Source organism: Lacerta agilis, chromosome 3, assembly GCF_009819535.1.
Source record: "Lacerta agilis isolate rLacAgi1 chromosome 3, rLacAgi1.pri, whole genome shotgun sequence".
Taxonomy (NCBI): domain Eukaryota; kingdom Metazoa; phylum Chordata; class Lepidosauria; order Squamata; family Lacertidae; genus Lacerta; species Lacerta agilis.
In genome coordinates, this window is record NC_046314.1 from 12071145 (window position 1) to 12207085 (window position 135941).

At 44.3% G+C, this 135941-nt stretch overlaps 1 protein-coding gene across 7 annotated transcripts; it reads right to left on the bottom strand.

Annotated features, from left to right (window-relative positions):
* Positions 1 to 440: 440 nt before the first annotated feature.
* PAK5 (p21 (RAC1) activated kinase 5) lies at positions 441 to 101977 on the bottom strand. Of its 7 annotated transcripts, XM_033142848.1 has the most exons (11): positions 101771 to 101977; positions 78128 to 78213; positions 51693 to 51774; positions 42548 to 42762; positions 26195 to 26980; positions 15539 to 16033; positions 13777 to 13910; positions 10638 to 10764; positions 5456 to 5581; positions 2345 to 2479; positions 450 to 727 (listed from the first exon to the last, which is right to left on the bottom strand). In XM_033142848.1, exons 3-11 carry the CDS (start codon positions 51772 to 51774, stop codon positions 572 to 574), a joined length of 2256 nt encoding a protein of 751 aa, XP_032998739.1. In that variant the 5' UTR covers positions 78128 to 78213; positions 101771 to 101977; the 3' UTR covers positions 450 to 571. The 7 variants fall into 7 exon arrangements, with proteins under 7 accessions (XP_032998745.1, XP_032998739.1, XP_032998740.1 ...); XM_033142849.1 differs by lacking the exon at positions 78128 to 78213; XM_033142852.1 differs by lacking the exon at positions 51693 to 51774.
* Between the last annotated feature and the right edge of the window lie 33964 nt (positions 101978 to 135941).

Genomic DNA, 135941 nt, shown 5'->3' on the forward strand with positions numbered 1-135941 from the left:
TGTTAAAGTGTGTGTGTGTGTGTGTGTGTGTGTGTTCCTTTCTCATCAAAAGAGATAGAAAAGTAGGAAAGATCTCGCTCAAATGCTTATTAACTTACACCTACCACCTCTACCAGCACGACCGCTATGACATCAAAGTACCGTAAATTATCAAAAGCAATGTACAGAAAATTACAAATTCATTTCAAAATACGTCACATTGCTACAACCGAGATAAAAAGTGCTTGTTCGTTTTTGTCAGGAAAAAAGTCCTTCTGAAGTAGAAGTGCCGCTTTGCTTCGGTTTGAAATAAAGTTTGGATGCTCCATCTGGGTTGTGCTACAAGTAAGGTCCTTCTGCTTCAGACTAACGACACCAATGGATTGCGAAAGGTGCATCCCACACAGGAGTATTAACTGTCAACATGCCTGGTTACCAAGCAAAGGGGGAAAAGTGTCTCCATAAACTCAGAGAAGTCTCCTTCATCATGTGCCAGCAGTGGTGGCCCAGCAGAGGTGCCTTCAGCTTACTTGCCAGCTTTCATCCAGCTCCTCCAGAAGAAACAAAAAGCGAGGGGGGAACCCTACTGGTTTTAGTGATGCCTGTATTGCCTCATGAGAGGCACTATGCAAGAAGGGGGCCCAGCCAGTTTCAGAAATGGGTGTCTCAACAGTTCCTGTGCTGTTCCTCTCTGGGAAGGCTCCCTCACCAACATCAAGTCTAAGAAGCCACGGAGTACCGAGGAAACCTGGAAAAGCAAAAACAACATTGTGAAGAAGGCAACGCCTAAATGATTGGTGCCGCAGCCTTCTGTCATTTAACAGCAGTGGGACTTTCATGGGTTCAGGAGTTCCATGAACATTATCCAAGGCCCGGTCTATGCATGCAGCAGAACGAAGGTGGGAATAAGGTGGTGAAATCCTAGATTGTGCCTCTTCAGGCTAGTAATCTTGCAAGAAGTTGAAACAAGTGACTTACAACAGGAGCCGACTTCATGAGCGGGTGTGTGCAAATCATTGAGCAGGTATGTGCCAAACAGCGCTCTGTTCATAGTAGCCCCAGCCACTTCCTCTTTTTCTGAACCCCAAAGGTACCAAGGGTGAACAAAAGGGGGAAGCTTTGGCTTTGGGGCAGAGGATTACATTCTGAGCAGAGGGCCCAGGAATGCCATCATCCAGCTAACTGTAAGAAGGGGCAGTTTGAGGACCTATTTGCTCAGGGATGTGCTTGAGGATTAATCCGGTTGCATCTGTATCTGGTTGGTCACTGTGAAAACAGGATGCTGGACTAGATGGGCCATTGACCTGATCCTGCAGGCCTCTTCTTTGTTTCTTATGAAGGTACCTGGTAATGAGCACAAGACTTCAGTCCATCAGTGCTTAAAGTGATGGTGAGAGATTGGGGGTGCACTAGCTCAGGGCTAGGGAACCTTTGGCCCTCCAGTTTTTGTTAGACTCTAACTCCCATCAGCCCCAGCCATTACAACCAATGGTCAGGGCTGGTGGGACTTACGTTTGTTTGTTTATACTTTTCAAATTTGTACATTTCACTAATTTTAAAATGACTTTGACATTTCAAAACTTCCTTCTCCCTCTTTCTGCAGTTCCTTAAATTTGTTTTTTAATATCTTCTGCATATCCAAATTAACTCAATTTGCTCATTTATTCACCTTCTTTAAATTTATACTCAACTGCAGGTTATTGCAATAATCCTGCCAATGTTTTTATCTGTTTGTAATTTATCCATACACCATTCTCATTGTTTAGTAAAAAAATTTGTTTCTAGATTTCTTATTCTTCTGGTAAGTTTCGCCATTTCTGCATATTCCATAAGTTTTTGTATCCATTCTTCTTTCACTGGGACTTCTGCTTCTTTCCATTTTGGGGCAAGTAACATTCTTGCTGCTGTATTAGCATACATGGATAAGTTTCTATACGGTTTAGGTAGTTCTGTGCCTATAATTCCCAAAAGAAAAAAAGAAAAGCTTCTGGGACTTCTGAACCAGCAACATTTGTAGGGCCAAAGGTTCCCCAGATGCCCACAACCCTTCAGTCATGTACTTGTCCATCACCTTCCACACACCAGAGGGCAAAGACCTGCAGTGGTGAGCTTTATCCACAGATGTTGGCTCCCTGTGCATAGTTTAGAGTCATGATCATGCAGGGAGACTTAGAGGCACAGAGTAGCTTCACCACTACAGACCTTCTCCTCCAATCATGTTTATGAGGGTGACACAGGGTGACAGAGATGTGAAGACGGGAGTAGGGCCATCAGGCATGTTCTTTGCTCTCTCCCTCATGCAATTCCATTTGCCTGAGGCTCAGAATGACTGACCAGGGCTTTCATGAAAGTGTGGACCTCTGACCTTATGTAGATCCTTCACCCTTGGTGGTAAATTGTCTCGGATCCTGCGCATTGCCTGGAGAGGTGGCTCATTGAAATAAGGCGGCTCTCCATCTATCATCTCTATGACCATGATGCCGAGGGACCAGATATCCACCTGCAATATACATCCATGTATTAAAGTCTGAAAGGTGCTGCACACAGGTGTCTAATCCCCATAGAGACATTGTCCTATCAACATTTTAAAAAGAATTAAGTCTGTTTGGTGAAAATCTCCTGAAGGGCTGATGACACAGGGTGGCTCTACACACAGGGGAAAAACCTGCTACGAATAAATCAGAAATTAAATCGTTATAACAAAAGAAAAAATGCTATGTAAAAATCACTAGGATTTTTTTTGCTTTCTGGCACCATCTGGCGTTGCATGTTTATAACGCAATTCAAAACATTTTTTTTAAATTTATTTTTTACTAATGTAGCTGAGTCCCAAGAGTGAGATTACACATTTGGTTCAGGGTGGCTCTGCAAAGATATCTAATCCCAACCCAGGCAGTGCTTTTTTAAAAATCTGGAATTTCTTCTCCTGCTGGAATAGACAGTGTTACCAGTTTCCATGCACTGTGTTTCACTGGGTATCCCTGCCTATGCTTAAATTTAGTAATGCCACTGAAACTAGAAATTAGTCAGTTAATTAAGTCAAAATCTAGTGTGATTTTATAATTCACGGCCTTTTGGTGAAGATCAAGTGCAGTACAGTTAATCCTTGATTGTATAATGAGCCCTGACTCTGGTTCAATGAACGTTAACATTTTTCTAATTCGAACTGAGATTGATTATGAGCTAATTTATATTTTCTGTGCTTGCACAGTCAGCATGTAGATTTTGTGGGGGGGGCGGGGTAGCTAAATTCAAAGATGCTGTGAATTGTTGTTACAACTTTTGATTGAATGTGTCATGCTGGATTCGGGATTCAGTGAGATAATAATAATAATAATAATAATAATAATAATAATAATAATAATAATAATTTAGTTATACCCTGCCCATCTGGCTGGGTTTCCCCAGCTACTCTGGGCAGCTCCCAAAAGAATATTAAAAACACGATAAAACATCAAATAAATAATAATGAGGTGTGCGTGCACACGGAAGCTTATACCCAGAACAAACTTAGTTGGTCTCTAAGGTGCTACTGGACAATTTTTTTATTATTATTTCAATAATATTTTTGACAGGGTGACTTTGCCCATCAACTACAGGCACCCTGGCCCAAGAAATCACCTGAGCAGAAATCCTGTATAGTGGGTAGGCTTATTTATTTATTTAATAAAATACTCAACATCAGAAAGCTAAAACACAGTATTAAATATTGAACCATGGTTTATTTTGCAACTTCAGTATGATAGGCCCTAAAATGTGATGTTCTTATCTTATGTGCAGCTGTAAGGCATGATGGATTTTCCACTTTGCACTGAGTAATATATCACATAATCAATGCATCCCAAATGGTCACTTACAGTTTCCCTTTCTAAAAATGCAGTATTACCAAGGATGACACTGGATGGAGACAAGTATCATGTGAACTGCTGGTACATGAGAATCCTTGCAGCAATTTCTGAGACTCTGATAGCTTCTGTGGGGCACCGGAATTGCTGCAAAGGCCTCTCCATTCCCATGAAGCTCCTCCCATGGGAAAAGCTTAAATGTCCAAGGGCATTTTGAAGCCAATGCTAGTTCTGCCCACTGAAATCAATGCACACAAATAACATAGGGACATTGATTTCAATGGGTCTACTCTTGAGTAGAACTTAGTTGGATGGAGCCCTCTGTTGGTATTCATTGGGGGGTTCCATAATGCACTCCAGTGCAGCAGAAATAGAGATGGGGCCACTTTACTGGACCTGCCGAAACACCTGCTCCACTGGGCTCTTCCATCGACTATTTATATACCGCCTTATACCCAGGGGTCTCAGGGCGGTTCACAGAGCAAAATCAACATATAAAACCACAAAATACATAATAAAATTAAAAACGACAACCCAATAACTCCCCCCCCAAAAAAAACCACCCCACATTTTAAAAGGGCATAGGACAGGGATCCCCAAACTAAGGCCTGGGGGCCGGATGCGGCCCAATCACCTTCTAAATGCGGCCCGCAGACGGTCCGGGAATCAGTGTGTTTTTACATGAGTAGAATCTCTGGGTTAATTGTGGGGCCTGCCTGGTGTTTTTACATGAGTAGAATGTGTGCTTTTATTTAAAATGCATCTTTGGGTTATTTGTGGGGCATAGGAATTCATACATACTTTTTTTCAAAATATAGTCCAGCCCCCCACAAGGTCTGAGGGACAGTGGACCGGCCCCCTGCTGAAAAAGTTTGCTGACGCCTGGTATAGGATGTCATTCAAATCAAGCAAAGGTATGGTTGAAAAGGAACATTTTTGCCTGGCTCCCAAAGATGTATAATGAAGGCGCCAGGCGAACTTCCCTGGGGAGAGCATTCCACAGACGGGGAGCCACTGCAGAGAAGGCCCGTTCTCGTGTTGCCACCCTCCAGACCTCTCGAGGAGAAGGCACACGAAGGAGGGCCTCAAAAGATGATCTCAGGGTCCAGGGAGGTTCATATGGAAAGAGGCGGTCCTTGAGGTATTGTGGTCCTGAGCCATTTAAGGCCTTATAGGTCAAAACCAGCACTTTGAATTGGCCCCAGAAACTAATTGGCAGCCAGCACAGTCAGACCAGGATCAGTGTAATATGCTCAAACCGTCTTGTTCCGGTGAGTAACCTGTCCGCCGAATTCTGCACTTCTCTGAGAAGCCAGGTCCATTTGGCTCTTCCTTTCAGTTTCAGCTTATCATTATAAGAACTGTTACGTAGCTTTTAAAAAATGGTGCCTGGATTTGTTTGCTCTCCTCTTCCCTCCTCCTCCCTTTCCCCACCTTTCCTTTTGTGCTGTTTCTTTTAGATTGTAAGCTTGTACGTAGGGATGATCTTTGTTTTGCTTCATCGCATGTAAGCTGGTCCAGAACTCTTTTTTGCTTTGACAGTAATGTGCTTCTGTTAATAAACGTTTGATGGAACGGTTGATAAAATGAATATATGTTGCTGTATGGAACAAAACACCAGTTGTACTTACCTCTGTTCCATAAGGCAATCTGGAGATCACTTCAGGTGCCATCCAGTAGGGGGTTCCAACAAGTGATTTCCGTTTCGGAACGTCTTTTGAAACCTGGGCACAGAATCCAAAATCCGACAATTTTATCTGAAATAAAAAAAACCCCGCAAATAAATAACACATCAGATAAATAATCCAGTGAGCAGTGTTGAGACATATTTAGCAGATGCCCATCATTTTAGCTGTACAGTATTGATAACATATTTCCCAAAGTGGCCAAGATAAAGCTTACTGGGATTGAAAAGGATGTTCAAAATAACCTTTGTATTAAAAAAATCCCAAAAGCTTTTCTTTTGGGAATTATAGGGCAGAACTACCTAAATTCTACAGAAATTTATTTATGTATAAATCTACAGCAGCAAGAATGCTACTCGCCCCAAAATGGAAAAAAAGCAGAAGTCCAAGCAAAGGAAGAATGGATACAAAAACTTGAGGAATATGCAGAAATGGCAAAACTTACTGGAAGAATAAGAAATCAAGATAGCAAACTTTTTTTATAAAAGGATGGAAATGGTTTATTGAATGTTTACAGATAAATTGCAAACCGATAAAAACATTGGCAGGATTATTGTAATAACCTGCAGTTTCATAAGAGTATACATTTAAAGTAGATCATCAAATGAGCAAATTAAATGAATCTGAATATGCAGAAGATACTTTTTAAAAAATAAATTCAAGGAACCGCAGAAATAGGGGGAAGGAAGTCAAGGTCTGAAATGTTAAAATGATTGTAAAATTAATGAAATGTATACAGCTGAAGAGTATAAATATATATTTTTTTAAACAAAGTAGCCAAGATAAGGGGAAATGAATAAGGTTCACCCAGTGATGTTCTGGAAAATAAAGACTGTTGGTTAGGTTGGGAGGGAAACTTGTCTGAAATCCTGGAGAGCAGTGTAGACAATGCTGTGATGGACGAATGGTAAAGGTAAAGGTAACGGGAACCCTGACCGTTAGGTCCAGTCGTGGATGACTCTGGGGTTGTGGCACTCATCTCGCTTTACTGGCCAAGGGAGCCAGCATACAGCTTCCGGTTCATGTGGCCAGCATGACTAAGCCGATTCTGGCCAACCAGAGCAGTGCACGGAAACGCCGTTTACCTTCCCGCCGGAGCGGTACCTGTTTATCTACTTGCACTTTGATTTGCTTTCAAACTGCTAGGTGGGCAGGAGCTGGGACCGAGCGATGGGAGCTCACCCCGTCGCGGGGATTCGAACCGCCGACCTTCCAATCGGAAAGCCCTAAGCTCAATGGTTTAGACCACAGCGCCACCCACATCCCTGGACCAATGGTAATACAGTCCAAAATTCATTTTGCAAGCACTTCCATCGTGTCTCGAGCCTTTTTTTCTGTTGGCTTTAATATACTCTAATTACAATAGACATTATGTAAGCGTGCACAGCAACTTGGCCATCTCTGCTAGCAAAACAACGATGTACTTAGAGCAAGACGAGGAAGTATTCTTTTTATGAATTCATAACAGAACCAGTTTTTTAGAATGTTATTGTCCATCCAGATATCACCTGTTGTGATGCCCTGGCAGAATACTCAAAAGGCTTGTGATCGAGCCCCGAGTCTTTGGGTTTGCATGTCAGAAACAGGAAAGGCAACACACCAGGTTTCCAGCTCATTTGTCATGTCGGGCTACAGTTTGGGATCCAGAACAGAAAGTTGAAGGAAGAGTTAATAAGGAAGATTCATAAATGGTTACAATCGCAGAGACCAGCGTTTTATTATAAGCATTGTCTGCCTGGTTTTTTTGGCATCGGTGTGTGCGTGCGTTACTTTTAATCTAGTTCTTTTTGCCCATTTCTCCTACCCCACGAGTCGACATCATTAAAAAAAGAAAAGTGAAAGAAAGAATGGTTCCTATTTGTAAAACAAAGGCACCCATAAGCACAAGCTTCTTTTTATACAATTACAGAATAGATGCAGCCAAGGCAAGTTTTGGGTGCCAGATCCATTTCTCCTGGTGTAGGAGCTCAAAAAGGTTTTTTTGAATGTCGATCGCTCCTCTGAATAGATAAAAGAGATGCTCCTTTTAAAAAAAGAAGAGGAGGAGAAGGAGGAGGAGGAAAAATAAAAGGATTATACAACCTCTCATGACAAAATGTGCATTGTAGAGAGTAATGGGCATAATGAGGCTTTGTATGCATATCTACAAAGCAGAGAGGAGATGGCTTTTCATCAGCACCTTTTAATTTTTTAAGAAAACAAAACTGAAGAACATCTATTCATGATGATGGAAATAATTTTCTTTCCTTTTTGATGTTGGTCTGTCGCTCTCCCTGAGAAACTCTGCAAGCGGTCAGCTCTATCGCAACTGTGCAGTGGGTTTGTAAGTGATCGAGGGTGTGCATGGTCAACTTAAAACCCTGTGAAGTCAGTAGGATTTTCGTGGGATGTAACATCACTGAAGCAGTCAAATACAACATTTCCTGTTTGCTCAGAGTGGACACACAGGGGAGTGTTGCTCCAGACAGGGAGAATTTCCTGTCACACCTGAACTGGAGCATCCTCCCCCCTGCTTGTGATCAGGTAGATGGACATGACCCTGGCAGACCCTATAAAGGGACTACTCATGCAGCCATCTTCCTCTTACTCTCTTGCTCCTGCTTTCTCTTACCCTTGATGACTTTTGCTGTCTGTTGGCTGTCAGCCAGCAGCACACGGGCTCATCCCCCACAGAGGATGAACCCACACTTTTCTCTGCAATGGTAACTGCAAGCTAAAGCCTGCCTTCAGGACCATACTGTGAACTGAATGTAAGTAAACCTCATCATGACTTTTAAAAGAAGACTGTAGTGTCATTGTTTTTAAGAGGGAACTAAAGCTGGACCATAAAGAAGGCTGATCGCCGAAGAATTGATGCTTTTGAATTATAGTGCTGGAGGAGACTCTTGAGAGTCCCATGGACTGCAAAAAGATCAAACCTATCCATTCTCAAGGAAATCAGCCCTGAGTGCTCGCTGGAAAGAACTGATTCTGAAGCTGAGGCTCCAATACTTTGACCACCTCATGAGAAGAGAAGACTCCCTGGAAATGACCCTGATGTTGGGAAAGATTGGGGGCACAAGGAGAAGGGGACGACTGAGGGCAAGATGGTTGGACAGTGTTCTCGAAGCTACTAACATGAGTTTGACCAAACTGCAGGAGGCAGTGGAAGACAAGAGTGCCTGGCGTCCTCTGGTCCATGGAGTCACAAAGAGCTGGACTTGACTAAATGACTAAACAACAACAACGGATTTAACAGGAACAATCCAATCTGGACAAGCCAGAGTGGATTGCTTAACTGAAATGATTCTCATGAATCCATCCACTAGCTTCCTGCAATGTACAAGGGAATGTGCTCTGCTACTAGCTCACTAGCATGAGTGAGGAAGGATAATATTTAATCAATATATCCTCTCCTACTATCCTCAACATTCCCACAATTTTGGTAAGCCTAAGTGTATGCAGCCTGAATCCAGAAGGAACATTGAAAGATAAAGCATTATTTGGCAGTGGCAGCCAGCTGCATCTGTACTTCTTGGGGAACGAATGCTCGGCACAACCTTCCTAGGCCATTTGATAACAGAAAGAGGTATACTTCAACCTTGAGTCCCTAGATGTTGTTGGATTACAACTCCCCCCATCCCCCAGCCAGCTTGGCCAGTGATCGGGGGATGGACATTGTTGCCCAACAACTTCTGAGGACACAAGGTTGAAGAATGTAATAATAATAATAATAATAATAATAATAATAATAATAATAATAATTTATTTATACCCTGTCCATCTGGCTGGGAAAGCTAAGGAATATTGGGAGAAGATCTACACAGAAATGAAAAAGATGCTAAGGTTCACACACACACACACACACACACACACACACACCCTGCCTGAAGATGTTCCTTTTGGGTATAATAGAGGGTGAGATACCTAAGAATGTATCAAATCTGTTTTTTTATGCAACTGCTGCGGCCAGAATAGCCTATGCACAAATGTGGAAGGACAAAAAACGGTCCAACGAAAGAGGATTGCTAGAATAAGTTAGTAGAATATCTGGAGTTAGTGATGCTGACTGCAAAGATAAGAAATCAAGATGAGCATACCATAGGAGAGGGGTGTGACAACTTTGCAGAATATTTAAGAATCACAACAGTTATATAAATCCCCAAGTAAGACGAGACATATGAGCAGCAGCTAAATTAACTAGAAGGAGTGGAAGGATATGTACAGTAGCACAACAAAGAGTCAAAAGGAACCCATGGAGGAAGGTGTGGGGAAGTCGAAGGATGATGAAGAATATTGTGGAAATGGATGCACCACAAATACTGTCACAAAAAGCTGCCATTAGACCTGCAGCTATACTTTTGCGAGCTTTCGTGGTAGCAGAAAGGGGACAGTCTTGAATTATTATTTTGTTGTTGTTATTCCAGCAGGTTCCATAAAGACAACAAAGAACGTGCCTGTTTAAGGGAAGGGAATCACAAATGGCAGAGGCCACAAAGTGAGACAATCTTTCAGGTGTTCTGATCCCAGGCTATACAGGGGGAAACATCAAAAATACATCAAAACCAACACTTTGAACAGGTAGCTAATTGGCAGCCAGCAGCTACACCTTTTCTCTGTAGCACTGGGAAGAAAAAGGTAAGGTGCAGTTGAAAAGGAAACAGAAACCAATTTTTATATGATCTGGCTGGGATCCAAAGCACTGCCGATGGCATTCCACTCGTGCACAGGGGGCTTTTCAGGCCCCTCCTTCCAGCAGCAGCCCCCCCCCTTCCCAAAGGACCATCCAAAGCAGCAGGCTACTAAGAGGGAGGGGTTGATACTGCAAAGAAATGTCATCTTTTCTGCATGTGCAGATGCCTTTTCCTTTTCACGTTTGGGGCATGTGTTGATTCCGGCCTCGGTTTCCTATAATTGATTTCTGCACAACACCCAGAGTTATGTTCCATGAGGCAATATCCATTTGAAAAAGAAGAAGAAGAAGGAGGAGGAGGAGGAGGAGGAGGAGGAGGAGGAGGAGGAGGAGGAGGAGAAGAAGAAATTGTACAACATAAAAACATGCTCATGTTGTGAACTGCACTGAGAACTGCGGATGAAGGGTGGTACACAAAATTAATTATAATAATAAATCAACTGCTGAGAAACTTACTCGCCCATCACTTGTGAGAAGTATAGAGTCGCTCTTTATATCCCGGTGAATGACTCCTTGATTGTGCAGATAGGACAGTGCTCTTAGTACAGACAGACAGACAGTAGCAATCTGTTCTTCGTTCATTCTGGAATTTTGAAAAGAAAGCAACACATGGAAACAAATCCTGCTGCAGTTTTTTCATCTACTTCAACTCCCATCATCCCTGACCACTGGCCATGCCGGCTAGGAATGATGGGAGTTGTAGTCCAACGACATCTGGGGACCCATGGTTGAGAAAGGCTGTTCTATTTGGTGGGAACAGGCAGGGTTTCAAGGGGCACTAGGGATTGGAAGCAAGTCTAGAGTAAGAGACTAGGGGTGATGTCTGCTGCTTCCAATAACTCTTCTTGTTATGAGACTTTCGTGGGCGAGCAGAGAGTTTGTTTGGATCCTGGGTGAGAACTCGGAGACTGAGAGGGAGTGTGTGTCAGAAGGAAAATTGAGTTGATATTGTTTTATATGTATTAGTCACTTTGCATTAATGGAACACTTTAATATGTAACTGTGCAATTTTGTAATATTTAAATTGTCTGTTGTTTTTTTAAGCTCTTTGTACACCGGCTAGAAATGTTTTAAACATACTAAGCGGTATAGAAATTAAATAATAATCAATCAATCTATTTTTTTTATTTTTATTAAATTATTTTGACACAACATCAATGGGCAGTAGCTCAGCTGGTAGACGCTTAATCTCAGAGTTGTGGGTTCGAGTCCCACATTGCGTAAAAGAGTCTTGCACTGTAGGGAGTTGCACTAGACCTCATGGTCCCAACTTTATAATTCCATGATTTTATGAACAACATCATTATACAGATAAGTTTGAGTTCATATATATATATATATATATATATATATATATATATATATATATAATTGTTCATAAGGTTCACTCCCCACCCCTTTTCCTCACAGCAACCCTGTGGTGTAGGTCAGGCTGAGAGGAAGTGACTACTGGTCAAAGGTCCCCCAGTGAGATTCATTGCTGGAAGGGGGATCTGAACCCTGGTCTCCCAGGTCCTGGTCTTAAACTCTTACTGTCCCACTGGCAAACACTTGTGAGCACCCAAGAAAAGGATGGAACCGACATTGCATGTTCAGATTGCCATAGTGAAGACAGGGAGTGCGGGCAGATGAGGAATCCCGACATCTCTTGCCTAATGAATGGTCAGCAGCTAATCGCAACCCTGGCTGTGGTCAGGTGAACATTTGGTCCACTGTGGCCTCGTGTTATTTATCTAAATATTGCAAAGCCTTCAACGAAACCTTAGAGAGAGACGGCCATAAAATGTTCAAATGACAAGAAAGGAGTGCTTCTAATGAATCCCGGCCCTAATGACAGCACTTAAGAGTTTTCTGGAAGCATCTGTTTGCAATTAAATGCCTGTCAAAATATTTGGCACGGTGACTAACAGTTCAGAAAATAGCTCCTAATGAAAACTACGAGGTTTTTTGTTTTGTTTTTGTTTTAGTATGTGGGCTGAAGCGGGTCTTTAAAATAGCCACAGCAGAAAAGTTACAGAGCAAATGAGATGGTGCCCTATTTATTTGAGAATCAGCTAGTGTACAGAATTAAGCACACAGACTTCCAAGTTGCTCAGGCACCAGCACATCCATGTTGGAAATCAAACCCGGCAGACTCCCACACTTCCCTTGTTCAGCACCTTACTGATACATCTGACGGTACAACCAAACTATGTTTAGCAAATTCACAGGTTGCCATGGAAACGACAAGGCAATGAATAGGAATTAGCAGGATAGGATGTACCCAATGTCTATGGCTCCCTCCAACTATTCTTCCTCTGCTGCTGCTGCTGCTGCTGCTGCTGCTGCTGCTAATGATAGAATATAATGAATCCAAATAAGAACTCTGGCCTAAAGTTTTAACCAAAAAGCATACATTTACTCGTAAGTAATTCCAATTGTAATATCAATTCTGCAAAGAATTACAGTCTTAAACATAAAATAGTTTCATATAGAAAAGTCTTCTAGAGATAGATGTCAAGGCTTCTCAAATACGTGTCAAATGTAGACCAGGGAGACCAGGACAGGGCCCCGTTTCGGCATGGATGCCTTCTTCAGCTTGTTTTTTATGATAGAAGTATATAAAAAAAATATATGATGTCTGTTTCTTTGGTTCCTAAAAGGATATAGTGTCTTAGAAAAAGTTTTGCTGTGTTTTTCTGGCGTTTCCTATATTTTTTTTATATACTTCTATCATAAAAAACAAGCTGAAGAAGGCATCCATGCCGAAACGGGGCCCTGTCCTGGTCTCCCTGGTCTACATTTGACACGTATTTGAGAAGCCTTGACATCTATCTCTAGAAGACTTTTCTATATGAAACTATTTTATGTTTAAGACTGTAATTCTTTGCAGAATTGATATTACAATTGGAATTACTTACGAGTAAATGTATGCTTTTTGGTTAAAACTTTAGGCCAGAGTTCTTATTTGGATTGCTAATGATAGAATGGCACAATGGGTTGAATAAATGCTAATGCCAAATCCTTTCCTTCCTTTCCACCATTTTACAAACTTTATCTTCCTCTGTATGCATGCTGATGCTCCACGTACAACAGTTCAATTCATTGATGTAATGGTAAAGGACCCCTGAATGGTTAAGTTCAGTCAAAGGTGACTATGGGGTGCGGCGCTCATTTCGCTTTACAGGCCAAGGGAGCCGGCGTTTGTCAACAGACAGCTTACCAGGTCATGTGGCCAGCAGGATTAAACTGGTGCAAGGGGACACCGTGACGGAAGCCAGAGAGCATGGAAATGCCGTTTACCTTCCTGCCACAGTGGTACCCATTTATCTACTTGCACTGGCATGCTTTCGAACAGCTAGGTCGGCAGGGCTGGGACAGAGCAACGGGAGCTCACCACCATCGCAGGGATTTGAAACGCCAGCCTTCCGATCGTCAAGCCCAAAAGGCTCAGTGGATTAGACCACAGCACCACCCATGCCACCCTGATGTAGTGAGATCAAACCATTTTCAGCAAATGGGGAAAGCCCTTGCAGGCAGCCAAACCATGGTGCAAACTATCAGATTCCTGGAAGGGTTGTCTTGTCTTAAAACGTACCCATTTCATGCAACTTACCTGGTGTGAGTCACTATGTCGGTCAAAGCACCGCCTTCCAAAAACTCCATAACAACCCACAGCTCATCTCCCACAAGGTAGCTGTTGTACATGTCAACCACATTCTCATGATGATAGTCTCTCATTATTACAACCTTAAAGAACAGAAGAGGAGAACCTCTGAATAGTGCGCTAATGGGTTTTTGTGCACCTGCTGTTTTTTTAATTCTCATAGGCCAATTTGTAAATACATTTTTTATAAAACAGCAGCAGCAACACATACACACACACATCTTTTAAAAAGAGAGTTTTAATGTGAATTATCTGCAAAATAACATTGAACTAAAACATATTGACCTTGAACCAAAACATAATCCTTATGTGGAACTGGGCTTTAAGTTTATGTTTGGTCGAAGCACACATAACCTGCCCGGAAACTCTGGACCGCCTTCCCCCAGTGAATTAAAAAAGTGACTTGCAATGTGAAACGATGGGTTTATGATTGTGTAAATGGTTCCTGTGCCCACAGCAAGTGTGTTGAAGTAGAATTCGAGGCGGGTGGAAGTTGGAGTGAATCAAGCTGCTGAAATGCCTCTTCCCTAAACTCGAAGAAAAAAAATTCCTTCCATTAGCACCTTAGAGACCAACTAAGTTTGTTATTGGTATGAGCTTTCGTGTGCATGCACACTTCTTCAGATACTCTAAACTATTGAAGATGTAACACAAGAGTGCTGTTCTCCTTTGCATCTTGCTGGCAAATGGAGAGAGGGAAAGCTTCCCCTGCATATGCACAACTTGGCTCTCTGAATCATGAATTGTCTTTCTATAAAGAGCCTTGGGAAGACAGGGAATGGGAACGGGCTGGTCCCATCTGAGTGGCACTTTATGGCCCCTGCCAGCACTGCAGCAGATGGTCTGGTGCCAGCATCTACCCTCAGAGAAGTGTGGTAGCATGGGGGCAGAACATGTACTTTGCATGCAAAACGTCCCAGGTTGCATTCCTGGCATCTACTGTAAGGGCAGGGACAGACTGCGAGAAGTGAGGTTACACGGTTACTCCATTTCTGAAAACCTCAGAGATCCACTCCAGTTAGCGTGGACAATATTGAGATAAATAGAGGAGCTGTTGGTTGTGTAAGCCGGTGTCCTCAGGACTCTGCAGGGCATCTGGATCTTTTTGGACCTCCTTGCTTTAGCTTCCTGAACTCAACTTTTCCTTCATCACCTTTGGCAACTTAGAATGAGATTAGCAACTTCTGGGGCAGTTGCCAAAAGGGGCTGTTGAAGGCTCTGTTTTGTTTGGAACTAAGGAGATAGTGGGGGGGGGGGGGTGGAGAGTAAATGTTTTTGTTACATAATGATGGGAGAAGGGTGACTAAATCAAAGCAATGGCTTCTGTGTATGAGAGAGAAGTCCTGGTTTCTAGCTAAGCCCTCTCTAAACTTTAGAGCACACAGACATCCAACAGCTCACAGAGCTGTCTTTCAAGACATGTGGATACAGAATATGCATCTTAATGATACTTTGTCCAATCCTTAAGTCCAATTAGAATTGATGGGCACAATCCAGAGGCATGCTTACCTCTAATTTTATTTTATTTTTATTATGTTTCTAGCCCACCTTTCTTCCAAGGAGCTCAAGGTGCCATGTTGTCCAGATCTCCCCGTTCCCCATGGCTTCCTTACCTCTACTTAAAACCAATGGGCACAATCTAACAGTGTGCTCAAGCCCAGTTGAAATCGGTAGGGTGGAAGCACCTTCCCACACTCCCAAAATGGCGTACCTCGTTGAAGAGCAGTTCCCTCCTTTGCTGCTTCCTGAGATCCATCTTCTTCACTGCAACTTGCTTCCCTGTGTGCTTCTCTGTGGCAATGCAAACGATACCAGTGGAGCCTTCCCCAATTTTGATGAAGTTGTCCAAGTACTCCCGAGGGTCACCAGGGCTCACCACCAGCTGCAAGGCCGCTCGGAACTGCTCGTGAGAGACCCGGGAGGGCTGTTGGTCTGAGGAAGAGCCCCAGCTTGGTGGAGGATAAGCACTTGAAGTGATGCTCGGGGAACTTGGGTAAGAAGCTGTGGAAATGTAATGTGAGCTTGGCTGGAGAGAAGGCTGGTGGTGATAGTGGGAGAATTTGTGATAGACTGCTGGGTACTGGTAGCCACTGCCTGAATATGTGACTTTGCTTTGACTTTGAGGTAGCTTGGTTGGGCCTCGAGGGTAAGTGTCTGACCCAGACAGCGGTGGGCTTACAACCATCTGTGCTCGATCATAATCCAGCTGTGAAAAGAAGTAAGTCAACAGGTAAGCGTGGTTTCACGTACATTGAAAGACCTACGTTGGCTCCCGGTACGTTTCTGAGCACAATTCAAAGTGTTGCTGCTGACCTTGAAAGCCCTAAATGGCCTCGGCTCAGTATACCTGAAGGAGCGTTTCCACCCCCATCATCCAGCCCAGAACAATGAGGTCCAACTCCAAGGGCCTTCTGTTTGTTCTCTAACTGTGAGAAGTGAGGTTGCAGGGAACCAGGCAGGGAACCAGGAATTCCCATCAGCCTAAGCAAGCATGGCCAATGGTCAGGGATGATGTGAGCTGTAGTCGAAGAGGGCTGCAGGTTCCCCACTCCTGCATTAAGCTCAAAAAGAATGAATTTGCAATGAGTTGCTTTAGCAGGCTCCTGAAAATGAATGGTGATTTCCATTCTACCAGATACAGTTGTACCTCGTGTAGCCTTCGCTGCGGGTTGCAAACGGCGCAGGTTATGAACTCGGCAAACCCGGAAGTGTTTACTTCTGGGTTTTGCCATGCGCACATGCGCAGAAGCATTCTGCACAGGTCACGCATGCGCAGAAGCGCGATATCACCGCTCTGGTTGCGTACTTTTCGGGTTGCAGACAGCACCCCGGAATGGATCAGGAATGTAACCAGAGGTACCACTGTACTAGATTATCAACTAAAGGTTTAATTGTAGATGAAAAATAATTTGTGATCTGATTAACCCTTGGGACTGAAAAGATCCCGACAAAAGCTAGCTGCTGGGTAGCTCAGCCAGTAGAGCATGAAACTCTTAATCTCAGGGTTGTGAGTTCAAGCCCCATCTTGGGCAGAAGACTCCTGCATTGCATCTATGATTCTATAATCCAAAGCACTAGGCTACCGAAGAGGCCAAATGCTGAGTACAGGCCATTTGATGAGAATCAGGCTTAAGATAGCCTTTTAAGATGGCAGATATCCTGAATTTTCAGCAGGTATGAGAAAGCTGTGTTCATCCAGATATTGTTGGACTCCAATGCCCATCAGCTTGAGCTACCATGGTCAATGCTCAGAGATGATGGGAGTGGAGTCAAGCAACACATAGAGAGCCCTGGGATAGCCACCCCTGCCTTATGGGTAAACTGATGTGATGCCAGTGGTTCTGTTTGGAGCATAAACATCCTTGGTTCAAGACATCCTTTGACATGTGTGGGTGGTCCTAGCACCTCTGAACATTTTAGTTTCTTACTCCACAAAAGGATGTTGTACAGTGGAGGGAAATACGGACAACAGCAGGTGATATGATCAGGAGGCTGGAACATCTTTCCTACAAGGGAAGGTGGAAGTTTTCAAGGAAAAGGTTGTGTGTGTGTGTGTGTGTGTGTGTGAAGAACGGTGTTCACAAATAAAACTGAATGGCAGTAGATTCCATTTTGATGAGAGCAAGGAAATATTCACCAAGCACATAATTCAATTATGGCTGTCATGTCGTGATGACTACTGTTTTAGATGGCTTTAGGTGGGGTGTTGAACAAATAAACAGAAGACAGACCCATCAATGGGGCTTTATGAGGTAATCTGTGCTGGATACCAGTTTCTGTTGAGAGGGGAACAGCTGGAGAGAGGTCTATTGACTTCATCTTCTTCTTGTGGGCTTTCTGGACAATTTAAGAAACAGGATGCTTGGCTACATGGACCTTCAGTCTGATCCAACATGGCTGTTCTTATGTTCTTCACAGTATGAGCTATAGGTGACTGTAGCTACCAATGGTCTACTGAAATCAGTGCCAATATTTCAATATGTCCTTTCTAAACCTGTATCTATCACAATAGCACAATGAAGAAAGGCCACAGCTCAGTGGTAGAACATCTGCTTTGCATGCAGAAGGTCCTAATGTCAGTCCCTGGCATCTCTAGGAAGGGCTGCTGTCGGTCAACATAGACATTATTGAGCTAGATAGACCATTGGCCTGATCATATGGCCATTGGTCTGACCATATGGACCATACGGCAGCTTTGTATGTTCTTAATATGATGGGCCTAGAACTTCCTTGTTCTCAGAAGGCCTTTTAACTCAAGTATTTTATTTATGCTTGATTTCAAAGCTGATTATCTTAATGCTTTTCTCTAGGCATATGAAGCTGCCTCCCAGTGGGTGAAATTTGAATCTGTCTTGCTTGGTAGTGCCCAACTGGCATTGGTTCTCCAAGGTCTAAGGCTTTGATAGTACCTGCTACCATAAGCCCTTGAACTGGCGGTGTCAAGGGATGAACTAATGTGGGCTTGAACAAAGGATCCTCCTTTCAGCATTTTTTTAAAAAGCCACTTTGCACGTGGGTTTACAATGTTTAACTTTCTTTTCAATATTATTCTAATTAATGGACGGATGGATCAATTAGGTGAAAGCCAAAGAGCTGAACTTATTAACAATCTTTAACTGGCAGAGAGGACCACTAGTGAAGACTCAAAACCAAAAGATGTAGCATCTCCACATAACCTGTAAAGGTAAAGGGACCCCTGACAATTAGGTCCAGTCGTGTCAGACTCTGGAGTTGTGGCACTCATCTCACGTTACTGGCCGAGGGAGCTGGCGTACAGCTTCCAGGTCATATGGCCAGCATGACAAAGGTGCTTCTGGTGAACCAGAACAGTGCACGGAAACGCCGTTTACCTTCTCGCTAGAGCAATACCTATTTATCTACTTGCACTTTGACGTGCTTTCGAACTGCTAGGTGGGCAAGCCCTAGGCTCTGTGGTTTAACCCACAGCACCACCTGCGTCCCACATAACCTGTAGGAGCAGATAATTCACAGGATTAATGGTACAGGCATTTCACGTGTTTGGATGAAGAGATATTGAAAAAATAGTTCCCCAGCTCCCTTTATAATGTTACAAAGCTGTGTATCTGGCAAAATGAAAAACTAGTCCATGTTTGCTAGGGGTTAGGCCAGCATGCCCAATGGCAAGGGATTATGGGGGTTGTAGTACACAATATCTGGAGAGCAAACTTGGGTCTCCAGCTGTTTTTGGACTACAATTCCCATCATCCATGACCACTGGTCCTGCTAGCTATGGATGATAGGAGCTGTAGTCCAAAAACAGCTGGGGACCCAAGTTTGAGAAGCACTGTGCTAACCCCTGGGGTGCAGTTGTGTATTTATGTGTGTAATCTCCAATCAGTAGCATACATGCAACTTGAGTGAACTATGTGTATATAGCACAGAATATCACACGATAAGATTTCATCCCGGGGGAATTTATAAGATGGGCACATCAAATAGGATCTCAGCCTCTTTTTAAAAGGAGCCTTCTCAAAGAAAAATACAGGAGTTAGCCATTTCCTGAATTATTTCCCAAAATGACCAACTCTTTAAAAAAAATCCTATTGTTTAAATCAAAAAGCCAAAAAGAAATTAATTCAGTGGCAGCCTTTACAAGATGACAATGATGTTTTACATTTACGCTTAATCAGATTTGCTCGCGAGAGTTTAGAATTCAGACTACTGCATTGTATGCTTTAAAAAAAAAATGTCCCACCTAGCTTTTTATCAATTTATTCTTGACATTCTCAAATATTCTTCTGAGCCAGTCTGAGCAAATTGTATCTATGAGGGTGCAAGATTAACAGGAACAACAACAAAAATGTAAACCATTTCTGAAAAGGAATAATTTTCAGCTTTGTTCAAAGCAAAAGAGCTTGGGATATAATGTGTGTAACACCTCCGACGTGGGTGGGGGTTTCGACACAGACTCACGATGTAGCACAATTACAAATAATTATAGCTGTGAATTTATTTAATCAATCAATTTCAGTGGTGGCGCACAGGGAGGACAAAGCATAGAGCTCTTAAACAGCTCTCCGTTGCTAGTTTTACTGCTGGCTGGCAGCCAGGAGTTCCCTGATCCATGTTAGTTAAATGCACATTAATCTGAATTTGGCAGTGTAATCAAGGATCCAACTGAACTGTGAAATTGAATTCTGCAGTGGAACATCATTTGACCATTTTATGCTAAGACTGCAGGGTGGGGTGGAGGAGAGAAAGGGAGTTTGCTGCAGCATCAATTTGTCACTGTAGGCTGCTGCATGGCGTGGGAGTGTTTTTTGAGTAGGGTGTACTCAATGGAGGAAGATAGATTTAATGCAGAGATTAGTGCCTGGCAAACTCTCGTGTCCGGCGAACTCGCTCGTCTTTTAATCTGACAGCAAGCTTTGATGGAAAGAAGGCTTCCTGCGAGCTCAGAAGGAGTATCTGAAGTGTAGAACTGTCGGGCTTCTCTTTCTAAAAGAAGAGCGCTTTCAAAGGCTCCAAAAACTGCTGACTATTCACCAGGTGCGGACCGCCAACTGCGTTTTAGAGCTGCAAATTTCAGAGATATAAATGAGCTGGACGCTGGCAACAGACACGTGCGATTATTTCGCCCGTGAATTAATGGCAAGCTGCTTTAATGAGCTCGCTGTATATCGCAAAATGAAAAAAGGAGTCCATGTTTGCTGGGGATTGGGTCAGCACCATGCTAATAATTTAAGTGCATGGATGGCTGCTTCTCTGACTCTTCCTCTAGTGCAAGACATCTCAGTTTCAGTTTTCTTTGTACAAGTGGAGCGGTGGCTTGCATTCATAAGGAGAGCCTCTCTGGAAGAGATCGAGCCCATTCCATATTCTGTTGCCAAGGCTGATGAGCATGTCACTAAATAGTTAACAAAAAAAAATATGGAGGAAAATAATGGCATTTGTCAGTCGCTTTGGTTGAAGGGACTGACTGCTCTTTTGGGTGGGAGACCGTCCAAAGATCTCTGGTTCATTGGAAGGCCTGCTCTCCGTTTTTCCCTGAGTGTCTGAGGCTATAGATCATGACAACTGAAAGTTTGAAAGCCAAAAATGAAGGAAACCTAGCTGCAACCAATCCCTGGATGAATACGCCCATCCCTGGACAGCTACAAAACCAGACGTAAAGTTGATACCCTACCAAGGTAGCATTGGTTCCTGTAACTTCAATGTGAGAACCTGGGCTGGGCACAACTTTGTAATGCAGAAGCTGTTATATTTATATATATTTGTTTACAACCACATCCCACTGTCCTTCCATGATGGAATTCAAGCCAGAAGGTTTCCCATCTGGCCTCCCATGCAGGTAGTGACCAGACAAAGATCTGCTTAGCTTCTACAAGGTTGTCTTTCATGTGATTTTAGACCACATCTTGAGAGGCTTTGTGTTTGCTTTTTAATTATGTGAAGAGCTATAGCAGTTGCCTCCTCTCTTTCTTTCAGATCATTGAAACTAAGCGTGCCTACCTGCCAGTCCTCTTCCACCTTTTAAATTAATGGTTACAGGTTCTCTCCATGAGAAAGCTCTTGACAAATACCCAGCAAATTATTGAGAAGAGGTTGGCTGGTGATTATCGTGCCCCCTCTCTTCCTTGTCTTTGGATAACGATGTGGGGAGCTCACATGTTAGATAGGGTCTAATTACCTTTCCATGTTAGTGATTTGAAATTTACTTTAATGAATTGTATCAGCGTTAGCATTTTTTTAAAAAGGCATGGCCGACTACAAGAGGAAAAAAGAAAAACAAAACAAGGTTTTGTAAAAATGCACTCATGCTTATATTTTACACACACTTATGACTCCATTGTTTTTTTTGTTTTTGCTTTTTTGCTTTCTGTGACATGCGTAACAAAAGATAAACTTGACACACCTTAATTCTAATCAGGTCTAAGCATAAAGATCCACAGCATTGCAAAATCCAGAGACTGGCATGCACTATACGTAATATTGTTTCATTCCATACTTCTTTTTGACATTTATATTTTAATTAATCTCCCAAAGGAAATTCTTTGAATGACCGAAGAAAATGGAAGGAGGTGGAGGGGAGGGAATCTGGTTGTTCAGGTCCAGGTCAACAGAGCAGATTAAGTTCTGACAAGAAATCCATCAAAAGCACAGCACTGAAACGGAACATGCTGCTGCAGAAGCAGCAGCAGCTGTGCTGCCTATTCCCCGTGTAATGCAAGCAAGGATGTTCTCCCTTTGGCACAAAGGGCCTTTCAGTTGCTAGGAGGTGGAGATCCCTCCTGCTTAAAAAAAACAACTCATTTCACTTTCTTTCTGGGGAGGAGAGCGAAAGTGAAATGGAAGGTACAGGATGAGAATGCAACATCGGCAGCAACAAGAAACAACCATTTTGTACACTTCGAAAGAGCTAGGTGTAAGAGATTGCTGGGGGCGGGTGGGGAATGAGCCATCTGATTCGAATGCAATCGAAAGCGCTGATCCAGAAATCCAGCCTCTATGGATAACTGCATCTCTGCAGAATAGCAGAGGAAAACAGACAATGGACACCCCACTCTGACATGTTCAATTAAATAAAATGAAGCGCAGTTCCCACCCCACCCCACCCCACCCACGTAGCTGATTCACTGAAATGAAGACTGACTCAGTGGGCATTTTGGACTGCAGTTCAGGCATGTGATGAAATGTGTCACATAGCCCATAGCCTGCCCCCTCCAAAGGACCTTGCCATGGGGCCGAACTGAAATGCAGTACAGGTTCAGAATGCCAACTTGGAATGAATGGGAGAATGTGTCGACGAGCACAAAGAATAACTAATTTGCGGGATTTCCTGTTACAAGATGCGGTAGTGATGGCTATCAGCTCAGATGGCTTTGCAGGGAGATTTCACAAAGACATAGATAAGCAGGGTACCCAAATGGAAGTTGGAGCCACATTCAGAGGCAGTATATCTCTGATTGTGGGTTTGGTTTTTTTTTTGGGGGGGGGGAGGCAAAGCAATTCTGTGTCCATGGCAGCTGTCTACCAGCTCCATCTGGTACGCAGGCTGAGACTCTACCTGCCCATGGACTGTCTCACCAGAGTGGTGCATGCTCTGGTTATCTCCTGCTTGGACTACTGCAATGCACTCTATGTGGGGCTACCTTTGAAGGTGACCTGGAAACTACAATTAATCCAGAATGCAGCAGCTAGATTGGTGCCTGGGAGAGGTTGCTGAGACCATATAACACCGGTCCTGAAAGACCTACATTGGCTCCCAGTACATTTCCGATCACAATTCAAAGTGATGGTGCTGACCTTGAAAGCCCTAAACAGCCTCAGCCCAGTATATCAGAAGGAGTGTCTCTACCCCTATCATTCACTCCTCCGAGGGCCTTCTGGTGGTTCCCTCACTGCAAGAAGTGAGGATACAGGGAACCAGGCAGAGGACCTTCTCGGTAGTGGCACCTGCCCTATGTAACGCCCTCCCATCAGAGGTCAAGAGGAAATAAACAACTATCTGACTTTTAGAAGACATCTGAAGGCAACCCTGTTTAGGGAAGTTTTTAATGTTTGATTTTTTTATTGTGTTTTTAATATTCTGTTGGGACCCGCCCAGAGTGGCTGGGGAAACCCAGTCAGATGGGAGGGGTATAAATAATAAATTATTATTATATTATAGCATAGCATGGGAGGGGAGCTGACTTCATGTCCAGATTTGTAGGCTTCCTGAAGATGTCTGGTTGGCTGCCATTGGGAACAGGATACTGGATTAGATGGGGATTGATGCATCGGGGTTCCTTTTATGCTTTTATGGGTAGAGTCAGCTCATATTGTACAGTTCTAAAAGGCTCGGTTAAACTAGCTATTACTCTGGAATAAGCCTACAGAGTTCACCAGGATTGCGTTGGGGGCAACGGCATATATCGCTGCAAAAGTCTTCTCCGTAGCAAAGACTTTAACTATTTGCTTGTATCAATTGAAGCTCAACCACATATGCAGCAATAACAGCCAGGTATGGACTTGCTATTTCATAGGGCTTGCTCGCGTCTGTGCATTTAGGCTGTAGCGTTCCATGCACATGCTCAGGCACTTGGCAAGGAGAAATATTCAGTCTAGAAGTAGGAAATGGTTAACATTTTGGAAGGTGTTCAGGATGATATTGATGTCACTGAAAAATGTCAAGGGAGCTTTACAGAGAAAGGGGCAAAATTTAGATACTCTCATCCCCAAAGCTAAGTCCAAAAACAAACCTTAACTAAAAATAATGATGGGGAGCTAAATAATCTATGTCATTAATTGATTTTTAGACTTAAACCATCACCATTTCCCCCCAGGAAGACATCTTTTGTTTTTTCCTTATGCAAAAACACTATTTGTTTTGGAAATCATAGACTGGTTGCAACAGATGAAACAGGCACTGCAATCCTATATCTGCTGACCAGGAAGTAAGTTCCATTGAACTCAATGGCCCTTTACTTCTTTCTGCATAGTCATGTATAGAATGGCACTGTGAACCAGAAGCATCATTTTAACATGGAACACTCATATATGGGAGGTATTTTTGAGAAGATGCCCTTTATTCCTATGTGCTCAAATCCGCATGGGCAAAGGCTTCAAACGACGCCTCGTGCGGGGGCACCAGGTTGCCCCCAAGACTGAGGGGGCCCGGTGCGTGTTGCTCATGCATGACGTCACAAGGTCTGGAGGAGCCAGCCACTGAACTGACAACATGTGATGCATGTGAAATCATTCACACACAACACACAATAAAGGGGGGAGAGGGCCCTTTCCAACAAACATTGAGGGCGAAGACACATTGGCCCACTAGAGTTGGCGGACCTGGCTTCATAATAACCATGGTGTTGCTTGCAGAGGAAGCTATCAAGCATCTACAGGAGGGATGGGGAACCTGTGGCCCTTCAGATGTTGTTGGAACGCAACTCACATCAGCCACAGCCAGCATGGCCAATGGTCAGTGATGGCGCGTATTGTGGTCCAACGACATCCTTGATCTATAGGCCATTCTAGACACCGCATTGGATGTGTGGGTGCCGCCCAGAACAGCAACCACCCACTGACTCCCTCCTCTTTAACATATTGGAGAACTTAACTCTTCCAGATCTACATCACTGGATTTCACTTTTTTGGAGTTGCTAATGGCATAAAGTTAGGACCCACAACAGGCAAATTTTATTTAACGTAATGGGAAGTGGGGTGGGACAGATAAACATTTGGCTGCTATTATTATTATTATTATTATTATTATTATTATTATTATTATTATTATTATTATTATTATTCGCAGCTGTGCATTTAAGTGTCATGTATAGGGATGCCACAGCAATTGGACCACCCTCATTTTTGCTATTTATCTGACTGTCATGTAATGCAACTTCTTTCCACTGCTGTCTGGATTACTATCTGCCAGGAAAACAAACGATGATCGGCTGCCTGGGCAAATTCTTCTGCATATTGGCGGTCAGTGGGGTGGGGGTGGGCAGGGAGCAGTAGCTGGGTATGGAAGCTCTTGTACCAGCTACCATAGCCAAAAAGCTATAGATCATTATGGGATGCATACTTATATTCCCATCCAGATGCACCTTCCATTGGAAGAAATGAAGTGAGCACCCATACGTATTTGGATACACATCCTATTGTAAACAATGGGGGAGCTGCTGGAAGGACACTAAAAGCACAGATATCTGAGGCTCTCTTCAATTAGATCTGATATTATGAAGCAGATAGGTGGAAAATTTATTGGCAACAAATGGATTGGTTTTGAACATCTCTAGCAATATCTGTTGGCCAAAAAAACCAACAACAACAAAAACAAAAAATAAAACTATCACATAACTACACAGCTCGATTTAGTGCCAGTACCAATTTTTAGAAGTAGCACTGGAGTTCCAATCGAACCATAAAAAATGGGAAACCTTTCATACATATTCAGAGGCCCAGCAACGGAGGAAGCCTCTTCACTGGCCGGGGCAGCGGTGCGGAGGCACCCCCCTGGGGGCAGGGCGTCACGGCGCTTGCGTCATGATGCCACGACACGTTGGATGCACTGCACAGGCCTGGAATTTCTGGGCATGCATAGTGGATCTGGCTGGTGCTGCTGCGAGCTGGCAAGCGAGCGGTGGGTCGGGCAGCCCCATCCGTAAAGAAGCACAGGCGGGGTGCCAGGAGGCGGGGGAGGGGCCGGGGAGTGTCACCCCCTCCCCTGGAACTGGGGGCGGAGCAACCCCTACACCCCACCCTTCCTACGTGCAAGAATCTTTCATCCCCCCGGGAAGAAACCAGGTCTTCTGTAGGACCCACAGGAATACTGGGGCTAAAATCAGATTGCAAAATAAGTGTTCAACTCCAAATACTGAAACGACCACAATGTCGAAAAGGTTGACCTGTAAAAGTTTACCTTTGGAATGCCTGCTGCGGTTTCTGATAATCGAGGGTAGGTATATGAGCTATACGAATGGCCTTGCTGATGGGACTTAAAAGCACTTGCTCCATAGGGCATGATTGGCTCTTGGAGACCAGAGCCTGACCTGGACCTCTGTCTCATGGCAGGTTGAGGGCTTGTCTGGTTTACATAGGATGACTTTGGCCTTTTGTCATAATCATCCTTGGCCCAGTCGCTGTCACTGTACTCTAGTCTCTCTCCTGAGCAATGACTGTGAATGGAAGTCCTAGAAGGAGTGAAATGGAAAGGTTCTTTATAATCCAGGGACGATCTGCTAGGAGCCCTCTGATATTCCAGCTTCAAGCCACCATACTCATTCAGTTTGCTTTTCGTTTCCATGTGAGCATGATAATCTGGCAAGAACCTAGAGATATCAGACTTCAGGGGCTTAACTTCCGAAAAATACATTTCGCTGGCTTTCACTTTTGCCATGTGCCCATTTTGCTTGGCAGCGCAGCTGCCACTGGAATATCTGTCCAACTCTTCCCCATGAATGCTCTTGTCTCTGTATTTTTCGGCAAGGAAGTCCGTAGCGGTCTCCGACTCGCTCGAATACTGAGAATACGTGATGTAGCCATTTTCCTGCTGGTGAATTTCGATGTGATTGGCGTGTCCCAGGCGAGGGGTGGGTGGGCTCTCCTTCCGGAGCGAGTTGGAACGTGTCACAGAGATATTGTCGAATTCTTCGAGCAATCCATTGATTGAAGTATCCTTGCAAGGTTTATTTCCTCTAACGATGGTCTGGGAACAGAAGATAGCTTTTGATTAAAGACCGTCTTAGATTTCATGTTACTGTGATAAAACTATTGAGCAGAGCAATTTCAACAATGCAGCGGGGAACAAGCTGACAGCCCGCCATGTCCCTCCATCAAATGTAACATTTTAGGACAAAAAAAAGTCATTTCCTCCTAAAAAGGCATTATTGCAAACTGTTGAAAACTCCATATACAAGTAGAGACTATTATAATAAATTGCTACTTGATGCCAGTCTGTACCAGTGCCAGGCAAAGCTAACAACTAGTTTGCCAGCATACAACTGAATGAAAAGAAATCGCTCCCCAGTTTAGATTTACTTCTACAAGTGGATATGGAGCACAGGATGTGCTGCTTATTATTGGGCACTTCGTTCTTCCCTAAAAAGAACACTTTAGCTAACACTTCCAAGGCATTGTGAGGCAGAAGGAAGAAAAGGAGCAAGATATGCAAGGGATACTTTTCTTTTCGGCTCTGAACAGCTTTCATGGCATCTCAAACTGAGCTTTAATAATCTGCTCGCTTCTCACAGGGCCAGAAGCCCAGAAATACCAGCTAGAGTGCCATCCTGTCAGGGACTGGACTGAGGGGGAATGGTGGAGAGCGTTCCCCTCCTCCTGCACTTCCCAGAGAAGAGGGCGACAGCATAGATTTAGAACAGTGGTTTGCAGAAGGTCACAGTTCAGAGGCTGCAGAGGGGAGAAGCTAGGAAATAATGGGAGAGGAGAAAGAAGTAGCAAGGGAGAGACAGCTAACAGATTCTGTCTCTTTAGAAAGCATGCCACACCCTCCCTCTCCCAGGTCCCTGCGGGCTTTGAGTGTAGGAGAACAGAAAGCACATATTAGCTGATGTAGGAATGATGTATAATAGGAGAGATGGAGGGGGTGGGACTTTATTCGTAGCAACGCCATTGTCTGAGAGGAGACATCCTACATCTCCTTCTGTGAATATTGAATAAATTACCTTGGTAAGAACATATTGGTTTCCCATTTCTGGCAGCCAGCTGTGAGGGAAGGGGGTCTGATTCCCTGAAGCCTGACACATACCCTACAAGTGTCCTGATTTTCCAGGGACAGTCCCAGAATTATGAAAGCTACCCTGGCTTCTGATTTGTCCCTATCCCCCCCCCCCCGTGCTGCTGCCACCAAGCTTGGGGAGGAGGATGAGCCACCCCTTGTCTTGACCAGTGGCAGTGAAGGAGCCTCTCCATGGCTGCCGCAGCCAGCCTCCTCCCTTGGCCAGTTCATAGCAGCAGCTGGAGAGGGGTCGAGGAGGAGGAGAGGGTGCTGCTGCCGCCGGGGCCCATCCACACGGCTCCGAGGGGCAGGCAGAGGGCAGGGCTTGCACTGGTTTCTGTTTGCAATTACAAGCTGGTATTGCTGTTTGGTGGCTTTTGATACTGAAATGATAGGGTCGAACGAGATGCGGCAGATGTGCTCCCCTTTGACTTTGAAGCCATTCAGTAATGTGACTGCATTTCACTTGACAGCCCATTCATATTTGATTACCACATCATAAAACAGCACGATTGGCAATGAAATGCTTTATAATTTAATGCAAGACTGAAGCACCCAAGGGAAACCCACTTCCCCTGTGTCAACATGTTGCTCAGATACTAGGGCCAATTTAATATTCTCCCTGTGTTTAGGCTTCAAGGCAGAGGAGATTCTACTCTCTCTCTCTCTCTCTCTCTCTCTCTCTCTCTCTGTCTCCTCCCACCTTGCTCTCCCTCCCTCCCTTATTTTGTCTGTGCTTGAGGATTCTCTCTGCTTCTCTGAGCAGAGAGGAGGACCCTATGGAGGCATGAGGTTGCTCTGCATACAAAATGATTTATTCCCCCTTCATCCACCTGAAACAGCTGTTTTTCATTTGTTCCTTATCTGGGGTTGTTCACCCCATCCATACACCACCTCCTGGAGGAATTCTGAAGACACCTTCACTTACTTGGCCCTGAATCCTGACGAAAATCCATGCGTTGAGGAGAAAGCAACTCCTTGCGATAGGAAAAGAGATGGGAGCAGGGAAGGGTGTGATTTGCACAGATACTGCGGCTTTCTAAAGGCCTCCTGTAGCTGACATGGACAGTGGGTGACACTGGTTCATCATCATCATCATCATCATCAGTGCTTTTTTTCCAATCAGAACTGAAAGGAACTCAGTTGCAGCACCTCTCAGGTGGGTGCCATTGCCATTATAAAAGACCAAGTTCATGGTGAGTTCCAACACCTCTTTTTCTAGAAAAACAGCACTAATAATAATAATAATAATAATAATAATAATAATTTGTATTATTTGTACCCTACTGATCTGACTGGGTTGCCCCAGCCACTCTGGGCAGCTTCCAACAAATATAAAAGCAAAACAACACACCAAACAATTAAAACATCCCTATATAAGGCTGGGACGTGTGTTGCACTGTGGGTTAAACCACAGAGCCTAGGGCTTGCTGATCGGAAGGTCGGCGGTTCGAATCCCCGTGACAGGGTGAGCTCCCATTGCTTGGTCCCTGCTCTTGCCCACCTAGCAGTTCGAAAGCAGGTCAAAGTGCAAGTAGATAAATAGGTACCGCTCCAGCGGGAAGGTAAACGACGTTTCCGTGCGCTGCTCTGGTTCGCCAGAAGTGGCTTTGTCATGCTGGCCACATGACCCGGAAGCTGCACGCCGGCTCCCTCGGCCAGTGAAGTGAGATGAGTGCCACAACCCCAGAGTCGGACATGAATGGACCTAATGGTTAGGGGTCCCCTTACCTTTATATAAGGCTGCCTTCAGATGTCTTCTAAAAGTTGTATAGTTATTTATCTCCTTGACATCTGATAGGAGGGTGTTCCACAGGGCAGGCACCACTCTGCCTGATTCCCTGTAACTTCGCTTCTCTCCATGAGAGAACCACCAGAAGGCCCTTGGAGCTGGATCTCAGTGTCCAGGCAGAATGATGGGGGTGGAGATGCTCCTTCCTTCAGGTATACTGGACCGAGGGTGTTTAGGGCTTTGAAGATCATGCCAGGAACCAGCAGCTAGGAAGCTCTGTGTGAGCATCAAAGGATGGGCCCCTCATTTATGGAATGATCTCCGCAGGGAGGCACGATTTTTATCTATTTATACTGGGGAGCAATTACTTTTCTCTTAGCCCAGACTTTTGACCCTTAAACTTAGGGGCAGCACTGTGGCCTCTTTTAACGGAGTTGGATTAGTTTTATCCTGCCTTTTGATTTTCTAGCTATGTTCTTAGGGTTTTGTGGTTGTTCTTAGTTTTTTTTTGTTTTTGTTTTAAGTTACTTTGGATCACTTTGTGAGAAAAGAAATCATAATCGTCAACAACAGGGCCTTGCCTGCCTGTTGGTCGTATTTGTTGGATATTAGCAAACTGCATTACACAGGGCAGCTGTTTTTAAAGAAAAAATCAAGCCAGATTATGTTTTTGCTTTTTGAATGTAAAAAACCCCAAATCCATACGAAAGGATTCATTTAGGGTACAGTTGCTAATATTCAGTGATTTCTCCTCCAAGAGGAAACCAAAGCTTGGTATGACTTGCCCGTGGGACTTCGTAACACTCAAGGATGTGGGGGAACTCAGTAGATTTATGGTCAGAGAATGAGGGAAAGCAACATGGTTGGACTCCAACCAATGTGGTCAATGGTCAGGGATGATGGGAACTTTAGTTCAACACCTGGAGGGCCACCCCCTTCATAATAGTAAAAGGGTAAAGGTAAAGGGACCCCTGACCATTAGGTCCAGTCGTGGATGACTCTGGGGTTGCGGCGCTCATCTCGCTTTACTGGCTGAGGGAGCCGGCATACAGCTTCCGGGTCATATGGCCAGCATGACTAAGCCGCTTCTGGCGAACCAGAGCAGCGCACGGAAATGTCGTTTACCTTCCCACTTGGAGCGGTACCTATTTATCTATTTGCACTTTGACGTGCTTTCGAACTGCTAGGTTGGCAGGAGCTGGGACCGAGCAACGGGAGCTCAACCCATAAAATTACAAAATATTGTTGCATGTTCCCCATATTGCTAAGCAATGAGAAGTCCCGGGGCAGTGCTATGTGAGAGTTCGGTTTCCTCTTTGGAGGACTGATCACCAGAGACATATGGAGAAGGAAAACTCCAATCCCAAACTTCTGCTGTCTTGCAGGATATCTTCAGGATAGAAAAGGGCTCAGGAGTAAACCCTACACAAATCTGGGGTGGAGTCCCTAAGATGGTTGGATTGCACCTTGTACGGCTCCTTCCAGCAACTCCTGCAGCCAAGCTGGTGCCAAACATATCACTCTGCTTTCCATTGGATCACATCAGCATGGCGTAAAGGAGGGATCTGGTCATCTGTGCAGCCCAGGATCTCCAGACACAATGTCCAGGCTGGGCTTCACCACTGGAGGCACACTCCATTGTCTCCCCATTGCCAACAATACCAGCAAGGCATATTTACAGGCAAGCAGCATATATTCTCCTAGGAGGTGAGCTGAACTGGTATCTCACATCAGACCTTACCTAAGAACTTAAGAAGAGTCTGATAGATCAGACCAAAGATCAATCTAGTCCTTCACTCTGCTCTCATAGTGGCCAACAAGATGTCCACGGAAAGCCTACTGTCAAGCTTCAGGAAATCCTGCCCCTCCCTTGGTGGCAGCAAAGAAGCACATAAAAAGAAGAGTTCTTACCAAGTAGTTTATTCAATATTCACAGCAAGAGACAAAGGAATGTGGTCTCTCTCTAGGTAATGGCATTGTTCCAAGTAAAGTTCCACCCTCTCCATCTCTCCTATGCATCACCCCTGTGCCAGCTGATCTGTGCTTTCTGCCTCTGAGCTTTCTGTTGGAGAGGAGTGGTGGTCAGCAATGCTTTCTAGAGACACTGAGTCTGTCAGCTGTCTCTCCCCTGGTGCTTCTTCTTCCTGCTACTCTCCCAATATTTCCCAGCTTCTCCCCTCCGAACTATGACCATCTGCAAACCACTGTTCTAAATCTATACTGTCCTCCTCTTCTCAGGAAGGTACAGGAAGAGGGGGGGGATGGTTCCCACCATTCCTCCTCAGTCCAGTCCCTGAAACCCACAAGCCGAGCCTGACCACAACCGCACCATCCACAATTGTGATTCGCAGCAAAAATGCTTGTGCTTTCAACAAGCATTCATAATCCACACACCCATTTTATTGTTTATAACAATGAGTTGACCAGAGGTACAAGATGCTCTCAAAGAGTTTCAAGACAGGGGCAGGGGGCAGGACAAGAAGAGGACATTCTCCCACATGGCACCCCTGTGCATAGCGAAGACGAGAGCATGCACCGCCCCACCGTTTCAGCTCCTATTTGTTATCATGCCTCTACCTCTGGTGAAAACAGCACGCATTAATGCAAAGTAGAATGCAGCTTGAGAGAAATCAATATCGCAACGCTGAGTTATGCCACACCTCTGTGCCACAGCGACTCTCATACATTAAAATCAACGAAAGCCAATCTCTTTGAGTTAAAGCCCACTTCTCCTTAAGAGCAGATATCCTCTGCTTTCCATTGCTTTCTGAAGAGTTCCGGCATTTGTTCTGGCTGCCGGTGACAATAGCCATAATTCATGGTGTTATGTTAGTGGCCTGTTCTCTAGTGATAAGCTATAATGGATCTGTCTGTAAGAACAGCTGTCTCGCCATGTTACAAAGAGGAGATGAAAAACAGCTCCTGTTTAAAAACCACTGTATTAACGCTGACTATAATGAAGTAGATGATTAACTGCTTTGCCCCAATAAGAACTCACGTTATGGAAATAATTCTATATTTTATGTTCATGTTGAGGATGCATTCCCACTTTTCCCTTTAAAAACCAGTATATTTCTAAGTGTGCATTCAAAGGACAAGTAGCAACTAAAATGGACAAACACAAACACACATGCAACCATTTGTGAAAGATTCCTTTGAAGAGCCAGGCCTAAATTCTGTACCAAACTAATTAATAGCTGCTACAATGACTCAGAGAGTTCCTTCCCGGCCATTACAACAAGTGGTGTTCTCCTTATGGTCCAAATCTCTAATTTGTCCTGTGGCATATACATGAAAGGTAAAGGACCCCTGAAAGTTAAGTCTAGTCGTGAATGACTCTGGGGTTGCAGTGCTCATCTCAATTTACTGGCTGAGGGAGCCGATGTTTGTCCACAGACAGTTTTTCTGGGTCATGTGGCCAGCATGACTAAGCTGCTTCTGGTGAACCAGAGCAGTACACGGAAATGCCGTTTACCTTACCTATTTATCTACTTGCACATTGACGTGCTTTCGAACTGCTAGGTGGGCAGAAGCTGGGACCGAGCAACGGGAGCTCACCCCATCATGTGGATTCAAACCGCCGACCTTCCGATCGGCAAGCCCTAGGTTCAGTGGTTTAGACCACAGCGCCACCTGCACATACATATATCCGTGTTTAAGTGAACACCAGAGGAGACTAACACATCACTTTTTACCATGTAGGCAACAGCAACTTATAATAATGCACACACTGTATAAATAGTAAGTTATAAATCAGCATGGTAGCTGTATGCATTTTCCAGACAAGTGGGCTGCCTGACTTTCCAGACCAACTTAGCATTCAAGAATAGAACCATTTAATAATTATTATATGCCGTCTGAATAATATCAGTTTCACACTACCCTGCTGGAGAAATGGGGACCCATTAAGCACTATTTTACAGACCCCAACACTTGCATGTATTGCCACTTCCTGTACAGCTTTCTCCAGTTCTATTGCCAGAGATGGATAAAAAAAGCATTTTAACTGCTGAAGTATGAAGCAAGTACTCTGCCTCCTTCCAGTCTAGTTGTTCCCTGTATTTTCAGTTGACTGGGGGGGCTCCAGATGTCCTTTTTATTGTGCTTTAGTGATGATTTCTTCCTCCCCTCCCCTAGAGGGTATAAAACCCATACCCTGTCTCCCCAGCTGTAGGAGATTGCATTATCATCATCCTTGGATTTCAAGGACTTCACCCCTGAAACAGTTGTCAAGCCATAATATTTTCAGTTCAGTCAGAGAGCAAATGTTTATGAATCTAGGAGGCTTTTCCTTGTAGGGGAACAAACTAAACTGAACTGCAGCCTGTTTAAACCCTCAGTGAACTCCGGATTGCTGCTGAAGCAACATCTGAGCTCTTCTTTCATTAGCTATCAAGCCAAGCTCCATTTAGAGCTGTCCAAGGTCCTGACGGTGACTGATCTTCTGACCGGCATGCTGCTCAGACTAGCAGCCCAAGCTGGCTGCCATCACCACCTAGAACAGATGAATCTGTCTCTATTCTGGTTAAAACCCTCTTCTGCTGCCTCCCTTGTTCAAGGTCCCAAACGTATCAGGAGGCAGGTGGCAGAGAAGTACTCAGTCCCCAGCAGAGCATCTTTTTGCTGCCAGCAGGTCAGAGGAGGACAAATCCCAAAATATTTGCAGAGGAGATGTCTCCTTGAGGATTCTGGGACTTGTAGTACCTGCTTCCAAGTGGGAAAATATGTCCCACTGGAGATCGGAAGCAGCTTGCCTCTGCTGCCTCAAGGAATGATCTTGGGGCCAGAAGACACAGAAGGCATGACATGGGGTATGATGAGAATTCAACCGGTGTGCTCAAAAAAAATCTCCTATCCCTTATGGAGGGAACAATGGGGCAATCACACATCCTAATAAGCATCTGATGTGTTGCCTGTTCAAATCTTGGAATATGCATACATCGGTTGCAATCTCAGATTATGGAGTGAGAAAGCAGTCCCTTAATAAGGGTAATCACATGCAAATGACAACTTCATCACACTGGATTTATTTTAAACAAAACTCTCACCACATTTCTGTTTAAGCAGATGACGCCTTATCTGCATGCTGAAACACTTTCTGCTGCCACCTTGTGTTTGGTACTGAGAGTCCACAATTAGCAATGAAATATAGCAGGGACTCTTATTCCTTTCTTTACAGGAGCGACAATTTAGCTACATGCCCCAACGATGAAATGAAATCATTTCAGACATTTTGGAAAGTTTCAAAATCTAACAAGATTAAAAAATTGAATTTCAGAAAATGGTCTTGATTTTTCATTTCAGAAATAGGGGAGGGCTTGTGTTTCCTGATTCACAGGGGTCAGCAAACCTTTTCAGCAGGGGGCCGGTCAACTATCCCTCAGACCTTGTGGGGGGCTGGACTATATTTTGCAGGGTGAAATGGATGAATTCCTATGCCCCACAAATAACGCAGAGGTGCATTTTAAATAAAAGCACACATTCTGCTCATGTAAAAACACCAGGCAGGCCCCACAAATAATCCAGAGATGCATTTTAAATAAAAGCACACATTCTACTCATGTAAAAACACAATGATTCCCGGACTGTCCGCAGGCCGGATTTAGAAGGTGATTGGGCCGGATCCGGCCCCCAGACCTTAGTTTGCCTACCGATGCTATAGAACTTAGTCCCAGTTACGCATGCCTAGGATCAAAGCTTTTCTGGGAATATTTTTCTAAGATTGATATGATTCCTGTTCATATCAAGCTATGTTGTCCAATACTCAAAGAAGTACAAAACGTGTTTGACATAGCTAAGGTGGTTTTGGATTTGCTTCTCTCAAACAGCAGTTCCACTACCACATGTCAACATGCTTTTGAAACTTTCCAAAGTAGATTGTCATATGGCAAAGGTGGAGGGGAAAGAAAAATTCCACCTAGTCTTTGAACATTTGTAAGTTAGCACTTTAGATCTGGACCAGTCTCCTGCAACCTGGTGCCATTCAGGTGCAACCGTTTTCTGCTGTGCTTTAGAAAGGGAATGCAACTCTGCTAAGTTTGGAGCTTGTTAACACAAGATGGGATAGGATATCTCAAACAATATATCCTCATCCACATTCCTAAACATTCCCACAGTTTTATCCATTGGCACTAGGTGGCACATCAATACCATTTTCAGATAACTGTGCAAGAGCAGCCTTTCTATAACATGCATACAGCATAGGGCCTTTAGGAGGGGGTGGGAGTTTCTACCAGATTTTGTAGTAGTCCATTCAAGTCAGAAGATGTGGTTATATCCAAATTGCCTGCATTTAGCCCATTGTTCACACTCACACAATAGGTGCTTGTGTGTTTTCAAGCCAAAATACACATTCCATATTCTCATGCTATTTAAATCTTTTGGTACCCACTGAAATAATATAATATCATATCGTATCATGGAATTCCATTGTTTTTGCCCAAATGGTTCGTTTTATATTTTTAATCTCTACTTCCCAGTACGCTTGTCTGTTCTCTCACTGTCAGCAGTGTGAAGGGAAGTGAAAGAGCTTCGTTGCAAATCCCTCCCTAAAGCCCAGCATTGAACAAAATATGCAAACCCAGCAATGGTTCTATAGTTACACAGCTTTAAAACTTGCCGGTCCCATGATGTAGTGTGCAACTGGTTGGAGCGGAGCCGAAAGAATGTCGCAACTGTGCAGCCTTCCTGTACCATTTGCACAGTCTGAATCTTTAATAGGGTGCCGTACTTTAAGTGCATTCAATGCTTACAGTATATTCAATAGTGTGTATTTGATTTTACTCATTTAGGATATATACCACCATCTTGCTTTGCATCCTACCACACCCGCACACACAGGGAAAAAATATACCAGAATGAGAGTCTTTTTATGCAGACTACAAATTCCATGATGCAGTGTGACTGCAAGTATAAGCACATATCAGATCTAGATTTACTCTTGAAAGAAAGAAGTGGGAGTCATAGGGACAGAACTACCTAAAATGTATAGAAACTTATTCATGTATTCTACTACAGTGGCAAGAATGTTAAAGGTAAAGGTAAGGGGACCCCTGACCATTAGGTCCAGTTATGTCCGACTCTGGGGTTGCGGTGCTCATCTCGCGTTAATGGCCGAGGGAGCCGGCGTACAGCTTCCGGGTCATGTGGCCAGTGTGACTAAGCCGATTCTGGCGAACCAGAGCAGCGCATGGAAACGCCGTTTACCTTCCCACTGGAGCGGTACCTATTTATCTACTTGCACTTTGATATGCTTTCGAACTGCTAGGTTGGCAGGAGCTGGGACAGAGCAACGGGAGCTCACCCCGACAAGAATGTTACTGACCCCAAAATGAAAAGAAGCAGCAAGAAGTCCCAGCAAAGGAATAATGGATACAAAAACATACAGAGGATGCAGAAATGGCAAAGTTTACTGGAAGAATAAGAAATCAAGATAACCATTTTTTAAAAAATAAATAAATAAAAGAATGGAAATGGTTTTATTGAATATATACAGATGAATTATAAACAGATAAAAACATTGGCAAGATTATTGTCATAACCTGCAGTTTTATAAGACTATAAATTTAAAGAAGATGAACAAATGAGCAAATTAAATTAATTTGGATTTGCAGAAGATATTAAAAATAAATTTAAGGAACTGTAGAAAGAGGGGAAAGGAAGTCAAGTTTTGAAATGTCAAAATGATTGTAAAATTAGTGGAATGTATAAACTTGAAAAGTACAAAAAATATATACAAAAAAAATAATGAAAGAAAGAAGTGGATGATGGAAGAACAAATACTAAGGATATTTAGTTTGGGCCAGTGGTTTTTCTGTGGGGATTCATTTCTCGAAGCTAAGTGACACTGGTATTCTTGCCACCACTGTTGCTGCACAGAGTTCAGCATAACGTCTGCAGTGGGGAGCCTTCTCATTGTGTGGAGGTGCTGTGAGCGATTTAGAACCCGGTGTGACCAGCAAGTTTGCACGGTGAGTCAATCGCCATATACAGAGATGGCTCCATAGTGCATTATGTTGAACAAGAGGATGTGAAAGGTTGGGTTAGGAGGGGGAAAGTGACTCTGGGTGGAGCTAAAAGTGAAGCAGCAAGTCTCTTTCAATTAACTTGCCCTGAACATGCGAGTAAGGCCTAAAGAGGGCCTTACTCCCAGGACTCGGCTATACAGCTGCAAATATAACGTTTTAAGTGCATTATACAAATGCGACACTAGATGGCGATGATGAGCTAATGGAAAATTCCATATACAGGTGAAACTCGAAAAATTTGAATATCGTGGAAAGGTTCATTTCTTTCAGTAACTCAACTTAAAAGGTAAACTAATATATGAGATAGACTCATGATATGCAAAGTGAGATATGTCAAGCCTTTATTTGTTCTAATTGTGATGATTATGGCGTACAGCTGATGAGAACCCCAAATTAACCATTTCAACTTTGGGGTTTTCATCAGCTGTGCGCCATAATCATCACAATTATAACAAACAAAGGCTTGACGTATCTCGTTTTGCATGTCATGAGTCTATCTCATATATTAAACTCCAGCAGCTAATGAAAACAGTTGCTTACATAAATGGACTTTTCGTCAATATTCTAATTTTTCGAGTTTCACCTGTATATTTTATAACTTTTAAAAAAGCATTTTCACAGGGTTTTTTTTTAAAAAAAAATCTGTGTAGAATCAGCCCTGGTAAACGATCTCAGACAAGTTATTACCACTCAGCCGAATTCACATTGCAAGGCTATAACTTAGCATGAATTATGCCCTGGGTTTCATTGTTAACCACCTTGGCCAGCTTTAATGGAATAGAAATATGTTGAATAAATTCACTGTGTGGGATCTGATTTCTTTCCGCAGGGCCTGTAAGACAGAGTTATCCCGCCTGGCCTTTGGCTTGGAATCAGTCTGATCTCCTCCTCCTCTTTCCTTTTCCTTCCGTGATGGAACTCCAATTTGGGGACTTCCCTGGCTTTTTTTCTGGCCCACGTAGGACCAGTCTGGATAGTTGGCCTTGGTGAAGATTTGACGTTTTCTCCCTCCAAACAGTTCTTGCTGGGCCCATAACCTCTTAAGATTTAGTGTCAGGAATATAACGTAGTCCTGGACACAGCAGAGTTAACCGCAGGTTTTCTGGAAGCTTCTGGCTGTAGAGCATTAACTGGACAGCACAACGCAGGAACTCAGCAACCTCACTTGGATAACTATATACAGTATTTATTGAAGCAACTAGTATCCATAAGTTACTATGTACAGACTTTACAAATAAAAGAAACAAAACATAAAACTCCTCTCTCTGTCTCTCTCTCTCAACATTCTGGGCTTCCACTGAAATAAGGCTGTGTTTTAAGTTGCATTTTAATCCTGTTTTCAAGTTGTATTTTAATCAATTGTTTTTATACCTGATGTTAGCTGCCCTGAGCCCAGTCTTGGCCGGGGAGGGTGGGGTATAAATAAAATTATCTATCTATCTATCTATCTATCTATCTATCTATCTATCTATCTATTATTTGCATGCAGAGGATCCCACTTGGAGGACTTCAATGTAACAAATTTAAAGCAGCAAGGCTTCTCAAGATCTCTGATGCCCGAATTTCACCACCTATCAGAGTAGACAGTGTTCGGGTAGATGGACTTTGCATACATTTCAATGAATTAATACACGGCATTTCTATCACTTTCCACCCAGGAGAGAGGCAATGTTGGATTATGAGTGGTGGGGAGGATCCTTAGCAAGGTCTCTGCGGTGCCCGAACAGCAAACAGATTTAAAGGAAATTGGATACACTAGCTCGATTTCATGCAATTCCCTCAGCATTCTTACAGGGTGTATTTTCCAATACCCCTCTGGATCTTTGACTCTGCCCATGCAACAATGGAAAGATAGAGGACTTTATTCACTTCTTCCTCTACTGCCCACTATATGCCTCAATAAGATCTAGGCTTCTCCCTCTAATCCCGCCGACTATCGCCAGGGATGATGACTGCATGGAATATCTACTGGTGGATGCCAACCCCCTGGTTTCACGTGGAGTGGCCATCTACATATTACAGGCCCTGAAACTCAGGACCACCTTTTTGGCCAACTTCCCTTAGCCTTAGTCTTGTGTGTATTCCCAACATGGACACTGTCATCACGCCCGCTAGTGCTTTTTATTTTATTTGTTTTATCCAGTACGATTTTACTTCCAATTGTTTTACAGTGGTACCCCGCAAGACGAATGCCTCGCACAACGAAAAACTCGCAAAACGAAAGGGTTTTGCGAGTTTTTAGTTGACTCGCGAGATGAATTCGTCTAGGGCTGTTTTTCGCAAGACGAATTCGACTGGCGAGGTACCACTGTAGGCCGGCACCGGAGCCGCACGGCGCCACGTTTTAAGGCTGCAGTGAGCGAACAGCAGCGCTGCTGTTCGCTCGCTGCAGCCTTAAAACGTGGCACGGCTCCGGTGCCGGTCGGGTGGGGCCCCCGGACTTTCCCCCCATAGGAATGCATTAATTACATTTTAATGCGTTCCTATGGGAAACGGTGCCTCGCAAGATGAAATTTCCGCAAGACGAAAAGTCTTGTGGAACGAATTAATTTTGTCTTGCGAGGCACCACTGTAACTGTATCTGTTGTATTCTTTGCATAATCGTGTCAGGATACTGCCTGGTCTTTTACTATGTGCTGTGGCCTGGCGTGCTCTGGTCCATGGGGTCACGAAGAGTTGGACACGACTGAACGACTGAACAACAACAACATGGCCATAGGGCTAATGCAATAAATAGATTGATTGATTGATTGATTGATTGATTGATAAAGGGTAATTTTCTCACCAGCACACAATAGCATATTATCCACTCCTAGGTGACGCAAATCTATTGTATATTCTGAACAATAAAGAACATGGCCACTAGATGACAGCAAAACCTCAAGATCCTACAATGCAGGTAGACTTACCTTACATGAGACCCCTTTCTCTGCTTCAAGATATTCCTTTCTTTCAATCCAAAGCTCTACTAGAATTTGGCATATTTAAAGGCGGCGTTAGGATACACCGTGATCTCCCTTCATTCATAGGATCGCACTGCATGAATCTCTTGAGCCTGCAGCAATGCAGCTGGAGGGGAGGGCAAGAGGATGGTGGAAAAAACTGTGGGTGGAGGGGGGTCCGTTTTCCATTAAGGAATAGCGATGGCCACCATTCTGTGTGGCTTTAAGAGGATCAGGCGAATTCACGGAAGCTAACCCTACCAATGACTACTATCTACAATGGCCTTATTCTTCCTCCTCTGTAAGAGGCAGTGCGAATCTGAATATGTTCCTGGAGACAGCAGACAAAGAGCAGTAAGGCCTTTGGTCTGATCCAGCCGGCTCTAATATTCTTTACATGCAAAGCTTTAGAATTTTGGACAGAAAAAAAACAAACAAACAAACAACAGCGAGCAGACAGTCCTGACAACTGGAATTGTGAATATTTGCTGTTCAATTTTCTACATGGTTTCATTAAAATATATAGCTGATACCCATCCATCGCTGCGTAAGAAAATGCAAGCTGACTTCAAACTGAACTCCAAAGTCCTCGTGGATTTATTTAAGGAACATTGTTTTCAAGCCTCCCAGCTTACTGCTTCGTGAGTAGCTAGGATGATTGGGTGAAAAAGCAGGGGGTGGAGGAAGCAAACATTGATTTCCGCTTTATCTTGCCGAAGAAACAACTTTTGCTCAGAGACGGCTTGTTAAAAATAACTGTTAAGAATATCGATTTGAATGGATAAACTGATATGCAGCAAATAATCTACAACAAACAGGGCACAAGGAGAAAACCTGCTTTATTCTTGCTGGAGGGGACGGTGCAAAACTGAGGATGAGAACAAGGTCCATTTCATGGTCTTGTATACACATAATAAAATAAAAAATTCCTTCCGAAAGCTCATACCGAGAACAAACTTAGTTGGTCTCTAAGGTGCTATTGGAAGGAATTTTTTATTTTGTTTTGTTTTGACTATGGCAGACCAACATGGCTACCTACCTGTAACTTGTATGAAGAAGAGTTTGGAAGAAGAAGAAGAGTTTGGATTTGATATCCCGCTTTTCACTACCCAAAGGAGTCTCAAAGCGGCTAACATTCTCCTTTCCCTCCCTCCCCCACAACAAACACTCTGTGAGGTGAGTGAGTGGGGCTGAGAGACTTCAGAGAAGTGTGACTAGCCCAAGGTCACCCAGCAGCTGCATGTGGAGGAGCGGAGACACGAACCCGGTTCCCCAGATTACAAGTCTACCACTCTTAACCACTACACCACACTGGCTCTCAATGACATTAGCCTGGGCTTCAGAGGAACATTACTTTCGTGTATCCTCAGCTGAACCATGGTGCTTGAAAGCTGCCGAGCTCTGATCAATGGCTATGTGGATTTTGGGGGAAGTCTGCCATGTTGGTTTCGGGATGTCTCTGGTGTTCCAGCTGAATTGAATTCTCAAACCCTAATTTGAAAATATGCTTTTGGTTGGGTTGTGAACTGGAAATTCACAATTTATTCTCCTGTGTTGAAACTTGCCCTTCAAACTTAGGAGTTTTCTTTCTTTTAGTTAGCTCCATTAAACATCCACCACTCGCCCATTTCTGTGTATTGCAAAGCAAAATTCGTTTAAGATTGCAATCTTTGCATAACAAATATGTCCTATTGACAAACGTCTGCGGCTATTCGGGTATTTTCTCAAGAGAGAACCTGCCCTTTTGTTCTGCAACAGAAATGGGCAAGCTCCCTGAAGGACACTTCACAGAGTTTCCGCTAACATGTATGTGTTGGGGTGCATATAATCTGCTTACCTTCATTGGAGCAAGTTGGATCGGAGTAATGCATGAAGGATCCACCATAGGCTTCGGCCTGTTTGCTGTGTCCGCTAGCAAACTCTGCCACTGTTGAGGTAGACCGGTGAACTTCTGTTCTCTGGGATCAAATCCAGTGTGCACCCTGTGTTCAAAATTTGAAGGGCCGGAAATTTCAAGCTTTTTCTTTTTCTTTCCAAACATGGTGGAAAAACCTGCGAGGACAAAGGAGAATATCACCTTTTGCGCTAAGATATTTTAAGTCATCCAAGCACAATTTGCTACGCTGGGTGAAACGGTTAAAAAGGAGAAATCGATAAGGCTCCAAGCCTGTGATAGAATGTGTATGATGTTGTGGAAAAAACATTAAGTCTTTCAGATGCCGCCAGGCTCTTTGTTGAGAAATCTGAATTATGGACAGCGCCAGAATTTAAGGTAGCAATAATCAAATATCTGAAAGACATTTTGCAACAAATTGTTTTCACACCAGGAGAACAGCCAAAAAGAATTTTCAAAGTATATGGGCAATATTCAGTGTTAGTGATGATCAGAGAAGACCGATTGAAATCAATGGTCAAGCACATGTTTGCATGCTCATCTTGGGTTTAATGGCATCTCCAGTTAAAGGATCTTGGATTGCAGGCTTCCCTCTGTGACCTCAGAGCAAGCTACCCCAACCTGGGGGAGATAATGACAGGTTGTCGTGTTTAGTGAACCCTGTTGGATGTAAACACAGAGCAGCCAAACACAACACTCCTAGAGAGGACATGAAGGTAACTCAGTCCTCCAGGCTTAACTTCCTGTTTACCTGGACTGAGTTACAGGAACCAGAAGTAGGTGTGGTCTTACCTGGGAACAAGATTCCAAAGAAGACTGCCCATTTTGCCTCGTCTCCTGAACAAGCAGGATGCTCTCTCAGCCTGCAGCTGAGAGAAGCAGAAGTGAAGCCTCTTTCCTTATGGAATCAGCTTCACCACATGTAAATATGTTTATCTAAGTTTATCTGCCTCTTTGAGCCTGTGACTCTTGGATGTCTGTGAGTAAACTTCTTTTATATCTAATAATCAGTGCTGTATTGTGTCTTTGCTTTTAAGAGGGAAGAAGGGGAATATACCAGGAATATATATATTTCTTTTATAGAGGCTCTAGGAAGCCTATGCAACCGTTTTCCGCTGTGTTTTAAAAGGGAATGTAACTCTGCTAAGTTTGGAGCTTGCTCACACAAGCTGGGATTGAGATATATAAATAATATATACTCATCCACACTCCTAAACATTCCAACAAACCCGAGGAAAGGCAATTCCCCTTATTCTACAACCTGCCCCCAACTGTTAAATTGAGATTGTAACTAGTGGCAGCACCAGGGGAAAAAACCACACAGAGAAAGGGCAAAGTGGGTGGATGTGTTGAGTCCTTCATGTTAAGACTTTGGAACGAAAAGAAATCAGGATAAGTTAATGAGAGGCAAGCTCCTTGTTTGCCCCCCTCCTCAGCCCACCCTCTGACACTGCCCATGGTTGTAACCTCTATGATCAATATCTAAAGAAGATACACTGAATTATATTAAACAGTGGTGGGAAGGTTGTGCTCAGGCTATTGAACTCTCTTCCTTAAGGAAGCGGATATGATCCCCTTTCTGATGGCCTTCTGTCAATGTATGAAGACCTTTCTCTTAATCCCCTTGCCTTTTTAGCTTCTGAAGTCTTATCTGCCACCTTTTGTAACTGTTTTTATATATATATTAAAAAGAAATGTCATCTGCATCAGCCACCAACCAATGCATCTATATACAGAAGTACGGGTTCCTACACACAGTATGCCAAACAGAAAAATGCCACCAGAGAGACAGAAATTCTAAATTTAAATCATATGAATGAAGAAGCACTCGTTTTCAGCTGCTCGAAATTCTGCAGACTTTACCGCCGTCAGGTTGTTACAGTCTGCAAGGAGAAATGTCACGTGGAAATATTTATCTATTTACAATATGTTTTAAGTGGTTGAATATTTCTTTCGATTCTTTCGGATCCTTCGGCCTCAGTGCTCTCATTTACTCAGTTAGCCGCCCCTTGGCTAGCTGCTTTTTAAACAGAGTTCTTGGGTATGTTAAGGGACAATTTGAATAAATCCTCCAAGCATATCGGAATGGAGCTTGAGTTGACCTGCTGTGTGGCAAAGTGATAATCTGATTGCTTTCCTCCCATGCTCTCCAATTGCGGGTCAGAGCCCTAATTGCCTGACTGGGGAAAGGGCACTGAATTAATTATGGTCGGAATTGTGAGCTAGGTCACAGTGTGCATTGAAGCAGATCACTTCAGCAAGAAGCACGCAGTGGACAGATCCAATCAACCTGCCAATCCATCCATCCAATCTTAGTATTTTCCTTTGGAATACAAGCATTAAATGACACCTAAGATACATCACAAGGGACACGGGTGGCGCTGTGGGTGAAACCACAAAGCCTAGGGCTTGCTGATCAGAAGGTCGGTGGTTCAAATCCCTGCGATGGGGTGAGCTCCCGTTGCTCGGTCCCAGCAGCTGCCCACCTAGCAGTTCGAAAGCACATCAATAGTGCAAGTGGATAAATAGGTACCGCTCCGGCGGGAAGGTGAATGGCATTTCCATGCGCTGCTCTGGTTCGCCAGGGGCGGCTTTGTCATGCTGGCCACATGACCTGGAAGCTGTACGCCGGCTCCCTTGGCCAGTAAAGCGAGATGAGCGCCACAACCCCAGAGTCGGACATGACTGGACCTAATGGTCAGGGGTCCCTTTACCTTTTTAAGATCACACCCTCTGTTGTATTAAACAAAGTGGTGGAGAATTCCAGAGAACTTTCTTTTAAAACCCCTTTCTTTTTGCTGTACAGAAGAAAGTAATTCAGATGATCTGGAGGGGGCGGGGATGCGACCTACAGGATATTGGAGCTTTAAGCAAAAGGTGCTTGAAAACCATCCCAAGAAATTCCATATAAATATGGTGTCATAAACCTTGCAGATTTCGTTAAAAAAAAACCAACAACGTTAAATGGCACATGGTACAAGCCCAAGCATGTTTACTTAGGTGTTGTTGTTGTTCAGTCGTTCAGTCGTGTCCGACTCTTCGTGACCCCATGGACCAGAGCACGCCAGGCACGCCTATCCTTCACTGCCTCTCGCAGTTTGGCCAAACTCATGTTAGTAGCTTCAAGAACACTGTCCAACCATCTCATCCTCTGTCGTCCCCTTCTCCTTGTGCCCTCCATCTTTCCCAACATCAGGGTCTTTTCCAGGGAGTCTTCTCTTCTCATGAGGTGGCCAAAGTACTGGAGCCTCAACTTCAGGATCTGTCCTCCTAGTGAGCACTCGGGGCTGATTTCTTTGAGAATGGATAGGTTTGATCTTCTTGCAGTCCATGGGACTCTCAAGAGTCTCCTCCAGCACCATAATTAGGTGTAAATCCCTCCAAGTTCAATCAGACTTACCCTCTGGTGAGTATGTTTAGGTTTGCAGCCTAAAAATGCGTTCCTGCAAAATCCCTGCCTTACAATGCAGTTCCATGCATTGTATGCCTTGGGATTAAGCACTACAAAACTCCATGGGATGATTATGAGGAAACATGCAAAGGATTATTCTGCTGCACCTTGCAAAATCTTCATTAGATGCTATGTGATTATTTGTTATTACACCTTGCTAATTTCCCCTTATATTTCCCAATTAATATCTCTTCTGGATAAAGCTTTGGTAAAATACAGAAAACAATAAAGCAATCCTAGTTAGCATTTAGTTTTCACTCAGTTCAGAGGTTAGCAGACCCATCTGAGCACAGGCATGCTTAATAATAATAATAATAATAATAATAATAATAATAATAATAATAATAATTTATACTCCACCCATCTGGCTGGGTTTCCCCAGCCACTCTGGGCGGCTTCCAACAGAATATTAAAAACACAATAAAACATCAAACATTAAAAACTTCCCTAAACAGGGCTGCCATCAGATGTCTTCTAAAAGTCAGGTAGTTGTGTATTTCCTTGACCTCTGATGGGAGGGCATTCCACAGGGCAGGTGCCACTACCGAGAAGGCCCTCTTCCTGGTTCCCTGTAACCTCACTTCTCGCAGTGAGGGAACCGCCAGAAGGCCCTCAGAGCTGGACCTCAGTGTCCAAGCTGAACGATGAATGATTTTCTACTGGCCATTACAATAGACTCCACCCTTGAGCATTGTAGTTCACTGGGTGATTGATTCACCCAGCGTATTGGCATGGAGCTCTGCCCACCCTGATTTGTTCCACGTCATTCAGAAGCTGACGCCATCCATGATCAACTTGACCGAAGCTGACTCAGGTGTATGCGAAAGCAGCTTAAGAAACTTAGCAGGGCGATCAGTCATTTTCTATCTAGGAGATAAACTGATCTGAAGGTTGTATCCGACCAACAGTGTGGCTCAGCTGAAAGTAACTGAAAGTCAGTGGAATGGAGAGGGAAGCAATTTTGGGGGATTCACCCTCCACCTGCAGCCCCTGCCCCACAGTCTGCCCTGAAGGGTCCCATAAGCCATGGAGCAGATGAGGTGGGATGAAGGGAGGGGAGAGACCACCCAAAATCACTACCTTCCTAGTTCTGTTGATGGAATTCATACCATCAACTGACTGATGCCATACAACCCTGAAAAAAGTAAGGTAAAGGTAAAGGGACCCCGGACCATTAGGTCCAGTTGTGTCCGACTCTGGGGTTGCATCACTCATCTCACTTTACTGGCCAAGGGAGCTGGCATACAGCTTCCGGGTCATGTGGCCAGCATGACAAAGCCGCTTCTGGCGGACCAGAGCAGCGCACGGAAACGCCATTTACCTTCCCGCTGGAGCGGTACCTATTTATCTACTTGCACTTTCATGTGCTTTCGAACTGCTAGGTGGGCAGGAGCTGGGACCGAGCAACAGGAGCTCACCACATCACCGGGATTCGAACCGCCGACCTTCTGATCGGCAAGCCCTAGGCTCTGTGGTTTAACCCACAGCGCCACCCGCGTCCCGCCTGAAAAAAGTAGAGCCAGGTAAAAACTAATGGTACTGGTTCTGTTAATTCATTGCAATTTGTCTTTGGCTCACAGCAATAATAGGGGGGAAAGAACCCAAATCTAAACTGAATTTTGCCTTCCAGCACTCTATGAACCTGTCACTGCTTAATTACTGTAATGGGTGATATTATTTCAGTACAATATTGCAAATTGCACTGTATTTCACTTAAGTAATATGGTGCACATCCATAACTTAGTACTATTACATCCGAAACAGACAGATTTACTTGCCAGTTTAAATAAGTCTGTTGTATTTTACAGCAAGGTCATGCATGCTGAGATAACAGCAGGGAGAAATCTTTAAAAGTGAAAGGGGATAGTACAGAGCTGCAGGGTTATATGTCAATGTGTTCATACAGGTAAAACATGACATAAATATAGACCTTTCAGTTTCAATGCTTAAACATTTTTCAGTGTGTTCCTTACTTCTGAAAACACACCCACACTAACCACTTTGTTCACTTTTTGACTTGAGATTTTGATATAACGGGAAATTTCCTATGCATGCCACATGGTGTTGGTAGAGTAGGGGAGCGGGTGGTGCTGTGGTCTAAACCACTGAGCATCTTGGGCTTGCTGATCGGAAGGTCAGCAGTTCGAATCTGGACGACGGGGTGAGCTCCTATTGCTCTGTCCCAGCTTCTGCTAACCTTGCATTTCGAAAGCACGCCAGTGCAAGTAGATAACTAGGTACCACTGCGGCGGGAAGGTAAACAGTGTTTCTGTGCCCTCTGGCTCCAGTCACAGTGTCCCGTTGCACCAGAAGCGGTTTAGTCCTGCTGGCCATATGACCCGGAAAGCTGTCTGTGGACAAATGCCGCCTCCCTCAGCCTGAAAACGAGATGAGTACTGCAACCCCATAGTCGCCTTTGAGTGAACTTAACTGTCCTTTACCTTTTACATTTTTTAGGGGTGGGAAAATCTGTCAATTTTGGGTTATCATTTCCCCAATCTTAAATTCAGCTCTCCATATTACCACATCAGTTTGTGATGATGATGATGATGATGATGATGATTTTAAAACTAATCTGCATTTTAGTGAACATCTCTCCTAATACACATTTTGTATGCACTGCAGCCTAATATACACCTTATTGTGAAGCAATTTCCTAAGATAGAATACATTTTTGCATGTAGTGTTCACTAGTGTGCATGCATATTTATGCACATTTTACCCCAGTAGATGCTTTTAACTTGGCTGAAGAAGTGCGTCACAAAATTCAGAAAACTGAACATTTCCACATTTTGATTCTTGAATTTCAGAAAGTCTAGATTATGTAGGTTTACATTTAGATGCAAAGTGAACTGAATTTCTCCCCTACCTGTAGCAGAGGGTTTCATGTTTACATTTGGTGTCTTCTGTTGTGATTTAAGTCCATAGCCTATTGTTTACTTCAGGCATGTGTAGGCTTACCTTGTCTGGTTGCAAAGTAAGAGGATGCAAACATTAAGCATTTGCAGAGATTTGCTTATTTGGGAAAAAGAATAACCTAAGCAAAATTTTGCTTCTGAAATCATCGAAGTTCATGTCCAATAATTTTCTGCAGTACTGTGATACAACTTGAAACAGATTATCATAACTGGTGCTGGGAGTTGCACAGCTTAGAAGAAATTTCTGCGCATACACAAAAATGTACTAAATCCATCAGATTTAGTACAATTTTGTGGTACCGTGTTTCCCCTATTTTAAGACGTAGTCATAAAATAAGCCATAGCAGAATTTTTTCACATTTGCGAAATATAAGCCGTACCCCAAAAATAAGCCATAGTGATAGGCGCAGTTCTGGAGGGCGCCAAAGCCCCCACAAAGCAGCATCTGCCCTCCGGAGCCGGTGGGGATGGCAGAGGGGACGGGGGCTTTGAAAGCAAAGGAGAAACTGCTGGCCTGCGTCCTCTCTCTCTCCGCGCTCGCCAGGCTCCTCCGGAGAATGCCCTCCTCCCCTCGGAGGCCGGTCGGCTGCGAGGCGCAGAGCAGGCAACTCACCCGTTGTCGCCTCAGTGTCCCCGCCGCTGGCTCAGAGGAGAGAGAGCGAGAGAGAGCAGCCCTTCAGAGGAGCTCCCTCCCTCCCTCGCCAATGGCCACTGCCTTCCCTCAGAACATCCTATGGCTGGAGAGAGAGGGCTGGAAGTCAACACACACACCTCCCTTCCCTCAGACTCTCTCTCTCACGGTGCTTGGCGGTGGCTGTTGCCCGCCCTTTTCTTTCAATCAAGAGTCCTGCCCCGCAGGGAGCCAGCCAGCGAGTGAGAGGCACACACAAACAGACGCCTCTCGCCTGAGTCCCGGCCTGCTTGCTCCTTGTGCACAGGGAGCCAGTGTGTAGGCAGCCAGCTAGCGAGAGGTGTGCACAAACTGTGTTTATTTGAGGGGAAAAAATATAAGATGGTGTCTTAAAATAGGGGAAACACGGTATATGCCATTTTCTAACCAAGGAGTAACTTACGCAGCAGAAGAACCAATTGTGGATAAAGCTATAACAAACAAGAGATAGCACCCTAAAGTTAAGCATATCTTTCCTGATCAACTGATCAACTTTTAACCAGAGTGTGACATTGTAAATCTTGATGAAGCACGTATCCTGAGATACAATGGACCTTGAGGAAAGGAATAATGGCAACTCCCAGATGAAATGAATGGCTCCAGTTCTCCATTGGAAACAAGTAGCCGTCTGACCAAGCCTCTTAGTTGACTTTGGGTCAGTTAGGCATACCCATGTCACAAACCATTCACCGTCTGGGCCCCCCGTTCTGTGATCTTACAGAGGGGTGAAAATGTTTGCCTCCTTAAGTTTAAAGCAGCAACCACCATTTAATGCTGGTAATTTTACCACAATTCACAGTGCAATCCACTCCCAGAAAAGTGCCTGCTAAGAGACAACACTCTTTAAGTTTGGGAAACCCTGCCTTAGCACAAAGACGAATGGCTCCCTTGGTTTAGATGCATATAGCACCTTAGAATCATAGAGTTGGAAGAGACCACAAGGGCCATCCAGTCCAACCCCCTGCCAAGCAGGAAACACCATCAAAGCATTCCTGACAGATGGCTGTCAAGCCTCTGCTTAAAGACCTCCAAAGAAGGAGACTCCACCACACTCCTTGGTAGCAAATTCCACTGTCGAACAGCTCTCACTGTCAGGAAGTTCTTCCTTATGTTTAGGTGGAATCTTCTTTCTTGTAGTTTGAATCCATTGCTCCATGTCCGCTTCTCTGGAGCAGCAGAAAACAACCTTTCACCCTCCTCTATATGACATTCTTTTATATATTTGAACATGGCTATCATATCACCCTTCAACCTTCTCTTCTCCAGGCTAAACATACCCAGCTCCCTAAGCCGCTCCTCGTAAGGCATTGTTTCCAGGCCTTTGACCATTTTGGTTGCCCTCTTCTGGACACGTTCCAGCTTGTCAGTATCCTTCTTGAACTGTGGTGCCCAGAACTGGACACAGTATTCCAGGTGAGGTCTGACCAGAGCAGAATATAGTGGTACTATTACTTCCCTTGATCTAGACGCTATACTCCTATTGATGCAGCCCAGATTTGCATTGGCTTTTTTAGCTGCTGCATCACACTGTTGACTCATGTCAAGACTCCTAGATCCTTTTCACATGTACTGCTCTCAAGCCAAGTGTCACCCATCCTGTATTTGTGCCTTTCATTTTTTTGCCCAAGTGTAGTACTTTACATTTCTCCTTGTTTCTCCTTGTTAAAATTCATCTTGTTTGCTTTGGCCCAGTTGTCTAATCTGTTAAGGTCATTTTGAAGTGTGATCCTGTCCTCTGGGGTATTAGCCACCCCTCCCACCTTGAATATGTGATGGTTTTGGTGAGGGCCAGAAAGGACAATCCATCTCTTTCCATGTCCATGTGCATACTTGAAGACCACCTGCAAATGGCTACAGTGCATCTTGTTTCGAGTTCAGTCGATGTCCCCAGCTATGCTCCAAACGTCTTCCGACTTGGCTATTCCCACCCCGTAGCCACAACCATTATTGAAATCTATGCACTAAAATACAGCAAGAAGAAAACATTGAAACGGTTCCAAGCCATCTGGGCTTTGCCATTGTCAATGTTTCTTCCAAAGCACACAATACCTTGTTTATTGTCGAAAATGCCTTCACTGGTCACACCACAGCACAGCAGGGTTTCTCTGGATGGTTGGCCCATGAGAAACATCTAATAGAGATGCACAATGAAATAAATAAAAATAAATAAAATAAAAAACACACACACACACCATCAAAGACAATGTGGGCTTGTACAGAAATAGTAAACGCTGGCAAAGGGTAACTAGAGAAACACTGTTGTCATTTGAGGAACAATGTTCCACCGCCTCCTGCACAATGAAAGCCACTTTTGTATTTCCTATTTTCATGCATCAGCTGACATTACAGAGCCTCTAAAACAGCACTCGCTGGGAAAAAGTGAGGCCTGTATTAGCTTTCTGGCTGGCAGCCAGTGAAGGGTCAGGTGCTGCTCACAACAGTACTCTGGTTTCCAATTCCCCACATGCTGTGTGCCTCCTGGCTCTCTTCTTCTCCCAGTAGTCATTTGTCCCACTACGTGACCCAAACCTACACCAATGATGCAACTGACTAGCCAAGGCAGGAGGGAAAGCATGCCAATGGTATCCAGTAAACACGCAACCACCACTCCAGGGGAATCGCACCAGCAGTCGCGGAGGAAGGGACTTTGGTACCTGGGGCAGTGGAGGCATGGCATATCGCACACGGGGCATGGCAGGTTGCACGTGTGTTTTCCAAGGTGTAGGCGCCCACCCATGCAAGCCGTCATCCCAATTGGGTAGGCGCCTGCCCACCTGATCATCCCGAGGGGAAGGCGGCCACCTGCGGCGATGTCACCACCCCCCGGGCTGGCACCAGGGGCAGACTGCCCCCCGCCCCTTTCCTCTGCCACTGCACACCAGGAGAAAGTAGGCCTTGTTCTCACTAATGTTTCCAACACATATCTGGGCTTGGACCACTTCAGGCTGTAGGCGGGGACTTGGCTCATCTCCAGACTTCCAATATTTTTCTGGAGAAAATGTTGTCAATGATACTGACGTGTCAAGGACAGAGATGGTGGTGATTTATCAGGGGAGAAAGATGGGTGAGAGGAGTAATGAATACATGTTTGCAGTTGCCTAAGGGAAAAATCTGAACCAAAAGTCTGAAATTTATTTCTACATTAATGAAATGTATTAGCATTAATTGAGCCTTTCTCTAATTGAAACGAAGATCTTATAGTTGCAGCAGAAGTGTGAAATCAATTTGCCCTGCATTCAAGCTGGGGGGAAAAAAAGTCTTGAAAATTTACTCAGACTGCATCTTCTCTATTAATGATGCCCAGCTGATGAAAATTGGCAGAGCTCCACTGAAATCACTGGTTTTATATCTGCAGAGGACCCTGATGCTATGTGTTCTGGATAATTTACAAAATTGCAGCCGAAAGGATCACACAATGCTGTTTGGTTTCAATGGTCCTCTAATGCCAAGCCAAGATGTTCATCTTGCAAAATGTCCAGTATACTCAGCTGCATCTCTCCTAGATTGCCAATTGTAATTAAGCACCATTTCTTAAATATCCAAGAAATGAATGCTGCCTGTAATGAAACCAATTTATAGAGTGATGCTAACAAAGAATATGTGGATCAAGGGGCAGAAGAAGTATAAAAATCATCTAGATTTGGCATCTCCATAACCCTGATTGCAGTATACCATGAGCAACGCAGTCAATGCCGCCTGCAACATTTCAAGGATTCAAGTCACATCAAAGTGAGACAAAATGCCATATCTTTTTCATAGAAACACAGTGAGCAGAGCAAATTCTCATTTCTTTGGTCAGTGGGACTTTCCACAAGGCAGAATGCCATGGAAGGCTATTTCTGCGTCTGTTCATAGCAGCAGCACAGAATGTTTTGAAGCATACAGCAAAGTTCATGGAGATATCTCTCAGTCATGTCTTTCCAGAAGTCACAGGGCAAATCTGTACCATACATCTAAAGCACGTGCAAAAAATCCTGGGAAGTGTAGTTTTTCCTCAGGTGAGATTTCTAACCACCTTAACAAGCCACAGTTCCCAGGATATGTGGGGAGAAGCCATGTGCTTTACACGTGCTTCAAATCTATGGTGTGAACCTGCCCATATTGATGCGGCCAATTCAACGTTTTGTGCTACATGCTGCACAGCTTGAACAATGCAATTGGATTAGTCTTCTAGGATGACCCGTTCTGGTGTGTGTGCCCCTGCCAATCTCACTTCTACAAAACACACACACACACACACACACACACACTTGTGTATGGAGCAAAATTAGAAAACTGTCAAACCTGGTGCTTCCAGACTGCCTCTATTTTTGGGTGTGATTCAACCCCGCAAACTAATAATAATAATAATAATAATAATAATAATAATAATAATAATTTATTATTTCTACCCCGCCCGTCTGGCTGGGTCTCCCCGGCCACTCTGGGCGGCTTCCATCAAATATTAAAATACATTAGAATATCACAGATTAAAAACTTCCCTAAACAGGGCTGCCTTCAGGTATTTTCTAAATGTCAGGTAGTTGTTTATCTCTTTGACCTCTGATGGGGGGGGCGTTCCACAGGGCAGGTGCCACTACCGAGAAGGCCCTCTGCCTGGTTCCCTGTAGCTTTGCTTCTCACAGTGAGGGAACCGCCAGAAGGCCCTCGGCGCTGGATCTCAAATTCAAGCTGTGCAATTATAGTTGATTGGGAGGTCTTGTGCAACATACCAACTTCCCCTAAATATTGGTCTTTCTGTAATAAGGAAAGAAGTAGGGAAATCCACTGGAAGTGTGGTGCACGACCCATCTAATCTTCCTGCATACAAATCAGAACACATGCTCCTTAAATAGCCAGTGGTCATCTAATCATTCTGCAAGCAACTCAGGATGATAGTTCAACAAACAGGTTGTTGGAAGTGCCTGTTATCTCTTCTACAAACGAACTGCCTTGCAAAGTTAGTTGCTTTACATTTTTGCATGTTTTCCCAGACCAGCATCTCTTTTGCATTTTTAAAAAAACAGAACAAAACAGTTGCAGCTTTGTCCTGCGTTAAATTATCACAGTGAGTCATCTAGTAATATAAGCTTCCCAGGAATCCTTTAAGTTAAAGATAAAAATGGGGGGAAGGACCCCTGGATGGTTAAGTCCAGTCAAAGGCGACTCTGGGGCTGCGGCGCTCATCCCGCTTTCAGGCCAAGGGAGCTGGTGTTTGTCCACAGACAACTTTCCAGGACGTGTGCCAGCATGAATAAACCGCTTCTGGCACAACGGAACACCGTGATGGAAGCCAGAGCGCAAGGAAATGCCGTTTACCTTCCCGCCACAGCGGTACCTATTTATCTACTTGCACTGGTGTGGTTTCGAACTGCTAGGTTGGCAGGAGCTGGGACAGAGCAATGGGAGCTCACCCCGTTGTGCAGATTCAACCCCCCCAACCATCCGATCAGCAAGCCCAAGATGCTCAGTGGTTTATACCACAGCACCACCTGTATCCCAGGGATGATGATGTTAATAATAATAATAATAATAATAATAATAATAATAATAATAATAATTTATTATTTATACCTCGCCCATCTGGCTGGGTTTCCCCAGCCACTCTGGGCGGCTTCCAAAAGAATGTTAAAATACAATAATCTATTAAACATTAAAATGTGTTGTAGTCCAACACCCTTTGGATGGCACCATGTTAGCTATCCCTGTTGACTTGGAGCAGCATTCAAACCTTCTGATCGGCAAGCCCAAGAGGTTCAGTCGTTTAGACCACAGCACCACCTGCGTCCCTAACCCTGGACTGTCGCATGGAAGTTGGAGCAAGCTTGTTTTCTCCTGCTCCAGAGGGCAGGACCCAAACCAGTGCTTTCAATTTTCAAGAAGGGAGATTCCAACTAATCACCCGGAAGAACTTCCTGACACTAAGAGCTGTTTGGCAGTAGAATGGACTCCCCTGGGAGGTGGTGGACTCTCCTTCCTTGGAGGCTTTTAAGCAGAGGTTGGATGGCCATCTGTCAGGGATGCTGCCAGCTGAGATTCCAGCATCGCAGGAGGTCAATTGAACTAGATGACAGCAGGGTCCCTTGCAACTCTACAGTTCTATGATACACTTGCAACAGGGAAAGTTACCTGTAAACCTTCCAGGGATTATTCTAGACTAGTCTTTCTTAAAGAGGACAAGGAAAGCAGCTGGCCACAACCTTTACTTTTACTATCTGAGAAGCTTGCAGGAGGAAAGCCTGATGTCCTCTGCTCAAGCAAAAAAAAAAATGCAAGGCCAGCTCTCATTTGCCTTAAGGTAGCACGCACACCAGACCCTTGAATACTGCTGAATCTGAGAAATTAATTAATCTACAGACAATACATCAAATGCAAGCCAATACGGATTTGTGCATAAGAACTGCTGATTTTTGTTTGTTTGTTTGTTTCACTCACCTCCCAAAGAGCAACAGCATCCAAGCACAGAACAATCTGGGGGGCAACCATTTCTGAACATCTCTTGCTTCCAAGTATTCTCTCCAAAAATGCCACTTTCAGAGGACTGTGGCCTCTGCTCAATACACCAGATGAGTGCTACAGGCTCTAATTTTCCTCCCCTTCATCTGCTTTAAGGTTGCTGACTGCTCAGCATGAGATAAGCACAGAACAATGATACAAACTTGCCTAGTCGCTGCTGCAAATATTGTCCTTCGTTGATGTTGATGTCAAAGCATGGCATTTTGCACTAAATGTTCACTGGTAGCTGATGAATCTAGGTCCTGCTTTCAGCTACCAGTGAACCTTTAGTGTCAAATGGGATCTAGGCAGTGTAACCTTTGGCATTAAAGTTTATTGTATTTAGGAACGGCAAAATTTAATTCGGGGAGGGGACTACATACAATGAAGATCCGCTTACGTAATAACACAAACTGATGGTAGAGGAGGTGGAGAACTGTTCAGACAGGTAGGTTTTTATAAAAATTCAACTGCTATGGCCATTGTCACAGGTTACACTAGTTTTCTGGTGACTGTTAATTAGTGGGACATTCAGTAAACTCAGTGCATGGAATGAACTAATTCAGATTTACTGATTTGCTGTAATGATTGAAAAATCTCCAAATTACGCCTGAGAGTAGTTCCTGTAACGAGGAAAGGGAGAGCCATGTGTGTCACCTTTAGTTCCTTGGGGGGAAACGTGCGATATAAATGCAATAATAAACAAACAAACAAACAAACAAATAAAATGAATTAAATTTGTTTTGCGGTGGAAATTTGCGGTGGGCAATTTTCACTTCAATTTTAATTCAGTTCCATACTTTTAAAATATATATAGGAGTTTCATTGTACTTTATGTTTGATTGTGACCATTGCATTGTCTATTTTTTACTTATCTGAAAAGTAGTAGTAGGCACATAGCAGGTTAGCTATCTGACAAGAGGTGCCACGCTACCATCTCACTTCTGGCCAAGGGAGCCGGCGTTTGTCTGCAGACAGCTTTCTGGTTCATGTGGCCAGCATGACTAAACTAAGCCAGAGCATATGGAAATGCTGTTTACCTTCCCGCCACAGCGGTACCTATAAAATCCACAGACAGTCATGTGGCCAGCATGACTAAACCACTTCTGGCGGAATGGGACACTGTGACTGAAGCCAGAGCGCACAGAAACACTGTTTACCTTCCCGCCACAGCGGTACCTATTTATCTACTTGCACTGGCATGCTTTCAAACTGCTAGATTGGCAGAAGCTGGGACAGAGCAATGGGAGCTCACCCCGTCGCAGGGATTCGAACTGCCAACCTTGTGATCAGCAAGTCCAAGAGGCTCAGTCCCTTTCATCCTATGGATATCCCATAAAAAGTAGGTGAACAAACTATGGTTGTTTGAGAATGCAGGCCTGATCTGAAAGTACCCTTAAAACTGGTAAATATGCACACAACTGTTTTTTTTTTTTTAACTTGGTTTGCCATTTGAAAACATCTTGCAAGTCTTCTAGTATCAGCAGCTGAATGTTTAATTCCCTCTTTCAATTTAATTAAATCTTTCAGTCAATTGTTGGCAGACTCTGCAAGGGAGAGGTATTAAGAGACCCCGGACTACTAATTGCAACATCTCACTTTCCGTGGCAGTTCTCTAGCAGACCACATTGCCAGGCTGTCAACCACAAAGAGGCAAATATTCTGTATTTTCACAGTGCATGTCTTCTCTAAGCAGATGCTCCCAGCACCCGGCAGCTGAGAAGCAAACTCTTTAAACAGTAAGCACTTATGCAACCCACTGAATCCTGGCATCCATACAGAAAGATAAGGAATGGGAGGAGGTGCTAGTGAGGTTTCAACAGCAAGCTCCCCTCACCAGCTGCAGCGCTGCCTGTACTATATGGAAGACTATATATTCTCAATTTTTGGCCTCCATATAGTGATTTCTGGAGGACAGAAATACCACCCCCTGCAAAAACAACAACCCACTTGTGAATATTATCCAACATCTATTTATTCACATTCTGCCCCCACCCCTGATAGTGCTGCTTCAATGTTATTTTTCTCTTTGGCTACTGTTTGTTTCTGCTTCCTGGTTTCATCACAGAGGTGATCCCAGCCAATCACAGCAGATGGGTGGGTATGTCTGTGCTATGTACCCAATCAGATTTGGCTCTGTGATGACATCACTTAAGGCAAATGAAGCCATTGAAAGGTAAAGAGATGGGGGCCCTTTCTGTGCTTAGCATTTATAGTGGGACATGTGCTGTTTGATGCGGGTGGCAATGTGGTCTTTCTTACAGTAGAAAAAAAAACATCTAAGAACTAGTTCAACAGCAGTCCTAGTTCTGGCACAAGTGTTTCACAGCCCCTTGCTAGGCTTACCTTCGTGACGCTGTGGTCTAAACCACTGAGCCTCTTGGGCTTGCCAATCAGAAGGTCGGCGGTTCGAATCCCCGCAACGGGCTGAGCTCCTGTTGCTCTGTCCCAGCTTCTGCCAAGCTACCACTTTGAAAGCACACCAGTGCAAGTAGATAAATAGGTACTGCTGTGGCGGGAAGGTAAACAGTGTTTCTGTGCGCTCTGGCTTCAGTCACAGTGTCCCATTCCGCCAGAAGTGGTTTAGTCATGCTGGCCACATGACTGTCTGTGGACAAATGCCAGCTCCCTTGACCTGAAAGCGAGATGAGGGCCACAACCCCATAGTTGCCTTTGACTTGACTTAAAACCATCCAGAGGTCCTTTACCTTTTTAACTTTATCTGATGTTTTTAAGAGTTAACCTGCGGCTGATTATCTGCAGCTAGAAACATGCCACTGCTTTTACGGTGCCTGTAAAAATGTTTCTTCTTTCTGCCCTAATGGCAAGTTGCCCCTGAACTGACAATAGTTTCATGGCCATAGTCAGAGCCCTCACATACCCTCAAGTTCTTCCAACCAGTAAGTGTTGGAGTTTTGGTCATGCACACAGGGATAGCCATTCTACAGCTATTTAATGCCTAGTATTATAGAGTACCGACCATGTGGGATTATGGTGAACCTGATTATGGAGACAAATGTTTGTTTTGCAGCTAATCACTGTCATCCTGAGCTGTACATGGACTCTGCACCATCATCTCTATCTGCCATATCTCTTTTCCGAAGAAAGACAACAAACTGACAGTAAGTCAGAGAGAAGTGGGTTGGAACAGGCATCTCCCAAACCACGCCCACCAACCCACACAAAATGCTTGTCCACATGCCACACAACTGAAAATATTGATGGTCTGTTCAAGAACTTAAAAAAAAGTCTGATTTCTTACAGTAGAAAACAACAACAACAGGTTTTTGAATACAGTGGTACCTTGGTTCTCAAACGCCTTGGTACTCAAACACCTTGGTTCCCAAACGCTGAAAATCCAGAAGTAAGTGTTCCAGTTTTCAAACGTTTCTCAGAAGCCAAATGTCTAATGTGGCTGTCGGCTATTGTTTGTGGGGCACCGGTGCTAAACAGAGGCTGCGCCTTGGTTTTCGAACATTTCAGAAATCAAACGGACCTGATTAAATTTGGCGCTTTTGTTTTTGCTATTTATTTTGTGTCTTTGTTTTTGAGGCTTTTTCGGTTAATTTGTTTTTGTGACTGTGTGTAACCCAGTTCAGCTACTGATTGATTGATTGATTGATTGATTGTGTGACTGCGGAAATGGATAAAATCCCCCCATCCAAACAATGACTACCATCAGTGCAGGTAAGAAAAACAATCAAATTTTAATTTTTATCATCTACAATACAATCTTATTTATTTTATAGTACAGCACATTGATTATGGCTTTCATTTTATGACTCAATGGTCTCATTAGATAGTAAATTTCATGTTAAATTGCTGTTTTGGGGGTTGTTTCTAAGAGTCTGGAACGGATTAATCCATTTTGCATTACTTTCTATGGGAAAGCGCACCTTGCTTTTGGAACGCTTTGGTTTTGGAACGGACTTCTGGAACGGATTAAGTTTGAGAAGAGAGAGAGAGAGAGAGAGAATACGAAAGCAATGTAAATGGACAGGCGCACATTGCCATAAGTGGTGCAGAAAAATCATCAAAAGAAGGAGCAATTGTTCAACCCTGCTGAATATATTCATCAAAGCCAGTGAGACGCTTTGGCTCAGCGACAGTTTTTACCACCTATTTTTAAAATAGTGAGCAAAATGAGTTCATGCATCATGTGCTGTGTAGGAGTGCATTGTGATTCCTACCGTCCCTCTCCCCACCCCCGAACTACCTGGGATGTCAAGCTGCCCCCTTTCTCAAGAATTACATCAGCTTTATAAACCTTGTTCTCACCAACAAAAGCTATGTTCCAGCACACACTTTCTGTAAATGCATATTCAGATGCATTGGGACAAGTCATTTGCCCTAAGATGTACCTAGTAGAAACAACAACAGACAGTCACGTTATCTGTACCTCAGATAAAATGCAAAACCGTGTATATCTCTGGGTAGAAATGTATTAATTATAGAACTAAACTGACAATATCATCATACAAAAAGTATACATAGATATTTCTTCAGAGGCAAAGCCTATTCATGCTTTAAAACACCCGACGGGTGGCCAGCTTCAAATCTTCCCGTTTCACCAGCAAACCCGTCGGGAGGACATACCCACACATCTGAATGACTTTGTATAACCTTCTCCAACATTGGGAAGATAGACCCATTGGTCTTATAGACTTTTGCATAACCATCTTTAACATTATATTGCACTTTGTATATTGCATTTTGAATCAGCACTGAAGAAATATCTATGTATAGTTTTTGTATGATGATATATGACAAGGCTGTATATTGTCTCCCTGCTTATTTAACTTATATGCAGAATTCATAAGGCTGGACTGGATGAATCCCAAACCGGAATTAAGATTGCCGGAAAATATATCAACAACCTCAGATACACTGATGACACAACCTTGATGGCAGAAAGTGAGGAGGAATTAAAGAACCTTTTAATGAGGGTGAAAGAGGAGAGTGCAAAATATGGTCTGAAGCTCAACATCAAAAAAACTAAGATCATGACCACTGGTCCCATCACCTCCTGGCAAATAGAAGGGGAAGAAATGGAGGCAGTGAGAGATTTCACTTTCTTGGGTTCCATGATCACTGCAGATGGTGACAGCAGTCATGAAATTAGAAGACGCCTGCTTCTTGGGAGAAAAGCAATGACAAACCTAGACAGCATCTTAAAAAGTAAAGACATCACCTTGCCGACAAAGGTCCGTATAGTTAAAGCTATGGTTTTCCCAGTAGTAATGTACGGAAGTGAGAGCTGGACCATCAAGAAGGCTGATCGCCGAAGAATTGATGCTTTTGAATTATGGTGCTGGAGGAGACTCTTGAGAGTCCCATGGACTGCAAGAAGATCAAACCTTTCCATTCTCAAAGAAATCAGCCCTGAGTGCTCACTAGGACAGATCCTGAAGTTGAGGCTCCAGTACTTTGGCCACCTCATGAGAAGAAAAGACTCCCTAGAAAAGACCTTGATGTTGGGAAAGATGGAGGGCACAAGGAGAAGGGGACGACAGAGGATGAGATGGTTGGACAGTGTTCTCGAAGCTACTAACATGAGTTTGGCCAAACTACGAGAGGCAGTGAAGGATAGGCGTGCCTGGCGTGCTCTGGTCCATGGGGTCACGAAGAGTTGGACACGACTGAACGACCGAACAACAACAACAACAACAAATGATGATATTGTCAGCTTAGTTCTATAATTAATACATTTCTATCCTAAGGTATACCTAAGCTGCAATCTTATTCACACTTACCTGGGAGTCTGTCCCATCAAATTTGGTGGGACTTGCTTCTGCATAGACATAGTCAGGACAGTGCCGCTAAACTAACAATAAGATTAAATCTAGGGGGCAAATGTAAGCCTGAGATTAGAGAGATAAAATGAGATTTAAAAATTTCCCATTTTCATTTTTCACTTTCTTGGCTGAGATATAATCTATTTCCTTCAGAGAAATATATATTGGCTGCCACTGAATCATAAACAATATTATATAATTGTGTGCATTTGACAATCTCTGATCAGAGAAGCCTCGCTGCAACCTTGCCACTGAGTCAGAGCTTGCTCTCCTGATAGGGCATTTAGAGGAATGGTTATGAAACATGCCTGCACCAAGCCAGTTTTCTGATAGAGTGCAAGTGTAATTTCCTGAACAGCCAATTTCGGGGGCTTCAGACACAGAAATGTGTTTGATACCCCTGGACAAAACAGAGAGGTATTGAAAAGTAGATATTAAGGCACTTGTGGGTTTTTTTTTAAAGATTTTGTTTTGATTTTGATTTATCAGGTGCCGGTTTTCATTTGCTGTTTTACAAGGTGGGAATATTGTTACTAAAGCCCATGTTAAGGAATTGCCAAAAAGTGAACTGCTTCACTTTTTATCCATGGTAAACTGGAGATGTCAGATGCTACCACTCGGAACAAAGGAGTGGAAAAGTCAAAGCTACTTCCTTGTTCTTTTGACTGATGTATTGACTGCCCTGAGAAATACAGCCTCTTAGACAAGAAGAGTGATATGTGACACAAGGCTAATAGGAAAGGCAGGAACAAAGAGTTTTTTTCTCCTCGGTCTGCAACTTATCAGCTGGTTCGATTCAGCTGCAATATGTGGTGGTATTTGGGTTTTTGCTGTTTTTCCCCCCCACTCAGAAAAGCCCTAGAGCTTCTCCATGCTTAGTGTGGCACCTGCCTCTTAAAAAAGAGTGCTCCCAGCAAACACTCCAGCAATTAATTCTGCTATAGAAGGGGGGGGGGTATGAGAGAGAGAGAGAGAGAGAGAGAGAGAGAGAGAGAGAGTGCAAATCCCATATTGCTTCTGTAAGTTAGACATTTTCTGGGGGCACTCAAGGGCACACAGTACTGGCACACACACACACACACCCCTGAAGAAAAGCACTGGACAGAGTGCAGAGTGGCAGGGAAGACAATGTCATGCAAAGTCACAGCTTCTTTGGCAAAAAGAGTCTTATGTGACACAAAGCTAATACGAAAGACAAAACAAAGTGTTTTCCTAATTGTCTGCACCTTATAAGCTGGTTCAGTTCAATTGGAATAATCACAATTTCATAGCTGATTCGAAATTTGAACCCTGCGCTCTCATGTCCTAGTCTGACACTCTAACCACTACACCACATTGGGTCACAGTGTAGCCCTTCCAGTTTTATGATTCCGTATTTGAAGCTAACTTCTCTTATAGAAATGTATTTATATTTTCTCTCTAATCATTTACTGTACACTACTGTTGATCTAATCCAGTGTTTTTCAACCACTGTTCCGCGGCACACTAGTGTGCCGCGAGATGTTGCCTGGTGTGCCGTGGGGAAAATTGAAAAATTCAAGAGAATTACTTTATATATAGTCAATATAGGCACAGAGTTAAATTTTTTAACATTTTCTAATGGTGGTGTGCCTCGTGATTTTTTTCATGAAACAAGTGTGCCTTTGCCCAAAAACGGTTGAAAAACACTGATCTAATCCATAGTTTTAGTAGGCCTCGACAGACTTGGCGAGAGTTCTGCCATGACAGGATGTATTCTCTGTAATGCTGAGCCAAAAGGTTCTCCAGGTTCAATTATTGTCTCAAAAACAGTAATTTTAGGAGGTACAAACCTGCCCAGAAAATATACCTTAGCCCTACATTTTTTTTGAAGCTGCTTTTAATTCCCTTCTGTTTTCCACCTTGGCAGCATTTTTTGGGTTTCAGTTCTCCTTGAGTACCGGATGCATTCAGTGTCAGGGTATCAAAACACTACAAAGCCAATCAGATTTAGCTCCATGCTGCAATAAGGGCAAATCCAGTCCATTTAACATGAGAGCAACGCTTCCTGAACATCCTGTGGTTGATCCTACTCTATCAGGGAAGACTCGAAGAATCCAAAAAGATACTTGGCTCTACCTAATGAACCTTAGGGGTGTGTGGAATAACCAAAAATAACATTCCGGAATAACTTTTTCCAAAGCTTGTCCATCCCCACTATTTTCACTTAACCTTCCCCCAGTTTCTCACCAGGTTTGGTCATCTGAGAGCCAAAGTATGACATAGTTAGATGCTACACAGTTGTTGCTGTAGTTTCTTTCAAAGTTAGCCGACACAGGAAGTGGAGCTAGTTGGATCAGGACTAAGGCATAGGGGGTGGGGCGCTTTAACCATTTACCCTGGCCATGATGTCAATCAAAAATCCCCACCCCAGGTTAGCAATGAAAAGAAAGCTCCCATAGGCTCCGATGGAAGCATTCCCACTCCCATTGTGAATAGCAAGCATGGGGAACCCAATTCTAATGGGGACCCAATCCAGCTCTGCTGCTTGCACTAGTTATTAAAGAAATGGGGTTGGAACCAGCTATGCAACACCATACTATGGAATAAATGTCAAGTCAATGACTTGGGGCCAAACTTGACATTACATTTATTCCATAGTATGGTGCAGGTGGACCTGTGGTCTAAACCACTGAGCTTCTTGGGCTTGTCAGTCAGAAGGTCGGTGGTTCAAATCCCCACGACGGGGTGAGATCCTGTTGCTCTGTCCCAGTTTCTGCCAACCTAGCACTTTGAAAGCACGCCAGTGCAAGTAGATAAATAGGTACCACTGCGGTGGGAAGGTAAATGGCATTTCCGTGTGCTCTGGTTTCTGTCACGGTGTCCCTTTGTACCAGAAGTGGTTCAGTCATGCTGGCCACATGACTCGGAAAGCTGTCTGTGGACAAACGCAGGCTCCCTCGGCCTGAAAGCAAGATGAGCGCTGCAACCTCATAGTTGCTTTTCACTGGACTTAACCGTCCAGGGGTCCTTTACTGTTATGTACTGAGTTGAATAGGATCCAAAATGCACTAGTCTGATTGGTCCTAGAACAATAGGATTGAGATTGCAGCAGTCTGACTGGTCCCAGAACAATAGGATTGAGATTGCAGCAGTCCGACTGGTCCCAGAACAATAGGATTGAGATTGCAGCAGTCTGATTGGTCTGCAGGAGCCACCCAATCCAGCTTCAGGTGGAAGTGAATCCGCACTCCGATTGGCATACAGGAGTATCCCGGAATTAGCCAATCACGTGGGGCCCATTGTGTAAATAGTGTATATAAAGCAAACGTTTTGGGGGGACTGCATTCCTCACTACTATGAGCTGAATAAAGAGCATGAAAGTCACACTGGACTCCGAGTATCTTTCATTTACCATTGAGGAATGCAGACAAAAACAAGAAAACATTGGAACGAAATAATAATTTAAAGAATCTAATCTTGGAGCACCTGCAAATGTACCTGCAGCAATGTCAGCAATAGATGCAGAACTGCTTCTGGCAAATTTAATCAAGCCCTCTCTCCAGCTCTGATCAGGATGATTGCGGCACAGCCCAGAGCCATCTCTCCGCTGCCTTTTGACACTGATTGACAGGTGCACAGTGGGAGGTTTGAAGCCCTGATTATCTCTTTTCTTTCATCTGCTCTCTCAGAGAAAGACCTTATTGTGGGAGTGCTGTACTGCTCCCCCGGCTGCATCAAACTATTTCCTTCAAGAACAATGAAAGAAAGGATTGAGGCTGGGGACCCACGGAGACAAATAGAAAGCAGCAGTATAAAACTGAGATGGGCCAGAGTTTTCTGTAAAGCTGTTAGATGATAGCTACGGACAATTCCTTTTTCAGCACATCTTCGGGAAATTGAAAAAGGTGGCACTGGAGCCTGCAGGGGTTCCCTCCTGGTTCTCTCAGCCATGTATGTGTGTGTTTAAATAACTTAGCACTTAATCCAAACTATGGGCCATCACTGCATCACACAAGAGCACAGCAAGAGCAGTTGGGAGTCTTGAGTCGACTCAATGCGACTCTCTCTTCAACTGTGTAATGCCCATTTTGGGGCCTTCCACTGGCGGAGGCTGCCCACCAGCTTAGCTGGCAGGCCTGGGCATAGCTGTCAACTTTTCCCTTTTCTTGCGAGGAATCCTATTCAGAATAAGGGAATTTCCCTTTTAAAAAAGGAAAAGTTGACTAACCCAGTACCATTCACGGTTCTACCCAGGTACATGTGGATGTCTGGATTGCTCTGCTCCATTGCGGTTCGTGGGTAAAGCATTCTAATCCTTCACAAAAATGGCCCCCAATCCAACTCAGAGTTGACTTCAGTTAAATGTATTTTGTTATCATTGGGCTTAAGCTTTCTTGGCTCTGTGCTGGGTTGCAGCTGTTATCTTTAGCTCTGCGAACTCCTACGCAAATAACCATTTCTAGTCATCAAGGTTATTAATTTTCTTTCTTGCTGTTTGTTTGCTCTTCTGCTGAGGAATATTGCCACAACACTGCTTCTCGAGAGGGAGATTTTTCTCTTAGCGCTTGAACTTTCTGCATGCAGTGTCTGAGCTATAGTGGATGCCTAGGGCTGGCCCTACCATTTAGCAGAATGAGGCAGCTGAAGGGGGAGCAGTGACAACAGGAGGTTGGAGGGCACAAGAGTTGCATGTGCCATGTGGCCTGCCCTGTACCTCCGGACTACTGCAATGCGCTCTACACAGGGGTACCTTTGAAGGTGACTCGGAAACTACAACTAATCCAGAATGTGGCAACTAGACTGGTGACCGGAGACCACATCACACCAGTCCTGAAAGACCTACATTGGCTCCCAGGACATTTCCAGGCACAATTCAAAGTGTTGGTGCTGACCTTGATAGCCCTAAATGGCCTCAGCCCTATATACCTGAAGGAGCATCTCCACCCCCATCGTTCAGCCCGGACACTGAGGTCCAGCTCTGAGGGCCTTCTGGTGGTTCCCTCACTGTGGGAGGTTAAGGTTACAGGGAACCAGGCAGAGGGCCTTCTTGGTAGTGGTGCCTGCGCTGTGGAACATCTATCTGAATTCTAGAAGACATCTGAAGGCAACCCTGTATTGGGAAATTTTGGGGTGTCTAATGTTTTACCATTTTTTTATGTGCTGTAAGCCAGTGTTTTTCAACCACTGTTCCGCGGCACACTAGTGTGCCGCGAGATGTTGCCTGGTGTGCCATGGGAAAGATTCCAGCCAGAATATCAGCTTTGTGTTCAGCCAAACAGGCCCTGGTTGCGCACTGAATAAAGTATTTTATAATTTTTCATATTTCTGTTTACTTACTATTTCATAATAAAGTAAATATAAAATACTTTCTTTGTGTTTATTTGATTCCTATTGAAGAGAATTACTTTATCAAGTCAATATAGGCACAGAGTTAATTTTTTTAACATTTTCTAATGGTGGTGTGCCTCGTGATTTTTTTCATGAAACAAGTGTGCCTTTGCCCAAAAAAGGTTGAAAAACACTGCTGTAAGCCACCCAGAGTGACAGGGGAAACCCAGCCAGATGGGTGAGGTATAAATATTATTATTATTATTATTATTATTATTATTATTATTATTATTATTAACAAGTCTGCAGTCAGGTGCAGTGAAGGATGCTGTCCAATTGCCAGTGCTGAAATAGGGTCACATCCATGCCATATATTTAAAGCACATTTAACAAACATAGTTTTCCTTGAGAATCCTAGGAACTGTAATTTACCCCTCACAAAGTTACAACTCCCAGCACCATTAATATTGCTCTTCTTGTTTAGATTTATTACCTACCCTTAGTTATACTGTGCTCAATTATACTTAAAGGTAAAGGGACCCCTCACCATTAGGTCCAGTTGCAGATGACTCTGGGGTTGTGGCGCTCATCTCGCTTTACTGGCTGAGGGAGCCGGCGTACAGCTTCCGGGTCATGTGGCCAGCATGACAAAGCCACTTTTGGCGAACCAGAGCAGTGCACGGAAACGCCGTTTACCTTCCTGCCAGAGCGGTATCTATTTATCTACTTGTACTTTGACATGCTTTCGAACTGCCAGGTGGGCAGGAGCTGGGACCGAGCAACGGGAGCTCACCCCGTCGCGGGGATTCGAACCGCCAACCTTCTGATTGGCAAGCCCTAGGCTCAGTGGTTTAACCCACAGCACCACCTGCATCCCACGTCAATTATACTTAACTCCCAGCAAAGTCAATACAGAATTGCTGTTTGAATGCGTTCATTTCCTCTTAGGCATAAATGAAAAAAATGAATGCATTTAATAGAAGTGGGCCAATCACATCTTACTGTTTGTTGGTATTGAAGAGATTGTATCCTTTTCTCACGATCTGTTTCCCAATTAAATAAATGATCACAAAAACCAGTGTTTCTACACTATTGATTTTTAGACTGTAATCCCATTGGGGTCAGAGACCACAGTCTTTACTGAAACTAAGGTGCGATTGAGTGCGCAAGTATCTTAGAACCACTGACAACACTAAGAATAAGAAGTTCTAATTAGGACTTTGTACAGAATGGTGCTGTGGGTTAAACCACAGAGCCCAGGGCTTGCTAATCAGAAGGTTGGCGGTTCGAATCCCTCCCATTGCTCGGTCCCAGCTCCTGCCCACCTAGCAGTTCGAAAGCATGTCAAAGTGCAAGCAGATAAATAGGTACCGCTCCGGCGAGAAGGTAAACAGCGTTTCCGTGCACTGCTCTGGTTCGCCAGAAGCGGCTTTGTCATGCTGGCCACATGACCCGGAAGCTGTATGCAGACAAACGCCGGCTCCCTCGGCCTATAGAGTGAGATGAGCTCCGCAACCCCAGAGTCGGACACGACTGGACCTAATGGTCCGGGGTCCCTTTACCTTTACCTTTACAATATAATAAATAAACTTCACTATTTATTTATTTGTTTGTTGTTTGTTTGTTTGTTTGTTATTCACAAAATGTATACACTACTGTAAAAAAGGGAAAGATAAAAACCCCTCGAAGTGCTCCACTAAGCCTTGGACATGAGTATTCGCCTACTCCTTTATATTAGGGTCAGAATTTCCAATCCCAATCTGCATACATGGTTTTGGGACCTCGGAATTTAAGATGGCAGAATATATAGGGATTCCGAGGTATTTTGAAAGCTGCCCGTGTAAAAAGAAAACACAACCAGAAATGAAAATGGTCATTAAAGAATATCATCACTATAATATTTTTTTAAAACCGTTCACTTTATGAGGTGGTTTTCATGGGAAGTATTAACACAGATCCTCGGTCTCCTGTAGAAGCACTAGTAATAGGCAGCCTGATTGCAGAAATGCATCGTGATAGTTATCATTTCAAACTGCAAAACCCACATGATGCCTAACTAATATTTCATGACAGACGGCTCTTGGGTGGTAAACAAAGGGCCTGTGGGCAGGTCCTTCTGTCTGCCTTCCACAAAAAGGCAACAATGGGAACTCAAATCAACACACTCCTCAGTGGTGACAAATCCAACACTCCAGCTGGCTTATCATTTATGGAAGGCCTCCTGGTTCTATTTGAAATGCCACTAATTATTATTTTTTGTTCAGTTATTCTGATGGAGGTTGAAAAGATGCCAACTCTTGGGCAGTGGGCAAGGAAGTATTTCAAAAACCTGGTGAGCACGAAAAAGAATCGAAGCTCTAGGCATGGACGTGTCTGTATTTGAAGGCATTTGATTTGGAAAGGAGGGTGGGCGGGAGAGAGAGATGCCGAAATGCATTTGCCCTCAAAATCCTCCTCAGCAACCTGTTATTCGATATGAGCCAAAAAATCAAGAACAACAGATATTCAATACCTATTGAACATCAGATGAGCACTTGTTATTTGATACTGCACAGCTTGCTGGACAGAACTTGATCATTGTTTTGTTTTTGTTCTTTTAATTTGAAGAATGCATGCAGCTCCTCTCCAGTTGCTCGTGGTAGTTAACGCAAAATGAGTTGACCACTAGTAAAATATAACGTTTGACTTGTAGCATTTGCAAACCTATAAATCATAACATTGAATGTCATATAGTTGGGTCTCGTTGCTTCCAACATGACTTAGTGTGATACTACACCAGTCAGCTCAGAAGTTCAATAGAGTTTCCTCCCAAGTGAGAGACCACAGGATTGCAGCTCTAATGAGTGAGAACTTTTGCTGGATTTTGGGCTATGTGAGAGTAGATAACACATATCCAGCTCCATAAAGAGCTGACTCCTAGCCAGGAGTCCTAATCTGTTCCCACAAGCAAATTTTCATCTTCCTGCCCTTGAGACAGAAAGAAACATAAAATTTTGGCAGCAGAAACAGAAAAGGGCGGAATTAAAATGGACACAGCACCATAGCTGTCAACTTTTCCCTTTTCTAAAAGGGAAATTCCATTATTCCAAATAGGATTCCTCGCAAGAAAAGGGAAAAAGTTGACAGCTATGCACAGCACTAGGTTGGAGGAACACCCCGATGGGAATGCAAGGCACCCCTTCCTAGTTGTCAGACTGATGAGACAGTCAGCTTCATCTCCATGCGTGTGAACGGAGAACGTCATGCAAGATTTGGAAGGTCACACTTACTTTTGACCACATTCACTGCTGCCATGTGGCTCTTGGAGAGCTGACCAAGAGTTAATGCAGCCTTCGAGCCAAAAAATATTAGCCACCCCATCCTAAATAGAGGGAAAAGCTGCAACACACACAAAACAATAGTTTTTGAAAGTCCTCTCAGTGTGCCATGAGGCACAAGGCAATGTTGTTCATGATATATATCAGGAGTGGCCAACTCCCAAGAGACCATGATCTACTCACAGAATTAAAAACTGGCAGTGATCTACCCCCTTTTGGGGGTTTCAGGTCACAGTTGTTGAGCTTTTTTTTTTAGGGAGGGGGAAGGCACCATTTTTTGAGAATTCAAGCCTAAGCTCGAGGGAGAAAGGGAACAGCTACACACCAACAGTTCACTCCATCTTCCGTTCTGCAGATCGTGCAACAATGGAGGGCAGAGTGAGAGGCGGGGCCGAATTCTGTTTTACCAACGCTAAGGAAAGGGACCCAGCGATCGACCACAATCTATCAAAACCTTCTGGGGATCTACCAGTAGATCGCGATCAACCTGTTGGACATCCCTGATATATATCCCTGGTTCCACATACCTGAGGGAATGAGAGAGAGGGGGGGGGAGAAGGAGGGAGGGAGGGAGTCTTCCCTTAGGTCTGTGGAACTAGAGGCTAAATTAAATGTTGGGGTGGGAGGTTCTGAATGTTACAGGAACAGTAGGGAGCATTTAACCCTCTCCCTCCAAGGGCAATGGTCCAATTATAATCTCTCTGCCCAGGTTGCTTTTCCCAGGTGTTCTACTACCCCTGTGAGGCATCAATCATTCACGTCACATTTCAGAGAGAAATGGCAGGGGCTACCATTTTATCAGCAGTCCAATAAGACACACAAATTAGTTGACTCATTGTTTCAATGGGAAACAAAAACCAACGGAAAAATGAATATATTTTTTAATTCTTTTGTTTCCATTTCTCCTGATTTCCCCCCCCCCAAAAGAAACAAATGGGGATGGTCCATTTCAACCCCCTTCCCCCAATTCATTTTAAAACTAACACATATCCCTAAGGGAGGGTATTAAGGATGAGGAAGGAAGAGAGACGTATTGGCATAGAGTCATTCCATAGTATTTTCTCAATCGTGCACTTTGTAGAGGAAGACACACTTTCATTGATATGCCTTGATCCCTTCTATTTGCAAACTGGGGTTGATGATAGGCTGCGTTCTTGACAGAAATTACTTGGCAATGGTAAAGAAGGCAGGCCTAGCCACGCTCTGACATCTCCGATGTACCTACAATTCTTCTTAAGCTAATGCCTTCCGTCAGAAGCAGACTTTTGCTGTGATAATTGTGTGGGTTTGGACATCGCAGTATTTAAAAAGTCACATCTGTACAGAGCCCTCTGTGGCAAGCTTGTGATCTTTATCCTCTTAGTTTCAATGAGTGGCTGGTGAAATTGTGTGTAATGAGGCGGCAATAATGTCTAATTCCAGGCCAGTTTGAGTGCGGCTCCCCTCTTCACCCCGAGCTGCAGATCTTATAGCCTAGATTTCAATTCGATCTGATTGCGCAGCTTGTGTAAATAATGACATTTTACGAGGAGAGAGGGCTCAGTAACTGTCTGCTGCCCAAGGTAACTCAGATATCACATTGCCACGGTTGAGAATTTGTTTAAAAATAAAACACACACAGCACTTTAAAAAAAAAATTGCTTTTGCCCTACATGGTCCCTGACTTTACTTTGACAATTTAAAAGGAAAGAGTTTTAAAATAGCAAATGATGCTTTCAGCAATAGTGCCATATCTGAAAAGCGTCCCGTGTCTTAAAAGTGCTTGGAGTGACATGGAGAAAGTTAGGACTTTCTCAAGTATATTACAATATACAGTGGTACTTTGGTTCTCAAACGCCTTGGTACTGAAAAGCCTTGGTTCCCAAATGCTGAAAACCCGGAAATAAGTGTTCCAGTTTTCAAACGTTTTTCAGATAACGTCTGATGTGGCTGTCGGCTATTGTTTCCAAGGCACCTGCACCAATCAGAAGCTGCGCCTTGGTTTTCGGAAGTCAAATGGACTTCCGGAACAGATTAAGTTCAAGAACCAAGGTACCACTGCATTTGGTGCTTTTTTCCTGTTATTTATTTTGCGATTTTGTTTTTGAGGCTTTTTCGGTTAGTTTGTTTTTGTGACTGTGTGGAACCCAGTTTGATTGATTGATTGATTGATTGATTGTGTGACCGCGGAAATGGATAAAAGCCGCTCATCCAAACAATGACTATCAGCCATTAAATTAAAATTTAATATTAATTTTAATCATCTACAATACTTATTATTTTGGAACGCTTTGGTTTTGGTTTTGGAACGGACTTCCGGATCAGATTAAGTTTGAGAACCGATGTACCACTGTAGATCCAAATTGTACCACTGAAATCAAAGGGAGAGGTTGGCCATGTCCGAAGTCCTGTTGATTTCAATGGGAACCAATGGAAGTAGCTAAGTCTGCTGCTGATCCACACTTAAAATTCTGTGGTTTACTCATCGATAAACATCTGGGCACAGAAGGAAAGAGGAACTGTTGAAATGGAAGCTTTGCCGAAATGCAGGAGAACTTGCAGGCAGCATTCCCCATTCAGCTGCCCTGATATACTAATCTTGAGATGCTTTATCACCTTTGGTAATTGTGCCGCTACTGTTTCACTTGGAAAAGTTCACGGAATAAAGTTGTCCTCTCAGGCATCTGTGAGCATTGGCCGTGGTGACTGGATCTGATAAGAAAAGCTGGAGCACAGCATCACCTGGAGGGCCACCACTGTCCTAAAGCTTCCATTGTATTTCTGTAAAATGGACTAGTCCCCCGGATGTGTTATGAAGGTAAAAAAGGGGGGGTAAAGGACCCCTGGGCAGTTAAGTCCAGTCAAAGGCAACTATGGGGTTGTAGCGCTCATCTCGCTTTCAGGCTGAGGGGGCTGGCGTTTGTCCACAGACAGCTTTCCAGGTCATGTGGCCAGCATGACTAAGTTGCTTCTGGCGCAATGGAACACTGACACCACAGCAGTGCATGGAAATGCTGTTTACCTTCCCGCCGGAGCGGTACCTATTAATCTACTTGCACTGGTGTGCTTTCCAACTGCTAGGTTGGCAGTAGCTGGGACAGAGCAACGGGAGCCCACCCCGTCACGTGGATTTGAACCGCCGACCTTCTGATTGCAAGCTCAAGAGGCTCTGTGGTCGAAACCACTGAGCCACCCATGTCACGAAGGTAAGCCTAGCTGGGGCTGTGAAATACTTGTGCCAGAACTAGGATTGCTGTTGAACTAGTTCTCATACGTTTCAAAAACTCCATCCCCTCTCCCAAAGACAAAGAAAGGCTGATTTACGCAGGTGATCAAATTTTAGATTTTAAGGGTTCAAATGCAGGTGGCAATTGTGTTTCTGAATGCTCCCTCATGTGACAAATCTAAGAACACAAGGAATGACTGTATATTGTGTCAGGCCATTGATCCATCTAACTGTCTCCTCTTCAGGTTTTCCACCAGGGGTTTCAGAAGTACTTGCAGATGCCAGAGATTCAACCCGGGACGTTCTCCAAAGCATAGTCTCTACCACTGACGAAAGAGATGTATTGTAATCTTCCCCATATGCAGTTTAGGTTTTTTTTTTTATGTGGGATGGGATTCAAGAAATATGGAGAGGGGGAGGGGGAGCAGCGTGTTGCCAAGTACTGCAACTTAATGTTTGACACCTGGGAGATACATTACGGTTTCCAAAGCAACGGTTGCCTTCAGTCACAGACTGGGTCAGTTTGCCCTGGGTTATTGTGCCGATGCCTGCATGCGCCTTAAAATGACGCAGGAGCCATCATTTAAACAGAGCTTTTCTCCTGGAACCAGTTATCTTGCTTCACTGCTTAAAAACATAAAAAAAACAACTAATGAAAGCTTCTGATGAACAGGATCAGAGCGGGCAAACCACCTCTGGTCCTCCAGGTGTCGATGGAACACCATTCCTGCCATCGCTGACTATCGCCCATGCTGGCAGGAGCTGATGCAGTTGGTGTCCAATAAAATACGAAGGGTCTCAGCTAAGCTACCCTGGACTGCGGCTTGAATGACACAGGCCTAACTATTCCAGTGAGGGAGCTAAGTCTGTTGCAGGGAACACAAAGCAGAGAGCTCTGGGGCAAAATGCATTTATACCGATATGTTTAGTTTAGCAAAACTGTTAATGGACCCAAGCCCACGTCTTTATCCAGGAGCGACTGGCGGGGCAAGAGGACGCAACAGTGCTGAACCCCCCCCCCCGACAGCAGTGTCCCTGCTGCTTACCAGGACAAGGGGGCATAAAGTTAAGAAGGCAAAGTAAATCCCTGTGTTTACATGGGGGGGGGGTCCATAGGGCAAGGGGGGTTCCTCATGGGGGGAGGGAAATGGGGCTGCAAAGGTTCTCAGCTCGTTTATTTCGGCTTTAAGCCCATAAGCATAACAACCAAAAACAGAGACAGAACATCACAGACTGGTTTACAATTACTAACAATAAAATAACTTTTAAAAAAATACTCAGCTGAGTAGAATATGATAAAAGTTAAATTAAAATTTCAAACTGTATATAGCAAACCATTGCGTTTCTTAAGTGTCAGGACTGAGGTCAGAAATTTTGCCATATGTAAAGTTACAATCGGGTCTGTGGGGCTGAAAAGGTTAGGGTGGGGTGAGGGGGAGAGAGAGGGGCTCCTCATGAGGGGAGGGAGGGGGCTGTGTGTTGGGGGAAAGGGGAGCTGGGGGGACTGGGGTATTTGCATGGGGGTCCATGGAATGAGGGGGGCTCCTCATGGAGGGAGGGAAATGCCCCCCCTGCCCTGCCCTTGTCCTGCCCCCTCCTCTATCCTAGCAAGCAGCAGCAGCAGCAGCACTGCTGCTCAGAGTCTGGCTACCTGCCACCGCACGTTGTCAATTTCTGTGCATATCTATGGTATCAGCAATAATAATAATAATAATAATAATAATAATAATAATAATAATAATTAGTACCACGCCCATCTGGCTGGGTTATCCCAGCCACTCTGGGCGGCTTCCAACAGAATATTAAAATGCAATACTCTATTAAACATTAAAAGCTTCCCTAAATAGGGCTGACTTCAGATGTCTTCTAAAAGTCTGGTAGTTGTTTTTCTCTTTGACATCTGGTGGGAGGGCATTCCACAGGGTGGGCGCCACTACCAAGAAGGCCCTCTGCCTGGTTCCCTGTAACTTGGCTTCTCACAACGAGGGAACAGCCAGAAGGCCCTCAGCACTGGACCTCAGTGTCCGGGCTGAACGATGGAGGTGGAGACACTCCTTCAGGTATACTGGACCAAGGCCATTTAGGGCTTTAAAGGTCAGCACCAACACTTTGAATTGTGCTCGGAAACGTACTGGGAGCCAATGTAGGTCTTTCACCACCGGTGTTATGTGGTCTCGGCGGCCGCTCCCAGTCACCAGTCTAGCTGACTGCTTGCCTGCTAAGCAACCGTCTCAAGGCTACATACGCTAAAGATAATGAAATACCAAACTCGTTTCAACAACAAAAGATTAAAATCAACAACAACAGCAAATTTATTTAAAACCAAACTAAAACCATACAAAGTTGCCACTTGTGGCAAATGCCCATTTATCCAGCCAGGAAAGCCGGCTATAGCAACGTCTTCAATGGTTTCCGGAAAGTGCCAATAGTGGGCAACTGTTGTTATATTGACATGAATGCTATTCCACAGGATAGGAGTAGCTACTTTAAAAGCCCTGCTCAAAGTTACTGTGGAGTGGGCCTCGGAGAGCTTTATAACTTGCAGGAAAAACTCTCCTGCAGACTGCAGCGATCTGCTGGGTGCATAAGATGATCTCTCAAATAAGTTTTAAAAAAGGTAAAGGACTCCTGGGCCGTTAAGTCCAGTCAAAGGCGACTATGGAGTTGCGGCGCTCATCTTGCTTTCAGGCTGAGAGAGCTGGTGTTTGTCCACAGACAGCTTTCCGGGTCATGTGGCCAGCATGACTAAACAGCTTCTGGTGCAACAGAACACCACTTCTGGCGCAACGTAAACCAGAGCGCACGGAAACACTGCTTACCTTCCCGCCACAGTGGTACCTATCTACTTGCACTGGCGTGCTTTCAAACTGCTAGGTTGGCAGGAGCTGGGACAGAGCAACGGGAGCTCACTCTGTTGTGGGGATTCAAACCGCTGACCTTCTGATCGGCCAGCCCTAGGCTCAGTGGTTTAACTCACAGTGCCACCTGCATCCCTAACTGAGAGGTTACCAGCACATGACCTTGTGCGGTCAAGCTAACCATGAATAGCTGTAGCTTTCCCCCCCTACCAATGGAAGTTGGTAAAAGGTACTCTAAAACATGTGGATGGCATGGTGAAAGCAGCTGTAAATGATTATTGTGATTCATGTGGCTGAGTCAGATTGAGGACAAAGACTGGCCTAAGATGAAAAACGGTGCTTCAATGATGTTCTTCAGATGTACTCTAGCCCTCCTTGAAATCCTGAATTGTCAGAGAGATACTGGCAGCAAATCGAACACTTGCTAAAGATCTCCAGTCACATTCTTCTCTGCTGGCTCCACTGTTCACAACAACTGCCACCTCATCCCCCTGTATTTTCCTTCTCCTGTGACTGGGGTAAGATGGGGACCCAATAGCAGGATACTCCATTAGCCTTCCCCTAGTGAGGATAGGATGCAACCATGGCGGGAAAGAGGAGACAGCAGCAGTAGCAAATCGGGCAATCCATGGGGAGGGACAAGACTGAAAAACTTCAACTAGGAACACAGGAAGTTGCCTTGTACTGATTGGTCCATCCAGGTCAGTATTGTCTATGGCCCTTCCCCAGTTTACATATCTGGAAACTTGTTGGCTCAGGTTTGGAGGCGGCCTCAGCGTGCAATGAAAAACAGAGGGGAATATTGACTTGGGAGGGCATTTCACCGTCTCCACGAGGCAAAGCTGTCACTGAAAAGACTGCTTACAAACTGCCGGGGAGATAGCAGCTGGGTGGAAGTAAATAAGAGCCCTGACACATGCAACAGTTATTCACTGTCAGCTCCCAAAACCATAAAAATAAAATAAAATACTCAACTCATAACCAAAGATTTGGAGCAGTAGAGGTCGTTACATTTTTTTAAATGGTCTTTTATTTTGACCTCATGCTGAAATAATAGTTTTTACAGTGCAATCATATAATTTTCCTGTCTTAAATTTGGTTCACCTCATTTCTGCCTATATTTGCATTTTTTTTTAATTTAAAAAGTCTGCATGAAAATTCACATGCATCCTCCTACTTATTTATCCTAATAAACACATTTTCTCTTGGAAATTTTCTTAAGTCTGTGCATTTCTGCTAACACTTTCCCATCAGTAAAGCTCATTTTTGTATTTTCACTAATATCGACATAGGTGTGGGCACTTTTCATTGCTCTACACAGTTCTGTATTGCAAAATTTGAACCAGTGCAGATTTCAAAGGAGAGCTGCCTTTCAGTACATGTGCTGGTCTAGAAATTGTGACTTTTGTAGAACAACATTAAAATGTGACCCAAATACTTGAGACCATGTCCCATTTTGTTTGACGGGGCTTAGTCCCAGGTAAGTGACTATGGGATTACAGCCTTAAAGTTTTTGTTGCGAAACTGAAAGGTAAAAGAAACTTACCTTGTAAACAAAAAAGTTAAGTATTTCAAGATTCCTGGTCCTTATCTCCTACATCCATGTGGAATCCCCTCTTACAGCTGTTGCATCTGAAAGGAGCATTGATGGGGAAGGAGAAACCACATGGTAAAATAATTAAGGAGGTACCAGAAAACCATCATCATAGTCCCTCAGCTCTGAACTTCAAGACATACTCCAAGGTAAAGGGACCCCTGACCATTAGGTCCAGTCATGTCTGACTCTGGGGTTGTGCCACTCATCTCACATTACTGGCCGAGGGAGCCGGCGTACAGCATGTGGCCAGCATGACTAAGCCACTTCTGGTGAACCAGAGCAGCGCACGGAAACACCGTTTACCTTCCCGCCAGAGCCGTACCTATTTATCTACTTGCACTTTGACATGCTTTCAAACTGCTAGGTGGGCAGGAGCTGGGACCAAGCAACGGGAGCTCACCCCATCGCGGGGATTCGAACCACCGACCTTTGGATCAGCAAGTCCTAGGCTCTGTGGTTTAACCCACAGTGCCACCCAGAAAACCACCATCATAGTCCCTCAGCTCTGGACTTCAAGACATACTCCAAGACATCTGTCAATCTCCTAACTCTACAAGGGTGAAACTGGGATAGTAAAAGTGGCCTATATGCAGCAGCATCAAGAAGAAAAACAGCCCAGGATATTTTTGTAGGATGGGTGACTTTAAATCTACCTCACAGGGAAGAGAACAATGTAGGCCACCTTGAATTCCTTGAAGAAAAGGTGAGGTGCACAGTATCTTTTGAAGAATGTAGTGGTTATCAGAAGTTGCGTGCAATGATATATATATTTTTTGTAGGTTAGGGCCAGAGGCACCAGCTTGCAAGAGTGATTGGGGGGGGGCATCATGTGTGTGACGTCACTACATCCTGATGTTTTTGGGTGTGAGCATTGTGTCTCCCTCTCTAAGCCAGGCAGAAGCTTCCCAGGCTTTGGGGAAAAGACTCCATGATCTAATACTTTAATACTCTGATTTACAAGGAACATTTAGGAGACTAGCCTAGTCCCCCTAGTACACTTCAGCATTCACAGAACTAAACAGGAAAACAAAACACCAGTAGCTGTCAATGGGAGATATGCTTAAGCCCTGCTTGCATGCTCTCCCAGAGAGCCAGTGTGGTGTAGTGGTTAAGAGCGGTAGACTCGTAATCTGGAGAACCGGGTTCGCATCCCCGCTCTTCCACATGCAGCTGCTGGGTGACCTTGGGCTAGTCATACTTCTTTGAAGTCTCTCAGCCCCACTCACCTCACAGAGTGTTTGTTGTGGGGGGAGGAAGGGAAAGGAGAATGTTAGTCGCTTTGAGACTCCTTCGGGTAGTGATAAAGCGGGATATCAAATCCAAACTCTTCTTCTTCTTCCCTCACCAAATGGCTGAAATGGTATCCCTAACTTTGCAACTTGTGAACTGGTTGATGAAGCTGGGAGAGTCAACCATAATAAAAAAAAAAAGTATGCGGAAAACGTACCAAATGGAGATGCCCCGTTGACATTCAAGTGGTGGCAAACCAGCTTGCCGTTATCGCTGTTACATTTGGCTTATCTCCTTGCTTATGTACACCCCATGCGCTTCCAAAGCTGGCTTTGGTTGGCAAAGGCCCCCATCCACCTCCCTCTCAGTGTACGCGCTGTGCTGTCAGCAACAACCATAACAACAACCAGGCACAAATCTGCTCAGTTGTCTGTTCATTCCCCTCAATTTTTATATGATTCCTGCATTTTAACTCTCAAACTTTCAGCAAGACTTGATTGAGCTAGAAATGAAGTACAGCCGTACATTGGTTCTTGAACTTAATCCATTCTGGGAGTCCATTCGACTCCCGAAACGGTTCAAAAACCAAGGCACAGCTTCCAATTGGCTGCAGGAGCTTCCTGCACTCAATCAGAAGCTGTGAAAGCCGTGTCAGTTTTTTGGCTTCCGAAAAACATTCGCAAACTTCTGGGTTTGCAGCGTTCAGGAGCCGATTTGTTCAGGAGCCAAGCTGTTCAACTACCAAGGTACCACTGTTCCTCTTTTCAGTGGTCTTCAGAGAACACCGTGTTAGATGAACGTTTCTGAAATACACCCCTGCCAGAGACTCTGGAGAGCAACTGCCTACTGATGTACAGAGAATACTGAGATGGACCAACGATCTGGATCTGAGCAGATTATGCTACCTAAAGTCTACTCTTTGAATTATTCATTCTGTACTTTTCAAAGGGATAAAACAAAAACTCCCAGAAAAGGGGTTTCCGAGCACATTTTCAAAGTGCAACACCTCGGGCAGAAGAGTCTGGCTCCCGTTAAAGAAAGAGGTGCATATGCTTAAACAGAATGTGAAGAGATATTATTTAAATAACCCTTCAAAGGAGGTGTTATCCTTCAAATGAACAACAACTTTCTCTCCTTGCAGAAGGCCTCTTTCCTTCACCAAGATTCAGAGACAGTTTCACACGTGAAGGCAAGAGTGTTGCTGTATATTGACTTCCTAGACCAGGGTCAAAGTGTCTGTGGTCCTGCAGGTGTTTCTGAACTCCAACTCCCATTGTGAACAATGGTTAATGGGAGTTGTAGTCCAGCCACATGTGGGTGGCAGTAGGCTCCCTATCCCCTTCCAGACAACAGCAAACACGAGCAAGTTGAAGAATGGCTTCTCTCCTCAAAGTTGTTATAAACTGGGTATAATTAGAATTTCTCTATTCGTAGGCTCAGTTGATTCAGGTTGAACAGTATTGTCTCAGTGGATAGCTTTCAACCTACTCCTGCTCTGGAGGGTAGGACACGAACCAATGGCTTCATGTTACAAGAAATGAGATTGCTCTACCCCAGGCATAGGTAAACTCGGCCCTCCAGATGTTTTGGGACTACAACTCCCATCATCCCTAGCTAACAGGACCAGTGGTCAGGGATGATGGGAATTGTAGTCTCAAAACATCTGGAGGACCGAGTTTGCCTATGCCTTGACTAGATCAACCTTGGGTCCCCTCCAGCTCTACAATTCTATGATTCTATGACTCTAGGAATGCGGGATGCGGGTGGTGCTGTGGGTTACACCACAGAGCCTAGGGTTTGCCGATCAGAAGGTCAGTGGTTCGAATCCCCATGACGGGGTGAGCTCCCATTGCTCAGTCCCTGCTCCTGCCAACCTAGCAGTTTGAAAGCACATCAAAGTGCAAGTAGATAAATAGGTACCACTTTGGCGGGAAGGTAAAAAAAACGGCATTTCCGTGCGCTACTCTGGTTCGCCAGAAGCAGCTTTGTCATGCTGGCCACATGACCCGGAAGCTGTACGCCGGCTCCCTCGGCCAGTAAAGCGAGATGAGCGCCGCAACCCCAGAGTCGGACACGACTGAACCTAATGGTCAGGGGTCCCTTTACCTTTACCTTTATGACTCTAGGAAAATTAATAACCCTTGTCTAGAAGTTGCTATTGGTGACCTAGGATGCAATTCAATAGCCACTTCGCCTGGGAGCAGTAAGCCTCACTGAAATCAGTGGAGCTTACTTTTATTTATTTTATTTATTAAATTTCTGGATGGTTCACAGATGCACAAAGTGCGTCGTCATCATCATAATAAAAACAATAAGCTACCCACATCCCACAAAACATGTACAAAGATATGTTTTGGTTTTTATTTATTAGATTTGTATACCGCCCTACGCCTGTACGGTAAATCTCAGGGCGGCTCAAAGCTGTTAATCAGCCCAAGGCCTGGTTGAAGAGGAATGCCCAAAGATGTACCGTATTGGCCCGAATATAAGCCACATCTGAATTTAAGGCGCACCTTTAAAATTCAGTGGGCAGGGATAGAATAAAAGACAATACCTGAATATAAGCCACTCCCTTAAAATTTGACAGGCACTCACACCCGTAAATGGCAAATGTAGAAGAAAATCCTATGGGTACTAGAGAGGACCCACAAGTGGGTTAAACACCTGTTCGTAGCACCATAAATGCAAATAAAAAAAATCAATACTGCACTGTAAAACACGGGGAAAGCGATGAATGACTTTAGAATTAATTGCACAACAGTCTCAAGCTCGCAAATCGGCAATAAAACGTTTTACCGTATGTCTGTTTCAGCAGCGATATTGTAAAAGCCAATTTTTGTAAGGTTGCAAATTTAAGCCGCACTTTAACTTTTCACGGTTGGAATTTGAAAGAAAAAAAAAGTGTGGCTTATATTCAGGCCAATACGGTATAGTGAAGGTGCCAGCCGAAACTCCCTGGGGAGAGCATTCCACAAACAGGGAGCCACTGCAGAAAAGGCCTGTTCTCATGTTGCTACCCTCTGGACCTTCTGAACATACATGCACAAGATTATGCTGTTAAAATTGTGACAGCTCAACTGAGTAGAACTAGCATTCTTTCTAGACCAGTGATTCCCAATTGGTCGTCTGTGGACCCCAGGGGGTCCATGTAACCCACCCAGGGGGTCTGTGGAACCATTCACAAAACTAAAACTACCATAGAGATTTCTTCTTCTTCTTTTTCAAAAGAGGGGGTCCATGTCTTGGCTTTGAAAAGCAGGGGGTCTACAGTACTTATCTAAACATTGGCTAATAATAGTAATAATAATACAGTAGTATCTCAGGTTAAGAACTTAATTCATTCTGGAGGTCCGTTCTTAACCTGAAACTGTTCTTAACCTGAAGCACCACTTTAGCTAATGGGGTCTCCCGCTGCCGCTGCGCCGCCAGAGCACAATTTCTGTTCTTATCCTGGAGCGTTATTTCTGGGTTAGCGGTGTCTGTAACCTGAAACGTCTGTAACCTGAAGCGTCTGCAACCTGAGGTACCACTGTAATAATAATTAATTTATATCCCACCCATCTGGCTGGGTTTCCCCAGCCACTCTTGGCGGCTCCCAAAAGAATTAAAAGCACAATAAAACATCAAACATTAAAAACTTCCCTAAACAGGGCTGCCTTCAGATGTCTTCTAAAAGTCAGATAGTTGTTTATTTCCCTGGCATCTGATGGGTGTTCCACAGGCAGGTGCCACTACTTATGCCTGGTTTTCTGTTACCTCAGTTCTCACAGGCAGGGTACCGCCAGAAGGCCCTTGGAGCTGGATCTCAGATACTTCCAGGAATTCCACTGGGTATGAGGGCAACACATCGCTTACATTGGGTATTCCTTGGAAACTGGTATTTGTTGTCCACTGATTGACTCTGTAATTGTTTTTCTAATCCTATTTCACAAGCCACCTAAGCCTGCAGCCATCATCACAGCAGAAGGAGGTAGCATTCATGCCCTGCTTATGGGCTTCTCAAGGACCATCTGGTTGGACGTTGCCTAAACAGAATGCTAGCCTAGATAGTTCTTTGGTCTGATCCACATGAATAGAAGAGCCACAGCTCCATGGCAGAACATCGCTTTGCATGTCCTGATTCAATCCTTGAGGTCTTCCAGAAGGGTGGGAAAGACTCCATCTCTGAAACCCCAGATAGTCGCAACCAGTCAGTGAAAACAATACTGAGCTAAAAAGACCAACTGTCTGACTCAATATAAGCTAGCTTCCTGTAATCCTACATGTTTTGGCAGTGAATTTCCTACATTAACTACGACCCTCTCTATCCGGCATGGTTACTCAGCGATATAATGCTAATTTATACATTTCATAAAGGAAAGGCAGGCACATTTTACACTTCCCAAATGCAAAATAATATTAATGATTTTAAAAATCCTTGAGGTATCCCAAGTCCAGGGCTAACCTCTTGACACTGATAATCACTTCTGGGCGGAATCCTAGCTGCAGTCATATAATGCTACTTTATTCCAGTTTTTAATTATGTGGATATATGAGAGGGATGTTGAAATTGAGTTGGAAATAAACTCACAAGTGGATCATCTTATGCAACGGGGGGGGGGGGGTGAAGGAGAGAACTGGTGACATTTGCCAGCTAAAGAACATTTAAGTTTGCTTAGCTGTCAAGCTATCACTCAGAACAAAAATAGACAGTGCGCTGTGTGCCAGAAACGGTTTAGTTATTCAAGGAGAAGTAGATTTATTCTGTAACATTGTTCTTCCACATCCACATTCCTCATCTGTGAGTCTTTTCGCAGCTCTGATTGCTACAGAATTATTTCTCATATATCATTATCATCATTATTATTGTAAAATGTATCAACTTCTTACTTTTAAGTATACCACCAGGAATCCATGTTTCAGATGAAGGCAAGATTTAGACCCCCCCCCTAAAAGTAATAGTCATAAAGAATGCTTGAATGAAAGTTGCAATCAATACTATGCATGTCTACGGCACTATTCTCACTAAGGTGGCCACTTTCAGTATGTGGTGAAAGCTCACGCAAGTTGATTTTTTAAAAGAATCCCTGTACCTAAAAATGCATATCTGGGAGGTGGGGGCCTATTTTTTTACCTTGAGGTGAGAGCCAGTGTGGTGTAGTGGTTAAGAGCGGTAGACTCGTAATCTGGGGAACCGGGTTCGTGTCTCCGCTCCTCCACATGCAGCTGCTGGGTGACCTTGGGCTAGTCACACCTCTTTGAAGTCTCTCAGCCCCACTCTCCCCACAGAGTGTTTGTTGTGGGGGAGGAAGGGAAAGGAGAATGTTAGCCGCTTTGAGACTCCTTTGGGTAGTGAAAAGCGGGATATCAAATCCAAACTCCTCCTCCTCCTCCTCCTCTTCTTCTTCTTCTTCTTCTTCTTCTTCTTCTTCTTCTTCTTCTTTTCTATGTGTGGGAAATTGTGTTTTCTATATAGAGGAGAGTTCCATCATATGAGCTCTCACCTGTAGGTTGTAAAGTCCAGGCAAGGATGAACACCTCGATGAGTTCTAGGCTAGAGAGCCACCATCTCAACTTGTGGTGCTATATATAAATAAAGGTAAAGGTACTCCTGACCATTAGGTCCAGTCATGGATGACTCTGGATTGCGGTGCTCATCTCACTCTATAGGCCAAGGGAGCCGGCATTTGTCCACAGACAGCTTCTGGGTCATGTGGCCAGCATGACAAAGCCACTTCTGGCGAAACCAGAGCAATGCACGGAAACGCCGCTTACCTTCCCGCCGGTCCCTTCATATATAAGTACCATAGCAAATATAAGAAGCTGACTGATTAAACCAGGAATGGGGAACCTGTGACCCTTAGCCTTACTTCACATGAGTGGAGGGAGCTGGCGGAGAGAAGCAGGCAGGAGAGAGGAACAGGAGGAACACTTAAATTTACAAAGTGATGAAAGGAGGAGGTGAGGAAAAAGCTCTGCGAGCAAGTCAGACTTTTTACAAGACAGATCTATCCCTCTCAAGCAGAATTTTTTTTTGGGGGGGGGGGAGGAAGAGAGAGAAGAGAGAGGTTGGCCATGCAGTCCACAATTCCTCCTAAGGGAATTCTGCCTTCACATGAAAAAAGGCTCACCATCTAAATGAAACAAGGCATCCCAGAATACACATATTCAGGGTTCAGGCATTCAAAGTCTGGGTACATAAGTCAAGGTATGCACGAACACTATGCAAACATGCACAACCTCTCCCTGGCAAATGAGCCAGGATATGAAATCACAGCTTGACGTTGGCTTATGAATTCCAGCTTATGAAACCCTCAGCCCACAAGCTACCACGGGGTCTTCTCTGAATAGTCTTCTCCTGTAACACCCCACCCCCGTGAGAACTGTCATTTTACGCAGATCTAGGGGTTGTTTCTCAATCTACAAATCGGCCTTAGGACCGTGAATTATGTATTCACATAACCAAAGGACATTTCACTGGGTGTATTTGGAGAACCTTCGCCCCCTCTCCAATGTGCAGTGACTTTTGCATTTGCTACAGTATAGGAATAAACTAATTAGGCTGAGGGCAATTATTCTAAAGTATGCGGCAAGCGGCTTGCCGGGGATACAATTATGCAGCACTGAGACACTAGATTTGAGGGAATAATGTTTGTGCATTAAAGATCAAACCACTGTGTCAAGACACTTGGTATGACTATCTTCACTGTTAGCCTATTTGAAGGAGTCCAGTTCATGGTAGATGGATCATCTCACTCTCTGGATCATCACCTTGTTATTCATCAACAGTGTCCCCGAAAATTGTTACCCATTGCTTGGGAAGACAGGCAAACTAATGCCTGTGTATTGGAACAAAGATCACCAGCGTCGAAGCAATGATTCTCCAACATCAATTTCGTTGGACTGGTCATATTGTGTGGATGCCTGATTATTGTCTTCCAAAGCGAGAACTCTATTTCAAATTTAAAAATGGAAAGTGTAATGCTGGTGGTCAACAGAAGAGGTTCATTGGCAAATCTTTAAAAATGTAGTATAAACACTGACACCTGGGAAACACTGGACTGCGAGCACTCCAACTGGAGAACAGCCTTGACCAAAGGTGTCCTGGGCTTTGAAGACACTCAAACTCAGGACGAAAGGGAGAAACGTGCTAAGAGGAAGACATGCTTGGCAAACCCTCACCGTGATCAACTCCCACCCAGAAACCTATGTCCTCACTGTGGAATGATGTGTGGATCTAGAATTGTCCTCCACAGTCATTTATGGACTCACTGTTAAAACCGTGTTTATGGAAGACAATCTTACTCGGCTATGAGGGATCGAAGAAGAAGAAGAAGAAGAAGAAGAAGAAGAAGAAGAAGAGATGGATCATCACTTTCAGTACCTGTTGGGATCTACTTCAGGGATGGGGAACCTGAGGACCTTCAGATGTTGTTGGACATCAATTGCCATCAGCCACAACCAGATGTTGAGGCACAATGGGAGTTGAAGTCCAACTATATCTGAAGGGGAAGAGATTCCCTGTCCATGAGCTACATGGAAACTCATGGGTGGATAATGGCACTCCAGGAAGGGAGAGAGAGGAGTTAAATTGGCAAGGAGCCCAGAATAGGCAATCACATGAGAAATGCATTGTCTATTCCCAGTTTGATCCTTGCTGGTTTACTGGCTATCACCTGACTCATCCTGGACTGAGGGTGAGTCACTGCCAAGTTATGCCACAATCAGACTTATGCATTTTTACTTGGCTTTTGAAAACTGGAGATGCTAAAATCCTTTTATCTTTTTGATCTAGGGAGGCTCATCTCATGAATATAGAGTTCCGAAACAATATTTTCCATTTACTAATCACCAGCAGTTAGGTGCCAAGGCAGCCCCTGTTTTCAGTTTGCTACAATAATCCAGCCATCATTTAGCATAACAATCAAGCCAACTATGAAAAGAGACGGCCACTTCCCCCACATGTTTAATTATACATCTAAAATGTAGCATGTGAATGCTTGCAAACATGTGTCACAGAAGCACATTCTACAGAGATAGTGGAACATATGATAGAGATAGTGGGACATTGGGACATAGGAACATACCAGGAGATCGCTCCATTTGGCCAGTGCTGTCTACACCAGGAATGGGGAGTCCGTGATGCTGTTGGACACCAACTCCCATCAGCCACAGCCAGCATAGTCAAAGGTCAGTGATTATGGGAGTTGAAGTCTAAGTAAAAAAAGGGTAAAGGGCCCCTGGACGGTTCAGTCAAGTCAAGGCAACTATGTCGCTCAACTCACTTCCAGGCTGGCATTTGTGCACAGACATCTTTCCGGGTCATGTGGCCAGCATGACTAAACCACTTCTGGCACAATGGGACACCATGACGTAAACCAGAGTGCATGGAAATGCCATTTACCTTCCCACTACAGCGGTACCTATTTATCTACTTGCACTGGTGTGCTTTTGAACTGCTAGGTTGGCAGAAGCTGGGACAGAGCAACAAGAATTCACTCCATCACGGGGATTTGAACCGCTGACCTTACGATCAGCAAGCCCAAGAGGCTCAGTGGTTTAGACCACAGTGTCCCCTGCGTCCCCTAGTTGTAATCTGACATCATCTGATGAGCCACAGGTTCTTCACCCTGGTCTACTCTTGATTAGCCCTGGTTCTCCCTGGTCTCAGATAGAGGATCTTCCCATCGCATGTGACCCTATTAACAGAAGATGCCAGAGATTGCAGCTTAAGAAGTTAGGGTTGAAAAGCTTGTGCTCTACCAGTGAGCTACAGTTCTTCTCCTAGCATAGACTCCACAGGAAGCTGCATCTTAATTGGAAAATCCAAGTACGTACCCTGAGTTACCTAGGATTTGAACTACCATGGCAGGTCATCTTATTTGTGAATGAAACCACTGGCTGAGGTATTAGAATTATTTGTGTAGAATGGAGAGATCACTTGATAAGTTCTAATATTATGGGTCCCATTTTGGGCATTCTTCCTCCCATGGCATGCTGAGGAGTAAACCTCCATGCTGCAGCCTTCACACAAAAGACACAATGGCCTTTGGCTGAGCCCTTGTCTATGCATCTGTAGGCATGAAGTCTTCCCTGTTACACAGAATCCTGATTAAATTGGGTTTTGGGTCACAAAGAAGACTTCACACATGCAGGCATATATGTGGAGGCTCTGACACAGTGACGTTCATGCGAGGGATAGGGGGCAGGTCTGCTTGACATCACAGCTGTCCATGGAGGCGCAGGTCAGTTCTGTGTCCAGGGCAGATGTCTACCAGCTCCATCTGGTACCACAGCTGTCAACTTCTCCCATTTTTTAAGGGAAATTCCCTTATTCTAAATAGGATTCCTCGCAAGAAAAGAAAAAAGTTGACAGCTATGTCTGGTACGCAGGCTGAGACCCTCCCTGTCCGCAGACTGTCTCGCCAGAGTGATGCATGCTCTGGTTATCTCCCGCTTGGACTACTGCAACGCGCTCTATGTGGGGCTACCTTTGAAGGTGACCCGGAAACTACAGCTAATTCAGAATGCCGCGGCCTTGTTTAGGGAAGCTTTTCATGTTTGATGTTTTATCGTGTTTTTAATATCCTGTTGGGAGCCGCCCAGAGTGGCCGAGGAAACCCAGCCAGATGGGTGGGAAATAAATAAATAAATAAATAAATAATCCACCCCCCTCCTGTGACACCTCCCCACTTCTTCTGTGATGACCAACTTGGCAGCAAGGATGCCTGAATTACGGATACAGACAGGGTGGAAGTCAGCATGCGAGGAGATAAATCGAATGCCTTCAAACCCATAATCTTCAAATACCTTTCACTAGAGCAAACCCAACCCCTTGCAATGAGCTGGAAGCCCCAGGAGAGCTTTGAAAGTTTGCAGTAGAGGACGTGTGCTCCTCTGTAAAGGATGGGGAGACTTTAGGATGAATAATATGTGCTTGTGTGCTCTGGGCAAGTATTCCATTGCTCACCCCCTTTCACCTCCCTGTGCTACCAGGGCCCTGAGCACAATGCATGTTTTTGTCTTTCCGCCACGAGATGAGCTAATAAGAGTTGGTACTTTAGCTTCTGGGGGAAAAGGCCTGTTTCAAACTTGCCCTTGTTGAACTGGGACATAGGAAATTCACCAGCGTGGAAAATGCTGTGCACTCTGACTTAGAGCTGTCACACAGATTGGGAGGTGGAGGTGAAGCATTTTGTTTTGGAAACTCAGTTTTGCACTGGGTAGGGCTCGCTCCATTGGGGGGGGGCATCTCTTCCAGTAAACTGTTTAGTTTGGGTCTTGTGAAAACAATGAACTAGAAGCACAGTGCATGAATCTTACCATGTATCTTTGTTCTGACAGTAGCCTGAAACTGTAAGAGTGACCACATAAGCCCCAGCCTTGCAAATACCGGTAATTGTGTTTTCTCATATAATCCTGCCTGAAATGAAAGCTTTTTGTCTTCTTTGATGCTGTGTCTGCAAAAAGCTGTTGGAACAAGGATTTTACACAGATCCTCTGGGAAAGTAGAGTGTGTTTCTGTATCTGTGGACAGAGGGGTGGAGGCATTCTGAGCCAGGGGAGGGGAAGAGAAGTGACAAGAGGGGTATTACCAGTGCTTTTTTTCTGGAGGTATGCAGGGGTATACATACCCCTATACATTTTGTGAATCTTTATACTTTTGTCCATTTACTGTATTTACTGTATTCCCAATTTGAACTATAAAATGGTCATTTTCTTGAGTTAAAATGAGAGTACCCCTAAACATTTTTAGGGAAAAAAGCACTGGGTATTGTTGTTGTTGTTTAGTTGTTTAGTCGTGTCTGACTCTTCATGACCCCATGGACCAGAGCACGCCAGGCACTCCTGTCTTCCACTGCCTCCCACAGTTTGGTCAGACTCATGTTGGTAGCTTTGAGAACACTGTCCAACCATCTCGTCCTCTGTCATCCCGTTCTCCTTGTGCCCTCAATCTTTCCCAACATCAGGGTCTTTCCCAGGGAGTCTTCTCTTCTCATGAGGTGGCCAAAGTATTGGAGCCTCAGCTTCAGGATCTGCCTTTCCAGTGAGCACTCAGGGCTGATTTCCTTCAGAATGGATAGGTTTGATCTCCTTGCAGTCCATGGGACTCTCAAGAGTCTCCTCCAGCACCATAACTCAAAAGCATCAATTCTTTGGCGATCAGGCTTCTTTATGGTCCAGCTCTCACTTCCATACATCAATACTGGGAAAACCATAACTTTAACTATATGGACCTTTGTTGGCAAGGTGATGTCTCTGCTTTTTAAGATGCTGTCTAGGTTTGTCATTGCTTTTCTCCCAAGAAGCAGGTGTCTTTTAATTTCATGACTGCTGTCACCAGCTGCAGTGATCATGGAACCAATGGATCATGGAACTGGGTATTACTATTAATTACTGAATTTGTTAGTCACTTTATCTCTTCTCTAGGGCAACTCAAAGTGAATTACAACCAAACAAGCAGACAACAAACCCCAAATAGCTGCATTAAAACCTGGGTGAAGAACCTCTACTCTTCCAGCTGTTGTTGGACTCGCAACTCCTATCAACCCCAGCCAGGATAGCCAATGGTCCAAAACATCTCCATACGCATCTGGAGAACCACAGAATCTCCATCTCTGCTTTAAGAAACCAGCGATACTAGTTCACGCTCTGCCTGCTAGTTCAAATCATATTTCCCCTGCCCTTGCCTCATGGGCAAAATAGGAATAATGTTACAGGCATGTTAAGGATTGCTCCAATTAATGTCTAACTATAATATAATGCAACCCCTCGAAAGATTCCATCAATGGTATCTCCAGAAAATTTTACACATCACTTGAGAAGACAGGCGAACTAATGCCAGTGTACTGGAAGAAGCAAAGATCACCAGTGTCGAAGCAATGATTCTTCGACATCAACATCGTTGGACTGGTCATGTTGTGCGGATGCCTGATTATCGTATTCCAAAACAACTACTCAATTCCAAACTTAAAGATGGAAAGCGTAATGCTGCTGGTCAACAAAAGAGGTTTAAAGACTCTCTCAAGGCAAATGTTAAAAAATGTAATATAAACATCAACAACTGGAAAACACTGGCCTGCGAGCGCTCCAATTGGAGAACGGCCTTTACCAAAGGTGTACTGGGCTTTGAAGACACTCAAACTCAGGACAAAATTGAGAAATGTGCTAAGAGGAAGGCACGCTTGGCAAACCCTCACCGTGATCAACTCCCACCTAGAAACCTATGTCCCCACTGTGGAAGGATGTGTGGATCTAGAAATGGGCTCCACAGTCACTTACGGACTCACTGTTAAAATCATGTTTACGGAAGACAATCTTACTCGGCTATGAGTGATCGCTAAAGAAGAAGAATATAATGCAATGTATATGAAATTGCTTTGAGTTTAAGTCATCAAAAAGAACTTAATATGTAAAGTAGCTGTTAATAAAAGATATTGGGGATGAAGGTGGCTTTAGTTTGTAAGAAAATTGTTTTGTATACATAGCTTGTATGGATTGCACCATACCTTGTATACATAGCTTGTATGGATTGCACCATACCTTGTATACATAGCTTGTATGGATTGCACCATACCAAGGTGAACACAACCCATAGCCAAGTATGGTGTCTGCCAGGTGCTCGGTAGCCTTCTCATTTTTTTAAGTCCCAGTTCCACAGTAATAACATAAGAAGTGCCTGCTCGGTCAGGATAATGGCCCATCTAGTTCAGGGTATGGAGGGTATGATATTATCTGACCCCCAAGCCATCAGAAGGGAGCCCTGTGCAGGGAAGTTTTTACAAAAAAATGTTTAATGCTTTATTGTGTTTTTATAGATGTTGGAAACCGTACAGAGTGGCTGAAGCAACCCAGTCAGATGAGTGGGGTACCAACAAGAACAACAATTGAATAGGACATCCCTATTTTCATCGGAGAACTGTTGGAGGGTATAAGTTTCATTGGATGTCCACAATGTTTTGAAGAGTAGGTGCCAAAATACCAAGGGAGCAGAAAAGACTATTTATGTATGCGACCACGGTTGCACGGATGTTATGGGCCCAGAGATGGAAAGAAGATAAAGTCCCAACCAGAGAAGAAGAAGAAGAAGAGTTTGGATTTGATATCCCACTTTATCACTACCCTGAGGAGTCTCAAAGTGACTCAAAATCTCCTTTCCCTTCCTCCCCCACAACAAACACTCTGTGAGGTGAGTGGGGCTGAGAGACTTCAAAGAAGTGTGACTAGCCCAAGGTCACCCAGCAGCTGCATGTGGAGGAGCGGAGACGTGAACCCGGTTCCCCAGATTACAAGTCTACCACTCTTAACCACTACACCACAGCAGATCAAGTTGATGGATTATGCCAAAAGAGCTAAAATGACTGGAAGAATTGGAAATCAGGAAGACCAAACTTTTAATAAGGAATGAGGAAAATTTATAACTTATCTTAAAGACCATTGTAAAGAGTTAAAATCATTAGTAGGATTGGAATGTCACTTGTACCTTAATGGTGAATTTTGGATAGGATGGAGAGATAAAAGATTTGGATTATCATAAAAGATGCTGGAGGAAATGATTAACAATAGGAGCGGGGGAGGGAAGTCCAAGAGATTCCTTGGACTCTTGTTTTTATGTTGTATGTTGGACACGTGACTGTAAAATTTTAATCTGAAAAACCAAATAAATAAATTTAATTTTTTTAAAATGTTGTGAAGAGAGAAAAGCTATTCTTTCCCCACTTTCTCCATGCTACGCATAATTTTATAAACTTCTGTCATGACATGTCACCTTTCAGTTGTCCTTTTCTCAGTTTTTCCCAACACAATATTATTTTAGTGAGACCCTACTGAGCCACCAGGCACATCTGGGAAGCTGCGTTCCATGTAGTCACAAGTTATGCAGGCCTGATAACAGTATTGTGCTGATTTCCATTAGTCCCAGCCATTGGCATCCTGCTATTTCAGCCTAGCTTCCATCCAGTAACGCTCTTCCTAGAGAAGTGCTGCTGCAGATAAGAGCAGTAACTTGCAAGCACATTGTGGGAGAGAGAAAGGAGAAGTCAGAAGGGAAAGGACAATTGAAGAGCAAGAAGTTAACTTGACTGTGAGCCACTGCGTATGGAAGCCAGCCAACTCAAAGGCAGAGAGATAAGAGGAATGAATGGCTACAGGAGACACAGAACAGACCCCTTAAAAACATGGCAAACCTTTCAACACTTAACAGTAAAAGATAGGTGAGCTTGCTTTGCTTTAGAGGTCCCAAGCTTGTCATGAGCTAGACAAACCATCTAAATACCTCTTCTCCAGTTACTCATGTCTCCAGAGTCAACATTTGTTCATCATCACAATTATCACAGGACTCAGGATAATTTATAATTATAATTATAATTTATTCATACCCCGCCCATCTGGCTGGGTTTCCCCAGCCACTCTGGCCAGCTCCCAACAAAATGGATAGTGCTGCTTTCTCTAGACAAGAATTTACACTCTGGAAACAAGTTCACCATTATCCTATATTGGACAGATGCTGTTGAATCAATAAAGTGTATGTACAACTGACCATAGGATTGTAATTATAATTCATGAGAGCTCACTGCAGTTCTAAATACACAACATACAGGACACAGCCGATGGCGGAGACAAAGAGAGGTATCGCCTTGCTGTGTTACATGTGTGGGTGAGACTTTAACTTACTGATCAGAGCTGCACAGACTTGGTGCAGAGCTTAAATGAAATCGTGCAAACCACGGGATCGGCTACGTGTTGAAGGCAGAAGGCAAAACGTTACCTTCCTGAGAACTAATCATTGCCAGTTCATGGAAATAGCCACATGTGAATCCCAAGTACGCCCAGCTGAAGCGAACTTGCAGAATCCCAATGTGAAGGAAGGACACCGCATGCTGACAAGGAAGGTATTAACTGGCTTCCAGCCCAAAGCCAAAGGCAAGCAATGCCTAATAAAGGGCTCTGAAAGGGGGAGGAAGAAACCCCAAGGAAAGGGTAGGGGATTTTTTTCCTCTCATGTTGATGTCAAACAGCAAAGCCCATCATCCCTGACCATGGGCTGAGCTGGCTGGGGTTGAGCCCAATGGCATCTGAAGGGGAGCAAGCGCCTCATTGCTGCCCTAAGCAGAGGTTTAATGGGAAAGATGCTAGTTAAAAAAAAAAAAAAGGTGAAGGACCCCAGGACAGTTAAGTCCAGTCAAAGGTGATTATGGGGTGGCAGCGCTCATATCGCTGTCAGGCCGAGGAAGTCGGTGTTTGTCCACAGACAGATTTCTGGGTCATGTGCCTAGCAAGACTAAACTGCTTTTGGCACAACGGGACACCATGATGGAAACCAGAGTGCATGGAAACACAAATGCACTCTGCACATGGTCGAGCAGATCCCACCCGATTAACATTGGAGCTGGGATTTCTGGTGAAACTGCTACCTGCCATTCTCCAGACCATTGTTTATATGTCAGATTAACTCGTGCTAATGGCAAGGTTTCAGGCTGCTTGGGTATTCCTTTTAAATTGACAGTTTTTCCTTTAATAAAATCTTCTGCTTTTAATAAATCAGGATGTATAATACTAATCTGTGACCCCGTGTCTTTCAAACCTTTATATTGTTTCCCATTCACCCAGACTTCTTCTCCTGTTTTTTGTAATAGCATCTCATCTTGTTGAATTATATAGCACCTCACAACTTGGGCCTTCCTGCCACAGCAGTACCTATTTATCTATTTGCATTGGCATGCTTTTGAACTGCTAGGTTGGCAGGAGCTGGGACAGAGCACCAGGAGCTCACCCCGTTGCGGGGATTCGAACTGCCGACCTTCTGATCGGCAAGCCCAAGAGGGTCAGTGGTTTAGACCACAGCGCCACCTGCATCCCGGAAAGCATGCTGTACAGTTCATCACCACCAGGTGCTAGACAGAGCACCAAGTATAAGAGGTCCTAGATCACAACTTTAAAAAGGAGGGATACTTTCCCCCAAAAGCCTATCAGCGTCTCTAAGACACCCAAAGCCCAATCACAGACCCTCCAAGTGTCCCTGTTTTCCAGGAACAGTCCCAGATTTACAGAAGCCATCGCAGTTTCCGATTTGGTCCTGGAGTGTCCTGCTTTCTCATAGGACGTCCTTATTTCCATCAGATGAATGTTGGAGGGTATGCAGTTATGTGACACACACACACACACCCGAGCCAAGGAGATGAGTAACCATACAACCTTTAGAAGACATCTGAAGGCAGGCAGCCCTGAATAGGGAAGTTTTTCAATATTTCATGTTTTATTGTGTTTTTATATATGTTATAAGCTGCCCAGAGTGGTTGGGGCAACCCAGATAGATGGGAGGAGTATAAATAATAAAATTATTATTATTATTATTATTATTATTATTATTATTATTATTATTATGGAACAGTGCTAGAAAATGAGATATGAATAAATGGCACCTTAAACCTAGGTTATGGGTGCAACAACGGAACGTCTAGGCACATTTTTTTATAACAAAAATACAAAGCTGAAAACGAATGAACTGCAGCTAAAATAATATGTTCATTTTTCACATGGTCTAGTCCTTCCCCTACCCACCCTCCTAATATTCTTAAGAAGGTCTCTTCTCCAGTCTTCAGCAAATAGCTGGAAGTGGGGAGGCAGAAAAAGGTCTTCCTTTCCTTCCAATCTCCACTTTTAATCTGAAATCTTAGGCACCCAGAGCTCAGAAACTGCTCGTGCTAATGAAATTCCCTGTCGCAAAATGCGCCTAGAACAATGGGAGTTTCAAACACTGTTAAGGAATAGGGTGTCCCTGTTTTCATTGGAGAAATGTTTGGGGGTATGTGATCACTCAGGGACACGGGTGGTGCTGTGTTCTAAACCACAGAGCCTAGGGATTGCCGATCAGAAGGTTGGCGGTTCGAATCCCCACGATGGGGTGAGCTCCCGTTGCTCAGTCCCAGCTCCTGCCCACCTAGCAGTTCGAAAGCATGTCAAAGTGCAAGTAGATAAATAGGTACCGCTCCGGCAGGAAGGTAAACGGCGTTTCCGTGTGCTGCTCTGGTTTGCCAGAAGCGGCTTAGTCATGCTGGCCACATGACCCGGAAGCTGTACGCCAGCTGCCTCGGCCAGTAAAGCGAGATGAGCGCCGCAACCCCAGAGTCGTCCACGACTGGATCTAATGGTCAGAGGTCCCTTTACCTTTACCGATGTGATCACCCAAGCCTCTTGCAGACCTTAGAACTCCTGTGAAGCTTCGAAAGCTTTTGTCGCCTGTTGAAAAGAGGCAATGAAAGTTCCCCAGCCACCAGTGATTGGCGATACTTCTTCCCTTTGCCCCTTTAAAGAGAGGGGGAAACATAGGCCTCTGTGAACACCAGCTTGTATAGCAATGATATCAGCTTTCATGTTTCCAAAGGGCTGAGCTTTTCCTGGTCTCAATGTAAGCATAGAGAAGACTTTGACAGCATCATGACAGAAAGTCTCCTGAATGCAAAAGAGAAATAAGGAAATCCCTGCATTAATATTCTTGAGCCCATAAGATCCTAAATCATCGCATTTTTAACATACGACACGGAAATCTACACTGCGGTGGGCAATGATGACCTAATTCTCAGTGAGGTTGCAAAGTTGTGACTTGACTGTAGCACTTGACTGAAAACGGGGGTTCTTGTGATTTGAATACTCACACATTGGATTTATTATTTATACCCCGCCCATCTGGCTGCCCCCCCCCCCAGCCACTCTGGGCGGCTTCCAACAGAATGCTAAAATACAATAATCTATTAAACATTAAAAGCTTCCCTAAACAGGGATGCTTTCAGATGTCTCCTAAAAGTCTGGTAGCTGGTTTCCTCTTTGACATCTGGTGGTGTAGGGTGCTCCACAGGGCGGGTGCCACTACCGAGAAGGCCCTCTGCCTGGTTCCCTGTAACATGGCTTCTCGTAGCAGGAACCGCCAGAAGGCCCTCAGCACTGGACCTCAGTGTCCGGGCAGAACGATGGGGGTGGAGACGCTCCTTCAGGTATAGAAAACTAAAATCTCAGCCCTGTGCTATATTATTATTATTATTATTATTATTATTATTATTATTATTATTATTATACATTTCACTAATTTTACAATCATTTTGGCATTTCAAAACTTGACTTCCTTCCCCCTCTTTCTGGGGTTGCTTACATATATTTTTAATATCTTCTGCATATCCAAATTAACTTAATTTACTCATTTATTCATCTTCTTTAAGTATATACTCTTATAAAACTGCCAATGTTTTTATCTGTTTATAATTTATCTGTAAATATTCAATAAACCATTTTCATTCTTTTGTAAAAATAATAATAATAATATTGTTATCTCGATTTCTCATTCTTCCAGTAAGCTTCACCATTTCTGAATATTCCATAAGTTTTTGTATCCATTCTTCCTTTGCTGGGACTTCTGCTTCTTTCCATTTTGAGGCAAGTAACATTCTTGCTGCTTTAGTGGCATACATGAATTAGTTTCTATAAATTTTAGGTAGTTCTGTCCCTATAATTCCCCAAAGAAACATCCTTTTCATTTCATTATATATCATTTCCCAGTAAGCTTTAACCTTACTACAAGACCACCACATATGATAAGAAAACTAAAATTTCAGGAAGAGGTCTAGGCTAAAACCCTGTTTCCTGCTGTCAAACACTCTATATTACTAGAACTACTGGACTCTATGTCCTAGAAAACAAGGAACTGGCCATTGTCTCTTTATCCAAACAAACCAGCAGTGGCATAGCAAGCCTCCACGCCACCCGGGGCGGCGGCATGGAGGCACCCCCTGGGGGTGGGGCACCATGGCACGTGCGCCGTGACACCACAACACATTGGATACACTGCGCATGCCTGGAATTCCGGGCATGCGCAGTGGATCCGAGCCAGCAAGCGAGCGGCGGGCTGGGCAGCCCCACAACCCGCCGCTCGCTCGCCGGCTCCCCACGGGAGCAGCAGCGCCAGCCAGATGCATCCGGCCAGCACTGCTGCGAGGTGGCGAGTGAGCGGCGGGTCGGGCAGCCCCAAGACCCGCTGCTCGCTTGCCGGCTCCCCACGGGAGCAATGGACGGGGTGCTGGGGAGTGTCACCCCCCTCCCCTGGAACCTGGGGTGGAATGCCACCTACGCCCCGCCCTTCCTATGCCACTGCAAACCAGAGTATAACCTTAAACCTGTATACCAGCAAAGATAAATTAATCTGCACTCCGTTTTAAGACTGAGACTAATGCTTGTCCACAGCTCTGATAGGTTTTACGCTTGTCTCAGGCTGCTTTCTAGGCATGGAGTTTTCCATCTATCCTGTGCTTTCCCTGGGAAAACCCACTTTACTGCTGTATCGAAGCAAACATCAATTTGCTGAAAACCTGGTTGACATTGGCTCCGATTCAGTGGTCAAGAGAGGGCTTCCTCAGGAGCAAGCAGTGGGGCAAATGGGGGAAAGCGTGGAGAAGCCCTAATGCAAACTTTTATGGCAGAGGTATGAAAGATGTGGCCCTGCAGTTGTTGAATTCCGATTCCCATCAACCACAGTATTGGCAATGCATATGGACAATGGGAGACAGAGTTCAACAATATGTGTTTATATACAAAACTATATGAAACTGTTGTACCGATGGCATTCGACTCCTAGTAAGCTAGCAAAAATGTATAACAGGTACAAATAACTGCTGGAAATGTAAAGGAAAAGAAGGCGCCTTTTATCATATGTGGTGGTCCTGTAAGGTAACAAAAGCATCCTGGGAAATGATATATAATGAGTTGAAAAAAATGTTTAAATTAACTTTTATTAAAAACAACAACAACAACAACCCAGAGGTTTTTCTCTTAGGAATTTTAGGTGCTGACATTCTAAAGGATCAGAAAAGACTTTTTATGTATGTGACAACAGCCGCATGGATGCTACTAGCCCAGAGATGGAAAGAAGACAAAGTCCCTGGCAGAGAAAAATGGCAAATTAAACTGTTGGACTATGCCAAAATGGCAAAACTGACCAGAAAGCCAAGAAACCAAGAAGACCCAAACTTTAATAAAGAATGGGGGGGGGAATTATAATTTATCTTGGAGACCATTGTAAACAGATGAAAACATTATCAGGATTGCAATAACACTTGTAATGCAGCAAGTACTATGGAGATTGTGGAGTGACATAAAATATGGACTGCTGAATAATATGCAGTTGAAAAGGTTGACAATAGGACCCATGAAGGGGAAGATGGGCAGGCCAGAGATTCAGAGGAATCTTTAAATATGGATGTGTACGGTGGTATTGTTATAATTTTATACTTGTAAAATCAAATAAAAAATTATTTCATAAAAAAGAGTTCAACAACATGTGGAGGACCACAGGTTCCCACCTTCTGTTTTGGGGCTTTGTAGCAAAATTGGCTTCTTCCCCAAATGTTACGTGGCACTGGAGTTGCCCTAATAAAGGTATTGCCCTACTACGGTGTATTTTGGAATTATCACCATGACATTCCTTTGCCAGCAATAATTTCCTTTTGTCATTCCACTGTCTTGCTGGCTACAGCCTTGTATCTTTCTACAACAAGGTCAGTTGCGATACAGTTGTGGTTTTCTCCCAACCCTCCTACCTCAGAGATAAATTATTCAGAAGTAACTGAGACTTTTTTAAAAAAGTGAAAAGGATACTGTACTAAAATCCAAACCGTCACATCCAGTGATAATTAGGTATCACACAAAGAGTGAGATAAAAGCAGCAGCAAATATCAGAAACAGCTTTTGCATTTCATATAAAACAATGGCAGACCTAAGTAGCTTGGAAGTGCATTAAAAAAAAAAAGTCAGCATAATCATAGACTTGGTGTGATCGTCTATTGATTTCATTGGCAAGGCTCCAAGATACCCTGCCCAGTGCTTACATTGTGGCTCATGCTCTCTCAATGAGCTATTCTTAGACTAAACTCCTGTGCAATATTTGTCTCCTAAAGAAAAGTTGATTCTTAAGCTTGAAACAAAACTTGCTCCCAATGTTCTCTTTTAATACATCATTGATGTAGTATTATATAAAAATAACTACAAAAGTGAATCTATCTGTTTGGTGTGTTTTTTTAAGCATTTGATGAAGGGTACGATCCTATGCACATTTACCTCAGAGTAAGCCTCATTGAACACACTGAGAATTACCTTTGAGTATACCTGTACAGGGGAGTAAAATAATGTGTGTTCCACTTAGTGAGGGATTATCTTGTCTTGCTGTTATGCAAAGTTCTCTAAAATAGACACAAGAGTCCTATTTCCTTTCTTGAAATCGCTCAGCTGTCCAAAGAATATTTCCAATATTTATCTGACTGGACGTTTACATTTTTATCTCACCTTGTTTTATGAACAAGGGGGTGCAGACATGAAATAAAACACATTTTAAAAAAAAATAAATGCCAGCCATGTATCATCGTTCTAAAATAAGCAAGAGTATCAAATCAAAGAACTAGCAGCTCGCAGTTGAGAAGTAGCCTACTCTCCATCAGATTCTTAAAAGAGGGCATTGTTTCAGTAGGTTTGGGAAGGTAGCACCCCCCCCCTGTGTTTCCTACCTCCTCAACATCTAAAATGACAAGGTCACAGCAGGGCTTACTGCACAACACACACATGGAGAATATTAAATTTCCCCAGTTTCGAACCGCGCCTTTAATCTGCAAGACCAGAGAATCGCCACGCTCTCAACGCAGGCAGTCACAGCAGTTCCTTAAATCTCCCCCCTCCCCTCCCCTCCCCGCCCAGCACACCCACACCCAAAAACATGCTCGCTGGTGTGTGTGTGTGTGTGCATGCGCGCACACATGATTGCATGCTGCATGTGGCCAACTCTGTGGGCAATCCTACCGAAGCATGTAGATTTCTGCAAACAGATAATGTCCGGTCCCTGAGACACCATGTGCACAACAGCCCTAGCCCAAAAAACGCATGGGCACATCCCTCACTAAAGAGCCCTGGTATTTTTATTTATTGTTATTATTATTTTGCAGGGTTGAGGGGGTGCTTATTTGGCAGCTCACACCATGCTGTAAATGAGAAAGAGAGAGGGCTGGGATAGCCTCTAATGGCACACACTCCACAGTCTTCCACACCCACAACTGCCTCCCATCCTTCCAAGAGAGACGCTGCCCAGGCGCATCTTCCCTCTAGAAAAAGGGAGCCAGCGCTGCCTTCGGGAGAGCGAGGCTCTTCCGTCCCCCGAGGAAGCTGACAAAGGCAGTGGCATCCCGGGGTGCCCTCTCCTCCATCCTCCTTCCTCCCATCCCACATCCTCTCCAGGTAAAGGCTACTGATGCTCCCCGCTGGCCCTTCCTCCGGCTCTGGATGCTGCGGCTGGGAATGGTCCTCGCGCTGGAACCAGCCTTTCTCCCCATCCCCGCGGAAGCCTGTCGCGCTTACCTAAAGGCTGCCGGCTGGTTGTCAAGCGAGCTCCGGCCGCCCCGGCGCCTCCGTTACATCGCTCCGAGCGCCATGTTCGTGCTCGCCGAGGCTTGTCACTAGCAAGGAGGCAAGGCAGCACCACCGCTCGGCGGCTCCGGCTCTGATGTTGCTGCTGCTGCTGCTGCTGCTGCTACATCCGGGCTGCCGCCGGCCAAAGAGCTCCAGCTCGCCTCGTAGCGGCGATCCGATGAGATGCTGTGCTAGGCGAGGCGCGCAAGAAACGCGCCCTGCGCACTGGGGGGAGCGAGCTGCGTGCGCCAGGCGGGTATGTGTGCCATCCGCCCCGCCCCGCCCCGCCCCACCGCCTCTTCTTCAAGCCGCAATGAGAGAGACAGAGATCATTAGGAGCCCAAATGATGCCTAAAGAGGAGGGTTGCTTTGGCTTTTCGCTATTCTGAATTTGAGTTTATTTCTCCCTTGTTATCCCCCCCCCCAATAGTGTTTTCTTTATATATATATAAATTTGTTTGGTTTTTCAGATTAAAATTTTACAGTCACATGTCCAACACACAACATAAATACAAGATTCCAAGGAATTTCCTGGACTTCCCTCCTCCCCTTTGTGGGTCCTATTGTTAATTATTTCCTCCTGCATCTTTTATACTAATCCAAATCTTTTATCTCTCCATTGTATGCAAAAATCACCATTAAGCTACAAGTGACTTTCCAATCCTACTAAGGATTTTAACTGTTGACAGCGATCTTTAAGATAAGTTATAAATTTCCCCCATTCCTTTTTAAAAGCTTGGTCTTCCTGATTTCTGATTCTTCTGGTCATTTTAGCTATTTCGGCACAATCTATCAATTTGTGTGGGAATGTTTAGGAGTGTGGATGATGATATATTATTTTATATATCTCATCCCAGCTTGAGTTAACAAGCTCCAAACTTAGCAGAGTTACATTCCCTTTTAAAACACACACAGCAGACGTGCTTGCACAGGCTTGCTAAAGCCTCTATAAGAAATATATATTCCTGGTATATTCCCCTTCTTCCCTCTTAAAAGTAAAGACACAACACAGTACTGTTTATAAGATATAAAAGAGTTTACTTACAGGCATCCTGATTTAGAATACAGTCTCAGAAAGGCAGGCAGGCAGGCTTAGATAAATGTATTTACATGTAGAAGCTAACTCCATAAGGGAGAAAAGCCTCTTTGTGCTCTATTGGCTGGAAGCCAAGAAAGCATCTTGTCCTAAGATGTAGCTTGTTCAGAAGACGATGCAAAAGAGAGAGATGGGGTCTGCTTCCTGTGGTTTTGTGTAAACCTGCCCAGGTGAAACCATACCCATCTCCAGTTACATAGAGGAAGTTGTCTCAGTCCAGGTAAACAGGAAGTTAAGGCTGGAGGACTGAGACACCTTCATGTCCACTCTAGCAATGTTGTGTTTTGACTGCTCTGTGTTTACATCCCACAATTTGATCTGCTGTTCTTTTCTGGTAGTGACTTTATCTTCTTTCCACCTCCCTTTGTTATTATTAATGTACCCTCCAACATTTCTCCAATGAAAATAGGGACGACCCATTCCTCCCCCATCAGCATCACCAATACTCCACCTGTCTGTCTGGGTTGCTCCAGCCACTCTGGGCAGCTTCCAACACAATAAAACATTAAACATAAAACCACCTTCCCAATACAGGGCTCGGGAGTCAGATAACTCCATACCCACCAACATTTCTCTGATGGAAAAAGGGACGGGAAAGTGGGACATTCCGGGATCAAATCAGAAACCGAGATGGCTTCTGTAAATCCAAGGCTGTCCCTGGTAAATAGGGACACTTGGAGGGTCTGTATTAAGGGCTGGAGAGAAGATTTGCCTAGCAAGAGAAGGCAAACCAGAAGCAGCAGCTAGGGAGGAAGTCCCTGTGTGGTGCAGGTCAATGAGCTGTTGGTTCCACCAGGTTGGCACGACTATTGACATCGTTACCCATCATTTGTGATATGAAAATGATCGTTTGTGATATGAGGACTTCTCCTTCAGCCCAGGCCAGGCTTCAGTAGAAAAGGGGAGTAAATGTTGTAAGGAAGTGATGGGGGAGCACACATGTCAGGAAGATCTCTCCGCAGGCCCTATTTCACATCCGCCAAGTATTTTTCTCTGGCTGGAACTCTGATAATGGTTCTGACTTGCAGGGATTGGGGGTGGGGGTAGCAGGGCTGGCAGCTGCCTCAGGCAGTAGATGCTGTGGTAGCAGGAGTGGCCAGGGCTAGGAATACAATGTGACGGTTAAGTCCAGTGAAAGGCGACTATGGGGTTGAGGCGCTCATCTCTCTTTGAGGCCAAGGGAGCTGGCGTTTGTCCGCAGACAGCTTTCTGGGTCATGTGGCCAACATGAGTAAACCGCTTCTGGTGCAAAGGAACACCGTGACATAAACCAGAGCACACGAAACGCCATTTACCTTCCCGCCACAGTGGTACCTATTTATCAACTTGCACTGGCATGCTTTCAAACTGCTAGTTTGGCAGGAGCTGGGACAGAGCAACGGGAGCTCACCTCGTCACAGGGATTCGAACCACCGACCTTCTGATCGGCAAGCCCAGGAGGCTCAGTGGTTTAGACCACAGCGCCACCTGAGTCCCTGACCCTTAGACAAACCTACTGCCCTCAAATACAGTGGAAGACACTGTCCTTTCCCCAGTGACATTTCTCTGAACAGACCTTGGATGGGGTTGTGCGTTTTTCTGTGCTTCAGCCACAAGATCCTTTGTGCCACCACTTGTGTAGCTGGGGGTTGCCATATTTCAAAAAGTGAAGATCCGGACCGAAAAGTTGTTGAAATTGCAAAGAAATTGGACGTTTTGGAGCAAATCGGCAAAAACGACATTGCTGACATGGGCTGCTGTACATCTGGAGTTTCCCAGACTTTTCGCTCATTTCCGTCTGGACGCACTGCTTGCAGCTGCAGTATTTTGGATATGTCCGGAAAATTCTGGACGTATGGCAACCCTAGGAGTCGCAAATTGAATTATATCCAAGGCTGCCTCCTGCAACCAATGTTGCTGGTTTGATTAATTTACGGAATGTTTGCCGCGCCATATTTTGAGCTTGCTATGGATTTTAAAAAATATGTTCTTGCAGGCAGTTAATGGGTGCTGTTATGGAATTAGAGGCATGCCGAAAAAAATATCAACAACCTCAGATATGCTGATGACACAACCTTGATGGCAGAAAGTGAGGAGGAATTAAGGAACCTTTTAATAAGGGTGAAAGAGGAGAGCGCAAAATATGGTCTGAAGCTCAACATCAAAAAAACTAAGATCATGGCCACTGGTCCCATCACCTCCTGGCAAATAGAAGGGGAAGAAATGGAGGCAGTGAGAGATTTCACTTTCTTGGGTTCCACGATCACTGCAGATGATGACAGCAGTCACGAAATTAGAAGACGCCTGCTTATTGGGAGAAAAGCAATGACAAACCTAGACAGCATCTTAAAAAGCAAAGACATCACCTTGCCGACAAAGGTCCATATAGTTAAAGCTATGGTTTTCCCAGTAGTAATGTACGGAAGTGAGAGCTGGACCATAAAGAAGGCTGATCGCCGAAGAATTGATGCTTTTGAATTATGGTGCTGGAGGAGACTCTTGAGAGTCCCATGGACTGCAAGAAGATCAAACCTATCCATTCTTAAAGAAATCAGCCCTGAGTGCTCACTAGAAGGACAGATCCTGAAGTTGAGGCTCCAGTACTGTGGCCACCTCATGAGAAGAGAAGACTCCCTAGAAAAGACCCTGATGTTGGGAAAGATGGAGGGCACAAGGAGAAGGGGGTGACAGAGGATGAGATGGTTGGACAGTGTTCTCGAAGCTACTAACATGAGTTTGGCCAAACTGCGGGAGGCAGTGAAGGATAGGCGTGCCTGGCGTGCTCTGGTCCATGGGGTCACGAAGAGTCGGACACGACTGAACGACTGAACAACAACAACAACATTCAAATTTGGGGCTTTTTTCCCAACCGGAACACACCGGAACTCAGTTCCGGCCCCTCTCAGGTGGGCACCATTGTCACTGTAAGAGAACAAGGGAGACCTTCGCGGTGAGTTGCAGACGATACATTTAGTGATCTGGAGTTCAGTGCAGGGAAACAAATCAGGTGTTGGGCATGGTCTGTACAACAATGTGAGAATGCAACTTGAAACTCAGCAGGTGGGAGGGAGGGAGGGAGGACCTTGTGGCATTTCATACCTAAGGGACCGCCTCTCCTGGTATGTCCCAGGTAGGACCTTAAGGTCCTCAAATAATAATTTGTTGGAGGTCCCGAGCCACAAGGATGCTAGGTTGGCTTCAACTAGCGCCAGGGCCTTCTCAGTACTGGCCCCGACTTGGTGGAACAGTCTGGCACAAGAGACCAGGGCCCTGCGGGATTTGGCATCTTTCCGCAGGGCCTGCAAGACGGAGCTGTTCCACCTAGCCTTTGGGTTGGTTTCAGTTTAACCCTGATGTTTCGTTCTTTTGGGGTGATTGGTGGGCTACTTAAAAATGAGGCTGAAGTTTAGATTTAGTTTTAAATTGTATTTTAATCTGTATATTTAATGAACTGTTTTATGTTTTTGTTGTGATTTTATTGGTGTTAGCCGCCCTGAGCCCGGTTTGGCGGGGAAGGGCGGGGTATAAATAAAAAATTATTTATTATTATTATTATTATTATTATTATTATTATTATTATTATTATTATTATTTCAAGCCACTAATGTCCCTTTCGACTGCACAGGGAGTGTGAAATATTCCAAATCTGCAGAACCGTTGTTGGTTTCCTGTGGTGATGGCCCAAACCCAGCAGGATTCAGGCAGCAGATTTATGCCTGGTGCACACTGGTGCATCACCTGGTAGGCTCTGTAAAATGCAGCAACAGCATCTAAGCGTGCCTTCTATTTAGTCAGCAGAACTGAGGGACTGAGGCCAAAACTGGACAGATCTCCAGGTCCTGCAGAAGTAAACCTTCCTGTTACTACTACATGACACAAATATCATCCCCGCAAACACAGAAACTTTTCCCCTCTCCGCGAACTGCATCCTTCAAGTTACTTGTTTTCTCGGCAGCGCCTCTATGAAATCTTTGGTATCGTGGGGCAAATCTATACCGGCAAGGCATCTGCCTGATCAGAAACAGCATGCTCTGCTGTCTTGAAGCAATGGGATTTGTGAAGTGCAAGCAACTAACACTGTGCAAGCTATTCACTGCAGAAAATGACTATACCTTCACTCTACCAGCCTAGCAATTTTATTTGCAAGGCAGCTTTCTAGAATCTGAAGTATTCCCTATTGTGAGTTCACACCATGCTTGGTTTCCTTTTGTTGAAAGCTATTCTTTCCAAAACTTAATTGGCATTGTGAAGCTTTCTCCTTTTGTACCCCTTGAGCTCTCCACCTTTCAGCTGTTGAGATGTTGGGGAAACTTTGCCAGTCAGGGAGGACCACTTAGCACATGCCATTTTTTCTACATGGAAGTAACTCCATAGAAGTATATTGCTTTTTTATTACATTTTATCCCATCTTTTTTCCTCCAGGTTGCTCATGGACATTGCTCTCCCCTTCCCCATTTTATCATCACAATGCCTCTACGAGGTTAGTTAGCCCGAGAGCTTTTGACAGGACCAAGGTAACATTTCATATTGTCTACAAAGATACAAGAATACGATTGTGGACCCATTCACACTGCCCTGCACCCCAGAGGGAGAGTCCAAGATGAGGATAGGTGTAAACAAACTGGACAAGACAACGTTCTGGGATTTTAAATTGGCCACAACTTTCATTGATTACTGATGCAGGTAGGCTTTGACTCATGCATTAGTTGTATATCCATTCTCAGCCTCCAGATGGAGGGCTGATGCTTAAGCAGCATCATGCCTAGGATTTTGACACCTCCTCGAGATACGGGTCCACCAAAGTGACCCTCGATGGTCCATCTGTCCCACACTTCTGGACAGAGACTTCCATGTTGACCCCTCTAACAGAGTTTTCTGAAATCGCACCTGCTTGAGGAAGCATCATAACTCCCAGGCTAGCAGCCTGGTGATATCAGAGATGCAGAGAGCTGCTTCCAGTTCTTTTATTTAAATCAACAGAATGCACAGAGAGACCGTGAATTATTTTCAGTCTTGAGACATTGTTCAGAGTGCCCCTTGCAGTACTTCCAAACCCCACTTTACTGCCTATGGTGGCTGGAGACGGCATCTTTCTGTCTCTGTTTAGCCTTCTGCTCAAAGATGCAAAAGGTTTGCCTGGTCCTCGGAGAAGGAGGAGGTTCTACCAGACTTTCAAGTGATGTAGTGTCCACTGTCTGCTGTACTGTTTCTCCCATTCCCAGAGCCCTAAAGCATCTGCTTCCTGCCAACCTAGCAGTTTGAAAGCACGCCAGTTCAAGTAGATAAATAGGCACCGCTGCAGTGGGAAGGTAAACGGCGCTTCCATGTGCTCTGGCTTCCATCATGGTGTCCCATTGCACCAGAAGCGGTTTATTCATGCTGGCCACATGACCCAGAAAGCTGTCTGTGGATAAATGCCGGCTCCCACGGCCTGAAGCAAGATGAGTGCCGCAACCCCATAGTCGCCTTTGACTGGACTTAACCATCCTGGGGTCATTTACCTTTACCTTTACCAAAGAATCTGCTAGCTTGCTCCTCTTCCTCACCCTCCATTATTTCCCAACTCTTTGCTTCTGCTTCTTCTGGGGTGTGTCCTGTTTCCCACCACCGTGAATCTGGCTCAATACTATCGTCATCTTCCTCCTGCCTGAAAACCTTGAGGTGGACGTTTCTACCACTCCTCCTCGGCTGCCCAGTCTCTGACTGGTAGGGGTGATGCTCCTCTTCACCCCGACCCAATATGAGACTAAGGGATTCCACCCTGATGCCTTACCTGCCAAAAATTGTTCCATTGTGTATGAACCATAAAATAGTCAATATTATTGCGTGCTAAGCATAGAGTCTTTGACTGGTTCAACAGCCAGTCCCTCTTCACAAGGAACTCTGGGAACTGTAGCTCTGTGCAGAGAATCAGAGCCTGGCAACCAACTCTCAGCACCCTTAGCAAAGAACAGCTCCCAAAATTCTTTGGCGGAAGCTATGACTGTTTCATGTGGCATCATAGTGCTTAAGTGTACAGTGTGAATGTAGCCGCAACGACACAGGACCCATCCAGTATTTAGGTGCCTCCTGTCACTCTTTCCACATGGCTAGGAATTAAATAGATATTGGAAACAGTGCTTGAATTTGCTGAATTGCAAAAAAAATGGCAAAGATAATTAAAACCTTGATAAATGCAATAAAATTGACTTAATCTCTCTTTTTAAAAAATAAGTCTGAATCAGTTATTTGAGGCTCCCCTCTAGCTAGTATCCAGCCATCATGTCAGAGCGCCCAGTGAAACTGATAGCTAAGACATCAAAGTCCTTAACTGCTGGTTAAGCACTAAGAGGATTAATGTAGCAAGGTATAAATTCATCACATCCTGAAAAGATAGATCTGGGAGTACTTGTCAAAACGAATGTATCTTCCTATTTGATTGGCAGGTGAGAGAAATAATATGCAGATAGTGGTGCCCTTTCCTCTTCCTGTTAGTCTCAAATACTTGTGGAATGCCCTCCCATCAGATGTCAAGGAAATAAACAATTATCTGACTTTTATAAGACATCTGAAGGCAGCCCTGTTTGGGGAAGTTTTTAATGTTTGATGTTTTATCGTGTTTTTAATATTCTGTTGGGAGCTGCCCAGAGTGGCTGGGGAAACACAGCCAGATAGGTGGGATATAAATAATATTTTGTTGTTGTTGTTGTTGTTGTTGTTGTTGTTGTTGTTGTTGTTGTTGTTGTCGTCGTCGTCATTAAACTTCCTTCCTTCCTTCCTTCCTTCCTTCTTCTATTAACTTTTCAATTCTGATCTTGACTTCATCTTCCAACCCTTATGAAACTTATACTAGTTATAGGTAGGTAGCCTTTATACTAGTTATAGGTAGGTAGCCGTGCTGGTCTGCCATAGTCAAAACAAAATAAAATAAAAAATTCCTTCCAGTAGCACCTTAGAGACCAACTAAGTTTGTTCTTGGTATGAGCTTATCTGAAGAAGTGTGCATGCACACAAAAGCTCATACCAAGAACAAACTTAGTTGGTCTCTAAGGTGCTACTGGAAAGAATTTTTTATTTTATTTTGTTTTGACCCTTTATACTGTTGCATATATAGAATTATAAATATATTAGTTCAGTGGTAGTCACAGGAATGCATGGGGTCTTAGGGGAGAAGTAGTACCTCTGGTAGGGGACATGTTGTGCTTGTTCTAGGGTAGTTTGTCCACCTTTGGTTCCCCACTCTACACTCAGCTCTCACCTGTGGCTTCCAGAAACTGTCAGCATGCAACAATGGCCACATCCCAGGAAACGACTTTGACTGGCCAGCTAAACCAAATGAGGGTAGCCAATGGGTCTCAAACCCTCAGGGAGCTCCTCTGCATGCAAAGACAGGCTCTGGCAGATTAAGCAGACGAGACCAATAGTGGGTCCAATGGTCAAGAAAGTGGCTTCTTCACATGCTGGAGAGGGAAGTGAGAGGCAGATGGGGCTCATCAATCTGGGAAGATAACCCATCTAAGAGAAGGAAAACTCTGATCCTAAACCTCTGCTGCCTTGCAGGAAAGCTTCAGGAGAAGAAAAGGCTAAGGAGTAAGTCCTACACAAATCTGGAGTCCCTAAGATAGTACCTTTTAAAAATGTAAACTATATGAAAATTTAAGCATTAAGAGCCCACAAATGCTTCTGAAGATCAAATTAGAGTCAGAGGAATTATTGATTTACCTCCACCTGTCTAAAAGACAGCCCTGAGGAACTTAGAATATCTCAGGACGAAAATGAATCTGGCTAAATAAAATGGAGAATATAGTAGGCATATCAACATATATATATATATATATATATATATATATATATATATATATATATATATCCATGTTCAGAGGCAGTTGTGCTTCTCAACTTCCCAAAAGCACCCAAATGACTGCTGTGAGAAACAAGATGTTGGGCTCTTGGTCTGATCCAGCATACCTGTAGTACACATGCAAGCTCCTTGAGTTTGCTCCAAATTGTATCTGTCTCCATGCAGGCCAGCAATGCACCACATGGGCAATCACAGTGGAAATATCCAACCCCTCAAACTGGGACAGTGTATTGAAAATTGCAGTAGATGAGTCTTATAGACAGTCATTCAACAAAACCAAGTGGAGACAGATATCATCCATGGTTTCATCTTGTCTGGTCTTCAGTCTAAAGCTGAGTGTAGCATCAGAAAACCAAAAAGGGAAGACCCAGGGAGGTACAGCCACTGCAAGAGGATGCATTTTTGATAATAGAAACTGCAGTCAGAAATAAAGCTGTAAGCAGAGGGGGCTGCATATTTTAAGTGAACAGCAAATAACTTTAATTTGGGTCTCTGCAGGGTTGCAAGTCTGCAGAGCTCTAATTAAAGAAAAACCAGAAGCAAGCAAGTGAGCAAAAAAGATATCTTATCTAGCTTGGCAGTGTTCTCCGAATGCTTCCCACTCTCAAGGAACGGAACAAAGACTACGAGAAGGTGCCTGCAGATAGATTTGAAGAGCACCTTTGTACCTGTGATCTTCTCAACAAAAATCTGCAAAGGAAAAGAAAATAACTTGCCAAGGGTGCGTGCTTCAAAAGACCAGTCTCGGAGATGGTTAAAATACCTTTGAATTATTTAATTTCAACCTGTAGATAGGGATGGAGGAGGAATTTGAATCAGGTCACATTTAAAGGTGAGCCTACCAAATTTGTACTTTCTGAGGGTGGGAAGCGCAAACCAAAACACAGTCACCTTTCAAAATTTGTACTTCTCTGAATTGTGCAATGCAGTTCTCCAGCCAAGTAATGCGTTCAAAAATGCAGGTGCATAAAGAGGTATCTATTAGGAGAAGCAAGAATTTCGAAGAGCGGCTATGTTTTGCTATCCACATTGTTTCAGAAAGTGCAAACTAGGAAGGGTCACCTTTAAATGAGAACTGAATCAAATTTATCCCCCATCCCCTGGATTATGCAGGAGAGGGTAGCTTAAATATATGTTTACACAGTCCATATTTCATTGCAGGGAATAGCATAAATTATTAATGATAATAATAATAATAATTTTTTATTTATACCCCGCCCTTCCCCGCCAAACCGGGCTCAGGGCGGCTAACACCAATAAAATCACAACAAAAACATAAAACAGTTCATTAAAATACAGATTAAAATACAATTTAAAATTAAATCTAAACTGCAGCCTCATTTTTAAGTAGCCCACCAATCACACCAAAAGAACGAAACATCAGGGTTAAACTGAAACCAACCCAAAGGCTAGGTGGAACAGCTCCGTCTTGCAGGCCCTGCGGAAAGATGCCAAATCCTGCAGGGCCCTGGTCTCTTGTGCCATACTGTTCCACCAAGTCGGGGCCAGTACTGAGAAGGCCCTGGCCCTAGTTGAAGCCAACCTAGCATCCTTGTGGCTCGGGACCTCCAACAAATTATTATTTGAGGACCTTAAGGTCCTACCCGGGACATAGCAGGAGAGGCGGTCCCTTAGGTATGGGGGTCTTAAGCCACATAGGGCTTTAAAGGTGAAAACCAGCACCTTAAACCTGACCCTGTACTCCACCGGGAGCCAGTGCAGCTGGATGAATGTGGGGAGATGAATACGGCGGAGATGGAAAAATGCCACCTTTGCTGTGGTTGTAACCTGCACCTCCATAGAAAGTGAGGCGTCAAAGGTTACACCCAAACTCCTGACAGAAGGTGCTGGCACTAATTGGGCCCCCGCAAGAGATGGGAGTTGACCCCCCGACCCCATGCCGTCTCGACCCAGCCAGAGGATTGGCCCAAATATAAGCCACACCTTTAAAATTCAGGGGGTGGGGTGGGGGGTGGGAGAAAAAAAAGACAATACCCAAATATAAGCCTCTCCCTTAGAATTCCCCAGGCACTCACACCTGTTCCGTTTTACCGTATGTCTGTTTCAGCAGCGATATCGTAAAAGCCCATTTTTGTAAGGTCACAAATTTAAGCCGCACTTTAACTTTTCACGGTCAGAATTTGGGGGAAAAAATACTGAGGCTTGTATTCAGGCCAATACGGTATGCATTTTGTGAACTTTGAAGTATTTCCTTTTGTCTATCATGAACCTACAAATCTTAGGTTCGCAGCCAGCATTGCTACAGTCTGCTACGCAATTGGACCATGGGGTTCTTTGTGCACTTTGTGTAGGTTTTCTGCTGCGCACAATGGAAGAAATAACAAGCTTGCTCTGATCATGGAAATATGACGGAGACAGGTGCTCCCAAGGTGGGGCAGGGGCAGAATGAACAAATAAACAACTGCAGAGAATATATGTTTTTCCTAGTGAAAAGATATCTGATTTGTTTCACTTCAAAATAATGACCTGCATTTGGAACCAGTTATCCCACTGCAGGATGTTTCCATCTGGTGGGGGGAAATGGTAGGATGAAATAGTTAACATTATTTGGAAGGGATACATAATCTGTGCTTCGTTTGTAATATGTAGTTAAGCCCTGCTTTTCTGGCCAAATTCTCGACTGCTGCAAGAATGAGCAATGCTGGGGGTCTCAGTATAAGCATGCTGGTTTACATTTGCTGATAACTTGGGTACCTCTTGCCAGTCTCATGGCGGCAAAAGTTCTTTGCTGCATTGTGGTTTGCTTGGTTTGTTGCAATTAGGGCCAGCCCTAACATTAGGCAGGGGTGTGTTTGGGTAAACGGTGGTCCTCCAGTTGTTACATCCCTAACTGCTATCCGTGACAGCTGGGGCTGATGGGAGTTGGTGTCTAGAAACACCTGCCTCAGGTAGCAAATATATTGATGGATGGGGAACCAGCAGGGAGCACAATCCTGACTTTTGCCTCAGGCAGCAAAAGATCTCTGGCCAGCCCTGGTTGTTATATCTTATGTAAAGGGACAGGGGTGGCACTGCGGTTTAAACCACCGAGCCTCTTGGTGGTGGTTCAAATCCAACGTTTCCCTTTTCTTGCGAGGAATCCTATTTGGAATAAGGGAATTTCCCTTAAAAAGGGGGGAAAGTTGACAGCTATGGGGGGTGAGCTCCTGTTGCTCTGTCCCAGCTCCTGCTAACCTAGCAGTTTGAAAGCACACCAGTGCAAGTAGATAAATAGGTACCGCTGCGGCAGGAAGGTAAACGGCGTTTTCGTGCGCTCTGGTTTCCGTCACAGTGTTCTGTTGCGCCAGAAGCAGTTTAGTCATGCTGGCCACATGTCTGTGAACAAACGCTGGCTCCCTTGGCCTGAAGCAAAGCTGTCAACCTTCCTTTTTTGCATTGGGAAATGGCTATAGCTGTCAACTTTCCCCTTTTTTGCAATGGGAAACGGCGCTGGAATAAGGGAATTTCCTGCAAAAAAGGGAAAGTTGACAGCTATGGCCTGAAGCGCGATGAGCACCGCAACCCCATGGTCGCCTTTGACTGGACTTAACTGTCCAGGGGTGCTTTACCTTTACCTTTTTAACCTATATCCTATGTGTACGTTGACACTCTGCTCCACAAGCATGTCGACTGTCATGACTTCCTCCCAATGAAATATGTGAGGGCACTGATAAATCTTTATATCAATACTCATGACAGAATTGGAATTCCCACGGTCTCTTTAAGGGATGCTATAATATGATCCAATACCTTGGCATATTTCAAAAGCATTTCATGGATGAATTATGACTACTGCGCCTCACTAATGTACAATAAGATACCATTTTGTCTGAAACATTTTCTTTCCTTTTTTCTTTCTTCAAGGGAATAATAAAAAAAAAGGCCGGGCCAATTCTTCTCAATAAAGTAGTAAATCTAAGTCTGGACTATGCTACTTCAGGCTGCAGCCCAAGTGTACTCTTCCATGGGGGGCAATTACACACAGAAAAATCAAAGTCGGGGAGGAGCTTTCTAGACTAGGGTCCTTCTTCCAGGCATGCTAGTGTTCTAAGTTCAGGGCTATTTTTGTTTGGCACAATATACAGGTGAAACTCGAAAATTAGAATATCGTGGAAAGGTTCATTTCTTTCAGTAATTCAACTTAAAAGGTGAAACTAATATATGAGATAGACTCATGACATGCAAAGCGAGATATGTCAAGCCTTTATTTGTTATAATTGTGATGATTATGGCATACAGCTGATGAGAACCCCAAATTAACAATTTCAACTTTGGGGTTTTCATCAGCTGTACGCCATAATCATCACAATTATAACAAATAAAGGCTTGACATATCTCGCTTTGCATGTCATGAGTCTATCTCATATATCAAACTCCAGTAGCTAATGAAAACAATTGCTTACCTAAATGGACTTTTCCACGATATTCTAATTTTTCGAGTTTCACCTGTAGCCATTTGAGCCCCTACTGGTATTGGGAAGTGGGACAGCTCAGATTCAGCTTTGTAACCTCTGTGAAGACTGACACTAGGACACAGCATGGCAGTCCCATCCCGTCCCATCCCGTCCCCCCACCGATATAAGAAGCTGTCATATATCAGGTGAGTAAACAAACAAACCCCTGTGTTGCAAAATGTGAGTCAGCAATATCAAAAGCTGCATGATGACCAGAAACAAATACAATATGGAAAACTTTATAGAATGATTCAAAACATCAGAACTAACAAACTGAAAGTCTCTGAAAGTCCTTAAATGAATCACGATGTCAGACTTTACCCGGCTGAGAACAAGCTTTGTATAATCATCAAATGTCCAATTCTGATGTCCAACTCTGAACAGTGTTTCCGGATAACAACTACTGTTTCGTTGAATTCTTCATCAGTGAATTAGTTCAACACTCGTTAGTAGAAAGATATGAAATTTCTTCATTAACTGAAAAATAAAATTCTCAAACGATGACCTGCACATGCATAACAACTAATAGCGTAGAAATTATAAACTGTGATATAAAGAAGTTACATACCCAATCTTTTTTCGAATAGATATAATATACATGAAAATGAAAAAATACCCTGAAACAGTGGGAGAAAAGAAATGACAAACCTAGACAGCATCTTAAAAAGCAAAGACATCACCTTGCCAACAAAGGTCCGTATAGTTAAAGCTATGGTTTTCCCAGTAGTAATGTACGGAAGTGAGAGCTGGACCATAAAGAAGGCTGATCGCCGAAGAATTGATGCTTTTGAATTATGGTGCTGGAGGAGACTCTTGAGAGTCCCATGGACTGCAAGAAGATCAAACCTATCCATTCTCAAAGAAATCAGCCCTGAGTGCTCACTGGAAGGGCAGATCCTGAAGTTGAGGCTCCAGTACTTTGGCCACCTCATGAGAAGAGAAGACTCCCTAGAAAAGACCCTGATGTTGGGAAAGATGGAGGGCACAAGGAGAAGGGGACGACAGAGGATGAGATGGTTGGACAGTGTTCTCGAAGCTACTAACATGAGTTTGGCCAAACTGCGAGAGGCAGTGAAGGATAGGTGTGCCTGGCGTGCTCTGGTCCATGGGGTCACGAAGAGTCGGACACGACTGAACGACTGAGCAACAACAACCCTGGAACAGTGCTGTTTTCAGACTACAATTCCCATCTTCCCCAACCACAGGTCTTGTTAGCTAGGGATGTTGGGAGCTGTAGTTCAAAAACATCTGGAGACCCAAGTTTGAGAAACACTGATGTAACCCAATATTGCGTCCTCTGACTGGAAGGGGCAGTCTGCAGTCTGAGGCAGAAAGAGGTGTTTCACATAAGGAGAGAGCCAGTGTGTTTTAGCGGTTGGAATGTCGGACTAGGATCTCAGAGACCATGGTTCAAATCTCCAATCAGCTATGAAGCTTACAGGGTGACTTTCGGAGAGTGATTGTCTCTCTGCCTATTTATTACTAGGGGCTGTTGCCCATACTTGTGTGGCTCAACCATCCTGCAAGAAACTCCACCCCCCCCCAATCCCCTCACATATCTTTCAACTTCTGTGTCCTTCCATCCCTGCTTCATTCAAAATTATGCTGTTCTTTAAATCTGCATTTTAAAAACATATTTATTTGGTTTTTCAGATTACAATTTTACAATCACATATCCAACATACAATATAAAAACAAGATTCCCAAGAATCTCCTGGATCCCCCTCTTCCCCTTTGTGGGTCCTATTGTTAGTCATTTCCTCCTGCATCTTTTATGACAATCCGAATCTTTTACCTCTCCATTGTGTCCAAAATTCACCATTAAACTACAAGTGTTACTCAAATCCTACTAATGATTTTAACCGTTTACAATGGTTTTTAAGATAAATTCTAAATTTTCCCCAATCCTTATTAAAATTTTGGTCTCCCTGATTTCTGATTCTTCCGGTCGTTTTAGCCATTTCGGCACAATTCGTCCACTTGATCTGCCATTCTCCTCTGGTAGGGACTTTATCTTCTTTCCATCTCTGGGCCAATAACACCCACCTTTAAAAAAGGCTTACCTCCTCTGTTGCTCCCCAACCCTGACTTCACACAAATCCAGGATTGTGACGCAGCACTACGAATCCTCCAATGGGGAGTGCATGATGACGGCATTACAGTTTTATTTTTATAGAAAGAAATGCATATCCCGCCTCCTCCCAAAGGAGCCCAGGACAACCTAACCAACATCACAGGGTTGTTGAGAGGATAAAATGGAGGGTGGGAGAACTATGTATGCAACACCTTGAGAGGAAAGGTGGGATTAGGGGTGCAAAAATAAAAAAAAATCAATAAAAATAAAACTAGGTGAGATTGCCTTTCCCTGCCTTTCCCACTAGGTGGCTGCCTAGAGAAGCAGTTCATGGATGCAATTTTGTGGATCAAGCTTTGCCGCAGCAGCTGAATATTCTTGGTGCTGCAGGGCTGCCTTGGCTTCTGTTGCACACAGCAGCAGCAGCAGGAGGAGGAGGCAAAGGGAGTTTGGAAACCAGATGTTGTCGTGGAGCAAAGAAAATTGCAGAGAAGAAGCTGCTGCAGCAACAACAGGAGGAAGAAGGGAAAGTGGCCAATGGGCTTGGGAACAGATGGCCAAATAGCAGCTCTACAGGAACTGGAAGGTGTTCAGTAAATATCCCTGGAGGTTGGAGAAGGAAGCAGGCTAGTTAGACAAGAACCCAGCACTTTAGCCAGGGGGAGCCACCATGCCCAATCAGATGCAGTGGGGCAATGGTATCATGCCTTGCATGGGCTTGCCAAAAAAGCTTTATACTGGCCTTACATTGAATAGTGTCCATCAGGTGGCCAGCCTGCCATGAAATGTGTAACCCCAACCTATTAGGGTAAGTTCTAGGTGCTGGTTTTGGTGTACTAAGCTCTATATAGCTTAGGGCCAGGATACCCAAAATGTCATTTCATCCTGTATCATCTTCTTCTTCTTCTTCTTCTTCTTCTTCTTCTTCTTCTTCTTCTTCTTCTTCTTTTTCTTCTTCTTCGATCACTTGTAGCTGAGTAAGACTGTCTTCCATAAACACAGTATTAACAGTGAGTCCGTAAGTGACTGTGGAAGCCAATTCTGGATCCACACATCCTTCCACAGTGGGGACATAGGTTTCCGGGCAAGAGTTGATCATGGGGAGGGTTTGCCAAGAGTGTCTTCCTCTTAGCTCCTTTCTCCCTTTCGTCCTGAGTTCAAGTGTTGATGGATGTTGCACATATATGGATGTTAGCTTGTTAATAATACAGTGGTGCCCCGCTAGACGAAAATAATTCGTCCTGCGAAAATTTTCGTCTAGCGGGTTTTTCGTCTAGCGAAGCGGCAATGATAGCCGCGCTCCGCTAAACGAAAAAAAAAGACGAAATTTTTTTGTCTTGTGAAGCAGCCCCATTGACTTTTTCGTCTTGCGGGGCAGCTTCCGCTAGACGAATGCCGTTCGTCTAGCGAGTTTTTCATCTAGCGAGGCATTCGTCTAGCGGGGCACCACTGTATATCTCTTCTACACTATGACATTGTTCTTGGAGGTGACCAAAATGATGTGTTGAAATAACCCATTTATGAGCAGTAATAGCTCTGCATTTGATCATCTTTCTTCTTTGGCAATCATTTGTAGCCAAGTAAGATTGTCTTCCATGAACATGGTCTTAATGCTGTATCCATAAGTGACTGCGGAGGCCAATTCTGGATCCACACGTCCTTCTTCTGCAGTGGGGACAGAGGTTTCCGGGTGGGAGTTGGTCACAGCCAGGACTGGTGCTAAGGCTTCTTGCGCCCTAGGCGAGACCACCTTCTGGCGCCCCCACCCCGCCAAAGCCTGCTTTAGCAGGAGGTGGGTGTGGTGGAGAGGCAAGCAGCAGTTTCTCCACTGTACGGAGAAGCTGCTGCTTGCCCGTCCCGCCCCCCACCCCCCGCCAAAGCCTGCTTTAGCGGGAGGTGGGGGTGGAGAGGCAAGCAGCAGTTTCTCCGTTGTGCGAAGCTGCTGCTAGTCTGTCCTGCTGCCCCCCCCCCCCCGCCAAAGCCTGCTTTAGCGGGAGCCAGGGGGTGGTGGAGAGGCAGCGACAGTTTGTTGTTGACAAAGGACAGCTGGACATATAAAGGGCCCCATTACCTTCAGTAGCTAAGGACCTCATCAAACCTAAATCCGACCCTGAACATGCAAAAAAAGTTTTAGCTGGCTAATCAGTGTTGGCAAGTGTTAATCGGTGAGCAGCTAAGGGGAACACTTATTTATTTTTTCAAGGCCAATTTGGGTTCTGGTGCATTACTTTAAGTTCTTAAAGTCCTTAAACTACCTTCAGTATATCAACATCACACTTCTAGTGAAGGTTAGTGTTATGCGAAGATGTTTAAATGTAACAGATGGTATTAACTGATTTAAAAGCGTTATACACTGTTAGGCACCAGGTGAAAACATCCCTCTTCAAGCAGGCCTTGGGTTGACTGGCATCCAATACCAACATGAGTTGTGGGAGGGGGGATTATTAGTTTGTTGTCATTCTTATTTGTACCATGTACACCAGTGTGGTGTAGTGGTTAAGAATGGTAGACTCGTAATCTGGGGAACCGGGTTCGCGTCTCCGCTCTTCCACATGCAGCTGCTGGGTGACCTTGGGCTAGTCACACTTCTTTGAAGTCTCTCAGCCCCACTCACCTCATAGAGTGTTTGTTGTGGGGGGGGAGGGAAAGGAGAATGTGAGCCGCTTTGAGACTCCTTCGGGTAGTGATAAAGCGGGATATCAAATCCAAACTCTTCTTCTTCTTCTTTTTATATTGTAATTTTATGTTGTGAACTGCCCTGGGATCTGCAGTTGAAGGGTGGCATACAAAAAATATTATTATTATATATATATATATATATATATATATATATATATATATAAAATCTTTAAATACAAAGAGAAGCACCTGCTAACCAATTAATCAGGTTTCATTTTTCCATTACCCAAAAGTTTTTTAAATGACTAATTTAAATTGTTGATCACTCACTGAAACTATATTTTCCGTTCTCTTCAGCTGCATTGTATGGGCAGGCCCGTTTGTTCATCAAACGCTCGCAGCACTGAAACCTGCCTGTCTTCCTCTTTCAGCTCTTTGTCCCACACCGCTTCGTCATTCCTTCCCTCTTCCAGCAGATTGCAGAGTCATTCCATCTCAGAGCAGGTGGTGCATTGCTCTTCGGGTACCCTAGCCTCTGCCTTGCAGGGCACAGGCAAAGCAGCTGCTGCAATATTTTCTTACTCAAAGCTTTCCCCCGCCACCCACACCCCACACCCCCCCGGTCTCAATCAATTCCTTTCATCCAAAGAAGGAGCTACACTTGCATCATGGAATAGATTAATCTCCCTGCCACTTGCCAAAGCTCCCTGCTGCAACTTTGCCATTCTCAGCATAATTTGCCCCTTTTCTTCCACATCGCAGTCGGAGGGAGCGCAGCAAACAAGCGTCTGAAAATACTTGCGTATATTCTGCAATGTCTCCGTTTCTCAAATGCTGTTTTATATTAATGCTATGAAGCCATGGGGAAATTCACAGAAGGAATGCAGCACATAGATGGGGCTGATCACGACAACAGCAACAACAGCAACAGCAACAGCAACAGCAGCAACAACAACAACAACAACAACAACAACAACAACAACGTAAAAATTGGGGTTTGGCTTTTGCTGCCCAACTCCCCATGGGGCTCTGAGTCCCCTAAGTCCATGATTTTAGGGAACTGGGTATGTTTAGCCTGGAGAAGAGAAGGTTAAGGGGTGATATGATAGCCATGTTCAAATATATCAAAGGATGTCATATAGAGGAGGGTGAAAGGTTGTTTTCTGCTGCTCCAGAGAAGTGGACACGGGGCAATGGATTCAAACTACAAGAAAGAAGATTCCACCTAAACATTAGGAAGAACTTCCTGACAGTAAGAGCTGTCCGACAGTGGAATTTGCTGCCAAGGAGTGTGGTGGAGTCTCCTTCTTTGGAGGTCTTTAAGCGGAGGCTTGACAGCCATCTGTCAGGAATGCTTTGATGGTGTTTCCTGCTTGGCAGGGGTTGGACTGGATGGCCCTTGTGGTCTCTTCCAACTCTATGATTCTATGATCGGTCAGAGAAGAATGAATGGAGGCAGGATCCAGTGGAAAGCAAGGCAGATATTTATGTTTCTGTTGCAACAGAGTTTCACCCCTTCCTTCCAAGGTGGGAGAGACCCTGAACAAAAGTGTGCAGGAACCTTTAAAGACTTTTGACATTGCCCAATACCCTTAGCCAAAGACCACCCCCAAAATCATCATACATAGATCATAGGAGGCGGTTTGCAGCTGAAATCCTGTTTGCCAGGATATCCGATAATAGTCGCTGATTGCATTACCTGGGCAGCCTGGCAATTTTTTTGTGATGGTTAATACTTTAGTTCCTGAAACCAGGTCACAGGCTCACCCTATTCATACACAAATATGCCCTTAAGACAGGATTTGTAAGTGAAAAAACAGTGGGAAAGCTTTCCTCCTGTGCAGAGGACTATTTGAGGTCATTGGGAGAGTCAAAATGGCTTCAAGATTGCTGTCCTGTACTGTTTCAGACAGCTGCCATGAAACTATGAAAGGACCCGGTCCCCTCACACACACACACCCCAATGGCATGCCTTGTTCCGAGAGAGATCATCAAAATAGCTCAACCAATAAAATAGCTCAACCTTTGACCTTCTTTTACCTCTACAGGACTTTGTAAAAAAGAGAGAGAGAGAGAGAGAGAGAGAGAGAGAGAGAGAGAGAGAGAGAGAGAGAAAGGTAAAGGAACCCTCGATGGTTAAGTCCAGTCAAAGGCGACTATGTGGTTGCGGCGCTCATCTCGCTTTCAGGCCAAGGGAGCCGGCGTTTGTCCACAGACAGCTTTCTGGGTCATGTGGCCAGCATAACTAAACTGCTTCTGGTGCAACAGGACACCGTGATGGAAGCCAGAGCGTATGGAAGCGCCATTTACCTTCCAGCCACAGCGGTACCTATTTATCTATTTGCACTGGCATGCTTTCGAACTGCTAGGTTGGCAGGCGCTGGGACAGAGCAACAGGAGCTCACTCTGTCGTGGGGATTCAAACCGCTGACCTTCTGATTGGCAAGTCCAAAAGGCTCAGTGGTTTAGACCAGTATCCCTCAACCTTGGGTCCCCAGATGTTTTTGGCCTACAACTCCCATCATCCATAGCTAGCAGGACCAGTGGTCATGGATGGTGGGAGTTGTAGGCCAAAAACATCAGGGGACCCAATGTTGAGGAACACTGGTTTAGACCACAGTTGCCACCCACATCCCATAGGACTTTGTACAGGACTAGCAAGGCAGACTGAATCGCCAAAGAATTGATGCTTTTGAATTATGGTGCTGGAGGAGACTCTTGAGAGTCCCATGGACTGCAAAAAGATCAAACTTATCCATCCTTAAAGAAATCAGCCCTGAGTGCTCACTGGAAGGGCAGATCCTGAAGTTGAGGCTCCAGTACTTTGGCCACCTCATGAGAAGAGAAGATTCCCTGGAAAAGACCCTGATGTTGGGAAAGATGGAGGGCACAAGGAGAAGGGGACGACAGAGGATGAGATGGTTGGACAGTGTTCTCGAAGTGACTGGTTTGAGTTTGGCCAAACTGCAGGAGGCAGTGGAGGATAGGGTTGCCTGGTGTGCTCTGGTCCATGGGGTGACGAAGAGTCGGACATGACTGAACGACTGAACAACAACAGCAAGGCAGAAGAAAGTTTGGGGGAAGAGAAGCCTACTGAATGGGAACCTTGTATGTATATGGTGTGAGATACCCAGTGGTGGGACTTTGGGACAAAGACCCAGGACCCCACTCTGCAAAAGGAGCAATGGGGTCCTCAAATGTAATAGGGTTGGCTTTCCACATTTTAAAGTAAAGGAAGTACGTTACTGCATGGTGTGCGGTCATTAAATCCAGAGATGCAAAGTACCAAACTCTTCCACTGGAGATGCTGAATCTGTCTTGCCATTTGTAAATAATATCTGCCATTTCCCCCAGATTCCCAATGCACAAGGACACACACGCCAGTGCTTTCGTTTAATAGCAACCCTTACAAATCTAAGCTTGACATTACAGCTATTTTGCAGCTGGAGGCTCTAAGTGACTACTTTTCCAATCATGACTTTCATGCCAACTCTTGCATCATGTTACAGACCGATGATGTCCCAGCAAATATTTTATCGTTATGGTAGTTTTTTGCTATGTGCAATTGCCGCACACCATAACCATATATTATGAACGCTGTCATCTAACTGGTTAATTAACGAAAAGCCTGGGAGTCAATCTGATTTTTTAAAATAAATAAATAAATGGTTGACCACCCTAAAGGCAACACAAATGTGACTGCGCTCAAATGAAAATGCCGCCGTGATTTAGCATCTTGGTGATCTCTTTCCAATCGCTTTGGCATCCTGCAACACAGGAAATATTTGCTGTATTTCTATGCAGAGAACAACATTTTGGAATGTCTGTTAACTCTGCTAGCACAGCAGGTGTTTTTAAAGCCCTCGTATTTTCCCAGCTGTACTCTCTGAGCAAAACAAATAAATAAATAAAGCCGGCAACTGATCAGAAGAACTTCTGTCCAGATTCTGTCTCGCATATTGCTTTGTTTCGCTGTAGAGAACAGAAGAAATGAAAAGTCAACTGAAATATACTCGGAGTCAAGTGTGAATTTCATGCTCTTTATTCAGCTCATGGTAGTGAGGAATGCAGTTCCCCCAAAACGTTTGCTTTATATACACTATTTACACAATTGGCCCCACGTGATTGGCTAATTCCTGGATACTCCTGTATGCCAATCGGAGTGCGGATTCAGTTCCCCCTGGAGCTGGATTGGGTGGCTCCTGCAGACCAATCAGACTGCTGCAATCTCAATCCTATTGTTCTGGGACCAATCAGACTGCTGCAATCTCAATCCTATTGTTCTGGGACCAGTCAGACTGCTGCAATCTCAATCCTAGGACCAATCAGACTGCTGCAGTTTGGATCCTATTCAACTCAGTACATAACATCAACATACAAATTTAGGAAGGCATAAGCATTTAAGCTGGCAAGTTCAGTTAAGTGATGGCAATCTTACATGCCAAAAGGAGGTTTTTACTGATCTTGCTATGAGCATCCGAAATGGCTCTACATGAACTAGATTGCACAGATCTATTTGCAATGTCCTGGGAATATCCATGGGTAGATATGTTGGGGATCATGTAATGTTTTGCCTCAGTACTCTTCCCTCAACAAAGAGATGACTGATTGAGCACAGCCTGACAGCAGGCTAAGTGAGAAACATTTTAGCCAATAGCACACAGTAGTTGGGCCAAACTGCTGGGCTTGATAAACCATTTCACCCGCAAGTGAAATCTGAAAAATGAATTTTCCTGGTTCAAAACCAGAGTATTGCTACGCATTTGTTGCAAATGTTGCATTCGGAGGCCTGGGAGATTACTAAACTTTCCACTGCCTGCCCTGAAGCAGGGAAATTCCATTATTCTTTCCTGACCTTGTACGTTTCTGCTAAGGAATCTAATACAGCCTGTTGTCAAAGATTAAGGATAAATGGACCTTTGGCCTAATCCACTGCAGCTGTTTTTATAACTACAAAAACAGTTGTTCATAAGGCCTTATCTGAGCCTGGTTCAACCATATAAATTATTTTGATGGCTAATCACTGGAACAAGATAAACTGGCTTATCTACTGCTGGAAACTTCAGGGCAGTCACAATTACTCAGCCCCTTCCTAGCAACTTTCTCCCAACACTTGTTAGGTTTAAGTAATAAACATCTGGATCAGTCTTTCCTAGTGCCTATGCTGGCCAGGATAAATGGGATTTATGGTCCAATCTATCTGGAGCAGAGGCATAGCAAGCCCAGGTGGTACCCGGTGTGAAAAATTTTTTGTCACCCCACCCCCATCGACAACTCAGGGTAGGCTTGGGAGTTGCGGGTGGGTGCCGAATGTCCGCCCCCCTTCCTGCGCCTCTGGATGGAGCAGGAAGATGGGGGTGTGCAAAGGATATAGCGCCGCCAACCCCCTAAAGGGGGAACTTCTGCCGCTGCGCAGCCTGAGAGAGACCCTCAACGGGTCATCTGGCTTGCAGGCTGCCGCTTTCTGAGGAGGCTCTGGGGGGAGCTTCCAAGAATGTTCATTGTAAATAAGAAGCATTGCTAGCGAGGGTGGGGTGGTATCAATTCCTCTTAACCGGGGACAAACAAGGAGCAACAACGCCACTGCCCCCCCCACCCCGCGCGCGCCTCAAGGCAGGAGTATTTCCTAGTCAGAAATATACAAGAAGGGTGGAGGGAGAAAACCTCCGGGGAAGGAGAACCCTTCAGAGTTTACATTTAGTAAAAAAAAACCAGAGGCCTTTCTGCTGGGCATGATCAACTATGAAATCCCCAACAAGGACAGAACATTTTTTATGTATGCCACAACAGCTGCTAGGATATTATTGGCTAAAAACTGGAAAACGGAAGAATTACCAACAGTGGAAGATTGGCAAATGAAGATGATAGAATATATGGAACTCGCAGAACTGACCGGGAAGCTCCGAGACCAGAGGGAAGAAGCGGTGCAGGAGGATTGGAAGAAATTTCAAGACTATTTGAAACAGCATGTAAAGATTGTTATTTGAGAATGGAATCAGAGGACTTATAAGGTTACAGTTATGAAATTAGTTAGTTTAAGATAGGAGATAAGAATTAGGTAATAGAATTTCTTTTTGAAATAAGATTAGAAGAGAATGATGATTATACAATGTTTTGAAATTACTAAAGAGGATATGCAATGAACGTAGAAAGAGAGGATGTGAGGAGGTCCCCTAAGAATGTTAAGTAATATTATGAGTATAATTAAATATGTGTTTTTGTTTTTGTTGAGATTTTTGGTTTTGTATTTTTGGTTTTGTATTTTTGTGTGTAATCATTGTAGTGTTTTGTTTTGTTGCATTATCAAAATTTAATAAATTCTTATAAATAAATAAAAACAGAGTTTGGCGGGGTGGGGGGGAGAGGAAGAAGTCTTAAAGCACCAACTCTGAGTACATCTGGAAACCGGGAAGGCAGAGGGAGCGGTGAAGGAATGGACCGTGACCACTAACTTTAGATGCAGTGGTGGGGTGGGGAGAGACAGGACACAGAAAAGCAAATAACGAAAGAAATTAGAGGGATTGGGGGGCGTTACTCCCAACCCTCTTACAAGTGCTTCCAGTCTTCAGACGCCCCGCATGCTTTTGCAAAAAAGGAAAGAAAAATGAGAACTCCAAAGTTTTGCCAAGCAAAAAGAAAGAGAATTGGTGGGGGGACGGAAGCTGCACGGCTTTGCTGGCAAAGCCAAGCAGCTTGTCTTCTCTCCACCTCCTGCCTCTTCCTCCAGGCTCCAGCCAGGACTCGGGAGTGGGGGTAACGGCATGCTGACCCCCCCCCCCCGCGACTCCCAAGTATCCAGAGATATTGGGGGGGAGGTGGGGAGAGGATGAGCTGCTCGCCGACAGTGGAGACGCAGCCGCGAAGGAGTCAAGGTTTCTGCCCTGACAGCAGGACTGCACTCAAGACTAGTGAAAGAATTGGCACTGTGCCTTTAAGAGGGAGCCAGCAACGTCGCTGCCCCCCACCTCCTCCCCATCCCTCGCACTTGTGGAAGAAGGAAAAGCTTGATAGGTAAGAGGGGGGGGGAGGGAGAGAGGGAGGGAGAGAGTCTTCCCTTAGGTCTGTGGAACTAGAGGCTAAATTAAATGTTGGGGTGGGAGGTTCTGAATGTTACAGGAACAGCAGCGAGTGTTTAACCCTCTACCTCCAAGGGCAATGGTCCAATTATAATCTCTCTTCCCAGGTTGCTTTTCCCAGGTGTAGCAAGAGGCACTACTACGCGGAATATCCTTTGCCCGTGGCTTCTGGCAGGGGCACGATGGCACCCCCGTGGAGTGCCCTCTTGTCTCCCCTTCAGAAATGGAAGGCGCTCCGCACCCTACGTCCCTCCCTTCCTACACCACTGATCTGGAGGTAACTGGGTTGTTGAAGATCGAACTAGAAGGATACAGGAACAGGTCTAAAAAGCCACTAAAAAGACATCTGGTGGGAGGGCGTTCCACAGGGTGGGTGCCACTACCGAGAAGGCACTTTGTCTGGTTCCCTGTAACCTTGCAGGGAGGGAACCGCCAGAAGGCCCTCGGAGCTGAACAATGGAGGTGGAGATGCTCCTTCATGTATACCCACATTCAGCTGCTCCTGTCTCTCACCTAGGAGCAAGCTGATCCACAGTCACCTATGGTGGGGAGGGGGGATTCCCTTGCCATCATCACATGCCCAAAGGGATACTCACATATTGGTTTGAGAAGTGCAAATGGGATAGTTTCTCATTAAAATGCGAGCAAAATCAAATTTCTCCTTCACTTCTATTCCAGGAGACATCAGCCAAATCAATGGAAAGAACTGATAATGCCGTTTGTCCAGAACTGTGGTTTTGTGTTCTCTCAGAAAAGAAAATTTAATTGTAGCTGTAACTGAAGAAAGATGGGGATTTACAGGTCATCATCTGAGGGCTAACCCCTCCCTCCCATTTTATTACTGCAATCTGAGCCTCATTGTTTATACCCCATATGCGAGAATTGCATAAAGACCTGAAGCCAGGAGTCCTGCTGATGGGGATTTTACTTGGCTGTCGCATGAGCCCTGCTCTGCCAAGGCACCTCATGTCTGTCATGCAGCCCTTATGTTGAGCCTCTGGTGAGCACAGATGGGAGATGGAGCCAATTTACGCTATCCATTTAATTTAAATACCTGCTGTATGATTTTCCCATTTGTGGTTTATTATTTCTAAATGTTGCAAGATGCATTGGGTAGAAAGCTGCCGTCAGAATGATAACATCTTCTACACCCCAAGTCGAGTGCGCCGCCAACGCTACAAATAAGCCTTGTGGAAATGAGCTGGGAACAGTCATCCTTAGCTGCAACTTATTGAAATGGCCTTCTTTACCATTAAGGAAATCTGCATTTGCATTTGCTAAATGCAAATCGATTGCACTAATTGGAAAGACGTGCCTATAGTGGGAAACAAAACGGGAGCTGCACATGCCGAAATGGAAGGAAACAAACTTAATCTTCAAATTGCTGAAAAGAAAAGTATGGGCTGGGTGGTATCCAAGACTAGTATCCTACTCAGAGTAGAACCATTGGAATAGATGGACAGGGCTAACTTAGGTCCATTAAGTTCACTGAGTCTACTCTAGGTAGGATTAAGTTGAATACAGCACCTGGTTTTTAATGCCACTTTGCAGTTTGGAGATTACAGAGATAAATATTGTTGTTGTTGTTTCCAAAACAGGGTATTGTCCTCTTCAAATGCAACTTGCGTATCAAGTCCCTGTGACAACCCCATTCCCTAGGGTGCAAATATCTAGACACAGCTTATTGGTTTGGGAATCAAATAAGGCCACAACTTTATTGGTTATGGATGTGAAGGTTTGGCCATGGGCATTCAGTTAAGCAACTGCATATGTCACTCCCACCCATCCACTGGTAGTGTTTCTAAGGGTGAAGCCACTGGGGTGGGGGATGCCCTATGACCTACATCAAATTGGGGCATCCCCCAAACAGTCCCCATTGGAGAAGTGGTATGGCCCTGGCCTTCATCTGGGCATTGGACAGGAGCCACTCCTCCTGGATTATTTTAACAGGATACCTTTACCTGTGGGGGGGCAGGCAAAGGCTACAACCTCTCCTCCAACCAAGACTAGACTGGTTGTTGTTGCTGTTGTTTAGTCATTTAGTTGTGTCCAACTCTTCGTGACCCCATGGACCAGAGCATGCCAGGCACTCCTGTCTTCCACTGCCTCCCACAGTTTGGTCAGACTCATGTTAGTAGCTTCGAGAACACCATCTAACCATCTCGTCCTCTGCCGTCCCCTTCTCCTTGTGTCCTCAATCTTTCCCAACATCAGGGTCTTTCCCAAGGAGCCTCAGCTTCAGGATCTGTCCTTCCAGTGAGCGCTCAGTCCTGATTTCCTTCAGAATGGATAGGTTTTATCTTCTTGCAGTCCAAGAGTCTCCTCCAGCACCATAATTCAAAAGCATCAATTCTTTGGCGATCAGCCTTCTTTATGGTCCAGACTAGACTTACCCAGTGCCTATCTGCCTTACAAGTTGTGACAATTGCTATGAGGTAGGCAAAAACCCAAATGGTGGAGCCAATTTGCCAGATGGAAAAAACCTCCTGCCCGGCCCCTAAATCTGGCGACAGACATAGTCTATGGCAAGGTCATTAAAAAAAAACCTTATCTGAGGGAGAACCGGTGCGGTGAGAGAGAGGCTGAAAAGGCCCTGCATGCTGGGCATTTATCCCTGCCCTGGGCACGTTGCCAAGAGCTGCTACTGGTCAGTTGGCACTGTGCCCAGGGGCATGCCCCCAGTGTTCCTGCTGCCATTGGCCAGGAGGACGAATCCTGCTGGTTCACAGGGGAGGCCCAGGGCCCACCCGCAAAGCCGCCCGCCCGAGGAGGGCAAACCTATTTACCTCACAACCAGTAGTAGGCTGGAAGGAACAAACACAGTCCAAAGACTTCAGAGTGTGCCAGTCATGCAGGGAAGCAAGCCTTCTTACATAGGAATCAATGAAACTTAAAACTATATTTAAACTATTGATTTTGCCCCAGGAAATTGGCACATGGGCTTCAACCAGAACCCCTCTTTGCTGCACACCATTTCTCAGAGATCAGCGCTATGCTTTGTCAGACATGGACCAAAGGAATGTTGCATGGTTGGAATAGGATTTTAATAGGAGAGCATGCCTCTTGAAAGCAGCATAGGTCTCTGATTCCTGACTTTGCGTCCCATTAGGTTTCGATCTTTTTCTTTTCAGTTATTTGGTATGAACATTTCATATTGGTTCATTAATTGATTTAAAAGGTGGACTTCAAATCAGAGTTGTTCATGTACAAACAACATTCCCATAATCAACTATCTATTCTCATGCCAGGCAATCAATGTACAAGGTTCCTATTCTCAAATGGAATTTCTGCCGCAGTTTTTACCGAGGTTAAAATCTATGCATGTTCAATTAATATTTGCATCTCCATGAGTTACTATCATTTCCATATCCGTTGACGAACCGTAGGGTAATGAAGAGCTTTCGGTCAAATGAAAGCTTGTTGGCTGTGTGTACTATTGCAAGCAAGAGGAAGAAAAATAAACAGCTACTTAAAGGGGCAAGAGAGGAGGTGAACAGATTCATTATCTGCTTCCTTAAGCAGGCAACATGCCTCAAACAAATACATACAATCAGTCCTTTTTTCTGGGGGTACGCATAACACTATACATTTTGCAAATCTTTGTGCTTTTGGCCATTTACTGTATTTCTTTTCCCCGATTTAAACTATAAAATGGTGATTTTCTTGAGTCAAAATGAGAGTACCCCTAAATATATATATATTTTTAAGAAAAAAGTACCGCATACAATTGCATGTGAGGTCCAAATAAATAAATAAATAAATAAAATTAACATGATTTTTATTAAATTTTCTGTTTTACATTTTAGAGCATTCATTTAAAAAACCTTAAAATATCAATGACTTCCCTTCTTCTCTTTCCATGGTTAAATTTGCACAACATAAATCCCTGCATATCTTACATAAACTAGACCATTCAGTATTCCATTATTACATCCATCAAAACTTATTTACGCTGATGAATTTATCTTAATGCCGCCAACGTTTTCAAGTGTACACAATTTCCCCCCATACATTCAATAAACATTTTCCAGTCTTCTCTAAACATATGTTCTTCTTGTTCTCTTATTCTATAAGTTAGGTCTCCAAGCCGCACATATTCCATCAGTTTAAGTTGCCTACGCGAGGTCAAATTTCACAGAGAGAATCCGTATTCCAAGAGCTAAACGTTTCAGCAGGACAGTCGTACCTTGAATCTCAAACGCCTTGGCTCCCAAACAAATTGGCTCCCAAACGATCGAAACCCGGAAGTGAGTGTTCCAGTTTTCGAACAATTTTTGGAAGGCAAATGTCTGGCGCGGCTTCCGCAGCTTCCGATTGGCTGCAGGAGCTTCCTGCAGCCAATCAGAAGCCGTGCTTTGGTTTCCAAACATTTTGGAAGTCGAACGGACTTCTGGAACGGATTCCATTTGACTTCCAAGGTATGACTGTATATTTTCCCCTTCTTCCCCATCAAAGCTAACTTTGTTTCCACTCTAACCTGAAGATGCTATTACCCGGTATTACTTTTTCACGCTAGTGGGCATGTTCATATGAAAGTTAGATTTCGTTCTGTTTAAGCATTGTTACCTGCCCCTCAAATGAGATGGCATGAAATTGGTTAAAAATGTAAGCAAACAGAGACACCCTAATGACAGAGGGAATCTCACCCGAGGGATGAAACTAAGTGAAGCTGTAATGGGTAAGTGACTGAAGCCAACATATGGATAGTCTGCTTAGCTCCCCAGAGATGTAACCCAGCTGTATTTGTGCCTGGGATTTAATAGGCAATTGGAGGAAATGTTGCTGTAAGCTTTGAACTGTGAATCCCCAGAAGGATAATTCAGCCTGGCTGTCTTGTTGTCATGGTGACAAAAAAGTACCACTATTTATTTTAATGTTACCTTATGCTGCTTGTCAGGGAGGGAAAGGGGACTGCTGAATATAATAGTTAAAGGGCACAACATGCTTGCAGCAGTGACTCCCAGGCGTTGGGATTAAAAACCCATCTGCAAAGCTTGACAGCTGGGAGCAGGCTTCCCCAACTTCCCTCCAGATGTTGTGGGACTCCTGACCTTTGCAAGTTCTTCCAATGGCCGGTGAGGCTAAGCTGTGTTCCTCCAGATGTTGCTGGACTACAACTCCCATCATCCCATGATCATGGGTCATGCTGCCTGGGGCTGATGGAAGTTGGAGTCCAATAACATCTGGAGGGCACCAGGCTGGGAAAGACTGGCCTATCAACTTGGGTCCAAATTGCCCTGGGAAGGAGGTTGCTATTAGATTCTTGACCAATGCCATAAAATATAATAATAATAATAATAATAATAATAATAATAATAATAATGCCATTACTGAGGCATTCTTTATGGAATTTTCTGCAAACCAATCACAACGTGGATTCTCCCTGTCAAATTTCCTATTGAATGGACGACTTCTCTTTTCTCTTTTCTTTTTGGTGAGATAAGCAGCTTCATATAACCAACATGCTTAAGTCTAATTAATGCATGAAAGAGTTAACACCATAGAGTAAGTTGTCCTGCCGGACTTAGCTCAGCTTGAGAGGGGCTAGGTAATCAAACTTCTGCTTGCTCAGTCACCTGAGAAGCTCAGCATGTATAAAGGTCTGAGCTGGTTGCTCCAAGCTCAGACCGCATGGCTCTTACAAGTCATTCTTGTGTTCCTATACCAATAATTTAGGAACTTTCACCACTGTAACTAAGCCAAGTGTTACTGCCTGTGTTTTCTGGCTGATGTATGGAAAAGCACATGAATCTGACCTTTGGAGAGTTTGTAAGTAAACCACTTTTAATTTACCAAATGTGTTGTCTTTCCTAGAGAAGAGAGAAGTTTTAGAACTCACAAGGGCATATTTCAAAGGCATGATAGTCTATATTTCCATGTTTGCTGCATATTTTGCAATTTTAAATCTCTGCTTGGGTTCCCTCACCAAAGAGTACTTTCCCCAAATCTGGATCTTGGCATCCAGCAAATTCTCTTTTTATACTTAGTTTTATCCTCGCCACCAACAGATTTTAGAACGAATTTTTTAAAAGCTTCCTTTGGAAAAAAAAAGTATTCTTTTATCCTACTTTTCATACCTCCCACCCAAAGTAGTCCATGCTAATCAAAAGGTGGGATGCAGGTCCTGCCATCAGGCTACAAACTTAAAGACAAGGCATGAAGGTGAAAGAAGAAGGAAGGGCTAAAGGTAGAGGAGGGGGATCAGCTTGACAGTGTAGAATGAAGCAGTAAGTTGTGAACAGCAAGAGTGGTCAGCAAGCTAGCATGGGAGCGGCAGCACCGGCAAACCGCGAGCAAGCCGCAGAGCGAGGCAGCCTCGCTCCGCAGCTTGCTCTTAAACCTGCTTGGCATGCACGTTGCTGCTTCCTCACCTCCGCCCTAGCCGGAAAAAGGAAAGTTTGAGCCGAGCAGGTTTGCGAGCAAGCCGTCGGCGTGTGCTTTTTACCCGGCGGCAGGGCTTGGCTTGGGCGTCGTGCGGGGGGGGGGGGTGCCGAGTGTCGCCCCCTCCAGGGTGGCAACTGGGGCAGAGCGCCCCCAAGACACCCCCCTTGCTTCACCCCTGTTGAGACCTCTGGGTGTAGGGCGGTATATAAATTAAATAAATTTAAAAAATATATTGGAAGGTCCTTATTTCTCTAACCAGTGGCAGTGTCCAGAGTCTACTTTTGTATTCCCGGGCCAAGAGGTATTGGGAGTTCACTATTCTTCTAGAAACAAGCTTCCCTCTCTGACCAATGGATGGGACCAGGCTGTTCTTCCTGGAAAGGAGAGAGAAACAGTGGACAGCCTGCCAGTAATCTCTTTAATCCGGCCAGTGGCAGAAAGAAGCCAGTGTGTGCTCCTCTTTGATTCTCTAGCTTCAAGATACCTGGTGGTTGGAGCAGTTTTCTTTCTTGTATGGAGTAGGAAAGCAAGCTCCTTTCAACTACTCTTTCTCTGGCTGATGGCTGGGGCCAGGGCGTTCTTCCTGGAAGAGAGAGTGCATCTGATTGGGTCTGTTGGGATTTGGGAATCCAATCCATCAACATCTTGAGGGACAATGGCTCCCCATCCTTTTTATTCTTCTTCTGTGATGCTTGAGTGGGGAAGTTGGTGGCTGCTTTTGCTCAGCTGACGAAACTTTAAAAATATTGTTAATTTGAGCATGCTTTATCAACGAAGCTCTTCTTCCATCTGTATGCAAGTATGCAAAGGATACGAATGTACCACTGTCACTGAAAGGGGTGCCATCTGGTGGCCCTCTTCCAAATGTACACTATAGAACACCAACATGAGTTATAAAGGCTATATAATTATATCTAGAGTTCCCAACTTTGGGGGTTGGGGGGGTCAGGTTTTCCTGTACACATTTAGCTGCTAAGGGACTCACATCTCCATTTTGTCAGCCCTTCCTGCAGTTTAAACTGTCCACATGCAAGATCTGTTCAGGGTCCATCTATCCTTCTTCTGCCCTGCTCCAACATCACTGTTCATTTGATGTGGTAGAAAGTTGAGCCTTGGTAGAAACCACATCTAACGTTGTCTGTTGAAGCAAGGTAGAGCTTCATTCTAGTCCAGAATGAAAGCCCTGATCTTTCTCTTGCAATCAGGAATTATTTCAGGCAAAGGTGAAAGTTAATAAATAATCACTTTTGAGTACTGCACACCTGGAACCTCCCCTCCAAACCTACTTAATTATTTCAAATAATATTTCTGTGATAACACTGATCTCAAGCAAACCCCACATAGGGGTATCAGGGGCCAGTTATTTTGACACCCAGTAAAAGATCTGTCAAGCTGGCAACTGTAAAGGTAAAGGACCCCTGGATGGTTAAGTCCAATCAAAGGTGACTATGGGGTTACAGCGCTTATCTCACTTTCAGGCTGAGGAAGCCAGTGTTTGTCCACAGACAGCTTTCTGGGTCATGCACTTCTGGAGCAACGGAACATCGTGAACACCATTTACCTTCCTGCTACAGCAGTATCTATTTATCTACTTGCACTGGCATGCTTTCGAACTGATAGGTTGGCAGGAGCTGGGACAGAGCAACGGGAGCTCACTCCATCGCACAGATTTATAGCTGTCATCTTTCCCTTTTTTGCAGGAAATTCCCTTATTCCAGCACTGTTTCCCATTGCAAAAAAGGGAAAGTTGACAGCTCTGCACAGATTTGAACCGCCGACCTTCCGATAGGCAAGCCCAAGAGGCTCTGTGGTTTAGACCACAGTGCCATCCGCGTCCCTTTTGGAAACTGTATGTTAAATATATTTTGGCATAGCAAGTGCCATATGTGACTGAGTCATTCACCACATACCACATTGTCAGCACAGTTGGCCAAGCATTCGAGGATTCATGGCTATAACAGTCGTAGCATCCTTTTTCTTTGCAGGGGTTCTGTAAACAATCCCTCCTCTTGCTGGGAAATTCAGGTGCAATCACATTGAAAGTATATGCTCTAAGTTCAAACTACCAAAGAGCAGCTTTGAATCACTTGCTTTGCTGCATAGACGGACTGATAAATTCCTAGCCATAAAAATGTCCCCAATGCAGTGCAATTCTATTGCATATTTACTCAGAAGTAAGTCCTGCTGGGCTCAATGAGAATTATGCAATGTGTACACAGGAGTAGTAACCATTTTACTCTCTGATGATGACTATCTGCAGAATGATTATCTCCGAAAGCAGATAATGATGTTGTCCAAGGTGCTAAAAGGGTTGAAATTGATTTCCTAGGATATTTGCTTTATTCCTTTCTTTGCTTCCACCCTTCCATCTCCAAGAGGAAGGTCAACTGTCAAAATTCACTTCTTGAGATGTTTGTCCCTGTTTTCACCTGTTGCTGCTAAAAACTAAATATTATTTATATTTAAATAAATTATTTATATTTTAAAAAAAACCCTCACCAAAAGTTCCCAGGGTGGGCTACAACAATTTTAGAAAGACAGTCTAAAATTACAGTAAAATCATAATAACAGCAGCAGCATATCAGTACAGTGGCTATT

Coding starts and splice junctions, on each gene's coding strand:
- PAK5 (XM_033142847.1), bottom strand. CDS start 56,108: ATGGTTGCCCCCCAGATTGTTCTGTGCTTGGATGCTGTTGCTCTTTGG. Junction 26,981..42,547: donor TCCAACTTGCTCCAATGAAG/GTAAGCAGATTA, acceptor TTCTGTTCCCAG/ACCATCGTTAGAGGAAATAA. Junction 728..2,344: donor GGGTGAAGGATCTACATAAG/GTCAGAGGTCCA, acceptor TTGCTTTTCCAG/GTTTCCTCGGTACTCCGTGG.